Genomic DNA, 144,179 nt, shown 5'->3' with positions numbered 1-144,179 from the left:
ATATTCTATGTATTTTGTTTCATCACCATCCCTTTTGTATGTGCTATACAACATTTTCTTCCTCTTTATATTTTTTTGCATGCCTCTGGTTTGTATGTATGTATGTATGTATGTATGTATGTATGTATGTATGTGTGGAAGGAAAGTTAGAAATTCTTTTCTCACAACTGTTTTTCTTTCTTGTATACTTAAGAAAGATAAGGTCAAGCTAGAAGGTCAGGACAATGTCAAACAGAATGACCTATGTGCCTGTTCCCTAATACCATGTGTAGACCTATGAACTCTGTTCTATAATGATATATGTTCTGCTTAGTTAGCCTTTAAGATAACATAGTAATGACTTTCTAGCATGTATGTATGTATGTATATATATATATATATATATATATATAAATGTATGAATGTATGTATGTCCAATTGCTTTGACAATACAAATGAATTGAGAGGGAGAGAGAGAGAGAGAGACAGACAGACAGACTGACAAACAGAAAAACAGACACACACACAAACACACACACACACAGAGCCAGCCAGCCCGCCAGCCAGCCAGCCAGCCAGCTCAGCCATGACATCACGAGCCTCTCTCAGCTGACTGCTATGACATCACAGAGCACGTACATTCCGTTGCTTGCCGTCTGTCAACCACTCAGTCACTGCCAGCCAGACTGGCTGGCTGGCTGGATGGGGGGGCTGCTTGCTGCTGCTGCGTACCTTAGCTAGCTTATTTGCTTGAGCGGCCTTCCTACTCCTCTGCCCACATGCCCACCTATGCCCGATCTGCTGTTCACCTGGATCACAGCTCCGCCCCAACAAGGCAGATCCTCCCAAAAATGGTACAAACTGATCCACGTTCCCCTCCACGGAAAACTTTAGCCCAAAATAAGGGACACATTCTGTAACAACATAATGGATGCCCACCCAACCTGTGACAAAACTGAGAAAAAAGAAAAACACTCAGTCCTCCTGGGGGAGGGACACACAGCCACCCTGGCTGCCCAATATGTCAGCGCCTACCACAGCCTGAGGGACACAGTGACACACGAGCACCGGCTGTAAATATAATGTAAATACTCGTTTGTAATGCATGTCGTTGTATTTCAAAAAAGGAATCTGGAAATAGTAAACCTATTTTCTTTATTTGTATGTATTAAAGATATTAAAGAATAAAGATTAAAGATCACATTTTATTACATTTTCTTTTTCTGTACTTGATTACATGATTCATAATTCTATTATTCATTTTCCGTGTATATGTATATATGTATGTATGTGTGTGTATATATATATATATGTATATGTATGTATGTCCAATTGCTTTGACAATACAAATGAATTGAATTGAGAGGGAGAGAGAGAAATAGAGAGAGAGAGGAATATGAGCTCCTAAAAACATTTGTTTTTATACATAAGCAGATTTAATTTGTCATTTACAAATGAATATATAGCACTATAAACATACACAGAAGACATGGAATAGAAATTCAGAAGAAAAAGTATTCAAAAAATAATAATTTTAAGAAAAACACAAAAAGAAGAAAGCAGAGAGACAGTTCTGGAAGAAAAGTGAGAAAAGAAAAGCTGAAGACAAGAATTGGAGGTAAGACCTTTCACCTATAGAGACAAATTATTAAACAAAACAATATATATTAATAAAATAAATAAGCATGCTCAGTAGTTGACTCAGCCAATGAAAATGCAGAGCTCCGATTTGAATAGAGTGACAGTAGGAGAGAGCCCAACTGCCACTGAGACTGATACAAATCTATCGAACAGCAGTCTGACTGCAGAGCTGCCTTTTGAAATCCGATACCCTGAAGACATTCGCTCTGCACAGGCTAAGAAGGACTACAAACAAGCTGTGATGAGAGCATCTCCTGAGACCCTCATCCTAGACTACACCGGAAATGGAGAAAACAGGGTCAAGAACAATCTACTGTTCTACAGCGCCTTTCACAAAACCCTGTGCCAGACATACCCCAATAACAACAAGAGGGGCATTAGCAGAGGCAGGCAGATCTCAGTGCTGGTAGAGAAAGACACAGACAGTGTGATGCTCACTTTTAATGTATACCACAACGGGACCATCATGGTGCAGGGCAGCGAGAGTAGCCTGGACCAATTATCTCTCGGCTTCCACACCTCAAAGCAGCAGACTGAGGTAGAGAAACGTGCCAGAGCCAGCCACCCTGCAGTCTGCCCCCAGCCACACGGAGCCAGACAGTGCCCCATCTCCCACAGACTGCCCCCCTGTCTACCCAAACTCTCCAGCAACATTAAAACACTAAAGGAATGCCTATCAGTGCTGGAGCTGGAGTTTGCGGAGTTCAGGGAGCAGACCCTGAGCACCCTGGCCCAGACCTCCTTGTGCGATCAGCTCCGGGATGAGATGCACAGACTAAAGATGCAGCACAAGGCTGAGATCCATGAGCTGAGAGCAGCAGTGAGAGACCTGGAGGAGCAGAGACAAACCCTGAGGACGGAGCTGCGCAGAGCGAGGGAGGAGCTGACCAGGACACCCCAGCACAGCCAGCTAAGGAGCCTGCAGAGCCAGCTGGAGGAGCTAAGAGAGGAGCTACACATCACTGGAGCACAGAGACGGCACTGCACTGAACCCACAACACCTCCAACCCCTGACACCTCCAACACTGATGCTCCCACTGATCCACCCACACTCCCCACCACTCCTGACACCCCCACTATCACCAGACCTGCCACTAATACACAAACCCCTGAAACGCCACTCCCCCAAAACACACCCGCTGCCCCCACCACTCCCGACGCAAACCCGGAGTGGCAGGTCAACACAGAGGTGGTCATTCTGAGCGACTCCAATGGGAAGTTCCTGGATGAGAGGCGCCTCTTCCCTGGGCGAAAAGTGAAAAAGCTTTGGTGCCCGACAGCACAGAGAGCCCTGGAGCTGCTCTCCAAGAGGAGGCTGTGCCAGGTCAAACACATCCTCATCCACACCGGCACTAACGACCTGAGTGCCCGCAGGGGCGATGCGGCCTCAGCCCTGAGACAGGTGGCAACGAAAGCCACAGAGGAATTCCCAACTGCCAAAATCACCATCTCCACACTGCTGCCCCGCACAGACGTGCCCCTGCACATCATCCAGGCCATCAACGCAGAAGTGTCCCGAAGATGTGCCCTCCTCCCCAACGTCCACCTGGCACACCACTGAGACATCCAGCCACATCACCTGTATGACCACGTCCACCTCAACAAGACGGGTGTGAGGATCTTCGCAAAGGTCCTCAAGGACACAACCCTGGGCCGAAACCCCACACACCCCCACCCCATATCTTGTTCATTTTCCAAAATACTTCAATTTTTGCCCTCTATCTGTTTCACTTCATCCTTTATTGACCTCTTGCTGTTGTAGTATTGAAAAAAGCTCTTTGCATTCGTTATAGAGCTATGTTTCTTTCTATTTCCCTCTTTGCTTTCCTGATCCCTTTCTTAAGATCTATTTGCAGTTCACCATATTCTTTGTATTTTGTTTAGTCTCTATCCCTTTTGTATGCGCTATACCACATTTTCTCTCTCTTCAAATTTTTTTGCATACTTCCATTAAACCATTTTGGCCAATGCTTTTTGGTCCTCAATTTGCTAAGTTTTGGTATAAATTTCTCCTGAGCCTCAAGTAGTATATTCTTAAATATACCCATCCATTTTCAACTGAATCTGATCCAGTGTGCTCCAGTCTACCTCTTCCAAGTGTCGCCTCATACCTTCAAGGTTTGCTTTTCTAAAATTGTAGACCATTGCTTTAGACTTGGGCCTTGTTTCTAGAAAGAATGCCTCAAAGATGACCATATTGTGATCACAGTTTGCTATTGATTCTATAACTAATGTCCCTCTGACTCTATCTAACATCTCGGTTATTTGAAGGGAAATCTGTCAAGGTCACTGTTAAGGTACAACGCTTCAGTTGAAGCAGCCCTTCGGATCCCAGTGAATCGGGCAGTCAGGCCAGTCAGCGTTTCAGCTACAGGGGAGACTTTTCAGCAGGAGACGAGCGCTCGGGAAGAAAAATGCACAGACACAGAAGTAGTCCGTTCGTTTATCTTCAGTTTATTTAAAGTTTCACACAGCATTTATACAGTCTAACAAACATCTTCAGTGATAGTTACGGGGCAGTCCCGATATGTAGTTACACACCATAATAGTACTGATTTTGCAGTGTTCCCACAAGCAGGTACACATGTCATGCCTCGTGGGAATGTTATTGTCCGAGGATGTGTGTAACCCATAATATATTTGTGTTTCGGGAAGGGGAAAATGTAGCACATACTGTACGAACAACATGTTTTGTGTCTGCCACAGCTGCTTGGATTACAAGCAGTTCTGCAAGCTATTTCAGCAGTGTGCATAAGACATAGATAATAAGTAAAGTTATGAATAACTCACAGTTCCTAACTAGTAACTTACTGGAAAGTTTCCTATATTTTCTAACAGTTATACAGTGGGTATATACAATACATAGGAGGCAATTTTACCCCAACAGTCACCGTTAACAATTGGAAACAGCTCCTCAGTGGAATATGCCAGTAATGAGGACATAAGTGTACAAACATAAAGAAAGTCCTGCTATTACAAACTGCCAGCAAATGCATGTATTGCATTACTCATCTATTCAAAATACCTAGTTTACTGCATTACTATGATTATTATTATCCAATATAGAAATATATTAACACATTAGTCTCAGTAACGTGCATTTTTCACCTTTAATTGTGTGTAATTTCCAGGAAAATAGTGTTGATACATTTTGAATAGTCAGTGAAACATATCAATTTTCAAAGACTTCATGTCCCTCTTAACAGCCCTAGCAAACAATGCATTTACAGCATATTAATAAATAAAGAATACTTTAAGGGGGATGGTGTAAAACATCCATAGGAACAGCAGAGAAACTGTAAGTTAAACATGAACCTGAGATATTTCCACAATGTTTCTGGGTTAAAAAATAGGATCACCAAATAAATAAGCAAGTAAATCTTAAAGTACAGCTATAGATAATTCATTTTTGTAAGGATATTATACATTATTGACAATGTTTTCTGTATCAGTTGTTAAAACCCCTAAAAAGAGCACATTATAAATGGTCAATGTGATATATTTCCAGCACACAATCCCCAAAGAAATGACAGGAATTTAGGACTGTGTTGTGGAAATACCATTTTAACTTGTATAAAAGGAAAGCTTTAAAGTTAATCTCTACTTTCTTTGGGTCTCAAATATTTAATTCTTAATTCCCCTAACTGGTCTTGGTTTGTATCGTTGAAATGCAATTTGATCACAGAATTCATCTATTTAACATGTCAAACAGTAGGTGGCAGAGTTTACATTACATTATTTGTCATTTAGCAGACGCTCTTATCCAGGGCGACTTACATTTGTACCCATTTATTATTATTATTATTAATATTTTTATTTCTTGGCAGACGCCCTTATCCAGGGCGACTTACAACATAACTGCAAAAATACAGTGAAGTACAATCAATCAATCAATCCATTCGCAGGGTAGCCACAGAGTGCTTTACAGACTGGTAAACATACAACAAACGTACAGCAAAATAAAAAACATAAATACAATAAAATCAAATATAGACCTGTAAACATTTTACATGATCTAGAATAAAGTGAGTGAACATTTAAGTAAATAAAGCATTTAGGAACGGAGGAGAGAAAAACAAGAAAACTCCTAAGGATGGCATGTAGGAGAAAATGAATCTCTGGGGGTCCACGGCCTAGGGCCTAGGCCTAATGGTTGCCTCCCCTCCAGGCAGTATACTTATTACAGCAGCAAGGAGATCAGAAAGTTCTTTATCGGTGCTGCTGGCTGTGGTCTTCCCTGTGGAGGAGGCCTCTCGCTGGCCATCGGGGGTGGAGGGTTTGGACCATCAATAGGCTTTGGGTTGCGATGGCTCATCAAACCTTGGGTGTGGATGCCCCGTTGACCCTCCATTGTGAGGTGCTTCTGGGATGGGTTGTGCCTCATCAGACGGGTAGGGAGGTGCCAGTCCCTTTAGTGCTTTAAATGTTAATAAGAGCACTTTAAAGTCTATCCTGTAGTGCACGGGCAGCCAGTGAAGAGAAGCCAATACTGGAGTGATGTGTTCATGTTTTTATGTTTTTGTTAGGATTCTTGCAGCAGCATTTTGGACTGAAGTGCACAAATAGCTCTGTTTGTGCTGCCTGACAGAATGGCATTACAGTAGTCCAATCTAGATGTAACAAATGCGTGTATCAATTTCTCAGTGTCCTGTAACGAGAGGAATTGTCTTAGTCTAGCAATGTTTCTAAGCTGGAGGAAGGAAGATCTCGACACATTCTGAATGTGTGATTCAAAAGATAGATTATGATCACAGATGACACCCAGGTTTCATGCCATCCCCTTAGGGGAGAAATTAAAGTTATCATTACTCAGTTTTGTTAGTGAATGATGAACAGTTCGATTTTTGTCTCCTAAAATTATGACTTCTGTTTTGTCAGAATTAAGCATAAGAATTTTTTTTCTCATCCATGTTTTAATCTCAGACAGACAGCAGATTCGTTTTTCTAGGTCTATGGTGTTGTTAGGATTTACTGACAGATATAATTGTGTGTCGTCTGCGTAACTGTGAAAGTTAATATTATGTCGTCGAATGATATCACCTAAAGGGAGCATGTACAATGAAAAAAGTATAGGTCCGAGGACTGAGCCCTGTGGGACTCCGTACTTAACCTCAGTTAAATTTGAGTGGTTCTCGTTAATCTGTGCATATTGGAGTCTGTTTGACAGATATGATTTAAACCATGAAAGCACATTGCGAGATAGGCCAATACGGTTTTCTAAGCGGTGTATCAAGATTTTGTGGTCGATTGTGTCAAAAGCCGCACTTAAGTCTAATAAAATAATAACACTGGTGTGCCCTACATTGGAGGACTGAAACACGTCATTCAATACTTTTAACAGGGCCGTTTCTGTACTAAGGCCGGAACGGAAGCCTGATTGAAATTCTTCATAAAGATGATTATCGGTTAAAAAAGCTTGCAGTTGGTTTTCAACTACTTTCTCTAGAACCTTAGAAAGGAAGGGAAGGTTTGAGATAGGTCGATAGTGTTTAAGTTGGTTAGGGTCGACACTGGGTTTCTTAAGAAGTGGTTTAATTACAGCTATTTTAAATGATTCAGGAACAGATCCTGAGAATAAAGAGACATTGATAATATTGTGTATTCTGTGAATAATTCATGGCAGAGATTGTTTTAGCAGTTTAGTGCGTATAGGGTCTAGTGCGCAGGTTGTTGTTTTCATTTTAGTAATTAAGGAGACCAATTCCTGGTGATTTACTACGTTAAATGAGTCCAAGGTAGGCAGGGGCTGTGAAGGACTGCATGTGTCAGCTATAGTATCTGTGTATGTTTCCTGTTCTATCTGTTTTCTAATGCTGTTAACTTTGCTATTGAAATGATCCATGAAGTCACTACAGGTGAAATTGGGGGGGATGACCTCTGAAGGCTTTACCTTCTGGTTAGTAAGTGTCGCTATTGTATTAGAAAGAAAACGCGGGTTATTCTTATGCATCTCTATTAAATTGGAGTAGTAGGCAGACCTAGCAGAGGACAGGGCCTGCTTGTATCTTATTATACTGTCATTCCATGCCATGTGAAGACCTCTAGTTTTGATTCTCTCCATTTACGCTCACATCTACGGCATTCTGTTTTAAGTGAGCGAGTGTGTTCGTCAAACCACGGTGAGTGTTTTGTTGGTTTTTATTTGTCGTGTCCTTAATGGGGCTACTAAAGCAGTGCTTAGTGTATTGTTGAAATTATTTAATAATTCATCTGCAGATCCTTCTTTTGATAAAGCTAGCATTTGGCAACAGGGTAGTGAATTTATGAATAGCAGTGGGATTTAGGCAGCGAGTTTCTATGTTCCTTTCCGTGTGTCTAATTCTACTCCTCCTACAAGGCAATCAATCATTACAAATTAAATTTAGCTAAAACAGCAATTCAAAATAATACATTTTACAATTTTCAATTTACAATTTACACAAGTACAGTAAGTGACATCCTACATCCTTGACAGTGAAAGCTAAGTGCTGTCAAGATGTAGGGTCACAGTCAAGGGCTACGGGAAAGGGAGCAAGGAGGAAAACAATCAAGAACGCGAGAAGCATAATACAACTGTGAAGTGCTATCTAGCAGGGATAGAGGACTAATATTACAAGTGCTGTCGGAAGAGATGCGTCTTGAGTAAGTGCCGGAATGAGGTCAAGGACTCTGCTGTTTTGACTTCGGTGGGCAGGTCGTTCCACCATTTAGGTGCCAGGGATGAGAAGGAGCGGTTCTGGAGGAGGCAGAGTTGGTCTATACAACTGGGTATTTTACTGGAGCAATCTAAGTGAAGTACCTTGCTCAAGGGTACAACAGCACTGCCCCACCTGGGATTTGAACCCAAAACCCACAATATGAGTCCAGAGCCCTAAGCACTACTCCACAGTGTTGCATTAATCACAGACTGTACCAAGGCTCCATGTGATTCTTTATTGCACTTATACTGTTATTATTGTTTATTTGATTTAATTTTAATTATTCACTGATTGAGTCGTGTTCTCAAATTGTTTGTTTTCATTGATTGTATTCACTGATTGATTGACTTTAATTGATATTCACTATTTTTGAACAGGCAGAAGCTTTGATCCCCGATGCGGCGCACCTGTATCACTGAGCAGCGGCCGCCTTCCCTCATGGCCACTACACCTGTGGACACTCAGCTGGAGATAAAGGCTGCCCTGCCAGAACAAAGGGGCACGGCGGAGCACCAGCAGGGACAGTGACTGCGGGACGGGTTACAGAGGAGAGGATATCGGCTGTGAGGGTGCCAGCCGGTAGGCACTAACTCCTCGCAGGGTCGGAGCGGGTCCCTGCAGATCGGGAGCTGCCTGGAGAAACATTAGCCGCTGGACGCAGTGACTCGACAGCGACAAGAGGATCTAAGGGACTATTACTGGCCAGAGACATTGACTTGGCTTCTACAAGACTGTATTCCTGGACTTGCCTTCTTGGCTCTGCGGTTTCCAGCTTCTCGGCGATAGACGGCACTTTGGGGCTCCGGACCAGCAGCCGGAGGGAGAAGCACATAGCGGACGGGTGAGAGGGACGCGCTCAATATCCCTGTGAGCTTGTGATCGCAGCACTTGCCAGTGAGCGAGCGTGTCCTCCTCCTGAGACTGCTCTTTGTCCTGGATTGGGGCTGCTTGTGCGGACGAGCTGCTCGTTTGTGAGGATCTCTAGCCTGGGACGGAACCGGAGGCCGAGCCGGGTTGGGACTGTGTAATTGAGACCATTCTCTCGCCATTCTCCATCGTTTCATACATACGTTTTTTGATTGTGAATATAGGGGGTATTGTCTGGGCTTAGTTTTATTTGGGAATTTAGTATAGTTTATTATATTTTCAGCTTTTGTATAGGTTTCTGTATTTTTATTTTTGCCCAGGTGATTAAAGGCAATTTTAATTGTAAAAAAAACATTGAGAGAACGGTCAGATTTCGTGCCCTGCTAGTTGCCCCTGTTGTATTGTACATGGTGAATTTTATTTAATGGACTAGAATAAGACCTTTCTTATTTACTGGTGACGTCTGTCCTGGGACCTTACCTGCAGGGGGAAATAAGTGAGTGGGAGCGAGTCCCCACCTCGCGTAACTCAGTTGGGATGGCGTAGCGAGACTTCATGCGACCCAGTCAGAGGTGATTCTAGGGTATGTGGGGGCCCCAGGCAAAATAAATCCTGATGGTGAAGCCAGGGAGAGCATGGTGGGGTTTCCCATTTGCGACACCCCTGGACCCACTGTTCACTGCCACTCGTGACAATTTTCAGGTTTTTCTGAATGCTTAAACACTAACAGTGATTCTTGAAGTACTATCTCTGAAATAATTAACACTTTTAGGCAATGTATTTAACAAGTGAGCAATGGGTTCAATCAAATATGAGCTGTTATACTGTTGCAGGTATAATTGGGATATTTTGAGATGGAAACCGGTAAGTGCTGTAGTCTTACTGGTACAGTAATATGTACTGTACTTTCATAATGAGAAGGATCTCTCACTACAGTTTCTCAGTCGTTTATACACTGTGACCGAAAGCATGCACAGAGTGATCCAAGGTTCAAGCTAACATCCCAGAACCACTTCTGCAGGACTATGCACACCTTCACCTTGCTTCAACTCAATTGGTGAGTCCAGTTCACTCATGTTGCAAAACATTACTCGCAACTCTCAATGTGTTGGCACAATTGTCATTGAGAAAACACCTGTACCTTTTGTGCAATACATGAGTCATCAGACAAAACTCAAAGTGCTAATGTACTACAACACACTTCACGTCTGCAAACCCATCCATCCATTTTCAAAACACACAATTCCTGTGAGGGTCGCGGGGCAGCCAGAGCCGATCCCGGCAGTGATAGGGCACAAGGCAGGAATACAACCAGGACAGGATGCCAGGCCATCGCTGGGCAACATATACACAGCAATTTAACATAACCTAAACTGCATGTCTTTGGACAGTGGGAGGAAACTGCAGAGCCTGGAGAAAACCCACACGGCACATGGCAAATAATGCGATTAGACTCAGAGAAATCCAAACGTGTATAATAGAGGATAATGGGATGTTTCAGAACATAGACCATGTTTCAATATCCACTATTGATCGTTTGCTGAGAAGGCACAGGATGAGCATGAAGCAAATATATCGTGTACCATTTGAGAGGAACTCTGATCGTGTAAAAGAGATGTGCTACTTTTACATGCAAGTGAGTATGAAACTGTTTCCAGTACTATTGTGCACTTAGAAGAGACAGAGGTCCACGAAGTGCAGTAAGGCACCATGTTCTAATCACTGTTCCTACATGGTCAGAGAATACTCAAGCTTGATGCCAGCGATGACCACATTGAGTTCATCTATGTGGACGAGGTAGGATTCAAGAGGCGGTGCTGGGGAAGGAACATCATTGGCCAGCGAGCAGGTCCCTGGCCAAAGGGGTGGAAACATAACCATGTGGGCTGCTATCAGTCATTGCATTTTGTTGCTTGTTATATATAAATACATTGATAATTTTTGGGTAGGCAGGATCATCCATGCATCCATCCATTTTCAAAACCACTTAGGGTCGCAGGGAAGCTGGAGCTGATCCTAGCACGCATAGGGTGCAAGGCAGGAACACACCCAGGGCAGGATGCCAGGCCAGCACTGGGCAACACACACACACACATACAGGGCAATTTAGTATGGCCAATTAAGCTAACCCACATGTCGTTGGACGGTGGGAGGAAGCCCACATGTACCCGGGGAAAACATGCAAACTCCATACAGACAGGCAACCCAAGCTGGGTCTTGAACCTGGGACCCCTAGAGCTGTAAGGCAACACACCACTGTGCCACGACTGGCCAGGATCAAACATTGTATAATATAAAGTTCTTTACTGTCTGTGTTGATGGATTCTTTTTGTTTTCCTACATGAATCTTCCATTTTGAGGAGAGAGTTTTATTTTTCTAAACACAGTGTATTCTTAATGCTCAGTGTGAGAAACAGATATGATGTATGTGTGTGTGATTCTGACCCAATTCTTTGATTTTGAGGGCTGTGTATATAGTTTTTAGGCCAGAATTTTCCCCTGTGTGTGTTTAGCAGATGTGACTTTTTATTATGGGCATTGTGTTAACAGTTTAGGAGTATTGTGGTATAATAGTGTGTATGCAATTGGGAAAAACTATAAAACCATTCAAATGTTTTTAGAGAACTGCAAGAAAACCAGTATCTGGTCGACTGTTCACCCCAGAGCAGGAAACGCACATTGTAAATATAAAATAACTGCATCACACTCAGAGAACTGCAGGACCACATAATGGCAGATAACACACATTCCACAACATCAACAGAGTGAGTCTCTCGGCACTCTCTCGTCTACTGAAACTTAATAGAATTGGGATGAAGCAGCTATACAGAGTTCCTTTCGAACAAAACTCAGACCGTGTAAAACAACTGAGATATGAATATCTGCACGTAAGCTATACTATCCTATCATTGGTACTGGATCTGGAAGTGCACGGTGCTACATCATATTGACTGATCCCTGTCTTTTCATACTGTGCTACATTGTTTTGTCATGGAGCTAGAAGCAGATTCAGTGCATCGTGAGCTAATATATGTGGACGAGGCAGGTTTCAATCTTGCAAAAACAAGCGGCCACGGCAGAAATATCATCGGACACCGTGCAATCATCAACATCCCAGGACAACGTGGTGGCAACGTAACAATGTGTGCGGTCCTTCACCATCATGCAATCCTTGGCCCATACAACACTGCACACATCATCACATTTCTGGACACCCTCCACAAACAGACTAATCCCTAATGACTGGGTGCCAGAAAAGCCCAGGTACGTTATCATCTGGGACAATGTTAGCTTCCACCGGGCTGCTGTGGTCCGCAATTGGTTCACAGGTCACCCACTTTTCATCAAACTCAATCGCCCCCATAATCTGCGTTCTTGAATCCTATTGAAGAATTCTTCTCTGTATGACGTTGGAAGGTGTATGATCGCCAGCCCCACCAACGCATACCCCTTCTACAGGCAATGGAGGAGGCTTGTGGAGACATCGATCAGGGGTCATGCCAGGCCTGGATATGGCACTCCAAGCGATACTTTCCATGCTGCCTGGCTCAAGACAACATCGCATGTGATGTGGATGAAGTCTTATGGCCAGACCCACAAAGAAGGTGAGATGTAGCCTAATTTTTTCTGTTCTTTTTCCTAGCACAAATGTCTTTTCTTCTACTGCATTTTTGTTGTTTGAGGAGTGTTAGAACATTGAGAGAAAGAAAAAAAAACATTCCCCTTATTTGTATTGATAATGGGTTACAGTGAGGGAAAAAAGTATTTGATTCCCTGCTGATTTTGTACGTTTAAGAGAGTGCTCCCTTTAAGAGAGTGCTCCTAACCTCAGCTCATTACCTGTATTAAAGACACCTGGGAGCCAGAAATCTTGCTGATTGATAGGGGATCAAATACTTATTTCCCTCATTAACATGCAAATCAATTTATAACTTTTTTGAAATGCGTTTTTCTGGATTTTTTTGTTGTTATTCTGTCTCTCACTGTTAAAATACACCTACCATTAAAATTATAGACTGATCATTTTTTTGTCAGTGGGCAAACGTACAAAATCAGCAGGGGATCAAATACTTTTTTCCCCTCACTGTATGTTCGGGAATACACATTATTAGTATTATTTTTATTTCTTGGCAGACGCTCTTATCCAGGGCGACTTACAAAATAGAAGCGCAATACAAAGTGCAAGAATACAATTCAGTACAAGGCATCAAAAATTTACATTATACAAGGCAATTCAAAACATAATACATTTTACAACTTCCAATTTACACAAGTAAATACAATAAGTAAAGTCATACATCCTGGAAAGTGAAAGCTAAGTGCTGTCAAGATGTTAGGTCCCAGTCAAGGGCTACGGGAAAGGGAGCAAGGGGGAAATCAATAATACAAGTATTAGTAATACAAGGCAAGAAGCATGGTAAAATGTTGTGAAGTGCTACCTTACAGGAGAGTAAAGGGACTAATATTACAACTAATATATCCTTCCGGCGCTAACTCAAGACATCTTTTCAGACAGTACTTGTAATATTAGTCCCTTTAATCCCCGTTAGATAGCACTTCATAGCATTTTGTCATGCTTCTTGGATTATTGATTGATTTTCCTCCTTGCTCCCTTTCCTGTAACCCTTGACTGTACCTTACATCTTGACAGCACTTAGCTTTACTTTCCAGGATGTATGTCCGCACTTACTGCACTTAACTGTATAAATTGGAAGTTGTAAAATGTATTATATCTTGAATTGCTTTGTTTAATGTAAATTTGAATCTGTAATGTTTGATGCCTTGTATTTAACTGTATTCTTGCACTTTGTATTGCACTTATTTTATAAGTCACCCTGGATAAGGGCGTCTGCCAAGAAATAAAAAAAATAATAATAATATTGTGTCGGTATCGGGAGCCAGTGGCGGGAGCGGAGCAGTGGAGTAGTGTGTGCGAGGGAAAGAGATTACCAGGCGAGCCGCAGAGTTCTGGATGAGCTGGAGCGGTGGGTAGTAGTTGCAGGCAGGCCGGCCAGGAAGGAGTTGCAGTAGTCCAGGCGGGAGAGGACCAGTGACTGGACGAGCAGCTGAGTCAAGAAGTTGGTGCGGAAGGGACGGATTCGGCGTATGTTGCTCAGGAAGAATCTGCAGGTGCCTGTCAGTGTGGTGATGTGCTGGGTGTAGGAGAGCGCAGGATCAAGAATGACTCCTAGATTTTTAGCGGAAGAAGCAGGAGAAAGTGTGGTGGATTCCAAGGGGATTGAGATGGGGAGATCAGCAGAAGGTGAGGAAGAGTGGGGGAAAAAGAGGAGATCCGATTTAGAGAGGTTGAGCTTGAGGTGGTGTGACTGCATCCAGGCGGAGATAGCAGACAAACAGGAAGAGATGCGAGAAGGGATGAGAGGGTCAGAAGAGGGAAAAGACAGGAAGATCTGGGCATCATCTGCATAGAAGTGGTAGGAGAAACCATGGGATGCGATGAGGGGGCCCAGGGAGCGAGTGTAGAGAGAGAACAGGAGCGGGCCCAGGATGGAGCCTTGGGGTACGTCTATGAGGAGAGGTTGGGGGGTGGATGAGGAACCTTGCCATGTCACTTGGTAGGTCCAGTCGTTGAGGTAGGAGGAGATCCAGGTGAGAGCAGTTCCAGAGATACCGAGGTCAGCGAGGTAGGAGAGGAGGATGGAGTGATCGACAGTGTCAAATGCTGCAGAGAGATCAAGGAGGATGAGGACTGAGGAGAGGGAGGCCGCCCGAGCACACCGGGGGGAGTCAGTGACTGCCAGGAGAGCCGTCTCGGTGGTGATTCTGAGTCTGAGATGTCCAGGGGTGTCACGAAGAGTTGCGAAGGGGAACAGCCTCTAGACAAGATGAGGTCTAACTGGCAGCCTGCTCTGTGAGTGGGTGGAGACGGAGAGAGAGAAGTTAAAGGAGTAAAAGAGAGGAAGAAATCCGGCAGAGTGGGAGGGTTTGGAGAGGATGGTAGGTGAGGACAGCGAGGGGAGGGAGGAGAGAAGAAAGTCGAGTTCATCCAGGAAGGTGGTGAGTGGACCAGGAGGACAGTAGAGAACTAGAAGAAAGAGGTGAGAGGGAATTCAAAGCTGTTGGAGGCGATAGAGGAGAGAGAGGGGGGTGGCACAGAGAATAGCAGAGAAGGGGAGAGCAGGAGCCCTATTCCCCCCCCACCCAGTAAGACAGGGGGAGTGGGACAGGACAAACACAGAGGATAAGGCAGCAGGGGTGGATGAGTTCTCCGGGGAGATCCATGTCTCAGTGAGAGCGAGGAAATCCAGAGAGTGGTGGGAGGCGAAGGCGGAGATGAAGTCGGCCTTGTTGGAAGCATACTTTACACATTTGGATGCCTGTGTGTATGTGTGTTTACTACATGTATGAATAAACTTTATTGCAAACTGCTATGCCCTGTACATGAAAAAGCAAAAGCCACAAGTGTTTTTCATTTATACTATCATTCATGCTTAGTTGGCGCTTTGTGTGCCTATTCAAATAATGGTTTGTGTGTACTGTATTGCATACGCAACCTATCGTTATCTTTCAAGTCGGAAGCACTGCCCAAGGGGGAGGGGTTGCTGTATAACAAAGCCGTCGCAGGGGCGGAGGCAGCGAGCTGATAAGGGAGCCTGCCACGAGGTGCACCGCAAGGGTGCCTAGGCAACACAACTCCAGACAGTTACCTCAGGGATCCCGTAGGGCCGCACCTGAGCCGTCCAGGAGCGAGGACCATAGTCACGCTCTACCGGGAGCTGTCTGCTATCAGCATATACAAAGCGGGGCTACAGAGGTTAACTCTTATGCCCTCCACTTACAAGAACAAGGCCGGCTGCTCTACTAGTGCAGCTAGGAGCGAGGCCGTAATCTACTTGCACAATGTCTGGTGTAGGCAATCAAGCACTTGTGCGGCCTCCGCGCAATATCATGGCAGTGGACCCCTGATCCAATAGGAGCGGGTCACAGACCCAATGAGAAAAATACAATATAATACATAGCTGGCTAATCAGAAAGAGTAGCCGAGCTGAACAATATACAATAAAAACATATCGCATGACAGGAAGACAGGACAGGAAAACTTCGGAGGTTTCAGGAGAAGCATGCAATCTGCCTTAATGTTTCAAAATAGCCCTATTGTAAATATAAACCAAAGATATTAAATGTTGTAATTTCCAAAACAGGGCAGTTGCCATAATATCAGGTACTGTCAAATGTTCTCTAGCCGAAAACTGTTTTTTTCAGTTTGTTACGCCATGGCGTCCAACTCGTAACACCTTTTTTCACTATGTCACCATAGAGACATTTCAAGCCAGGCAGTTTATTAGGTTTACAAATAATAATAAATAATCTAACTGCTGTTTGACGTCTCCCATGTCAGCTTCTCCTTGTACTGCTTCGAGACAGGACAGAAGATTGCTTTAGTTTCTATGTCGCCACAGTTTCAATGAAGGCACTGTTCCTCGGAAGATGTCACAGAAAATATACAGTATCCTCTTGGACTGGGGCTGGTATTGCGAGACCATGACCGTGCAGGCCCCACACCCCCATCTCCACAGCCATACTTCGTCCCAGTCAGCCTCACTGCGGAGACAAAGGAGTCAAGGAAAAACATCCTTGGCAAGAATTCATGAGCTCGGCAGGATGACGCAAAGAAGGAAATACTACAGAGTAACGAAACAATCACCAATCTAGATGTACACGTAATGTCACTTAAGGAAATATTGAAAGTTTAAAGTTTTTAAATACTGATTATCCCCCAGTCCATTATACTGTGGGTGCAAATATTATATTTCCTCATAGTTTACATTTGCTTACAATAGTATGTTTTTCCAAGGTTTTGCATGTAAACAATACATTAGCTGGTCTTCTCTTATAATATTATTATTGTTATACTGTTTAAAGTTATTGGATCCTATAGGGTATAAAGTTAAAAGTCACACATAAAAGAAAACAACAACATGCCAAAAAATGCAACGAAGTATCCCATAACCACAATATGTAATCTTTACATGCAAAAGTTAATAGAAACAAGAATATCGAAGTTGCCATGGTAAGAATACATAATGTCTCCGTATAGAATAGTATTCAAAGTTATACAGTATATCTAACCTTTAATTAGTTATTTTAAATCAAACTTATGTGTAATGATTGTAGGCTATTCATATTGCAGATATTAAACAACTAAAAACATGATCCTAAGTCAAACTCACTAACAAGCCATTCAGCGGTGGTTCTAGCCCCTTTCATCTCGGGGGGCATGGCTGGGGCCAGTTGTAATCGTAGCGGGGCCATCATCGGGGGGGTGTATTGTCCATGATGTTAGTGGTGGGGGGGGTGCTGACAGTGTTTTGTCCACGGTGCCAGTTAGGGGGGCCACAGGGGGTATGTGCCAAATTTGAGGTATGTGCCTATCCTGCGTTTTCTTTTCTTTCTTATTTCTTTTTTTTTTTACATACCAAAGTAAAGCTGTGACCTTATTTGGCAAAGTAGGGTTCAGGATTTAAATTCACAGTGGCTACCTGAACTAACAGTAATGGGGCACACAACAAGTAAACAGAGAAAATAACTACACTATTCCTACCCTCCCAAATCTTACAGGACAGGTGAGATGCCCCTACTCCAAGATACTTATACAATAGAAAAACTATGGTAATAATAATATAGCCCAAGACAAAAAATATTAATCTTTCTAGACTGTATTAAAGTTCAGCACTTCGGAAAAATAGAATTATTTTGTATTTCAATAAAACAAAAATAATTACTGGTATCCACACACCCAACCAATGTAAATGTCACGGACGGTGTTAATTAGCTCCTTAATCACCATTACTTATTATATTTATATTTCACTTCACTTTATGCAATATGGCTTGTGTATTTTGTTTGGTTCTATATTGCCATTATTTTGTGTGTTGATTATCTTTCACTTTATTGTTTAATTTGTTATTCACTTAGTATTATTTTGATTGTTTGCACGCGTGCCTTATTATTTGTGTTTCTTTGAGCCAATCACCACCGCACAACTCACCTGGGTCCACCTGCACTCTTCACACGCGTCCCCACTTAATCACCCTGCCCTGGGAGAGGAGAGGAGGGAGCGTCTGATACGAGCCGCAGAGACCTCCCACATTGGAAAGTGGACTTCAGCAGACAGGAGGGGAGGTGGCAGACCTGGGAGCAGGACCCAGATCAACACGGCGCACAGGGACAGAATAGTGATGTCGTTCGCGAATGTGCCGGGTCCCGTCTGAGAAAGGATGTCTGTTCTTATGTTTTTATTTCTTATAAATGAATACAAGACAGAATAAAAGTATGAATGTTGTGTTGATGTGCTGCGTATGATGACATTGTCCCGGTGCTCCCGTTTGGTGCAGCACACACACCTCAACACAACATTCAGTCAGTGCGAGTGGTGCGGCCGAGCAGTGTGGCGAAAAGTTCATCTTTAATTACGGGTCAGAAAACAAGATGAGTGACAGGCACAAACGAAGTAGCATTTGGATGCATTTTGATAATATAAACAACAAAGGCAAAATGTAAAAATTGTAAAGTATCATATCAAGCAGGGTCTACTAACAATCTTCACAGACACATTAGAATTATAAATCCATCAATGCAGTTGGAAGAAAACAGGCAAGCTAGCATGCCTGCTACTGAAAATGAAAATACCTGTGCGATTACTGGAACCATTGCTGCTGCAGTGCTCACAGCCACCCCTCAGGCATCAGGTAATGCGACCTATTGCAACCCATAGTTCTATAAGCCAATTTATGCCGAAGGCCATGACCCCAGCAAGACCAAACACAATTGATGAGGTATTGGCTAAAATTATTGCAAGGGAATTCCAACCATTCTCAGTCGTGGAGGACAAGGGATTTAGAAGCTACACCCATGCTCTCAATCCAATGTATGTTCTTCCAAGCAGGAAAACACTCTCCCAAACAACTATTCCAAGACTGTATGACAGACAATGTGCTTCACTGCAAGAAAGGGTTAAAAAGGCTACAGCAGTTTGCCTGACAACTGACTGCTGGACATCCAGAGCCACCACTTCCTTCATGTCTGCTACATGTCACTTCATTGAAAATTATAAAAAATGGTGTCCAATCTTCTGGACTGTTTTGAGTTTAGTGGCAGACACACTTCAGATAACTTGGCAGAGGGACTGCTAAGAGTGCAAAAAAAGGGTGGCAAGTAGAAAACAAAGTGGATTGCTGTGTTACTGACAACGCAGCTAACATCACCAAAGCTTTTTAACATCTTGAAATGGACCCACCACCCATGTCTCGTGCACACAATCAACCTGGTTGTAAGAGATGCCCTGAAGGTGATGAAGCCCACTGTGAACAAAGTGAAGGCGATGCGGGAATTCTTCCATAAGAGCACACGAGCCACAGAGAAGCTGAAGTCTTCTCAACGCCAGATGGGTATGCCTGAGCTGAGGTCCAAACAAGAAGGTGGAATTCAACATTTCATATGCTGAAACGGGTTCTGGAGTCCAAGGATGCAATCATCTCTACCTTGGCCATTATCAATGCACCTGTTGATGCTCTGAGCCAAGAAGAGTGGGAGGAAGTGCGAGAGACATGCACTGTTCAGGAACCCTTTGAGCAGTCACTGTGGAGATCAGTGCAGACAGGTACAATGGACAACTGTTTTTACATTAGTATTACATAATTGCATATTTGAGGTGCATATTAGAGGGGAATGGCAGTAATAATAGACAAGAATAAACTGAACAAAGTCCATATACCACATAATAAAACAAAGCATAATTCTGAGTTTTCTCTTTTTTTTTCAGCTACGTGACAGCCTCCAAAATGCTACTCCTGTGCAAGGGTCTGCAGAGAATAACAGCCCACCACCAGACAGGAGGAACAGTAACCAAAGGGAAAGAGAGAGAGTTGGTGACTGCTCTCTGTGCATCTATGGAAAGAAAGTTCCACAGAATGGAATACAATACTGTTCTCTCAGAAACCACCATAATGGACCCAAGGTTCAAACAGCTGTCCTTCAATGACAACAGAGCTGTTGATGAGGCACCTCAAAGAGTAACAGCAGCAGCAAGATGCAGCCCCAGCAGCCAGCAGGCTACACCACTAGGAGGCCAAGAGGGAGAAGAGGGAGCAGGGGCACTAGAAGTGGAGCCACAAACGTCTGCTGTTTGGAGGTTCTTTGATGAAAGAGCAACAGGAGACACTGCAAGAAGGAATCCCACAGCAGATGCTATACTGGAAGTAAGATCCTATCTTGAAGAGCCCCTTATCCAAAGAGCCACAGACCCGCTGAGCTGGTGGGAGACCGAGGCTTCAGTCTACCCACGACTGGTCAAGGTGATGGCAGGGAGACTCTGCATCGTAGCAACATCAGTCCCTTCAGAAAGAATCTTCTCCAAAACAGGGCAGATAATAACAGAAACCGGATCAGCCCCTGTAAGCTGAGGCACTTAGACTTTCTTAATGCCAGTCTGCACTAAAGACAAGGTCACTGGTAATATATACATCTAGAACTGTTGGATGCTGCCGTTATGCGCATTGTAATTCATTTTTTATTTGTTATATGGTTCCATTTTGAGTGTGGTTTGCTTGGAATGGTTTGTGTTTTGGATAGTTCAATATAAATAAAACGTTCAATACACGTGTAATAGTGTTTGATGTTTTCACATGATTTACGTTTTTTTTTTAATACAAAACATGTAAATTATGGTATTCTGGAAATTATAAGATTAAGTATAATTACATTGAATAAGTGATGTATGTGCACACATACCAATCATAGGTCCAAACATTGCTAAATTTGCCTGAATTATAAAAGCCAGAAGTGGTACTAAATGAAGAGCCATTTGGGAGCCGAAAGAGCCGGCTCTTATTGCTGAATTGAGCCAAATGGTCTGGCTCACTGAAACCAGCCGGAATTCCCATCACTAGGACAGAAGCAGAGAGAGATGGATTCCTCTGGAGGCTACAGTGAGTGCACCTTTGGTTTCGCTGATTTCCATGGAGTGTGGAAACGTAGAGAAGTTTAAGACGCCAAGCTGCGAGTGATTTCCTGCTGTGCCCACCCCTCTCCCCTCCTTGGATTATAAGCGATCATTCAAGACATTGAACATTACAGTGTCTGTTTACATACTGGACCTACTAACCTGGGCGCTGTGTTGCTTGGGTATTCCTCCATGCAGTGGGCAGGGCAGCTGGAAACCGGCAAACAGGGAAACCGGCAAACAGAGAAAGCGAGAAGAGGGTTAACATTAACGTTAACGAGGCTGACCCGGCAGTCCACTGTCCACATTCCGCCCTGCAGTGAGATGGTGCTGTGGGCACAGGTGCCAGAGTTCCCCCACATAGCGGAATACTGTGTCCTGATCGAGGCTTGGGATGAGGAGCGAGAGCGGCAGGTGGCACGGACCATCACGTGGGTATGCCAGGGTAGGGTCCCGTTGCCAGTGTTAAATCTTTTCCCCTACCCTGTAGATGTGCCCCAGCGCTGCCCACTGGCTAGACTCTCCCGTATAGACCAGCAGGACATTATCACTGAGGATGAGGCGACATTCCAGTTCCGATATCCAGACATGGTAGAAGTGGGGGTCCGTCCGGTCCAGACACAGGGGGTGACAGGGCCCGTGGACTGGACAGGGGGAGCCACCGACTTGTCCAGGGAGCAGTGAGGATGGTTAGGCCCTGTTGCAAAAGTGGTGTTGCGTCTAGTAATGTAACCATTCCTTATATCCCAGGACATTAGTTTATAGACACTGTTGCACCGTTTGTAGTAGAACACTTGCATTTACTCATAAGGCAGTTCCCTAATCTCAATCCCTTACACTGGTTTATTTATGGACTTCCTTCCTAATTGATAGGGTATTACTGTTTGTGAAATAACTATTTCCATACAGTCAAAGTTTCATGACATTAGACTTTAAACTAACTCATATCTCATTCAATTATTTATTCATTTATTCTACATCAAGTTATATCTTCAGTAACGTCCGTATTTTCCCACGTTTCATTCAATCACCATCAGAAGCTCTCTGTGCTAAAAGTGGCAGCACATTTGTCTCACACACATCAAACTCGCCTTTTCCTGCTTCCCAAGCCTTATCAACTTACTCAGACCCTCGTCAACTTACTCAAACCCTCTTCAACTTTGGTCAACATTGCTCTGCATTCTAACAGCTATTCTTTCTCCTATTCTTAATTTCTTACAAGAAATGTATTCAGGTTTTTTTATCAATATGTTTTATTTATATTTATACAGATGTCACTCCATTATTCGTTTATTGAAGTCATATATGTACCTAACAAAATATTAGCCAATAGGCCATTGATCTCAATAATGATTCCCATAATCCTAGGACACCTTCTCTTTTACTCTTCCTTTCCATTCTTACTTTTCTCCTGTAAAGCATTTTATATTACTTGAGCTTACTTATTCTATAGTTGTAATCTTATACTTCTGCGGTATCTTACCCTTTTCCTACATCACTCATCTTAAAACCATGGTCTACTTTGACTTTCATTTCAGGTATTATATGCTAGGCACCAATAACCAAACATTTTCTGAAAGACTGTAACATGTCACCAGACTGTTTACATTCTCCTGCTTTCACAGGCTGTCAGGGCTGCACCAGGCTCTCTTCTAGCCTTTCGTTTCCTTGAATTTGACTTTTGACAGAGCTTGTCCATAACATGATGTTTAACAAACAAATTCTGGTTCTTCTTGTGGAGACACCATGACTATTCATGTATTACTATTATTATCCATCTGTTTATTCAATGTATATTTTGGATTACTTTTCTTATAATAGTCTTTCTTTCTGATTTCTGATGCTTGAGGCACTCTGTATAGAGCCAAAGATCCTCATGAATATGATAAATCTGTTGTTACATTTTTAAATATAATTCTAAAATGATTGCCAAAACATAGACATTTACCTTATATCACCTTCAAACTATACATATTCATAAACACACAAAGCACATACACATTGATATCTAAAGATAATTCAGATATCCGATCTGTGGCATGTTTTATTGACCCTGCAGTGTCTCAAACAGCCCTTATAACTTATTATTTAAGCTTATGATTATTTAGAATAAAATGTCAAATAATCCCACTCGATTATTTCATTATTTCACTATCTCAGTTTTCTTGATCCATTGTGAAAAAGTTCTGTTATTTCCTCCTCATCTGTAGAGGCTACATTAGCCCACTCCCCGGTCTGATATTCTCGTAGTAACTGTATCCAAATGTTGGGCGGACATTTAGCCTTCACGATGATGTGTACATCGTGCGGGTGAAGGAGGTGAATAACCATCTTTTCATCTAGAATATCCCAAAAAGTTGTGTTACCCTGGTTTGGTTTTAATTTTGGGAGGGACGCCCATATCATTTCTTTTTCTCCTGGGGAGAAGGGGACATGGGTTTTAGTCGTATAGACTATTGATTGACCTTCCTCTTTACTCTGTCTAGTTTTGACTTGCATGGGTGCAGCTGGGACCGTTTTCAGAGCGGTCAGATCTGGATACAATGTATTATTATAACCAAAATCAGTGATTGATTTATATTCCGGATTATATGGGGGAGGAGCGCTAGCAAAACCTCCTTTTTCATATTCCCATGCTTTGCGATCTAAATCATCCCAATCGGGCCTGTCGTCCTCGGAGTGATCTGTGTCGCGACGCGCTCCTAACACGGCAGCACATCGCGCACCTACACCTTCACCTTTTCTGACCACTTTTCTTGCCCTTCTAATTTGCCTTGTAGTTCTATTAATTCTATCGTATTTTTCACAACTTCTGCTCTCAATTCACATTACTGTTTATGATGATCTTCCATTTCTGTTATTTTCTTTTCTTGATTCTCACCAACCTGACACAATATCACAATTCCTTTCTCTGTCTTATCTGGTTGTTGTTGCTTCCACCAGTCCCGGTGCTCCTTCGAAGACCAGTCTTTCTCCCAACTTCCTTCCAACATTTTCTTCTCTACATTCTGTTTTTTTATTTCTCAAAAAACCAATAATGCTGGTGTCACTCATTGTGACGATTTATCTGAAATATTACATTATTATATATTATATATATATATATTATAATAAAAACAAACACTCTAGTAAGGTACGGACACCCGTACATGACACTGGCTAAGGTAAGGGAACCCATAAACAACCATAAGCACCCCCGGACCTAGGACAGCCTGTAACTTGCTAACTTGCTGTTTTGTTTGCTTCTCATCGTTTGCTGCTAGTTGCATGCCAAACGAGTTCGTTCTGTCCAAAATATAAGCTTTTTTTCTTCTAATAAACTCAATACAAATACAGTGCACTAGCAACTATTTCCCTTTCAAAAGTTGTAGTCCCGTTTCAGTTAAAACAAAATGTGTGCTTCAAAGAAAGAAAATACTATTGCTGCTGACTTGTGTTTCTTTTCCCTCTTTACCTGCTCTTATCACAAAGCTTCTCAACACAATCTCAGGTGCAGGTGCACTCTGCGCTATCCTTTGCCCGAGCTTTGTCCAGGAAAACTAGCCATCTTAGTTCAACACGGGCTCTCCTTACCTGCGAGTCACACGGGTCCAGTTCACTTTGCAAGTGAACAGTCTCTTCTCAGAAACAATAAGGAAACTTGGAAAGAAACACAATCCCAGGTCGGTGTTAAAAAAAAGTTCTTTGTTTTCATATTAAAAGAAAACATTTGTATTTTCTCTGCACACTTCACAGCTCCAATTAGCACACTCAACTAATCCCTGCCCCCCTCAGAACCGTCACTAAAGAAAGGTACTCACAGTCATTTTAAATATGACATCCTGTAGTGTTTCATTTCAAAATATGATCTTATTATCACTTGAACCAAATAAATCCTTTGACCCACTAATACCAAATTACAGTTAGGGGGGCCACAGGTGTGATTTGAAAATACGATCTTCCATGTCTTTCTGTTGTGTTTTGACCTGGGGATCTGTAATTGTCCAAGTGGCTACTGCACATGTACTTATTTAATATTAAATGTGTTATTTAATTAGGCTTGGTTCTGGTGAGCATGTACAAGACGTCAGCTTTTTAAATAACTGTGTGTATTGGATCATACACATTTTAGAAATACTCTCTCAAACTTCCCGCATTGGTACCTCACCAGGGAGGTAGAAAACAGCAATAGCATTGAAAAAGTGTGATTGTAGTTCTGCTCTTCTGCAATATATTTCTACAATATCTTTAACATCTTCTTTAACATTGTTTTAAAGGCTGGGACCAATATGGTGGAATATCTCCAACACACGGACATTGAGAGACTCGACCCCTTTGTGCTGCTGCTCAGAGACCAACTCTCAGTTGTCTCTGAGTAGGCTATGGATCAACTTCCTTTCCTAATATGAAGGAGACCATGGATACAAAACCTATGAAAAACAGGTGATTATTGTTATTCTTCTCATTATAAACTACTTAATACATCTCTCCCATAAAGTACAACAGGATAGTGGTGACGTCATTCAGGATTGGATTGCCATTGGTCAAAAGCCCTCTGAGAGAAATTGTGTGGCGACACTCCACACTCTTAGAAGAAATTGTTCTGCACAGAACCATAAAGGGTTCCTCGAGTAATCGCTCTGGTGGATCCCTTTATGGTTCTATGTAGAACCCCTTCAAAGGGGTTACATGAAGAACCCCCAAACATAGCGTTCTACACAGAACCATTCGTTTTAAAATGTTATATATAGAACCCATTCAAAAGGGGGACACGTGCTATACCTGAATTTGTTTTCCAAATACAATCTTTAAAAAATGTATGAGTTCATATATACAAACACACATACACAACGTAGAAATCACACTACTAGTGAAGTAACTTCATTTACATTATATGCCACAACTCCTCAATTTGGAACGCAAAAACAAGACATCTGATGTAAAAGTGTAAACTAATTACGAACAGCACTTTTGATTTTTATCTTCAATTCAGGGGCTACTTATTCGAACAGTAAACTGTATTCTCTCTTCAGAGTGACTGGAATGTTTTTGCCTACATTCAACTTAAATATGAAAGTTTCCAAAAACGGCATAGTTTTCTTTAAGGCTATTCAATGCCAAACACAAAATTCTCTCTGCTTTCAGTGCTTGTCCTTCAGCACAATTACACAGGTTCATGATGTTCTCATTTCAATACATTGTTTTCTTATTTAAACTATTTGACTTTGAGCTTACATTGAGAATAAAATCACTTTTGCAAGTAAAACCTGGCCAAGAAAGGAAGCAGCACTACAATAAAACAATACACAGAATACAAAGCAGTTCCTTCAAAAGTGAAAGTGATAAAGAGTGATGTCTGTCAGTAAATTACGTTGAGATACATATTGGTTATTTTGAATTAGGAGTCCAACTTCAATATCTTCTATTAACAAGCCAAAATACAGATCAGAATTACGGGTAATTGAAAAGAATATGTAGCGCCTAGGTAAGCTTGGATGTGTTCAGAGAAACACTAAAAACGGATTGGCTTTATTTGTGGAATGCAATCCTGAAGAGTATTTGATATTTTGGGTAATAAGCTGACCGAAAATATTAGGAGAGCCATATGCACAAAATAGTATAGTCTCCTAGTGCACGTCACCGCCCTCTATTGCATAATCTACAACACCTTATACATCAAACCCAATTTACTAATATTATTGTTATGCATTCATTTGTCACATCTGCCTTTGTTGGTTAGGATAACAGTACAGGATCATCAAAATGTACTGTAACGAAACCTGTCCTAGTAAGGTCGTGTCCTAACTGGATTTGACAGAGGAGCGTGTAGCTGCCACCACCTTTGGGTTACCGGACGGTCCGGTCGAATAACCCTGGAAGCTAAAATTAGTGATGTTAAAGGGAGAGTGAAAAGCCAAGAGGAAGTATATAACCAAGTCTATTTAATAACCAATTTAATACGCTGGGTACACAATGTGCAATTTAGGCAAATAGAATAACAATCACAGTATCACTAAACAATCCATAAAAAGTCAATATCCATTAAACAGTTAAGTTAATTTCTCCCTCAAATACATACGACCAATTAATATAATAAAACCGCAATTGACCTTCATTAAAGAAATACTAAAATAAACCATACAATAAACACCAATGTAAGTGAAAAGAAACCACAATATAAACATCAGATAAACCATACAATAAACACACCAATATAAGTTACCACAATTACAACAGCAATTTCAACTATAAAAGCAAAATACAAACTCTTCAATGTAAAGCCAAAAAAAAAAAAAAAACGGGTTAATTGTTGTTTTAGATCAATTGATTGGAATATAGCTAATAGGATCAGCACAATCCAATCAATCAATCACTCACTTGGCCCTGTTACACAGACTGATTAATAGCAGTATGTTTAAGTCTAACCATAAATTCATAAATTATAGCAAAGAAACTGTTACTATGTTTAAACTTGGTTTTATACAAGTCCTTGCCCAATGAAAACATGTAATCAAATACACATAATCCCACAAACAAACACATATAGATTTAAAATAGAGTCAGAGAGCTCCCGTCAACTGAACAGCTCCCCAGCATTTGGCGCACACTGCACACTGCACACTGCACACTGCACACTGCACACTGCACACTGCACACTGCACACTGCACATGTAAAAACAAGCAGCCCCCTATTATCTGCACACAAACCAACACAAGCAATGCTAGCCGTAGAAAGAGTCTCTCTTGTGTCTTCTGAGCACTGCTTATATCCCCATCTGCTCCCGGTATGACATCCCGTGATTGGTCGCAATGCTCAGTCCAATTAGGGTTAATAAGAGCCAATTCAATCAGTGACAGAGCCGACTGGCTCATCACAGTACTACTATATTTACAGCATGACATAACAGCGCGGCGCTGGAGCGGGAAAGTGCGCTTCTTTTTGCACATCGTCTACATGCGCGAAAAGCCTGGACACTTGGGCTAAAAAAAAGACAAACATAGAAAGTGTGAAATATGAACGTTAACATTGTAGCGCAAACATTGGGCTTCGAGCCACGTGTAACAGACAGTGCGATTCAGAACAAAGTCAAAAATAGCTTCTGCACAACAATACAACTCTTAGCTAGTAAATTCATGTGGAAAATGGACGCCCCGTCTACAGGGCTGCGGCAAGTCGTGGCCTATTTGTTGGGGAAGGATGTTGAGCTCGGTTTTCCAAACGAGCCGCTGCATATTGACCTATGTCTATTGTCTAAATGTCTATTTATTTATTGATGTATTCATTTATTTATTTCAACATGTATTGATTCATTGATGATTTTCTCTGTGTATTCATTTTTAATTCTGGCATGGATTATCCTGCATACAAAAGCAAAGGCCCGGGACAGTGCGAGCATGACTTATACAGCGCAGTGCAATCATGGTCGCTGCTTGACATCGTCCTGCAAATAAAAAAACATTGGCTGGATGTCAAGTCACACATTGCCGGGCCAGACCTCGAACCCGGATCCTCCGGATCGTCACCCTGCTGCTCTCCAGCTGAGCTACTCCGGCAACGGAGCATCGGCGCGGAAGGGCGCTATTAACTGTGCGCTGTTTCTGCCGTCACTCATCTCCTGCAATGCCGTGTTTATGTGAGAGCTGTGACGCGCTGTAGCAGCAACTACATGTTTACTACATCTCATCTCCTCTGGGGTTTCAGTGTTTGTGAGACGGTGACACTAAACGCTGAAGTATAATGTCGGCCAATAAGCGCACTGGACACCGCCCACTGGCTGTGATTGACACAGCGGGCTTGTATGACGTCATTCACTGCTACAATGATCGAGCGCAGAAATACACCGTGGTCGTGCAAAAATGCTTTTTCTACTCTTGCGGTTTTTATTTTACACTACAGGAATAAATAACTAAACCATTATTAAATACATAGATACATGTCCCTGCCGATTCCAATGTTGGCGATTCATTGAACATGTAGCACTATTTGCACATGCATGTATTTATTGTCTCACATTAGAGATGAGATGTAGAAAACATGTAGTTGCTGCTACAGCGCGTCACAGCTCTCACATAAACACGGCATTGCACATGCCTGTAGCCAAAGTCCGTTTTTTTGTCTTCATTAAAATGATCCTTTACAGGAGTATTACATGCGAAGCCAAGGCCGGCCCTATCGGAATAGGCAAATGCTAGGGGCGCCCGAAAGAGTGAACATTTGTACGGAGGTTTGTTGCACTCAGTGCTTGTTATTGTGTGGAACCAAGTCACAGCAATTCCTGGTTATTAGCCAATAGGATGTGAGTGTTAATATGGGATGTCCTGTATAGAGCTGCTGTTAGGGAGTCAGTCAGTGAGTTGCACTGGGCAACAGCGGCACTTTGTACTGTCAAAAACAACACAAACACAGCTATTGGGTTTTGCTGATTTCTATACATAAGCAGCTCAAATTGGACATTGTCAACCTCGCCTCTAAAATATAAAAGTGCGCACACGACCGGGGGTCACGGTGCCATAGCTTGTGTTCACCTAGAAACTCGTCCGGCAGCGGCGGACGCAGCGGATTTCAGTGCAGACGCGTTTCAGCAGCGACACGTTTCCATCACACCCACCGGCACCGCGTCCAGTTTGCATATATAATGTTGCTTGATATGGGATTTTCCGCTGCTGATGTGTGGTTGTGAAGCAAAGATATGTTTGAGTCCAAATCTGCCTGATTTCATGGAGATTTTGAGCTGTTTTTTGACTTGTCTCCAGTTGTTAACATCTTCCCCAGAACCCGCACCCTGAATTACTCAATCGTCTTCGCCCTCATTTTTCAACACTAATTTTGTGCAGTGCACAGTGGGACAAAGGGAAATGGTACAGACTTTAATCTAATAAGACACAAAATGCTTGAAAGTTTCTATTATGTTTATCTATATGACTACAATAATCTTTAACAAATTAAAATGTAAGTGGTCTGAAACCGTTTTAATACAAATATATACATTTATTTAACCAGTTGATTTTTGTACTTTGTGAAATGAATGTACTAAATATAAGCAACGGGGTAAATGACTAATTCACAGATTTAGTCCATGTCTGGACCTTGACTATACCTTGACCAAGAAATGTGGACCCTGACACAACATAATTGACTACCCCTGCTGTAGAACATTGCTACATTATGCATATTGCACTAAGGTGTCTGTAATATCGTTTTTTCGTGCAATACTTTTTTAATACTGTATTTATAATTCATTTTATGTCACTTGTTTCTTTAATACTGTTTTTATACTGTTTGTGTGGGGGTTTTGTTTCTAAAATAAAGAAGATCTCAAAGACATAAAGCTATGCAGTCTGTGAGTGTATGAACACAATGACCCTGCGATGCAGGGGGCACCACTTAAAATCTTGCCTAGGGCACCAAATTGGCCCTGTGCGCAGCAACTGACGTTATGCAAACGACATCAAGCTGGATAGTGAGTATGGGGTGAAAAGAGCAGGAGAGACGGGAGAGAAAGCAGGCAGCAGCGTCATTGTCGCAGAATATTGAACATATGTTCAAAAACACTGCCAAACAGGGTAAGGTTGTTATATTTACTACCTAATCTAACAGTTGAGATAGATAACGCTAACTACGTGCTAGCAAACAGTCGTCAACTCCACGCAGAAGGTAGCTAATGTTTTTACTCGTGTGTGTCTGTGTCTGTCAGATTACACAAAAACTACAAGACCGATTTTCACGAAACTCAGTGGAGGGGTGTAGCATGGGTCAAGGAAGAACACAGTAAATTCTGACCATTATCCATCCAGTGGGACTAGCTAGCTACAGTGACCGATTCAGAAGATGTTTACCCTGAATATGTGTGATGTGTCGGCGCTCCATTCACGTGTGTGTGTGTGTGTGTGTGTGTGTGTGTGTGTGCGCATGTGTCTGTGTGTCTGCGTGCGTGCATGCGTGTGTTTGGACTGAAAAAGGTGGTACATGATCTTGGTAAGCAATTTGACAACATTGTAGTAAATATTTTCGGTGCATCAAAAAGCGTCCTCGTTAAGATAGCAGCAGACAAGCTAATCCAGCACAAATTAGTGCATAAAAAGTAACCAAAATGAAGTATTTAAACCTCATAATTGAATACAAAATGAGGGGAAAAACTGCAAAAAGGTCCACTTTTTGAAAAAAAGAACCCCCCTTCCACTAGGCTGGCTACGGGCCTGTTGCAGGAGATGAGTGACAGCAGAAACAGCGCACAGTTAATAGCGCTCTTCCGGGTCTTTCCGGAGTTGCCCGAGTAGCTCAGTCGGGAGCGCGTCAGACTGAAGGTATGAAGCCCCAGGTCCGATCCCTGGCTCTGGCAATGAGCTACACTGTTTCCACTTCCACACTTTTACTCTGCACAACAATCTGACGCAGAGCAACCATGATTTTACAGCAAAGTGAAATCATGGTCACTCTGCTTCAGATTGTTCTGCAAAGTAAAAGCTTTCATTTCATGTTGTGTAAAAAAAGTGCAAAAGTCCAAAAGTGTCTTGACAAGTGTTGAAATTAAAGCTAGACCCACGCTAACGCGATTCTTTAAATCCCAGACGATATTTAAAATGGTGGGCTGCTCACATTTAACGACAGGCAGGATTTCACGGAATTTAGGTCTTTTGCATCATGATGCCCCAAAACAACTATTGTTATTTGAGGTATTTGAATCAATACTTATGAAAGTCAAAATCAAAAACTCAAAATAATGTAACTTGTTTTCGTGGATGTGCTCGACTCTCATTGGCTGCTGCCGGTCTCGGACCCGAGTCGCATCTTTAATATGAATTGTGTTGGATCTACTCGCCTGCCTGGCGAGCTGCAGGTTTGAGCAGAGGGCAGCGGCTCATCGGTTAGGCCCCGACCTGCTGCTTTCTGTTCAACCGGACACTCAATGACTCCATTGAATGAACAACCGGCTTAGATTGTACTTTTCAAATTGTGTAAAAAATAGTTGGTTCTTTAATATGTTATTCATACAATTCTATGCTTAACTTAAACCCTCTACAGTTAAAAATAATGAAAATGCTCTGATTAAGGTTCAATTAAGCAATCGAGAGCTGTGTTGGAACAGATACCACAGGCAGTGCCCATCTTGCCCATCTTGCCAAAGACTATCAACATCAATATTATTAGCATTAGTAATGTAACTATTCTCAATTTCCCAGCTGAGCTCACAGACACTTTCACTGACCCCCCCTCCTTCCTGGGGGGTGAATCCCTTCCTAATTGATAGGGTATTTCTGTTAGTGAAAGGACTATTTCCATACAATATCATGCCTTTAGACTTTAAACTATATCTCATTCAATGATTTATTTATTTTACATTAAGTTATACCTTCAGTAACTTCCTTATTTTCCCTCATATTCCATTCAACCACCTTCACAACTCTCATGCTGAAAGTGGCAGCACATGTCTTTCACACATATCAAACTCCCTTTTTCCAGCTTCCCAAGCCTTATCAACTCTTAAACCCCTCGTCAACTTCCTCAAACCTTCCTCAACATCGCTCAGACCCACTAAATTGCTCTGTATCCTAAAAGCTGTTCTTTCTCCTTTTCCTAATTTCTTACAAGAAAATTCAAGTTATATTTATTGACATGTATTATTACTATTTATACACACATTTCACTCCATTATTTTAACTAAAATATTTACTTAACAAAATATCTTTTAGAAAATAAGCCTTTTAATTGATTTCAATAATGATTCCCAGGTACCTCAGGAAAACAAAGTTTCAAAAAATGTGTCCAGTCAATGATTTCCCCAATGAAGAGTTTGCGTGGGCACTAAGACTGTCCACCTGCGCGGCTCATATGTCCTTATTGTGTCAACTTCCTCCTATTGAAGTCCAATCTACACCGGTACATGTTCAGAAGAACTGTTCCCGAAACTAGGTTGAACTGATCAATAGTTAATTTCTTACCTACACATTGTATTTAGGGATCTTATATCTGGGAATTTCAAAAACTCTTCATTGTGGAACTCACAGCTACCAAACGACCCTTTAATTTCCTGGAGTATCTGGTTATCTATTGAAGACTCTGTATAGGAAGTTGAAGAAAGTGTTTTGTGATAATTATATAATGTTTTATATTAATACTAGCATTAGAAGTAGTTTGTATACAGACTGAGCAGATTAGATTTAGCAGCACAAGTAAAGGGTCAACAAGGTTGATTTGTTAGAAACTCCTGTCAGAAATGAAAGATCACCCAGTGCCGAAATAGCCTACAGATGTCTGCTGAGAATTTGTTTATGACTTAATCGTTTCTCCAGATAGGCAGGAATTGTTTCTGTTAACGAGCGATTGACACTAGGTAAATGACGACCGTGGGATCGCATCTTCCTAGTGCACATCAAAGACGGACATCTGCTTTGGATCCATCACCTCTTCACGGGAGGACAGATCATAAAACAGACCCGGACCTGTATCTTCTGATTGGATGAACGGCCATAAGATGTTACGTCATTTTCCTATAAAGCTGCACTCATGTTGGTAAACATTAAGTTCTCACTGAAGGAATTATTCCTGACGTGGGGCTTCCGAGCGGCTTGATTAAAGTTCTATTTGCTTTATCTCCACGATTTCTCCACTGATTTCCGAGACGGTTCTACATCTATGTATTCATATCTTCACCATATTTTACTGTTTCCTCAGATTCCCATTTCAGAAATTAGCTCAAATTCAATTTTCAACATTTTATTTTGTATTTCTGGGTTGTAAAATAGTATTTTATTTTTATTTTCTCCTTTAAATGGTTCAATGTTAATTTAGCTCACTTCTTCAATGCTTGTCATTTTATATTTCTATAGTATCCTTCAAATTCGTACCCTTTGACTACTTCACTCATCTTAAATCCAAGGTCTAATTTATTTCAGGTATTTTATGCTGGCCCCAAACATTTTCTGAAAATAAGACTATAATATATCACTATTCTGTTTACATTCTCCTGCCTGGATTTTACATCAGGCTGTCAGGGCTGCACCAGAGTGCTGCTCCTGTGGATGTCAGCCTTTCATTTCCCTTTAATTTGACTTTATAGAATTTGTCCATAATATGATTTTTAACAAACAAATCCTTGTCCTTCTGGGTCTTAGACAACACCATTACTATTTATTTACTTTATTATTACTTTATTTTTATTATTTAGTGTATATTGTGTATTACTTTAACATTATTCTCATAATAGAATATATAATTTATTTATAATTTGTGATGCCTTATGCACTCTATATGCACTCTATATACAGTTAAATGTTTAGATCCAGCCTGGAGCTGAACCTCTGGAGCCACTGGGGAGCTGTTCAGTTGACGGGAGCTCTCTGACTCTATTTTAAATCTATATGTGTTTGTTTGTGGGATTATGTGTATTTGATTACATGTTTTCATTGTTTAAACTTGGTTTTATACAAGTCCTTGCCAATAGTAACAATGTCTTTGCTTTAATTTATGAATTTATGGTTAGACTTAAACATACTGCTATTAATCAGTCTGTGTAACAGGGCCAAGTGAGTGATTGATTGATTGGATTTTGCTGATCCTATTAGCTATATTCCAATCAATTGATCTAAAACAGCAATTAACCCGTTTTTTTTTGTTTTTTTTTGGCTTGTTGTGAATTTTGGCTTTACATTGAAGAGTTTGTATTGTGTTCTTTTGTAGTTGAACTTGCGGTTGGAAGATCGTATTTTTTTTTCGCCACACTGCTCGGCCGCACCACTCGCACTGACTGAATGTTGTGTTGAGGTGTGTGTGCTGCACCAAACGGGAGCACCGGGACAATGTCATCATACGCAGCACATCAACACAACATTCATACTTTTATTCTGTCTTTTTTTTTTTTTTGGCTTGTTGTGAATTTTGGCTTTACATTGAAGAGTTTGTATTGTGTCCTTTTTTAGTTGAAATTGCTGTTGTAATTGTGGTAACTTATATTGGTGTGTTTATTGTATGGTTTATCTGATGTTTATATTGTGGTTTCTTTTCACTTACATTGGTGTTTATTGTATGTTTTTTTTTAGTATTTCTTTAATGAAGGTCAATTGCGGTTTTATTATAATAATTGGTCGTATGTATTTGAGGGAGAAATTAACTTAACTGTTTAATGGATATTGACTTTTTATGGATTGTTTAGTGATACTGTGATTGTTATTCTATTTGCCTAAATTGCACATTGTGTACCCAGCGTATTAAATTGGTTATTAAAAAGACTTGGTTATATACTTCCTCTTGGCTTTTCACTCTCCCTTTACATCACTAATTTTAGCTTCCAGGGTTATTCGACCGGACCGTCCGGTAAACCAAAGGTGGTGGCAGCTACACGCTCCTCTGTCAAATCCAGTTAGGACACGACCTTACTAGGACAGGTTTCGTTACAGTACATTTTGATGATCCTGTACTGTTATTCTAACCAACAAAGGCAGATGTGACAAATTAATGCATAACAATAATATTAGTAAATTGGGTTTGATGTATAAGGTGTTGTAGATTATGCAATAGATCTCAACGTAATTTACTGACAGACATCACTCTTTATCACTTTCACTTTTGAAGGAACTGCTTTGTATTCTGTGTATTGTTTTATTGTAGTGCTGCTTCCTTTCTTGGCCAGGTTTTACTTGCAAACGTGATTTTATTCTCAATGTAAGCTCAAAGTCAAATAGTTTAAATAAGAAAACAATGTATTGAAATGAGAACATCATGAACCTGTGTAATTGTGCTGAAGGACAAGCACTGAAAGCAGAGAGAATTTTGTGTTTGGCATTGAATAGCCTTAAAGAAAACTATGCCGTTTTTGGAAACTTTCATATTTAAGTTGAATGTAGGCAAAAACATTCCAGTCACTCTGAAGAGAGAATACAGTTTACTGTTCGAATAAGTAGCCCCTGAATTGAAGATAAAAATCAAAAGTGCTGTTCGTAATTAGTTTACACTTTTACATCAGATGTCTTGTTTTTGCGTTCCAAATTGAGGAGTTGTGGCATATAATGTAAATGAAGTTACTTCACTAGTAGTGCGATTTCTACGTTGTGTATGTGTGTTTGTATATATGAACTCATACATTTTTTAAAGATTGTATTTGGAAAACAAATTCAGGTATAGCACGTGTCCCCCTTTTGAATGGGTTCTATATATAACATTTTAAAATGAATGGTTCTGTGTAGAACGCTATGTTTGGGGGTTCTTCATGTAACCCCTTTGAAGGGGTTCTACATAGAACCATAAAGGGATCCACCAGAGCGATTACTCGAGGAACCCTTTATGGTTCTGTGCAGAACAATTTCTTCTAAGAGTGTGGAGTGTCGCCACACAATTTCTCTCAGAGGGCTTTTGACCAATGGCAATCCAATCCTGAATGACATCACCACTATCCTGTTGTACTTTATGCGAGAGATGTATTAAGTAGTTTATAATGAGAAGAATAACAATAATCACCTGTTTTTCATAGTTGCCTATAGGTTTTGTATCCATTGTCTCCTTCATATTAGGAAAGGAAGTTGATCCATAGCCTACTCAGAGACAACTGAGAGTTGGTCTCTGAGCAGCAGCACAAAGGGGTCGAGTCTCTCAATGTCCGTGTGTTGGAGATATTCCACCATATTGGTCCCAGCCTTTAAAACAATGTTAATGAAAGGTACTCACAGTCATTTTAAATATTACATCCTGTAGTGTTTCCTTTCAAAATATAATCTTATTATGACTTGAACTAAATAAATCCTTTGACCCACTAATACCAAATTACAGTTAGGGGGGCCACAGGTGTGATTTGAAAATACGATCTTCCATGTCTTTCTGTTGTGTTTTGACCTGGGGATCTGTAATTGTCCAAGTGGCTACTGCACATGTACTTATTTTATATTAAATGTGTTATTTAATTAGGCTTGGTTCTGGTGAGCATGTACAAGACGTCAGCTTTTTAAATAACTGTGTGTATTGGATCATACACATTTTAGAAATACTCTCTCAAACTTCCCGCATTGGTACCTCACCAGGGAGGTAGAAAAAAGCAATAGCATTGAAAAAGTGTGATTGTAGTTCTGCTCTTCTGTAATATATTTCTACAAGATCAAGAACGGGCTCTGAAAACACTGAGGGTACAGGACGAGGACAGCGAAGCAATGAGCAACACTTGATACAGGATAAGAGCAACGGATACTTAGAATTTATAGGTGTAGGCCCCGTAGTAAAATATTCCCATCCGTTTTCATGGTACAATACTTTGATAATGACCCCCAATTGTCTTTCAAATGCCTGAATATCTGAAAAACATTTTTTTTTTCTGAATTGAAAACCCTAGCTGGCTATGCATTCGTTTGGCACCATCTAACATTTCGGAATCTGTGCATTCTTTACCCTTCCACAGGCGGTACACACTGGCAGCAAAACATAAATTGTTACCTTGGTTTATGTCTATTATTTTACTAAATAAAATACCTTTTAAGCGCCTCCGCGCACCACCACCACCTTGCATATTTCTAATCACAGTGACCGTTATTCGCAAACTCAAATGTGATAGAATTTTGTTGTGACTTTGTAGTAAATTAGCTATGCTCTCTAAGAAATCTGCAGCGTCCAGCTCCCCCACATTTCGCCTCCTCGATTAGAAAGGATTATTTAATGACCCCGAGCTCGGTCTCAGCTGTACAAAATCATTAGGACCCACATTGTGTGATATTTCATTTAGCAATCCTTGCACAGCTCCATGCACAATACGGACAGCATTCATATAAGATTGTACCAGATCCAGGTTCACAAACCTGAATTCTTCATAAAACTCCATACCCCGAAACCTATTAATTTCTCGGTCATAGCGACGAATAATCTCCAAAAACCCCCGAGGAGGGTCCCCGCCAACGCCACCCTCAGCCATTTGTTCATCATTTTCATTATTCATCTCTAACATTGCAGCATCACCACCCCCGATCTGATTATCATTGTTATTAGCTACCGATGCTAGTTCCTTAGATACATCCTGATCTATATATTCCTGAATTTCCAAGTTTACCGGATGGCCTCCCGTCTGGAGAGTGTGCAACAGTGTCTGTGACCGTGCTAATTGTGACACATTTGTTCTAAATTTAAGCCTACGCAGCATTCTTTTCGCAGCATTAATTTTATTTCGCATTACCCCCCTAATTACACAAGCAGACTGACAGATTTTGTGCTTCTCCTTTTTCATTGTTTGTCAATTGTTGTTTTCAGAATTGGTTGTTTTTTGTAACAACCCTTCTCGATCTTGCAGAGACTGATTGATTCACAGTGTGAATTACAGATTCATCAAACTCTCATCAGAAACGGGGCAATTCCCTATTTGTTTTAACAAATTTGTCAAAACATGTATTATGCACTGAGCGGTGTTTAACGCCTCCACAAGCTGACTGCATATCTTGCTAAACACCAGGGCCCTACAATCACCAGGGGTCTGTATGTCAACACAGGGTGATTGATCACATTTCATCTCAGTATCCCCACTAGTGGTGGCTTTAACCGTGCTTTTACCCCGTTTACCTCTTTTTACAGTAGCGGAGCTCGGTCGGTTCACTTTCACACATTGCACCCCCACATCGGTGGTGTCGTGTGCCACCCGGTTTGTCTTACTCAGGGCTTTTCTGGGCGCTGTGTTTCCCCTTTGTGTGACTGGTGGCTGTCTCCCCCGCTGTAGAACGGACCTCCCTTTATCAGCACGATCGGATCTCTTCACCTGTTTTCCACTTGACAAGCCTCTCAAGCAGGGCAATGCAGGCTGTGCCGCATTTTTAGCTATAATAAAACAAACATGTCAATTACACTTTATACAGTGACTTTTCACTACATTTCGAACAAATACAAAATATAATATTATTATTATTATTATTATTATTATTAATAACATTGGTAAAAACGGTGAATGTTACACACCTCCATTCAAAGTTTGCTCTGTGACTTGGGGTGGGTGGGGGAGTGCTTAGTTATGTGGGTTAAACAACTGTCAAATCAAAAAACAAACATTGGTCCCATAAATGTACACAATATAATGTTTTAGAAGATGTAATTAATTTATAATATGTAACAACTTGTTCTATGGCATACCATGAAATCTGAATAAAACTGGCCATTAAACACATTGCTTTGGCCCACCTTCAGAACACGTGTCTCCTGCGGTTTGGAAGGCGCTGTTCGGGACGTAGGCGTTGGGGGTTGCGAGTTCCACTCTCCGCGGTCCCCTGCGGGGTGCTTGGCCCGACAGTCTCGGCTCTGTTATTCTGTGCTGTAATATCTCGGTTCTCTCTCACCTTAAATTATACAAACCATGAACTATGCATGATATACTAACACTTTTAAACCCAACTCTATTACTATAAAAAACATTCTTACCATCAATACATGATAACGCATTTACTAGCTCTTCCTCATCAAATGGACCCCAGTCAGATGCCATTATGAAGAGTGTGTCCCTTCATATATTATATTGGATGTGTAAAATTAACTGCTTGGAGCGGCTTATTTATGGGGGGGCAAAATGGTATTTCATAATTTTTCTAAGAATCACACAAAATTGTATTCCACATAACATACCAGGAAACCGCCAAAAATGTTGTTCTTATTACAGAATTCAGTTGGGGCGGTATGTTGGGGTGTCTATTTCACTCCGATAAAGTTGATCTCCAACAGACATCTGTATCTATGCGTGCTATGGTCATGGTCTCACGTTCAAAACAACGTGTACACACTGGGTGAGGTGACCATTTGGAGAGATAAATTGTTATCACATATTTGTTATGGACACGAGCCTAATGGGTACAAATGACTGTACCCACGTGGCACCCATACACGCACCCAACTCCGCCCACACTCCTCCTCCTCTGTAGAGCCACTGCCCCCCATTTACCCACGTGTCCCCACACACGCCCCCAACCCCACCCACACCCCGCCTCCTCTGTAGAGCCGCCGGCCACCATTTACAGTATAAAGAGCATGCTGGTAAACACAGAAAACATGTCACCCGTTCGGGACAGAACAGGTCTGCGGTAACTGGTGGAAACCCCCATAGCGCACTATGGCTACACCAGCTAAGAAGACACCCCCTAGCGACCACGCTGCTGATGAAGATGCGGGGGCACCTAACACAAAATTAAGATGGTCGGAAGACAGGGACCCAAAAGAGGTAACACTTTATTTTACTTTAAAAACGTGTTTAGAATATTATTATTAATTTTAAACGTATGCCGGTGTTTACATGCTGTTAGGCCGTATGTGTGTATATATAAATTTCAATGCAAAGTGAATTTAAATGCATGTTTTCTTCTTTGTATGTTTATCAAAAGAATAGTGTCAGCGCTCCTCCTCCGAGCCCCAGGGATGCTCTCCCAATGTCTGATGAAGACGAAGGTGTCAACACTGGTGATGAGTCTGAAGATGATGACAAGGACCATGAACATGGCAGGGAGGATAAAACCTCAGACACTGATGATGGAGTTGGACCATCAATGGAAAGAGAGGTAAATATAGAGGTCCTACAACTGTGTATAGTTGTGTACTTCTTTACTGACCGACACACATTACAGTTTTAAGTGTTATTTTCTTTTCTCTTCATTAGAATAGTGGAGTACCAGACACCAGTGATATGGATTCCTCTGTCAACTCTTTAAGACCCCGAACAAGATTGAACATTGCATGCTTCTGTTCTTGCCTTGCTAGAACCCACAAGAGTTTTGATTCAGACAGGGAAGTTCCGAGATATAATTGTAAAAACTATGATGATCATGTAACACTAGTGATGACACACACCATAAAGGGCATTATTGCGCTAGTGTTACAACATTGTATTGGCCGTGAATTAGTTGATAAGTGTGAGGCCTGTCTGATAGGTGACCCCAGCCAAGCACAGCATCTCTGTCTAACTTTAGATCACGAGCAAGGGAGTGTCTGGAGTAGTGTCGCTCTTATATGTAACAAAATAAGTGTCACCCACTTTCTAAATGTTGTGTTATGTGTTGCACGTGCCCTATGTGGGCTATGCATCACCAGACAGACTGAGAAAGAAGTGAAATCTCTTTTGCATAGCTTAGAAACATGCACTCTACCTTCGAGATGGTTAAGTGACTTGTTGGAAAGTGTAGATGAGTAAGTGATACAATTAATTGAGAAGGTTATAAATAACAAGCCTTATAAGATGTTTTACAAATTTGTTTTGCAATAAGACATTATATATATTTTTTCCAGAGAAAGAAAACTCCTGCTGCCATGGGTTTATGTATACGTATGTTTGAGGAATCTCTGCTTGAAGATGCCATCCTCACTCTAATAGCTCACAAGTTTGGTGATTTGTATGACACTGGTAATCCTAATGTGACATTGCTGGTTGAGGATATTGTGAAAACAGTGGATGCCCTCCCCAACATGCTCAAGAGAATGCTGTATAAAGATCCACGTCCTGGTGTACCTGCTTTTACAGCTGTTCAAAAAGTTCTCCAGAGTTCTTTTGGAAACACCATCCCTATCATGACCAAGTCCAATATATATGTGTGTATTTAAAACTTGTATTTTTTAATTTACTAAAACAGTATCATAAGACAATATAACCTTAAAAACACAGTTTATGCTATAAAACATTACACCTCCACACAAGCAGGGTGAGGTACACTCGGACCCTCACCATGATGGATGTCACCCTAGCAAAATGGCTACCATCTTACCAAATGACCTATGACCTTACAAATGGTAACAAAATGGCTCCCATCTTACCAGATGACCTATGACCTTACAAATGGCTGACATCCAATATGGCCGATATCATCCAAGATGGCTGACAAGGGAGGGTAAAAGGGTAACCCTGGGGGTGATGGGAAGGAGAGAGAAGTTCCGGTTCAAAGGTGGGGGTAACCGGAAGGTGAGGTGGGCCTTCCGGTCTATGGTACGTAGGGAGGGCGGGACTTCCGGCTGTCAAAATTGTAAGTGATGCTGCCATCATACCGTTTGACATTGTCTCCAAGGTTCTCATCGTGAATAACAAACAAAATTCAAACTACCTTCTGGCCTGACCTTCTAGCTTGACCTAATCTTTCTTAAGTATACAAGAGAGAAAAACAGGTGTGAGAAAAGAATTTCTAACTTTCCTTCCATACATACATACATACATACATACATACATACATACATACGGAAAATAAATAATAGAATTTTGAATCACAATAAGATGTTATCAAGTACAGAAAAAGAAAATGTAATAAAATGTGATCTTAAATACATACAAATAAAGAAAATTGGTTTACTATTTCCAGATTCCTTTTTTGAAATACAATGACATGCATTACAAATGAGTATTTACATTATATTTACAGCCGGTGCTCGTGTGTCACTGTGTCCCTCAGGCTGTGGTAGGCGCTGACATATTGGGCAGCCAGGGTGGCTGTGTGTCCCTCCCCCAGGAGGACTGACCGTTTTTCTTTTTTCTAAGTTTTGTCACAGGTTGGGTGGGCATCCATTATGTTGTTACAGAATGTGTCCCTTATTTTGGGCTAAAGCTTTCCGTGGAGGGGAACGTGGATCAGTTTGTACCATTTTTGGGAAGATCTGCCTTGTTGGGGCGGAGCTGTGATCCAGGTGAACAGCAGATCGGGCATAGGTGGGCATGTGGGCAGAGGAGTAGGAAGGCCGGTCAAGCAAATAAGCTTGCTAAGGTACGCAGCAGCAGCAAGCAGCCCCCCCATCCAGCCAGCCAGCCAGTCTGGCTAGCAGTGACTGAGTGGTTGACAGACGGCAAGCAACGGAATGTACGTGCTCTGTGATGTCATAGCAGTCAGCTGAGAGAGGCTCGTGATGTCATCGCTGAGCTGTCTGTCTGTCTGTCTGTCTCTCTCTCTCTCTCTCTCTCTCTCTCTCTCTCTTCCTCTCAATTCAATTCATTTGTATTGTCAAAGCAATTGGACATACATACATACATACATACATACATATATATATATATATATATATATATATATATATATATATATACATACATACAAACATCCATACATGCTAGAAAGTCATTACTATGTTATCTTAAAGGCTAACTAAGCAGAACATATATCATTATAGAACAGAGTTCATAGGTCAACACATGGTTTTAGGGAACAGGCACGTAGGTCATACCGTTTGACATTGTCTCCAAGGTTCTCATCGTAAATAACAAACAGAAATCAAACTATCTTCTGGGCTGACCTTCTAGTTTGACCGTATCTTTCTTAAGTATACAAGAGAGAAAAACAGGTGTAAGAAAATAATTTCTAATTTTCCTTCTACACATATATACATACATACATACATATGTAGCGTTATGTTGGGTGTATTTGGATAAGAGCATTTGGGCTCTTAGCTGAAGCACGGATCTAAAGAAGACCTCTCCCCCCCCCAAAGTTATCAGATTTCCTTAGCTCATCAGCTTGGAACTGGTTTGCATCAAAGTGACAGTTTAGGGGAGGATGGCACCGAGAAGAGGCCAAATAGTTAGGAATTCTGCTATGAGATGTCTGGAGAAAGGGGCCTGTAGGTGATAAAAACTCTTTGAAGTGGACGAGAGCCGAAATCCCGACATAGAGCTACGAACCCGGGCCAACCGGCATTTCCAAAAGATGGCATGGATTGACATCAGTCATTAATCAAGCCCCCCTGCAATAGGACACTGGGGGCTGAAACCGAAATCCAATCTCAAGAACTCAGGGACCAATCACCTACTGATCTGACAGACTTTAAGGAACAGCGGACAGTCTTTCTCTCTCTCTTTCTCTCACCTGAACCAGAAACTCGCTGCCACAGCTCAACCTGTAGCTCTGTTGCCAGAACCGGAATCAGAAACCAACCAAGTCTTTGCCGGCAACAGAAGAGTTAAACTGGGAGAAGGAGATTGAGCCGTACGAAGAATTCTTTTAAAGGACTTTATTAAATAAATAACTTTACAGACCCACCTGATCAGTGGAGTTTTACAGCTGGACAATTGACTAAGTCGACTGAATACGAAAGTGTCAGTCACTTAAATAGCTATTTGAGTCTTAAGAAACTTGACCCTTGGAATAAACAGGGCCCTGCTTTCCTCAAAGACTTTGTCTTCAAGTAACTACGGTGGAACCCTGCTTACAAAGAAGATTTTGTGCACAACCTTGGAGCATTCAAACCAGTGGAAAATCTGTTTGGAAAAGACTCTACATTCCCGAAACCCCAACTTACAGGTGCATCGACTGAGTGGAAGTTCTTGGACAAAGCCGAACCGGACTGCCTTTGTTCCAAACCACACAGACCTCGTGCCGAGTGCTGTTATCTGAGCCCGAAGCCAGAGAGGCCTCTCTGCGACGAAGTTCACATAAGTTTAACAGTTTGGAGTTTGTGATTCATGACATTTGAGAATTCAATTAGAAATGTTAATCTGTGATTCATAACTCTAGAATGTGTAATATCATTTAGTTTTCTTAAATATAAATGTGTGTTGCATTAAACTGTTTTGTTGATAATTTTAGAAATAAAATCTGTCAACCCCGAGAAATATCTTCTCATTCCTGTTTAACTGTTTAGTCTGAAATTGACACAAGTTAATAGACATTAGATTATTGGTGGCCCTGCCTATCCTTAATCATTGAATAATAATCAGTTAAGGGAAATTGTGGTAACAAATAGGATCTTTCTCGGCACCTAAACGTAAATGAGACTGATATATATATAACGAGAAGTTACCCGACATAAATACTAACCTGCGTAGTTATTTAATGTCTGACTAATAATACTAACGAGAGACTCACCTTCGTCTTACTAACCGGTATTGTAGTCAATGTGTTTATAACCTTTTTTGTTTAACGATTTGTTAAACGGAATGTACGTGCTCTGTGCTGTCATAGCAGTAAGCTGAGAGAGGCTCGTCATGTCATCACTGAGCTGGCTGGCTGGCTGGCTCTCTGTGTGTGTGTGTGTGTGTGTGTATGTGTGTCTCTCTGTCTGTCTGTCTGTCTGTCTCTCTCTCTCTCTCTCTCCCTCTCAATTCAATTCATTTGTATTGTCAAAGCAATTGGACATGCATACATACATACATACATATATATGGAAAATAAACAATATGTGTACATCTCTTTCGGCATTAGTGGTGCCCTCACAGATGTGCAAGTTACATGACAGACAGACAGACAGACACACACACACTTTCACACACAGACAGACACACAGACAGACAGACACACACAGACACACACACACATACTTTGACAGACAGACAGACAGACAGACACACGCATATTATGGGTCTTTGTTGGGTAGTGAAATGGGTAGCATCAGTCGCAGTGTGGGTAATGTCAGGGAGCCAATCATAGTCCCCGTTATTTGCATATCGTGGCGCAAAGCATTCTGGGAAAAGCAACTAAACACGTTTAGTCATGTATTTGTCCATAGTTTACACATGAGATGAACGAGACCGTATGACGTATTGAGCACCTGGGATTCCTCATGTGTATGTGAGGGGCAGAGGAACCGGATCCCAAGTGTGCGTCCCAGGTGTTATAGGTTTCAAAGCATGCAGGGGAATAGGCACCCCACCCTGACACCTATAGAAGACTGGATAGGGAGATATAAATAGCAATGGGGAGACTCTTGTACTTGGTGTGGCTCTATCCATATAGTGGGGCCAGCAGCCACTTAGCAGGTGCAGCAATAGAAGCTCAGCCTGGGGAGACTGGATTTAGCATTTCCTCTCCATTTTGATAACTATCCATAATCATTTCTGCAAAATACTTCTATGATACCTATGTATGTTTTTTACTTGTACTATATTATACTATCAAGTATCAGTGTACACATACAATGTGACCTGTTACATTAATACAGAGGCCACGGAAGGCCAGATCACTAATAGCCACTGTCCCCTGATATTACACTTTTTTACAATCACTTTGGCACTCATTTCAGAACCTTGATGTCATTTTTCAAAACTCTAGACACTAAACTCACACCCGATGATCAAAATGCACATTTTTCAAAACTCTAACACTTTTTTACAATTGCTTGGATACAATACACATCAACCTCAGAGCATTTGTTCATTGAACTAAAATGACACAACTTAACATCAAAGTATTACCATTTCAAAATGCAATCACACATTACATCTGAGATCACTGTCTATTCATTTCATTACAAAGATCTAACTATCAATTGATACAGCTGCTCAAAATGATAAGTGACTGTTGCATTACTCTTAATGCATAGTTTTATGGAAACTGACAAACAGTATTCCATGTTTCGATCATGAAAGTTTCAGGATAATGAGATCCATTGACATCAATAACCGAGGAGCATGGTTTCTTAGGGTTACCATAGACTTGACTGTGTCTTCTTGTTTGTGAAGGAACAGGACTGTGTTTTCCTGTCTGGGTTCCCGCAGGCTTAAGTGTGTTTGTAAACTGCAGCGTAGGTTTGACCTACTATTAGAAAAAAAAAAAAAAAGGAGCGCTAATTAATTGTTCAATATCTGATACGCCGGTGATAATATAAAATAACGTGTTTATAGTTTATAGAAGTTTATAGTGTTTATGGTAAATGAAGAAAAGTCATTAAGTTATATACAAGTTCTATAAATGCAAACATTGAAAAGCATGTTTGTTGTTATTCCTATATAGGATTTAGTATTATTTGTGTTTTCTTGTTTTTTGCTATGTTTTCTCCCCTGTCGTTTATTGTTATTTTGCGGGCTTGCACGCCTTGGTTGTTGTGTACAAAACGATACATAGAAAATGGGAAAACGTGTTACTGTGTGGGAACAGCTCTAGTAAGACGGGCGACCCGCCACTTAAAGGTACACATTTAAGGTACATGTATGATAACTATGGAGTGAAGCGGTGCGTTTGACTGGACAATAGGTGACAGAAAATTAAGGTTTCCAGAAGATGGGACTTTTGATTCAGATAGACTTGAGCACCTAAAAACGGTTTTGCAAAATAGGAATACAAAGCATTAAGAAATGAGAAACCAAAGCTAGCTATCTTAAAACATTTGTTAGAGAAAAGAAAGAAAAGACAACAGGCATAATTCAATCTGAATGCCCCGAAGACAAATTAAAAATATATATATATATATATATATATATATATATATATATATAAATGAATAAATAATTGAATGAGATATGAGCCGCAGAGACCTCCCACATTGGAAAGTGGACTACAGCAGATAATCCTCTCCTCTCCCAGGGCAGGGTGATTAAGTGGGGACGCGTGTGAAGAGTGCAGGTGGACCCAGGTGAGTTGTGAAAGAAAGAAGAAACAAAAATAATAAGGCACGCGTGCAAACAATCAAAATAATACTAAGTGAATAACAAATTAAACAATAAAGTGAAAGATAATCAACACACAAAATAATGGCAATATAGAACCAAACAAAATACACAAGCCATATTGCATAAAGTGAAGTGAAATATAAATATAATAAGTAATGGTGATTAAGGAGCTAATTAACACCGTCCGTGACATTTACATCGGTTGGGTGTGTGGATACCAGTAATAATTTTTGTTTTATTGAAATACAAAATAATTCTATTTTTCCGAAGTGCTGAACTTTAATACAGTCTAGAAAGATTAATATTTTTTGTCTTGGGCTATATTATTATTACCATAGTTTTTCTATTGTATAAGTATCTTGGAGTAGAGGCATAGGTGGGCATGTGGGCAGAGGAGTAGGAAGGCCGGTCAAGCAAATAAGCTTGCTAAGGTACGCAGCAGCAGCAAGCAGCCCCCACATCCAGCCAGCCAGCCAGTCTGGCTGGCAGTGACTGAGTGGTTGACAGACGGCAAGCAACGGAATGTACGTGCTCTGTGATGTCATAGCAGTCAGCTGAGAGAGGCTCGTGATGTCATCGCTGAGCTGGCTGGCTGGCTGGCTGGCTGGCGGACTGGCTGGCTCTATGTGTGTGTGTGTTTGTGTGTGTGTCTGTTTTTCTGTTTGTCAGTCTGTCTGTCTGTCTCTCTCTCTCTCTCTCTCCCTCTCAATTCATTTGTATTGTCAAAAGCAATTGGACATACATACATTCATACATATATATATATATATATATATATATATATATATATATATACATACATACATACATGCTAGAAAGTCATTACTATGTTATCTTAAAGCAGAACATATATCATTATCGAACAGAGTTCATAGGTCTATACATGGTATTAGGGAACAGGCACGTAGGTCATTCTGTTTGACCTTGTCTCCAAGGTTCTCATTGTAAATAACAAAGAGAAATCAAACTACCTTATGGCCTCCTGACCTTCTAGCTTGACCTTATCTTTCTTAAGTATACAAGAGAGAAAAACAGTTGTGAGAAAAGAATTTCTAACTTTCCTTCCACACATACATACATACATACATACATACATACATACATACATACATACAAACCAGAGGCATGCAAAAAAATATAAAGAGGAAGAAAATGTTGTATAGCACATACAAAAGGGATGGTGATGAAACAAAATACATAGAATATGTTGAGCTGCAAAGAGATCTTAAGAAAGGGATCAGGAAAGCAAAGAGGGAAATAGAATGAAACATAGCTCTTGGAGCTACAACCAATGCAATGAGCTTTTTTCAAAATTACAACAGCAAGCGGTCAATTAAGGAGGAGGTGAAACAGATAAAGGGCAAAAATGGAGGTATCTTGGAAAACGAACAAGATGTGGCAAATATTCTAAATGAGTATTTCACAGAGGTTTGTACAAAAGAAAAAACAGATGACATGCCACAGGTTGACAATCAATCCAGTCAAACCCTAAGAGAGATCAGGATAAATGAGGAGGAGGTACTAAAGGGACTAGCAGAATTAAAATCAAACAAATCACCTGGGCCAGATGGGATATTTCCAACAGTACTTAAAGAAATGAGGGAAATTATGTATAGGCCGTTAACTCGATTATTTCAAATGACACTTAGAACAGGGGATGTTCCCACTGACTGGAAGACAGCAAATTTCATACCAATCCACAAGAAAGGGGACAAAACTGAGCCAGGAAATTACAGACCAATCAGTCTCACCTGCATCACCTGTAAAATGTTGGAAAAAATGATTAGACAGAAAATAGAGGAGCATCTCAATGAAAACCATATTCTTGGAGATAGTCAACATGGGTTTAGACGAGGCAGATCATGTCTTACTAACTTAATACATTTTTTTGAACATGCAACTGCAGCTGTAGATCACGTGAAAGCATATGATATGATATACTTAGATTTCCAAAAAGCTTTTGATAAGGTTCCACACCAAAGACTGATCCTCAAATTGGAAGCTGTAGGCATTCAGGGTCATGTAAGTAGATGGATTATGAACTGGTTGATGTATAGGAAACAGATTAGAGGAGTCACTTCTAACTGGAGTGAGGTTGTTAGTGGAGTTCCACAGGGATCAGTACTAGGGCCTTTGCTTTTTCTAATCTATATTAATGATCTGGACTCTGGGATACTTAGCAACCTTGTCAAATTTGCAGATGATACTAAAATAGGTGGCTTAGCAGATACAATCTTGGCAGCACATGCTATTCAGAGGAACTTAGATAAATTCAGTTGTGGGCTGACACCTGGCAAATGAAATTCAATGTGGACAAGTGCAAGGTAATACATGCAGTAAAACAAAAATGTCCACTATAATTACACTATGGGAGGTACAGATCTAGATGAAGTAATGCATGAGAAAGACCTAGGAATCTATGTGGATTCACTTTCTCCATCCAAACAATGTGGGGAAGCAATACAAAAGGCATACAGAATGCTAGGGTATATCGTCAAAAGTGTAGAATTTAAGTAATGTTAAGACTGTACAATGCGCTAGACCTCATCTGGAATACTGTGTACAGTTCTGGGCACCACACTTCAAGAAGGATATTGCTGCTTTAGAGACAGTTCAGAGGAGAGCAACCAGACTTATTCCAGGTCTGAAGGGAAAGTCCTACTCGGAGAGACTGAGGGAACTGAACCTTTTCACCCTGGAACAGAGGAGATTACGTGGGGACTTGATCCAAGTCTTCAAAATCATGAAAGGTTCCTCAAACCAGAGGAGCTTTTCCAGATCAGCAGGGACACACGCACCAGGGGACAACAAATGGAAATTGGGCTTCAAGGCATTCAAGATGGAAAGTGGTAGAAGCTGAAAGTTTGGGAACATTTAAAAATAGACTGGATAGGATCCATGGATCACTTAGATATTAATGGACACCAAACGAGCATGATGGGTCGAATGGCCTCCTCTCGTGTGTAAACTTTCTTATGTTCTTATGTTCTTATGTTCTTATGAATGTTCCCTAAGCATGTTTCAAATGTTCCCTAATTTATGTTACAAATGTGCCTTAGCACCTCTCTCTCTCTCTCTCTCTCTCTCTCTCTCTCTCACTCTGTCTCAATTCAGTGCATTTGTATTGTCAAAGCAATTGGACATGCATACATACATACATACATATATATGGAAAATAAACAATATGTGTACATCTCTGCATTAATGGTGCCCTAACAGATGTGCAAGTTACATGACAGACAGACAGACAGACACTCACACACACTTTCACACACACACACACACACACACTTTCACAGACAGACAGACAGACAGACAGACACACACACACACACACACTTGTATACCTGACACGTATAGAAGACTGGATAGGGAGATATAAATAGCAATGGGGAGACTCTTGTACTTGGTGTGGCTCTATCCATATAGTGGGGCCAGCAGCCACTTAGCAGGTGTAGCAATAGAAGCTCAGCCTGGGGAGACTGGATTTAGCATTTCCTCTCCATTTTGATAAGTATCCATAATCATTTCTGCAAAATACTTCTATGATACCTATGTATGTTTTTTACTTGTACTATATTATACTATCAAGTATCAGTGTACACATACAATGTGACCTGTTACATTAATACAGAGGCCACGGAAGGCCAGATCACTAATAGCCACTGTCCCCTGATATTACACTTTTTTACAATCACTTTGGCACTCATTTCAGAACCTTGATGTCATTTTTCAAAACTCTAGACACTAAACTCACACCCGATGATCAAAATGCACATTTTTCAAAACTCTAACACTTTTTTACAATTGCTTGGATACAATACACATCAACCTCAGATCATTTGTTCATTGAACTAAAATGACACAACTTAACATCAAAGTATTACCATTTCAAAATGCAATTCACACATTACATCTGAGATCACTGTCTATTCATTTCATTACAAAGATCTAACTATCAATTGATACAGCTGCTCAAAATGATAAGTGACTGTTGCATTACTCTTAATGCATAATTTTATGGAAACTGACAAACAATATTCCATGTTTCGATCATGAAAGTTTCAGGATAATGAGATCCATTGACATCAATAAACGAGGAGCATGAACCAGTTGGACTACATTATCTATGGATGTAATATTTCATCATCATTCATCATCATGTAGCACTTTTCCACACCATGTTTGCAGTGTGGAAGGAAAGTTAGAAATTTTTTCTCTAATACCTGTTTTTCTCTCTTGTATACTTAAGAAAGATAAGGTCAAGCTAGAAGGTCAGGCCAGAAGGTAGTTTGATTTCTGTTTGTTATTTACGATGAGAATCTTGGAGACAATGTCAAACAGTATGATTGAAGTGCCTGCTCCCTAATCCATGTGTTGATCTATGAACTCTGTCCTATAATGATATAAATTCTGCTTAGCTAACTTTTAAGATAACATAGTAATGACTTTCTGATTATAACCAGCTCTTTGATTTTTGTGTATAAAAGCTCTGACTGTTAAAATGAAGGCAGAGCGACTTTGGGATCTACTTGAGTCACTGTTCCTCTCCACGCTGCGTGTATTAAAGGCATTGCAACTAACGCTCCAACCTGGTTGAAGATGATTGTTCTTCCACATCAGATTTGACATTACTGTATGTATGCAGGCCCTTGTAATTGCTTTTCCAATACTGCCAACTGGTTATTGATGATTGATTTCACATTGTGGTACGAGTATCGAGTGAAATGAGTGCTATCCACCCCAGCAACACAGTGATAACATGGAGCCGGCAAGTCATCCAGGTCACAATAGAGGTCAAGCAGTGGGAGGAGGAAGACGTGGTGGTCAAAGGAATGGAAGGGGACATGCACCCCTTCTGAGAGGTGGTCGTGGGCCTCGTCATAGAGGAGGGCTTAGGCCTCACCAGAGAGGCAGCCATGGGCCTCATTTGAGAGGTGTTGGGGGAACGTGGTAGAGGACAAGGCCACGGACCAGACAGCGGCAGCAACAGCAAATAGTGTCCAGTGAAATCCGAGAAATAGTTGTAGAGCATGTTGTAAATCATGGCATGACCATGACTGAGGCAGCTACAATGATTCAATCAAACCTCAGAATCAACTCAGGATCAACTGTGGCCTCAATCATCAGAAATTTCCGTACTGAGAAGCGGCAAGTCTTCAGCATGCACTAAACATTAGGCTACTCTCAATTGTCAAATGACTGTATACTGCATACCAATGTGTAGCACAGAGTATAGTGTGCCTTTTGAAAGAAATGCAGACAGAGTGAAGCAGCTGATGACTGAGTATGTTCAGGTATGTTCAGTTTCAAGATGCCTCTTGTGAAAAATGGTTGTGAGAACCTGAACCTGAACACAGGGCTGATGGAAATTCAGAAGTACAGTAATCAATCCTTTGTTTTACACTAAGCCAGGTGAGGAACACTGCAGTTGACATTTTACTGTAGTTTTGTTCTTTTTTGTAGCTAATTATTGTTGCATGGCTTCAAAGAAACCTATGGTGTGATTTGATTGTATTGCATCAATACATTTCAGATTTTGTTCAATGATTCCACTGTGTCTGTAGTATTCTCTCTACTAGTCCTTTTACAGTGATGTATTTATGTGTAGTACCATAATGAAACATGTATCACATATTTTGTACTACAATATTTAATGATTGTACGAACAACTACACAGTGAAACTATCGGTATCTTCTGTGTGAGTGATCTAAATAAATGTTACTATGGTATTTCATGATAAATGAATTATTTGAACCAACAAGTCTGCAAGTGCAAGGTTTCTTTAAAGATATGAATGCACAATGCAATGTTTTGAACATTGGACAGCCTGTGTTACAAGTGATGACCGTTTTGAGTTTTGTGTCTAGAGTTTTGAAAAATGACATCAAGGTTCTGAAATTAGTGACAAAGTGATTGTAAAAAACTGTATATTCATCCTATTTAATGTGCTCTTTTAAAATGTGCTTTTCTTTTTTATGTTGCCATTTCTGTTCTACCAATGTTTCAGTTGTTAGCCAAAGATTGACAGAGTACATCTCATACACACAGGCCAGACAGCAAGGATTTCTTTTTGAAATTCAATTACAAATGCTGCATGAACTCATCAATACGATTAGAGCTCCTGAAAACTCACTCTACAGCATCTCATTAGCAGTGAAAAGAAACCAAGAAAGTTGGGACAGTCGACTGTTTACCACTATGTAACATCACCTTTTCTTTTAATAACACTTATTAAGCACTTGGGCACTGAAGACACCACTTGGTTAAGTTTAGCAAGCGGGATTTTCCCCCATTCATCCATTATGCATTTCCTCAGCTGCACAACTGCACAGGGCCTTCGTTGTCTTAATTTGCACTTCATAGTGCGCCACACATTCTCAATTCGGAGACAGGTCAGGACTGCAGGCAGGCCATGCTAGCACCCGCACTCTCTGCCTACGCAACCATGCGCTTGAAATCTGAGCAGAATGTGGTTTGGCGTTATCCTGCTGAAAAATGCAGGGACGTCCCTGGAAAAGATGATGTCTGGATGGCAGCATATGTTGCTCCAAAATGTGTACATCTCTTTCTGCAAAAATGGTGCCCTCACAGATGTGCGAGTTACATGACAGACAGACACTCATACACACTGTCACACCCACACACACACACACACTTTCACAGACAGACACACGCACACACACACACACACACACACACACACTTTCACAGACAGACACACGCACACACACACACACTTTCACACAGAGACAGACACACACACACTTACATACATACATACATACATACATACATACAGTGAGGGAAAAAAGTATTTGATCCCCTGCTGATTTTGTACGTTTGCCCACTGACAAAGAAATGATCAGTCTATAATTTTAATGGTAGGTGTATTTTAGCAGTGAGAGACAGAATAACAACAAGAAAATCCAGAAAAACGCATTTCAAAAAAGTTATAAATTGATTTGCATGTTAATGAGGGAAATAAGTATTTGATCCCCTATCAATCAGCAAGATTTCTGGCTCCCAGGTGTCTTTCATACAGGTAACGAGCTGAGATTAGGAGCACTCTCTTAAAGGGAGTGCTCCTAATCTCAGCTCGTTACCTGTATAAAAGACACCTGTCCACAGAAGCAATCAATCAATCAGATTCCAAACTCTCCACCATGGCCAAAGAGCTGTCCAAGGATGTCAGGGACAAGATTGTAGACCTACACAAGGCTGGAATGGGCTACAAGACCATCACCAAGCAGCTTGGTGAGAAGGTGACAACAGTTGGTGCGATTATTCGCAAATGGAAGAAACACAAAATAACTGTCAGTCTCCCTCAGTCTGGGGCTCCATGCAAGATCTCACCTCGTGGAGTTTCAATGATCATGAGATCGATGAGGAATCAGCCCAGAACTACATGGGAGGATCTTGTTAATGATCTCAAGGTAGCTGGGACCATAGTCACCAAGAAAACAATTGGTAACACACTACGCCATGAAGGACTGAAATCCTGCAGCGCCCCCGCAAGGTCCCCCTGCTCAAGAAAGCACATGTACAGGCCCGTCTGAAGTTTGCCAATGAACATCTGAATGATTCAGAGGAGAACTGGGTGAAAGTGGTCTCAGATGAGACCAAAATCAAGCTGTTTGCCATCAACTCAACTCGCCGTGTTTGGAGGAGGAGGAATGACCCCAAGAACACCATTCCCACCATCAAACATGGAGGTGGAAACATTATGCTTTGGGGCTGTTTTTCTGCTAAGGGGACAGGACAACTGCACCGCATCAAAGGGACGATGGACGGGGCCATGTACCGTCAAATCATGGGTGAGAACCTCCTTCCCTAAGCCAGGGCATTGAAAATGGGTCAAATACTTATTTCCCTCATTAACATGCAAATCAATGTATAACTTTTTTGAAATGCATTTTTCTGGATTTTTTGGCTGTTATTCTGTCTCTCACTGTTAAAATACACCTACCATTAAAATTATAGACTGATCATTTCTTTGTCAGTGGGCAAACGTACAAAATCAGCAGGGGATCAAATACTTTTTTCCCCCACTGTACATACATATATATGGAAAAGAAACATTACAAGTATAAATCACAATAAGATGTAATAAAGTACAGATAAACAAAATGTAATAAAATGTGATCTTTTTGAAAATGCAGGGACGTCACTGGAAAAGATGATGTCTGGATGGCAGCATATGTTGCTCCAAAATGTGTACATCTCTTCTGCAAAAATGGTGCCCTCACAGATGTGCGAGTTACATGACAGACAGACAGACAGACACTCACACCCACACACACACACTTTCACAGACAGACATACACACACACACACACACTCACTTTCACACAGAGACAGGCACACACACGTACAGACACACACACTCACTTTCACACAGAGACAGACACACACACACACACATACATACATACATATGGAAAAGAAACAATACATTTATAAATCACAATAAGATGTAATAAAGTACAGAAAAACTAAATGTAAGAAAATGTGATCTTTAATACACACAAATATGTATGGCTGGTCGGATGCGTCTTGGACTCGGGTTCCTCTTCATTACGTATAACGCTTTTGCCTTTTGCTAAAGCTTTCCGTGGAGGGGATCGTGGGTGAGTTTGTACCATTTTTGGGAGGATCTGCCTTGTTGGGGCGGAGCTGTGATCCAGGTGAACAGCAGATCGGGCATAGGTGGGCATGTGGGCAGAGGAGTAGGAAGGCCGGTCAAGCAAATAAGCTTGCTAAGGTACACAGCAGCAGCAAGCAGCCCCCACATCCAGCCAGCCAGCCAGTCTGGCTGGCAGTGACTGAGTGGTTGACAGACGGCAAGCAACGGAATGTACGTGCTCTGTGATGTCATAGCAGTCAGCTGAGAGAGGCTCGTGATGTCATCGCTGAGCTGGCTGGCTGGCTGGCTCTGTGTGTGTGTGTGTGTGTGTGTGTGTGTCTATGTCTGTCTGTTTTTCTGTTTGTCAGTCTGTCTGTCTGTCTGTCTCTCTCTCTCTCTCTCCCTCTCAATTCTATTCATTTGTATTGTCAAAGCAATTGGACATACATACATACATATATATATATATATATGTAGCGTAAGGTACACTTTTAAATTTCAATTAAAGAAGTGAATTCATAGTATCACCTTATCACGAATCCTGGAGTCTTGTAGAACTCAATTTCTGTAATCATTGGACGCAGACACCAATTCCAAAGATATAAATTGTCAAATTTATTTAAAAACAAAGACTAAATGTAGCACTACACTAACTATACAAAAGGGAAAAACTAATTAAAATTCAACTCTAGATCAACAAATCAAAGACCAGGTGCTCCTGACCACCCACACAGCTGTGAAGTGCCTAGGAACGACGACATGGATCCACTCCTCACACTGCAAACTTGCCAATCGAGGCGATCAGCACAACCCTGGTGGAGAACAGAGGGATAAAGGAATTGTTCTTCCACATCAGATTTGACATTACTGTATGTATGCAGGCCCTTGTAATTGCTTTTCCAATACTGCCAACTGGTTATTGATGATTGATTTCACATTGTGGTACGAGTATCGAGTGAAATGCGTGCTATCCACCTCAACAACACAGCGATAACATGGAGCCGGCAGGTGATCCAGGTCACAATAGAGGTCAAGCAGTGGGAGGAGGAAGACGTGGTGGTCAAAGGTGTAGCGTAAGGTACACTTATAAAATTCAATTAAAGAAGTGAATTTATAGTATCACCTTATCACGAATCCTGGAATCTTGTAGAACTCATTTTCTGTAATAATTGGATGCAGACACCAATTCCAAAGATATAAATTGTCAAATTTATTCAAAAACAAAGACTAAATGTAGCACTACACTAATTATACAAAAGGGAAAAACTAATTAAAATTCAACTCTAGATCAACAAATCAAAGACAAATCACTTCCGTGACCAAATCAAAGACCATGGGATCACATAGGATAACACACAAATCGTTAAACAAAAAAGGTTATAAACACATTGACTACAATACCGGTTAGTAATTCTAGGAATCACTAAGAAACAGTTGAAAGTGCTAAATTGCAGTTTCAGAAGATGAAAAAAAACTGTAACAGATGGGATATGTAGTACTTTATACTCGAGTGGTCTATGCGATTACACCCTGTTGGTGTTATTAAGAACGCCAAGTACCAGAATGCAGAGCGGGACTGTTTTTTGTGCCGTGACTTGTCGGGGGAAAAAGGCGCAGAAAAAACGGACGAGAAGGTGAAGGTAGTATGGCGGTGATGCACGCGTTGGTGAAGTGGGAAAGCGGGGTCGACAAAGACTCTTACAGCGTGATTCCCACTGCTTGCTTTCGCAATTTTGATTTATTCAGCATTGCTGATGATGACGAAGAGACGACTCGAAACTTCAGAGCAGAGTGGAGAGACACGAACAAACCTCCAAAAGGTGGATGGCCTGTCCATGAAGCGCAGATCATTATGACTGGTAACAATGTTTATTTAAAAAAAAAAAAACATTAAAGTCTTTACATGCTATTTGATATATACAATCACAGTATATTTGAAATGAATGTTTAAGTTATTAATGTGTTGTACGTCTAACATACTCTTATAACATGGTAGGTGGTGGTGAGGGCGCTAAAAACTCGTCATACTTGACTGGCATTTGTAAGAACGATTTATTGTGTGTTGTGCTTTACAATAAAATCCCCCAAATCACAAAATAAATTAAACCAGATATAATTTAACTTCAGTTTTGATTCAGTGTTGGCTGTTCATCTTAATTTGTATGGTCAAAGCACAGTATTTTTATGACAAATAAATATAATCCCCAAATATCTGTGGACATAATGCAGGGTTTTATTTATTTTATTTTTATTTTAGGAAAAGAAGGCGAACTAAGAAGAAAACTTAATGACCTAACAAAAATGCCCTGTCCTAAAATGAAGAGAGTACCTAAACCAAACAAAAAACTTCAAATTTCAGATGATAGTGACCTTGATGAACCACAGTTACCGGTGAGATAATTACTGCAAATATTAAATAAATGTATTGCAGGATTGTTTTTTTTTAATCATATTCATATATATATATATATATATTTTCATTTTAAACTCTTTTCCTCTCTGAATACAGCACAAAATAAGAAAGAAAACCGATGGAGCTTCAAGAATTAGATCCCGTCATATTCTACAGACATTTAAAGAGTCCAGTGAAGTTGAGCTACAGCAAAAAGTTAAGCAGCTCGAAAAGGAAAACACAAGACTTAAAAATGAAAACCAATGTCTTCGAAACCGTATGGTTGATGGTAAGTTTTTTTATTTATAGCAAATAATTCCTTACCTTGATAAATGTTATTCTTCAGTAATTTAGATTCCAGAGTAATGTATTATAGTTGATCATACTGAAGTAATCTAGAACCACAATACAGACTCTTAATGTGCACTGTCTAATAGTTTAATAATACTGATTATTAAATAAAGTTTTCAACATAACTTCATAATCCTACATTAATGACTATATGCATTACATTAGACCTGGTAATTCTTGTATTTTATCTTTTTTATTTTTTTTGTAGCTAATGTTAATGACCCACAAAAAGGTCAGTTTGCCAATAACATAGAGCAAGTCTCTCAAGTATAATTGCAGGCATTGATGGTTTTGTTTTCACTTTGCATTAAATATATTACTAGAAATGATTATCATTTAATACTAAGGTTTTTTTCTCCAGAGATTCCAGACCTTTTGGACAATCTGAAAAAAATTGTAACAAAAGCCACATTTATCAGCAATGAAGACAAAAGTCTGTCACCATCAAGTGGTTCTGACAGCCCCACAGCAAATTGTTCTGAATCTGACAAAGAATCACCAAAACAGGTATAACACTCTTGGTCTACAATATTACAAAGACAAGGTAAAAATATATATATTGAAAACAAATATTGGTTGTAAACAATCTAATGATGCTACATTATCAGTTATATTCATAGTTATAGTTGATAATAAGAATGTAATTGAATTATGGGTGTCACAGATTCACTGACTTTATTATGTCTGTAAATTAATAAACTTAGAATTGAGACATACTGTGGTCTTTAATAACACATTTCTGTAACAAAATCACAGCCTTACTGATAATGTATTCCACTTAACATAATATAAGAATAGTTTGGGGATAAACTTGTTTTTTATTTACCATTGTCTTTTAGGTGGAAATATTCCCAGGCACTGGAGTTTACATTGACAAACTGTCCTGGATCCTTGCAGAGAGGTGCAGCACGAATACGTCATATGCAAGAACCCTGACGGTTGCTGTCTTTGACTTTCCAACATTACTAAAGAGCAATCTTCGTGGTGGTGGCAGCAAGAGAGATCCAACTTCGGAGACATTAAGATCCTCATTGATGTTATTGAGGATCATATACAGCTGCCTTCGGAAGGACACGACGTGTTTCAGTTGCGGGGCTTTGCAGCCCAGCGGGACCCTCTTAATGCCGGACATCAGCTGCCCGAGCCGGTGCGGATGAACGGAGGGACGTTAGACAGCGTTACCTTCCGGGCAGGAGCAGCGAGCGGCAACACCGGGGTGAAAGTGTCGTCTAACACTGTGCCATTAGCCACTAGCTGATTGAGCAGATCAGTGGTTTTTAAGAAGATAACAATGGCAGCAGACTTGATATTTTCACACCCTGCTACCTCCCCAACCGCTAACACACACTGCTCTAGGGGGCAGAACTGCACCGGAGCGATCTTGACTCCATGGCGTCGGGTCAGTTTTTCAAAAGACGCATTCAGGGGGTCCGACCCCCCGACCCGGGAAGAACTACCGGTACTCCCCCCTCCCCTCCCCTGTTCCCCCACAATAAGAAAAGCACTGAAAACAGAAGACAAAATAAACAAACTGAAAAAAGTAAAGCAACAAAAAAACGCAGCCAAAGGACAGAGCTCTCAGCAGCACTCCCGCTCACTGCAGACCCCTCCCACACACTCCCAGCTGAGAGAGAGAGAGAGAGAGAGAGAGAGAGAGAGAGAGAGAGAGTGTTAGTGTCTGTCTGTCTCTCTCTCTCTGTAGATGCATCATAGGGAACATATGTAACAATCTCTCTTTTTGTTTACCAAAAATGAGAATGAACGTATTTCAAGTGGGTGTTGCCTTGGTTGGAAACGTTTTAAGATTATTTATGAAGTGTAAAGTGGATTTGTCTCAGTTCTCCGTAGTTTTCAATGTATGTGCCATTCAGTAGCGTTCATGTTACAGATGTGCCCTATGCAGTGGTAGGGTCAATAAAATGTCAGTAAAACTTTATTTTAGCAATTATGGAGGGGAAGAACTGCAAATAGCGGGTCCCCACTAATTATCTAACTTACCAACAACGTTTAAAATTAGGTCTTGCGAAGCTGCCAAATAATGCTGTATAATCGTATGTGTCTTCATACACCGGCTGCTATAGTCTGATAGCTTTGATTATATATATATATTTTCTCGTGAACCACAAATGCTATTTGCTTGATTTTTACAGAGTATGTTATAAATACCATTCTTATGAAGCCTGACAAATTGTATGCTGTAATTATGAATATTTTCAAATCATTTGTTTGTTTTTCCTAACATGTTACAAATGTTCCCTATGTGAAAGATGCATTATATCTTAATGACGTCTAAACAATTAAAGATATACAGATTATTATTTTTGGTAAAGTTATAATACATTGCTATTAACTATGTGTGTCAGTAAAAGTTTAAATTTCCTAAAGGATTTTTATTGATCTTGCAAAATAAGTGTTTAGGGAACATTTGTAACATAGAGGTGGGTTAGCTACCGGCTAAGGGCAGCGGCTCCGGCTCCAGCACCATCACCATGTCGCTGGAAAAGCGCTAAGTGAGCTCAGTGTAATGTCTGCTCTGGTGAGCTCACAGTGTGACCTAGTCGTGAGTTCACGTCTTCACTGGGTAGTCCTTGACAACTTAATTGACTCAAATCTTGGGCTTAATTGGTCAAAATGACCATTGGTTGAAGGTACTCAGGGACTGATGTGTAGAGAGACTTATTAAACCTGCAGGATTGTGGTTTTCCCAGATCAGAATTAACCAGATCACCACAAAGGAACATGGTAGGTGCTATTGCAACACAGATTACACAAATACATTGAAATCCAAGTTTGCAGTGGTCCTTGGGCCATTGGGTGGTGATCCAGATCACTTCAGCAGGAATTTTGCAGTGGTCTGGACTACAACTCTCTCTCTCTCTCTCTCTCTCTCTCTCTCTCTCTCTCTCAATTCAGTGCATTTGAATTGTCAAAGCAATTGGACATGCATACATACATACATACATATACACTCACCTAAAGGATTATTAGGAACACCTGTTCAATTTCTCATTAATGCAATTATCTAACCAACCAATCACATGGCAGTTGCTTCAATGCATTTATGGGTGTGGTCCTGGTCAAGACAATCTCCTGAACTCCAAACTGAATGTCTGAATGGGAATGAAAGGTGATTTAAGCAATTTTGAGCGTGGCATGGTTGTTGGTGCCAGACGGGCCGGTCTGAGTATTTCACAATCTGCTCAGTTACTGGGATTTTCACGCACAACCATTTCTAGGGTTTACAAAGAATGGTGTGAAAAGGGAAAAACATCCAGTATGCGGCAGTCCTGTGGGCAAAAATGCCTTGTTGATGCTAGAGCTCAGAGGAGAATGGGCCGACTCGATTCAAGCTGATAGAAGAGCAACTTTGACTGAAATAACCACTCGTTACAACCGAGGTATGCAGCAAAGCATTTGTGATGCCACAACACGTACAACCTTGAGGCGGATGGGCTACAACAGCAGAAGACCCCACTGGGTACCACTCATCTCCACTACAAATAGGAAAAAGAGGCTACAATTTGCACAAGCTCACCAAAATTGGACAGTTGAAGACTGGAAAAATGTTGCCTGGTCTGATGAGTCTCGATTTCAGAGTCAGAATTTGGCGTAAACAGAATGAGAACATGGATCCATCATGCCTTGTTACCACTGTGCAGGCTGGTGGTGGTGGATGTAATGGTGTGGGGGATGTTTTCTTGGCACACTTTAGGCCCCTTAGTGCCAATTGGGCATCGTTTAAATGCCACGGCCCGTTGTTTCTGACCATGTCCATCCCTTTATGACCACCATGTACCCATCCTCTGATGGCTACTTCCAGCAGGATAATGTACCATGTCACAAAGGTCGAATCATTTCAAATTGGTTTCTTGAACATGACAATGAGTTCACTGTACTAAACTGGCCCCCACAGTCACCAGATCTCAACCCAATAGAGCATCTTTGGGATGTGGTGTGTAGCGTTATGTTGGGTGTATTTGGATAAGAGTATTTGGGCTCTGAGCTGAAGCACGGATCTAAAGAAGACCTCTCCCCCCCAAAGTTATCAGATTTCCTTAGCTCATCAGCTTGGAACTGGTTTGCATCAAAGTGACAGTTTTGGGGAGGATGGCACCGAGAAGAGGCCAAATAGTTTGTTATTCTGCTATGAGATGTCTGGAGAAAGGGGCCTGTGGGTGATAAAAACTCTTTGAAGTGGATGAGAGCCGAAATCCCGACATAGAGCTACGAACCCAGGCCAACCGGCATTTCCAAAAGATGGCATGGATTGACATCAGTCATAAATCCAAAGTCACAAAAGATTAAGTCTGTTTTAGTTACTTGTGATAAATTGTTGATATCCTAAGCGTTGGCATTAGAGTCATTAGGTGATTAATCGAGTACTGTTCTGTTGGGTTGTTACTGAATAGCCAAAACAATGATTACCCAAATGTCCCCATGTGAAGCATTGATTGTTAAGGTACCAGGAACAGAGATTCCTGAATTCCTTGGACGCCTAGGCAGTTTGGACTTTGAAGTAGAGTCGCGTCGAACTCAGTTGGTAAACGACACTACGACGCAACTCGAAAAAGAGTCGATAGAGGTGATGAAAGTTATGGCTAGCTTAGCACTTGCGAGCTCAAGGGTAGTGAACTGGATCATAAGCAAGTTTGAAAAACTGAAAAAGCTAGGAGAAAAGTATGCTAAAGCGAAAGAAGAAAGAGCCAAACGGCATGGAATGGTTTTAGAATTTGAAGGAAAGCTAGATACTTGTGGAAAACAAGTCATTGTGTTGAATGCTGAAAAAGAGGACTTAATTGAACAGAGAGAGCAATTAGGAAATGATTTAAGACAATGTCAAGTTGAATTGGAAACAACTCTGATCCAAGTAAAAGGTCTGCAAAATGACAGATGTAAAGCGGTTGAAAATGAAAGGATAGTTTTGAAGGACCGGGATGTTTTGGAAATGCGTCTTTGCAAAACAGTCAGGAAGAAAGATTTGGGCACTGTAAAAATGGAGATACTCGAAGGCGAGGTCATACATTTAAAAAGGGACAGTGAAGAAATGAGGAGAGTAAATCAGGTGCTTAGGGGAGAACTCAAATCAACTGAAGTTGAAAATGAGCGTCTCAAGCAACAAATAGGGGCCCTGAAAGCTGCCTCTTGGTGGGCTGCAAAGCTGACACCTGACAGCATAAAGGAACAGCCGGAACCGGCCAATGCACGGAGTCGCACACCGTCTCCACATTTAGGCCCCGGGTTGCCTCGTCCTGATCGTACCCCTCCCTGTAGTCTTTCTCCATCCAGGGTAAGAAGCTCGTCGCACAGACGAACTTCCTCTCCCGAGAGTCCAGACCGAAAGGTTAACATGCGCCAGTTGAGAGAACTGGCTAAAGATTGTGAAACCTTTAACCCAGCAGACAAGGAAGGAAATGTGGAAGCGTATATTAAGGACATTAAGTATGCTTTGAGTTTCTATCCTGAGGCTACGGAGAAGGAAAAGGTTCTCCTAATCCGCAAAACTACCTCTCGCCAAGTCCATTCTTGGATGGAGAGGCAAGGGTCCATGGTCTGCGATAGGTTTCAACGCTTGTGCAGAGCATTAGTTAGGGACTATTCCAGGTTCATTGATCCAGTGGCAGCAGTGACTGCCGCACACCAGATCAAACAGGGTAAGCATGAGTCCCCCCGTGATTACTATGAAAAGCTTAGGAAAACCTATTTTGCGGGTCAAGATCGACCCGGGGCCGAGGAAGAGGTGAGCTTTAAAGGGTTGTTTGTTGCTAATTTGTTCCCAACGATTAAGGAAATGGTCATATTACATGCAGACGCAACGTATATGAACATAGCTGAAATTCGAAAAAATGGCACAGAAAGCTTGGGAAAGCAAGTACAATAGCACTTCTGATCGTAAAGATTCAAGCACCCAAGTACTGGCAAGGCGCTCTGAGAGCCCTATTTCTCCACTGGAGTTAGAGGGGACAGAGATTCAAAGAAGGAAAGAACCTCCCAAGGATGGAATCCAAGACACCCAGGCTTACAATAAAAAAAAGAAATCTGCTCCTAGCCTAGGTGGGTTAACTCAGTCTCTGAGCAATGTTGCAGTTTCTGAGCTACTGCTACGCTTAGCTCTGCTCCCTTTGCCCCCTCTTCCCAAACTGGAAGTTAGTAGCCAGGGTAAAGGGCCGGACTCGCCACCTAAGGAATGACTAGCTCTGGAACCACCCCCTGTCCCCGCCTCTGTGTTTTTGATTGGATGTGAGGAACAGCAGGGGGGTTTCTCTGACACATCAGCCCACTGGGACCTCCCAGTGGGGGAAGTTGCCTGCAGGCAAGCTGAACCTTTGGTGATGTTACTGGGTGATCTGACACAGAGAGGCAGAGCCAAGCAAGTTTACATAGAAGTGACCATTGAGAATGTGTGGGAGTGAGGAGCCTTGTTGGACACTGGGGCTGAAATTTGTTTAATGTCTGCCACCACAATGGGCAACCTGAAACAAATTATGGAAACCTCAGACCAACGACTGAAAGTGGAAGCTTGTAGTGTGAACATTACAAGTTACACAGAGACTAAGGCACAGCTCACTCAAAAGGCATTGTTAGAGTTCACCTTTGGGAAGATTAAGTTGGTTCATCCAGTTTATATTTCCAAATTTGAAACAGAGAAGTTGATCATTGGTCAGGATCTATTGAACAGGTTGTGGGCTCAAGTTGAATCACCAAAGCCTGTGGAATTGAATGACAGATATGATACAGCCACCAAGGTACAACTTCCCAATGAGACCATTTTTTGTGCATGTCCCTAAAGGGGGCACCGGCTTACCATGTAAGCCAACCATTCGAACCCAGGTCCCTACCAACTATTATAGACATAGTGAAGGTCAGGTGCCTGAATAACACCTGAATTCCCAGTCACCTCCCTCTGTTAATCAACTTCCACCTATTGGTTACCGTCAGTAACCATACTCAATACTGAGTAATACCAATTGTTTTTTTGTTTTAATGTACTTGTGTTATAATATGTAACCTGTATATGTGCTAGTATAGGATTGTCAATTTGATTGGAATACATTCTGCTTAAATAATGAACTATTAGTTTGTTTTCTTTGATTTCTCGGGGTCATGAATGGTGAAGTCCACTGTTGAATTCTGTTACATAACTTTGAGATAAATGCTTAACGTCTTATTTTGTCTTGAAGGGGATAACGCCCTAGTCGACCTCAGTCCCATTCAAGAAAGGGGGTATGTAGCGTTATGTTGGGTGTATTTGGATAAGAGTATTTGGGCTTTGAGCTGAAGCACGGATCTAAAGAAGACCTCTCCCCCCCAAAGTTATCAGATTTCCTTAGCTCATCAGCTTGGAACTGGTTTGCATCAAAGTGACAGTTTTGGGGAGGATGGCACCGAGAAGAGTCCAAATAGTTTGTTATTCTGCTATGAGATGTCTGGAGAAAGGGGCCTGTAGGTGATAAAAACTCTTTGAAGTGGATGAGAGCCGAAATCCCGACATAGAGCTACGAACCCAGGCCAACCGGCATTTCCAAAAGATGGCATGGATTGACATCAGTCATAAATCAAGCCCCCCTCCAATAGGACACTGGGGGCTGAAACCGAAATCCAATCTCAAGAACTCAGGAACCAATCACCTATTGATCTGATAGACTATAAAGGACAAACACGGCCTTTCTTTCTCTCTCTCTCTCACCTGAACCAGTAACTCGCTGCCACAGCTCAACCTGTAGCTCTGTTGCCCGAACCGGAACCAGAAACCAACCAAGTCTTTGCCGGCAACAGAAGAGTTAAACTGGGAGAAGGAGATTGAGCCGTACAAAGAATTCTTTTAAAGGACTTTATTAAATAAAGAACTTTACAGACTGCGCTGCCCGCCTGTGCCCACCTGATCAGTGGAGTTTTACAGCTGGACAAATGACTAAGTCGACTGAATACGAAAGTGTCAGTCATTTAAATAGCTATTTGAGTTTTAAGAAACTTGACCCTTGGAACAAACAGGGCCCTGCTTTCCTCAAAGACTTTGTCTTCAAGTAACTACAGTGGAAACCTGCTTACAAAGAAGATTTTGTGCACAACCTTGGAGCCTTCAAACCAGTGGAAAATCTGTTTGGAAACGACTCTACTTTCGCGAAACCCCAACTTCCAGGTGCATCGACTGAGTGGAAGTTCTTGGACAAAGCCGAACCGGACTGCCTTTGTTCCAAACCACACGGACCTCGTGCCGTGTGCTGTTATCTGAGCCCGAAGCCAGAGAGGCCTCTCTGCGACGAAGTTCACATAAGTTTAACAGTTTGGAGTTTGTGATTCATGACATTTGAGAAATCAATTAGAAATGTTAATCTGTGATTCATAACTCTAGAATGTGTAATATCATTTAGTTTTCTTAAATATAAATGTGTGTTGCATTAAACTGTTTTGTTGATAATTTTAGAAATAAAATCTGTCAACGCCGAGAAATATCTTCTCATTCCTGTTTAACTGTTTAGTCTGAAATTGACACAAGTTAATAGACACCAGATTATAGGTGGCCCTGCCTATCCTTAATCATTGAATAATAATCAGTTAAGGGAAATTGTGGTAACAAGTAATGATAGGATCTTTCTCTCCACCTAAACGTTAATGAGACTGATATATATATATATAACGAGAAGTTACCTGACATAAATACTAACCTGCGTAGTTATTTAATGTCTGACTAATAATACTAACAAGAGACTCACCTTCATCTTACTAACTGGTATTGTAGTCAATGTGTTTATAACCTCTTTTGTTTAACGATTTGTGTTATCATATGCGATCCCATGGTCTTTGATTTGATCACGGAAGTGATTTGTCTTTGATTTGTTGATATAGAGTTGAATTTTAATTAGTTTTTCCCTTTTGTATAATTAGTGTAGTGCTACATTTAGTCTTTGTTTTGAATAAATTTGACAATTTATATCTTTGGAATTGGTGTCTGTGTCCAATTATTACAGAAATTGAGTTCTACAAGATTCCAGGATTCGTGATAAGGTGATACTATAAATTCACTTCTTTAATTGAAATTTATAAGTGTACCTTACGCTACAGGTGGAACGGGAGCTTCGTGCCCTGGATGTGCATCCCACAAATCTCCATCAACTGCAAGATGCTATCCTATCAATATGGGCCAACATTTCTAAAGAATGCTTTCAGCACCTTGTTGAATCAATGCCACGTAGAATTAAGGCAGTTCTGAAGGCGAAAGGGGGTCAAACACAGTATTAGTATGGTGTTCCTAATAATCCTTTAGGTGAGTGTATATGGAAAAGGAACAATATGTGTACATCTCTGCATATGGTGCCCTAACAGATGTGCAAGTTACATGACAGACAGACACTCACACACACTTTCAAAGACAGACAGACAGACAGACACTCACACACACTTTCACACACTCACTTTCACAGACAGACAGACACAGACACAGACACACTCACTTTCACACAGAGACAGGCACATTTTCACACAGAGACAGACACACAAACACACACAAACAGACACAGACACACATACTTTGACAGACAGACAGACAGACACATGCATATTATGGGTCTTTGTTGGGTAGTGAAATGGGTAGCATCAGTCGCAGTGTGGGTAATGTCAGGGAGCCAATCATAGTCCCCGTTATTTGCATATATTTGCATTCTGGGAAAAGCAACTAAACACGTTTAGTCATGTATTTGTCCATAGTTTACACATGAGATGAACGAGACAGTATGACGTATTGAGCACCTAGGATTCCTCATGTGTATGTGAGGGGCAGAGGAACCGGATCCCAAGTGTGCGTCCCAGGTGCTATAGGTTTCAAAGCATGCAGGGGAATAGGCACCCCACCCTGACACGTATATAAGTTTGGATAGGGAGATATAAATAGCAATGGGGAGACTCTTGTACTTGGTGTGGCTCTATCCATATAGTGGGGCCAGCAGGTGCAGCAATAGAAGCTCAGCCTGGGGAGACTGGATTTAGCATTTCCTCTCCATTTTGATAACTATCCATAATCATTTCTGCAAAATACTTCTATGATACCTATGTATGTTTTTTACTTGTACTATATTATACTATCAAGTATCAGTGTACACATACAATGTGACCTGTTACATTAATACAGAGGCCACGGAAGGCCAGATCACTAATAGCCACTGTCCCCTGATATTACACTTTTTTACAATCACTTTGGCACTCATTTCAGAACCTTGATGTCATTTTTCAAAACTCTAGACACTAAACTCACACCCGATGATCAAAATGCACATTTTTCAAAACTCTAACACTTTTTTACAATTGCTTGGATACAATACACATCAACCTCAGATCATTTGTTCATTGAACTAAAATGACACAACTTAACATCAAAGTATTACCATTTCAAAATGCAATTCACACATTACATCTGAGATCACTGTCTATTCATTTCATTACAAAGATCTAACTATCAATTGATACAGCTGCTCAAAATGATAAGTGACTGTTGCATTACTCTTAATGCATAGTTTTATGGAAACTGACAAACAGTATTCCATGTTTCAATCATGAAAGTTTCAGGATAATGAGATCCATTGACACCAATAACCGAGGAGCATGGTTTCTTAGGGTTACCATAGACTTGACTGTGTCTTCTTGTTTGTGAAGGAACAGGACTGCGTTTTCCTGTCTGGGTTCCCGCAGGCTTAAGTGGGTTTGACCTACTATTAGAAAAAAAAAAAAAAAAGGAGCGCTAATTAATTGTTCAATATCTGATACGCCGGTGATAATATAAAATAACGTGTTTATAGTTTATAGAAGTTTATAGTGTTTAGGGTAAATGAAGAAAAGTCATTAAGTTATATACAAGTTCTATAAATGCAAACATTGAAAAGCATGTTTGTTGTTATTCCTATATAGGATTTAGTATTATTTGTGTTTTCTTGTTTTTTGCTATGTTTTCTCCCCTGTCGTTTATTGTTATTTTGCGGGCTTGCACGCCTTGGTTGTTGTGTACAAAACGATACATAGAAAATGGGAAAACGTGTTACTGTGTGGGAACAGCTCTAGTAAGACGGGCGACCCGCCACTTAAAGGTACACATGTAAGGTACATGTATGATAACTATGGAGTGAAGCGGTGCGTTTGACTGGACAATAGGTGACAGAAAATTAAGGTTTCCAGAAGATGGGACTTTTGATTCAGATAGACTTGAGCACCTAAAAACGGTTTTGCAAAATAGGAATACAAAGCATTAAGAAATGAGAAACCAAAGCTAGCTATCTTAAAACATTTGTTAGAGAAAAGAAAGAAAAGACAACAGGCATAATTCAATCTGAATGCCCCGAAGACAAATTAAAAATATATATATATGTTTTTCAGTATAAATGACAGTCCTCAAGATACTGAAGGAAAATTACTAGATAAGTAATAAATAAGGGTAGTTTGAGACACTGCAGGTCAATATAACATGCCAACCAAAACCATGGTATCTGAATTTACTATGGATATAAATTAATATGTGTCTCTTTTTGTATGTTTGTACGTTTTCAGTTTGCGCAAGGTAAATGTCCATATTTTGACTTTTTCATGTACTGTATAGTCCAGAATATGACTAAGAGAGTCATAAGTCACAAATAGTTACAGAATGATAGCTAAAAAACGCCAGTTAAATATGTTGTAATAACAGACCTACAAGAAAGTCAGCATTTAACTGTACACAGAATGCTATTGCAAACAGAAATAATAATACAAAATTAAGTTATTTAAATAGGTCTTACGAATACAGAAGTTAAAAGTAACATGTTAGAAATGGAATTAGAGCCAAATTTAGAAATAGGAATCCGAGGCAACCACAAACATTCGGTGAAGGTTTCTTACATATTGATAAATAGATAACCAGATACTCCAGGAAATTAACGATGTGCTCATTTGGAAGCTATGAGTTCCACAATGAAGAGTTTTTAAATCCCTAGTAATAGATCCCTAAATACAATGTGTAGGTAAGAAATTAACTATTGATCAGTTCAATCTGGATTCGGGAACAGTTCTTCTGAACCTGTACTGGTGTAGATTGGACTTCAATAGGAGGAAGTGACACAATAAAGACATGAGCCGCGCAGGAGGACAGTCTTAGTGCCCACGCAGGTTCTTAGTTGGGGAAATCATTGACTGGACACATTTTTTGAAAATGTGCTTTCCTGAAGTACCTGGACATCATTATTGAGATCAATGAAAAGGCTTATTTTCCAAAGATTAAATACATTCATTAACTACAATAATGTAGTGAAATGTATATAAATAGTAATAATACAAATCGATCAAATATAACTTGCATTTTCTTGTAAGAAATTAGGAATAGGAGAAAGAACAGCTGTTGGGATGCAGTGCGATGTTATCCAAAATTGAAAGCGGTTGAGAAAGGAGAGTTTGTTCTGTGTGAGACAAATGTACTGCCACGAGAGACTCTGATGGTGATTGACTGGAATATGAGGGAAAATAATGAAGTTACTACAGGTATAACTAAAGGTGTAACATAACTAATTTAATGAAACATAGTCATGGCAAGTTATAAAACTGTTTGGAAATAGTCCTTTCACAAACAGAAATACCCTATCAATTAGGAAGAGGGGGGCAGGGGGCAAGGGCCGTATGTGCTCCTCTGCTCCCCCTGTTCGCCTGAGCAGACAAGCAGCCTGAGATGAGAGAGAGAGAGAGAGAGAGAGAGAGAGAGAGAGAGAGAGAGAGAAGTCAGAGACAAGGCAGAGACTGTAAGTACGTGTAAGGGTTCATAACTTATTACAAACAGAGCAAGAGTGTAATGAATGGTAATTTACACTGCTTGTATTAATAATGATAATAATATTGATGTTGATACAGACGAATACGTCACATACTAGATGACAACCGCATAAAACTAATAATAATGAAAATAGGAATAATAGGAGTATGGAAATAATTTCAAATTATGGTTTATTGGTAAAAAATGAATTGAGAAACAAAGATTAATAACTGCCATCATTTACCCAACTACTATTAACTATGGTGTTGAAGGAGCTGCTGTAATAGTTATTGTAATGGTCTCAGGTATTTAAGTTAGATAAAAGGACAAAGATAAGCACATTGTTTTGAAACTTTGACAACTCCACACAAAAAGAGTATCTACACTAGGAAGTAAAGCTGATTCAATAAACACAGGAGATATGATGCTGCTGACGACAGCTGAGTGCTGTACTGAAATAATTTGATAAATGAGATAAATTGGAATCAAGATTATTATTATTTTGAATTGTCCCTTTACTAGAAACCTTATAGATTGTGCGAATGTCAACTAATGTGATAGAGATGCCTTTTATAAGGACGATCTCTGATGTTGTGTGAACCACACATTGTGTCTTCAGACTGATTTATTCCACATGGCAGATATGCATATTATGAATCGTGTCCTGAAGGAACCGATGTCTGACCCATATGGAGAAGATGCTGGTGTTCTTGTTGAGACACAGTAGGCCGAGGGCGCGGCTTTAAAGACAGCCTCACAGCAACTTGAACAGACCAATGCTGAGGTCCACTACGCTGAAGTGATGCTTGACTCAGTGGAGAAATAAGTTAAAATACTATAATTAAAGGTTTTCCAGATTATAGGAATCTACAATATATTGTGAAACTGCTCAGATGACGTCCGCAGTAGCACATATTCTTCTATTGATAGTTTAATTTATAATGTACTATTAGTGGAGATGTCACATTATTCAAATGAATAGAATGACAGCCATGAAGTCAGAATCAGTCCATTGCCCTTCACTTAAGATTTGTACAATGTATAATGTTTATAAATCAAAACGCAACAAATATATGTACAATACAGTTTACAAACTGAATTTGTAAAAAAGAATGTTTTGCTGACTTTTGTATTCTCTTTGAAGCAACAAAATGTATGTGTTATGTATGTCGTAACTAGGGTTTGACTTTTATGACCTGGGGCTGGATGAAATTTAATTTGAGATGCACTGTAAAAGCTCCAGGAAATTGCAACTGGCCACTGCACCTTCCATAAGAGAGCTCAAACATTTGCTAATGCATTGGTTGCCTCACAGGCACTCTTTCCCTGGTTTGCCCATGTGGCGCATGGTGTTGGCCACACGGGCAAAGGGGGGATGTGTGCATCAGTCTTTTAAATTGGTTTGCCCCAGGTTTTATAGTAACAGCTTAGCAATATTGTAGAACTTGCCACATTTGTCAAGCTCATAATCCTGCAATATGCAAATAGATTGTGTTCAAAAGCTTAAATGTTGTGGATATGAATATATACTTGTAATAATATATAGGTGTTCTAAATGGGTTGAAGCCTATCCCGTAGGAAGGCTGAAGTAGTAAAAGTAGCAAAAATACAGTTAAGGGATGTTATATGTAGATTTCGCATTCCAGGGAAATTTCCAGTGATAGGAACACTCACTTCACTGGGACAATAGTGCAGGAACTATGCAAAGCCCTGCGAGGTAAACAACATTTTCACTGCCCCATCAGGCTCAGTCAGCTGGAGCAGTGGAGAAACAAAATGGGATATTAAAGAATAAGCTGTCTAATATATGCAAACAAACAGGACTCAAACGTCCAGATCCCCTTCCTATAGTCCTAATGACAATGAAATCGTCAGCAAATTGAGAAATACAGGTCTTTCTCCGTGTGAGATTATTATGGGATGACTTATGAGACTCTCCATCACTCCTCCATTGTCTGTAAGGGAAATGGACATCCACTTGATGGATGATGCTATGTTGTCTTTTTGTATGGGACTAACACGTGCTTTCGAAGCTGTCCATTCACAGATGAAAGCCGCCCAGACTGAACCATCCCAGCAGGTTTACCACCCCTTCCAGCAAGATGACTGTGTATATCAAAGCACACAAGAGAAAGTCCTCCCAACAGCCCAGGTGGACAGGGCCCTACCAGGTGCTCCTGACCACCCACACAGCTGTGAAGTGCCTAGGAACGACGACATGGATCCACTCCTCACACTGCAAACTTGCCAATCGAGGCGATCAGCACAACCCTGGTGGAGAACAGAGGGATAAAGGAATTGTTCTTCCACATCAGATTTGACATTACTGTATGTATGCAGGCCCTTGTAATTGCTTTTCCAATACTGCCAACTGGTTATTGATGATTGATTTCACATTGTGGTACGAGTATCGAGTGAAATGCGTGCTATCCACCTCAACAACACAGCGATAACATGGAGCCGGCAGGTGATCCAGGTCACAATAGAGGTCAAGCAGTGGGAGGAGGAAGACGTGGTGGTCAAAGGTGTAGCGTAAGGTACACTTATAAAATTCAATTAAAGAAGTGAATTTATAGTATCACCTTATCACGAATCCTGGAATCTTGTAGAACTCATTTTCTGTAATAATTGGATGCAGACACCAATTCCAAAGATATAAATTGTCAAATTTATTCAAAAACAAAGACTAAATGTAGCACTACACTAATTATACAAAAGGGAAAAACTAATTAAAATTCAACTCTAGATCAACAAATCAAAGACAAATCACTTCCGTGACCAAATCAAAGACCATGGGATCGCATATGATAACACACAAATCATTAAACAAAAAAGGTTATAAACACATTGACTACAATACCGGTTAGTAAGACGAAGGTGAGTCTCTCATTAGTATTGTTAGTCAGACATTCAATAACTATGCAGGTTAGTATTTATGTCAGGTAACTTCTCGTTATATATATATCAGTCTCATTAACGTTTAGGTGGAGAGAAAGATCCTATCATTACTTGTTACCACAATTTCCCTTAACTGATTATTATTCAATGATTAAGGATAGGCAGGGCCACCTATAATCTGGTGTCTATTAACTTGTGTCAATTTCAGACTAAACAGTTAAACAGGAATGAGAAGATATTTCTCGGCGTTGACAGATTTTATTTCTAAAATTATCAACAAAACAGTTGAATGCAACACACATTTATATTTAAGAAAACTAAATGATATTACACATTCTAGAGTTATGAATCACAGATTAACATTTCTAATTGATTTCTCAAATGTCATGAATCACAAACTCCAAACTGTTAAACTTATGTGAACTTCGTCGCAGAGAGGCCTCTCTGGCTTCGGGCTCAGATAACAGCACACGGCACGAGGTCCGTGTGGTTTGGAACAAAGGCAGTCCGGTTCGGCTTTGTCCAAGAACTTCCACTCAGTCGATGCACCTGGAAGTTGGGGTTTCGCGAATGTAGAGTCTTTTCCAAACAGATTTTCCACTGGTTTGAAGGCTCCAAGGTTGTGCACAAAATCTTCTTTGTAAGCAGGGTTCCACCGTAGTTACTTGAAGACAAAGTCTTTGAGGAAAGCAGGGCCCTGTTCGTTCCAAGGGTCAAGTTTCTTAAGACTCAAATAGCTATTTAAATGACTTTCGTATTCAGTCGACTTAGTCAATTGTCCAGCTGGATGGCTGGGCACAGGCGGGCAGCGCAGTCTGTAAAGTTCTTTATTTAATAAAGTCCTTTAAAAGAATTCTTCGTACGGCTCAATCTCCTTCTCCCAGTTTAACCCTTCTGTTGCTGGTAAAGACTTAGTTGGTTTCTGGTTCCGGTTCTGGCAACAGAGATACAAGTTGAGCTGTGGCAGCGAGTTACTGGTTTAGGTGAGAGAGAGAGAGAGATGCCGTGCGTTACCCTTTATACGCCTGTCAGATCAATAGGTGATTGGTTCTTTAGTTTGTGAGATTGGATTTCGGCTTCAGCCCCCAGTGTCCTATTGGAGGGGGGCTTGATTTATGACTGATGTCAATCCATGCCATCTTTTGGAAATGCCGGTTGGCACGGGTTCGTAGCTCTGTGTCGGGATTTCGGCTCTCGTCCATTTCAAAGAGTTTTTATTTCCTACAGGCCCCCTTCCCCAGACATCTCACAGCAGGGATTCCAAGCTATTTGGCCCATTCTCGGTGCCATCCTCCCAAGACTGTCACTTTGATGTAAACCAGTTCACATGCTGATGAGTTAAGGAAATCTGATAAATTTGGGGGGGAGAGGTCTTCTTTAGATCAGTGCTTCAGCTCAGAGCTAAAATGCTCTTATCAGAATACACCCAACATAACGCTACACTGGTTAATTCTGTTCTGGGAAAACCACAATCCTGCAGGTTTAATAAGTCTCTCTACACATCAGTCCCTGAGTACCTTCAACCAATGGTCATTTTGACCAATTAAGCCCAAGAATTGAGTCAATTAAGTTGTCATGGACTACCCAGTGAAGACGTGAACTCACGACTAGGTCACACTGTGAGCTCACCAGAGCAGACATTACACTGAGCTCACTGTGAGCTCACTTAGCGCTTTTCCAGCGACATGGTGCCGGTGCTGGAGCCGGAGCTGCTGCTCGGCCTGGGATCCAGCTGATCTTTTTTGAACCGGCCCGCTTTTCCACCGGTTTTGACGTCACTGGATGTGGGCGTTCCCAAGCATGGAGTAGAAGTGGAGAAACACAGCAATAGTAATCAGCACCGAGGCGACTGCGTCTTTAAACCCCATTTAACATCACAATCAAACTCATTCCGCGTCTATGGCAAATCGTAACCCTAATGTTACAAATGTTCCCTAAACACCTATTTTGCAGGATCAATAAAAAATTATTAGGATTTTTTAAACTTTTACTGACACACATAGTTAATAGCAATGTGTTATAACTTTACCGAAAATAATAATCTGTATATCTTTAATTGTTTAGACGTTATTAAGATATAATGCATCTTTCACATAGGGAACATTTGTAACATGTTAGGAAAAACAAACAAATGATTTGAAAATATTCATAATTACAGCATACAATTTGTCAGGCTTCATAACAATGGTATTTATAACATACTCTGTAAAAATCAAGCAAATAGCATTTGTGGTTCACGAGAAAATATGTATATATAATCAAAGCTATCAGACTATAGCAGCCGGTGTATGAAGACACATACGATTATACAGCATTATTTGGCAGCTTCGCAAGACCTAATTTTAAACGTTGTTGGTAAGTTAGATAATTAGTGGGGACCCGCTATTTGCAGTTCTTCCCCTCCATAATTGCTAAAATAAAGTTTTACTGACATTTTATTGACCCTACCACTGCATAGGGCACATCTGTAACATGAACGCTACTGAATGGCACATACATTGAAAACTACGGAGAACTGAGACAAATCCACTTTACACTTCATAAATAATCTTAAAACGTTTCCAACCAAGGCAACACCCACTTGAAATACGTTCATTCTCATTTTTGGTAAACAAAAAGAGAGATTGTTACATATGTTCCCTATGATGCATCTACAGAGAGAGAGAGAGACAGACACTAACTCTCTCTCTCTCTCTCGCTCTCTCTCTCTCTCTCAGCTGGGAGTGTGTGGGAGGGGTCTGCAGTGAGCGGGAGTGCTGCTGAGAGCTCTGTCCTTTGGCTGCGTTTTTTTGTTGCTTTACTTTTTTCAGTTTGTTTATTTTGTCTTCTGTTTTCAGTGCTTTTCTTATTGTGGGGGAACAGGGGAGGGGAGGGGGGAGTACCGGTAGTTCTTCCCGGGTCGGGGGGTCGGACCCCCTGAATGCGTCTTTTGAAAAACTGACCCGACGCCATGGAGTCAAGATCGCTCCGGTGCAGTTCTGCCCCCTAGAGCAGTGTGTGTTAGCGGTTGGGGAGGTAGCAGGGTGTGAAAATATCAAGTCTGCTGCCATTGTTATCTTCTTAAAAACCACTGATCTGCTCAATCAGCTAGTGGCTAATGGCACAGTGTTAGACGACACTTTCACCCCGGTGTTGCCGCTCGCTGCTCCTGCCCGGAAGGTAACGCTGTCTAACGTCCCTCCGTTCATCCGCACCGGCTCGGGCAGCTGATGTCCGGCATTAAGAGGGTCCCGCTGGGCTGCAAAGCCCCGCAACTGAAACACGTCGTGTCCTTCCGAAGGCAGCTGTATATGATCCTCAATAACATCAATGAGGATCTTAATGTCTCCGAAGTTGGATCTCTCTTGCTGCCACCACCACGAAGATTGCTCTTTAGTAATGTTGGAAAGTCAAAGACAGCAACCGTCAGGGTTCTTGCATATGACGTATTCGTGCTGCACCTCTCTGCAAGGATCCAGGACAGTTTGTCAATGTAAACTCCAGTGCCTGGGAACTTTTCCACCTAAAAGACAATGGTAAATAAAAAACAAGTTTATCCCCAAACTATTCTTATATTATGTTAAGTGGAATACATTATCAGTAAGGCTGTGATTTTGTTACAGAAATGTGTTATTAAAGACCACAGTATGTCTCAATTCTAAGTTTATTAATTTACAGACATAATAAAGTCAGTGAATCTGTGACACCCATAATTCAATTACATTCTTATTATCAACTATAACTATGAATATAACTGATAATGTAGCATCATTAGATTGTTTACAACCAATATTTGTTTTCAATATATATATTTTTACCTTGTCTTTGTAATATTGTAGACCAAGAGTGTTATACCTGTTTTGGTGATTCTTTGTCAGATTCAGAACAATTTGCTGTGGGGCTGTCAGAACCACTTGATGGTGACACACTTTTGTCTTCATTGCTGATAAATGTGGCTTTTGTTACAATTTTTTTCAGATTGTCCAAAAGGTCTGGAATCTCTGGAGAAAAAAACCTTAGTATTAAATGATAATCATTTCTAGTAATATATTTAATGCAAAGTGAAAACAAAACCATCAATGCCTGCAATTATACTTGAGAGACTTGCTCTATGTTATTGGCAAACTGACCTTTTTGTGGGTCATTAACATTAGCTACGAAAAAAATAAAAAAGATAAAATACAAGAATTTCCAGGTCTAATGTAATGCATATAGTCATTAATGTAGGATTATGAAGTTATGTTGAAAAACTTTATTTAATAATCAGTATTATTAAACTATTAGACAGTGCACATTAAGAGTCTGTATTGTGGTTCTAGATTACTTCAGTATGATCAACTATAATACATTACTCTGGAATCTAAATTACTGAAGAATAACATTTATCAAGGTAAGGAATTATTTGCTATAAATAAAAAAACTTACCATCAACCATACGGTTTCGAAGACATTGGTTTTCATTTTTAAGTCTTGTGTTTTCCTTTTCGAGCTGCTTAACGTTTTGCTGTAGCTCAACTTCACTGGACTCTTTAAATGTCTGTAGAATATGACGGGATCTAATTCTTGAAGCTCCATCGGTTTTCTTTCTTATTTTGTGCTGTATTCAGAGAGGAAAAGAGTTTAAAATGAAAATATATATATATATATATATATATGAATATGATTAAAAAAAAACAATCCTGCAATACATTTATTTAATATTTGCAGTAATTATCTCACCGGTAACTGTGGTTCATCAAGGTCACTATCATCTGAAATTTGAAGTTTTTTGTTTGGTTTAGGTACTCTCTTCATTTTAGGACAGGGCATTTTTGTTAGGTCATTAAGTTTTCTTCTTAGTTCGCCTTCTTTTCCTAAAATAAAAATAAAATAAATAAAACCCTGCATTATGTCCACAGATATTTGGGGATTATATTTATTTGTCATAAAAATACTGTGCTTTGACCATACAAATTAAGATGAACAGCCAACACTGAATCAAAACTGAAGTTAAATTATATCTGGTTTAATTTATTTTGTGATTTGGGGGATTTTATTGTAAAGCACAACACACAATAAATCGTTCTTACAAATGCCAGTCAAGTATGACGAGTTTTTAGCGCCCTCACCACCACCTACCATGTTATAAGAGTATGTTAGACGTACAACACATTAATAACTTAAACATTCATTTCAAATATACTGTGATTGTATATATCAAATAGCATGTAAAGACTTTAATGTTTTTTTTTTTAAATAAACATTGTTACCAGTCATAATGATCTGCGCTTCATGGACATGCCATCCACCTTTTGGAGGTTTGTTCGTGTCTCTCCACTCTGCTCTGAAGTTTCGAGTCGTCTCTTCGTCATCATCAGCAATGCTGAATAAATCAAAATTGCGAAAGCAAGCAGTGGGAATCACGCTGTAAGAGTCTTTGTCGACCCCGCTTTCCCACTTCACCAACGCGTGCATCACCGCCATACTACCTTCACCTTCTCGTCCGTTTTTTCTGCGCCTTTTTCCCCCGACAAGTCACGGCACAAAAAACAGTCCCGCTCTGCATTCTGGTACTCGGCGTTCTTAATAACACCAACAGGGTGTAATCGCATAGACCACTCGAGTATAAAGTACTACATATCCCATCTGTTACAGTTTTTTTTCTTCTTCTGAAACTGCAAGCGCACTACATAAAGTTTGGCAAATGAAGAAATTTGGATGATGAGTTTACAATCTTATAAACAGTATTTAAGTAAACCTAGATATGCAATTCCAAAAAGATCAGCATCGAGATGGAGAAACAGGATACAAAAATAATAATACAATGTTTATACTTTTTGTATTTTAATTACAGTATGTAATTATTGCCTTTTGATTTACATTTACAGAAAAAGAACGGCGGCAAACGTGGACTACCCAACAAGAAGCAACAAAGTTACTAAAATATCAGATTCTCAGGTAAGCTTCATGCAGCCATACATGTATAATTATAAAATCAATCCAAAAAATAGACCTTGTTTACCCTACAACTGATTTGAGTGTTAATTCTATTTAAGATATAAAAAAATATTTTATTTTCTGAACTAATAATCTGTGAACATTCTATTATCTCTATAATTTTAATTAATACATTTATTTTATTATTGGTGGAACATTATGTTTTTCAGCTCAGATGATTTCACGTACCATCAATTTTTCTGTTAATAAATGTGCAAAAACAAATCAGATGGATAGGCCCCTACATATGAACATTAAGTTAAAGGCCTAGAGTGAGTGTTCTTCACTTCCAGTCATGGCGGGCCACAATCCAGCTCTTTGTAACTCATCAACAACCAAAGACCTGGGAAAAGGGTTAAATGGCTTCAGTTAAGCCAATTAGGTAATTAAGAGCTCAACTGGAAAAAAAACAGCAGGCTTAGGGGTACTTTAGGACCACAGTCACTGATATAACCTACAATGTTGTTGTAATGAAAATCAGCAGACAGTGGGCCTCCTCCAGGACTAAGGTTGAGAAGCACTGGTCTTGAAGACCACAATAACAATCGACCTCAAGGGCTAGGGATATTCGAGGTGATGCTAAACCAGTCCTGAATGTTTAAATATAATGTTATTTTCTTGTAGTGTGCCGTTGCTGTTAATGCAACCAGTTATATTGAGCCATCAAATACAGAAGCTGACGAAAGACATCAACATGTAAATTTAGTTGTAAATTTAAAGTGTGTGTGAAAAGTATTTTGTATATGGAGATTAACCCATAGTTTCACAGATAAATTGTGGACCAGTGATATTCAGGATCTTCAAAACAAGTCCTGAATGCTCAAACTTAACACTTCTTTTTTTAGAGTGTCGTTGCTGTCAATCCAGCCAGTGATGTGGAGCCATCAGATACAGAAGCTGATGAAAAACAACATGTACATTTCCTAAATTAATATGGTGCATCAAAATACTTATTTAGCACTTTCAACTGTTTCTTTGTGATTCCTAAAATTACTTTACAGGCTGGGGCTGGGGGAAGACACTGCGCCCGCCTGGAGAAGCCTGTACAAGCCCCCCTCAATAAGAGAGCTGGCAATCTGCAGTGGAGGGTGTTACACACCATTATTGCTGTCAATTCTTTTATTACTGTTCTTAACCCTGCTGTGTCCGACGCCTGCCCATTCTGTGCTCAGAGAGAGACCGTGTTTCACTGTTTCAGCACTTGCTCTCGGTTGTCACCCATTTTTAGTCTTTTAACTCGTCTTTTTACTGATCTTAACCTGATTTTTAACACAAAGGTTTTTATTTTAGGGGCGCGATACACCAGAAAGACCAAACATGTGGACCAGCTGGTAAACTTCTTGCTGGGCCAGGCTAAAATGGCCGTCTATAAGACTAGGAAGAACAGAGTGTGTGGGGAGGGCAGTGAGGATGCAGTGAGAGTGTTTGCCATGCTGGTCAAGTGCAGAGTCAGACTAGAGTTTAACTATTACAGGCTGATGAATGATTTGGAGAGTTTTGAACAGGTCTGGTGTATTAATGATGCCCTTTGTGAATTGTATGACGGGGAGTTGGTTTTTATTATGTAATTCATTTATAGGGTTTAGTATTTGATGGTTGTTTTGTTGTGTGTATTGGGTTGCTTTCTTTAAAAGTGTACAGATCAGTGGCGGAGTTAATGCTTGTTGGGGGGAGACAAACAAAGGGGAACACTATTTTTTATTTATTTATTTATTTTCTTTTGTATGAATTATTGCGTGTTGCAAACAGGCAATGAAGTCTGATAAAAGTCAAAAAGTCTCTCTCTCTCTCACACACACACACACAGCCAGCAAGACACACAGAGCCAGCCAGCTCAGCGATGACATCACAAACATCTCTCTCAGGTGACTCCTATGACATCACAGAGCACGTACATTCCGTTGCTTGCCGTCTGTCAACCACTCAGTCACTGCCAGCCAGACTGGCTGGCTGACTGGATGGTGGGGCTGCTTGCTGCTGCTGCGTACCTTAGCAAGCTTATTTGCTTGACCGGCCTTCCTCCTCCGCCCACATGCCCACCTATGTCCGATCTGCTGTTCACCTGGATCACAGCTCCGCCCCAACAAGGCAGAGCCCCCCAAGAATGGTACAAACTCACCCACGATCCCCTCCACGGAAAGCTATAGCAAAAGGCAAAAGCATTATATGTAATGAAGAGGAACCCGAGTCCAAGACGCATCCGACCAGCCATACATATTTGTGTGTATTAAAGATCACATTTTATTACATTTAGATTTTCTGTACTTTATTACATCTTTTTGTGATTTTTAAATGTATTGTTTCTTTTCCTTATATATGTATGTATGTATGTATGTATGTGTGTGTGTGTCTGTGTGAAAGTGTATGTGTTTGTGTGTCTCTGTGTGAAAGTGAGTGTGTGTGTGTCTGTCTCTGTGTTTGTGTGTCTGTCTCTGTGTGAAAGTGAGTGTGTGTGCGTGTGTCTGTCTGTGAAAGTGTGTGTGTGTGTGTGGGTGTGACAGTGTGTATGAGTGTCTGTCTGTCATGTAACTCGCACATCTGTGAGGGCACCATTTTTGCAGAAAGAGATGTACACATTTTGGAGCAACATATGCTGCCATCCAGACATCGTCTTTTCCAGGGACATCCCTGCATTTTTCAGCAGGATAACGCCAAACCACATTCTGCCCAGATTACAAGCGCATGGTTGCGTAGGCAGAGAGTGCGGGTGCTAGCATGGCCTGCCTGCAGTCCTGACCTGTCTCCGAATTGAGAATGTGTGGCGCACTATGAAGTGCAAATTAAGACAACGAAGGCCCTGTGCAGTTGCGCAGCTGAGGAAATGCATAATGGATGAATGGGGGGAAATCCCACTTGCTAAACTTAACCAAGTGGTGTCTTCAGTGCCCAAGTGCTTAATAAGTGTTATTAAAAGAAAAGGTGATGTTACATAGTGGTAAACAGTCGACTGTCCCAACTTTCTTGGTTTCTTTTCACTGCTAATGAGATGCTGTAGAGTGAGTTAGTTATATTGCTTTCAGGAGCTCTAATCGTATTGATGAGTTCATGCAGCATTTGTAATTGAATTTCAAAAAGAAATCCTTGCTGTCTGGCCTGTGTGTATGAGATGTACTCTGTCAATCTTTGGCTAACAACTGAAACATTGGTAGAACAGAAATGGCAACATAAAAAAGAAAAGTACATTTTAAAAGAGCACATTAAATAGGATGAATATACAGTTTTTTACAATCACTTTGTCACTAATTTCAGAACCTTGATGTCATTTTTCAAAACTCTAGACACAAAACTCAAAACGGTCATCACTTGTAACACAGGCTGTCCAATGTTCAAAACATTGCATTGTGCATTCATATCTTTAAAGAAACCTTGCACTTGCAGACTTGTTGGTTCAAATAATTCATTTATCATGAAATACCATAGTAACATTTATTTAGATCACCCACACAGAAGATACCGATAGTTTCACTGTGTAGTTGTTCGTACAATCATTAAATATTGTAGTACAAAATATGTGATACATGTTTCATTATGGTACTACACATAAATACATCACTGTAAAAGGACTAGTAGAGAGAATACTACAGACACAGTGGAATCATTGAACAAAATCTGAAATGTATTGATGCAATACAATCAAATCACACCATAGGTTTCTTTGAATCCATGCAACAATAATTAGCTACAAAAAAGAACAAAACTACAGTAAAATGTCAACTGCAGTGTTCCTCACCTGGCTTAGTGTAAAACAAAGGATTGATTACTGTACTTCTGAATTTCCATCAGCCCTGTGTTCAGGTTCAGGTTCTCACAACCATTTTTCACAAGAGGCATCTTGAAACTGAACATACCTGAACATACTCAGTCATCAGCTGCTTCACTCTGTCTGCATTTCTTTCAAAAGGCACACTATACTCTGTGCTACACATTGGTATGCAGTATACAGTCATTTGACAATTGAGAGTAGCCTAATGTTTAGTGCATGCTGAAGACTTGCCGCTTCTCAGTACGGAAATTTCTGATGATTGAGGCCACAGTTGATCCTGAGTTGATTCTGAGGTTTGATTGAATCATTGTAGCTGCCTCAGTCATGGTCATGCCATGATTTACAACATGCTCTACAACTATTTCTCGGATTTCACTGGACACTATTTGCTGTTGCTGCCGCTGTCTGGTCCGTGGCCTTGTCCTCTACCACGTTCCCCCAACACCTCTCAAATGAGGCCCATGGCTGCCTCTCTGGTGAGGCCTAAGCCCTCCTCTATGACGAGGCCCACGACCACCTCTCAGAAGGGGTGCATGTCCCCTTCCATTCCTTTGACCACCACGTCTTCCTCCTCCCACTGCTTGACCTCTATTGTGACCTGGATGACCTGCCGGCTCCATGTTATCACTGTGTTGCTGGGGTGGATAGCACTCAATTCACTCGATACTCGTACCACAATGTGAAATCAATCATCAATAACCAGTTGGCAGTATTGGAAAAGCAATTACAAGGGCCTGCATACATACAGTTATGTCAAATCTGATGTGGAAGAACAATCATCTTCAACCAGGTTGGAGCGTTAGTTGCAATGCCTTTAATACACGCAGCGTGGAGAGGAACAGTGACTCAAGTAGATCCCAAAGTCGCTCTGCCTTCATTTTAACAGTCAGAGCTTTTATACACAAAAATCAAAGAGCTGGTTATAATCAGAAAGTCATTACTATGTTATCTTAAAAGTTAGCTAAGCAGAATTTATATCATTATAGGACAGAGTTCATAGATCAACACATGGATTAGGGAGCAGGCACTTCAATCATACTGTTTGACATTGTCTCCAAGATTCTCATCGTAAATAACAAACAGAAATCAAACTACCTTCTGGCCTGACCTTCTAGCTTGACCTTATCTTTCTTAAGTATACAAGAGAGAAAAACAGGTATTAGAGAAAGAATTTCTAACTTTCCTTCCACACTGCAAACATGGTGTGGAAAAGTGCTACATGATGATGAATGATGATGAAATATTACATCCATAGATAATGTAGTCCAACTGGTTCATGCTCCTCGTTTATTGATGTCAATGGATCTCATTATCCTGAAACTTTCATGATCGAAACATGGAATATTGTTTGTCAGTTTCCATAAAATTATGCATTAAGAGTAATGCAACAGTCACTTATCATTTTGAGCAGCTGTATCAATTGATAGTTAGATCTTTGTAATGAAATGAATAGACAGTGATCTCAGATGTAATGTGTGAATTGCATTTTGAAATGGTAATACTTTGATGTTAAGTTGTGTCATTTTAGTTCAATGAACAAATGATCTGAGGTTGATGTGTATTGTATCCAAGCAATTGTAAAAAAGTGTTAGAGTTTTGAAAAATGTGCATTTTGATCATCGGGTGTGAGTTTAGTGTCTAGAGTTTTGAAAAATGACATCAAGGTTCTGAAATGAGTGCCAAAGTGATTGTAAAAAAGTGTAATATCAGGGGACAGTGGCTATTAGTGATCTGGCCTTCCGTGGCCTCTGTATTAATGTAACAGGTCACATTGTATGTGTACACTGATACTTGATAGTATAATATAGTACAAGTAAAAAACATACATAGGTATCATAGAAGTATTTTGCAGAAATGATTATGGATAGTTATCAAAATGGAGAGGAAATGCTAAATCCAGTCTCCCCAGGCTGAGCTTCTATTGCTGCACCTGCTGGCCCCACTATATGGATAGAGCCACACCAAGTACAAGAGTCTCCCCATTGCTATTTATATCTCCCTATCCAGTCTTCTTTACGTGTCAGGGTGGGGTGCCTATTCCCCTGCATGCTTTGAAACCTATAGCACCTGGGACGCACACTTGGGATCCGGTTCCTCTGCCCCTCACATACACATGAGGAATCCCAGGTGCTCAATACGTCATACTGTCTCTTTCATCTCATGTGTAAACTATGGACAAATACATGACTAAACGTGTTTAGTTGCTTTTCCCAGAATGCTTTGCGCCACGATATGCAAATAACGGGGACTATGATTGGCTCCCTGACATTACCCACACTGCGACTGATGCTACCCATTTCACTACCCAACAAAGACCCATAATATGCGTGTGTCTGTCTGTCTGTCTGTCAAAGTATGTGTGTGTGTTTCTGTGTGTGTCTGTGTCTGTCTGTCTGTGTGTGAAAGTGTGTGTGTGTCTGTCTGTCTGTCTGTCTGTCATGTAACTTGCACATCTGTGAGGGCACCACTAATGCAGAAAGAGATGTACACATATTGTTTATTTTCCATATATATGTATGTATGTATGCATGTCCAATTGCTTTGACAATACAAATGAATTGAATTGAGAGGGAGAGAGAGAGAGTAAGAGAGAGAGAGAGAGACAGACAGACAGACAGACAGACAGAGAGACACACACACACACACACACACACACACAGAGAGCCAGCCAGCCAGCTCAGCGATGACATGACGAGCCTCTCTCAGCTTACTGCTATGACATCACAGAGCACGTACATTCCGTTTAACAAATCGTTAAACAAAAAAGGTTATAAACACATTGACTACAATACCGGTTAGTAAGACGAAGGTGAGTCTCTCGTTAGTATTATTAGTCAGACATTAAATAACTACGCAGGTTAGTATTTATGTCAGGTAACTTCTCGTTATATATATATCAGTCTCATTTACGTTTAGGTGCCGAGAAAGATCCTATTTGTTACCACAATTTCCCTTAACTGATTATTATTCAATGATTAAGGATAGGCAGGGCCACCAATAATCTAATGTCTATTAACTTGTGTCAATTTCAGACTAAACAGTTAAACAGGAATGAGAAGATATTTCTCGGCGTTGACAGATTTTATTTCTAAAATTATCAACAAAACAGTTTAATGCAACTCACATTTATATTTAAGAAAACTAAATGATATTACACATTCTAGAGTTATGAATCACAGATTAACATTTCTAATTGATTTCTCAAATGTCATGAATCACAAACTCCAAACTGTTAAACTTATGTGAACTTCGTCGCAGAGAGGCCTCTCTGGCTTCGGGCTCAGATAACAGCACACGGCACGAGGTCCGTGTGGTTTGGAACAAAGGCAGTCCGGTTCGGCTTTGTCCAAGAACTTCCACTCAGTCGATGCACCTGGAAGTTGGGGTTTCGGGAATGTAGAGTCGTTTCCAAACAGATTTTCCATTGGTTTGAAGGCTCCAAGGTTGTGCACAAAATCTTCTTTGTAAGCATGGTTCCACCGTAGTTACTTGAAGACGAAGTCTTTGAGGAAAGCAGGGCCCTGTTTGTTCCAAGGGTCAAGTTTCTTAAGACTCAAATAGCTATTTAAGTGACTGACACTTTCGTATTCAGTCGACTTAGTCAATTGTCCAGCTGTAAAACTCCACTGATCAGGTGGGTCTGTGAAGTTATTTATTTAATAAAGTCCTTTAAAATAATTCTTCGCTCAATCTCCTTCTCATAGTTTAACTCTTCTGTTGCCGGCAAAGACTTGGTTGGTTTCTGATTCCGGTTCTGGCAACAGAGCTACAGGTTGAGCTGTGGCAGCGAGTTTCTGGTTCAGGTGAGAGAGAGAGAGAGAGAAAGACTGTCCGCTGTTCCTTATAGTCTGTCAGATCAGTAGGTGATTGGTCCCTGAGTTCTTGAGATTGGATTTCGGTTTCAGCCCCCAGTGTCCTATTGGAGGGAGGCTTTATTTATGACTGATGTCAATCCATGCCATCTTTTGGAAATGCCGGTTGGCCTGGGTTCGTAGCTCTATGTCGGGATTTCGGCTCTCATCCACTTCAAAGAGTTTTTATCACCTACAGGCCCCTTTCTCCAGACATCTCATAGCAGAATTCCAAACTATTTGGCCTCTTCTCGGTGCCATCCTCCCCAAAACTGTCACTTTGATGCAAACCAGTTCCAAGCTGATGAGCTAAGGAAATCTGATAACTTTGGGGGGGGAGAGGTCTTCTTTAGATCAGTGCTTCAGCTCAGAGCCCAAATGCTCTTATCCAAATACACCCAACATAACGCTACATATGTATGTATGTATGTATATATGTGTAGAAGGAAAATTAGAAATTATTTTCTTACACCTGTTTTTCTCTCTTGTATACTTAAGAAAGATACGGTCAAGCTAGAAGGTCAGCCCAGAAGATAGTTTGATTTCTGTTTGTTATTTACGATGAGAACCTTGGAGACATTGTCAAACGGTATGACCTACGTGCCTGTTCCCTAAAACCATGTGTTGACCTATGAACTCTGTTCTATAATGATATATGTTCTGCTTAGTTAGCCTTTAAGATAACATAGTAATGACTTTCTAGCATGTATGGATGTATGTATGTATGTATATATATATATATATATATATGTATGTATGTCCAATTGCTTTGACAATACAAATGAATTGAATTGAGAGGAAGAGAGAGAGAGAGAGAGAGAGAGAAAGAGAGAGAGAGAGACAGACAGACAGACAGACAGCTCAGCGATGACATCACGAGCCTCTCTCAGCTGACTGCTATGACATCACAGAGCACGTACATTCCGTTGCTTGTCGTCTGTCAACCAGTCACTGCTAGCCAGACTGTCCCTAAGACAAAGTGTACAATACTTCAATTATATCTCCTCCAGACAGATAAAGAGTATTAAGAGCTACGATGAAGATACCCAGGAGACGTAAAAAGCTTGCATCACCTGGTATTTCCTGGAGGTCACCCATCCAAGTACTAACCAGGCCCTGGCCCGTTTAGTTTCCAAGGTCTGACGAGACCGGGCACGTTCAGGACGGTGTGGCCGCAAGCCGAAATGCCTGGCTGCATGATGTCTCTTAAAGGCTGACGGGTGTTGACGGAATTTCCAGCAAAAAATAAAAAATAAAAAAATAAAAAAATGGAGGGAAAAATAACAGTTCAGCAAAGGGTGTTGAAAGTAGCCGGGTACGTGTACATTTCTTCAATTATATCTCCTCCAGACAGAAAGAGAGTATTAAGATCTACGATGATGTTACCCAGGAGACGTATAAAGCTTGCAGCACCTGGTATTTCCAGGAGGTCACCCATCCAAGTAATGACCAGGCCCTGCCCTGTATAGCTTCCGAGATCTGATGAGATCAGTCGCGTTCAGGACGGCGTGGCCGCAAGCCGAGACGCCTGGCAGCATGATGTCTCTTAAAGGCGGGCGGGTTTTGACGGACCTTCCAGCAAAAAAAAAAAGAAAAAAGAAAAATGGAGGGAAAAATATCAGTGCAGCAAAGGGTGTTGAAAGTTGCCGGGTACGTGTACATTTCTTCAATTGTATCTTCTCCTGACAGAAAGAGAGTATTAAGAGCTACGATGAAGTTACCCAGGAGACGTAAAAAGTTTGCAGTACCTAGTTTTTCCAGGAGGTCACCAATCCAAATACTGACCAGGTCCTGCCACGTTTTGCTTCCTAGATCTGACAAGATCGGGCGCGTTCAGGACGGTGTGGCCGCAAGCCAAAAAGCCTGGCTGCATGATGTCTCTTAAAGGCTGGCGGGTATTGACGGAACTTCCAGCAAAAAAAAGAAAAATGGAGGGAAAAATACCAGTGCAGCAAATGGTGTTGAAAGTAGCCGGGTACGTGTACAAATCCTCAATTATAACACCTCCAGACAGAAAGAGAGTATTAAGAGCTACAATGAAGTTACTCAGGAGACTAAAAAGCTTGCAGCACCAGGTATTTCCAGAAGGTCTCCCATCCAAGTACTGACCAGGTCTTGCCCCGTTTAGCTTCCGAGATCTGATGAGATCGGGCGCGTTCAGGACGGTGTGGATGCAAACCTAGAGGCCTGGCTGCATGATGTCTCTAAAAGGCTGGCGGGTATTGACGGAACATCCAAGAAAATTTAAAAAAAAAAAAATAGAAAAATGGAGGGAAAAATATCAGTGCAGGAAAGGGTGTTGAATGTAGCCGGGTACGTGTACAATACTTCAATTATATCTCCTCCAGACAGAAAGAGAGTATTAAGAGCTACGATGAAGTTACCCAAGTAACGAAAAAAGCTTGCAGCACCTGGTATTTCCAGGAGGTCACCCATCCAAATACTGACCAGGCCCTGCCCCGTTCAGCTTCCGAGATCTGACGAGATCGGGCGCGTTCAGGACGGTGTGGCCGCAAGCCAAGAGGCCTGGATGTATGAAGTCTCTTAAAGGCTGGCGGGTATTGACGGAAGTTCCAGCAAAAAAAAAAGAAATAAGAAAAATGGAGGGAAAAATATCAGTGCAGCAAAGGGTGTTAAATGTAGCTGGGTACGTGTACAATACTTCAATTATATCTCCTCCAGACAGAAAGCGAGTATTAAAAGCTACGATGAAGTTACCCAAGTGATGTAAAAAGCTTGCAGCACCTGGTATCTCCAGGAGGTCTCCCATCTAAGTACTGACCAGGCCCTGCCCCGTTTAGCTTCCGAGATCTGACGAGATCAGGCGCGTTCAGGATGGTGTGGCCGCAAGCCGAAAGTCCTGGCTGCATGATGTCTCTTAAAGGTTGGCGGGTATTGACGGAACTTCCAGCAAAAAAAAAAAAAAAAAAAAAAAAAGAAAAAGAAAAATGGAGATAAAAATATCAGTGCAGTAATGGGTTTTGAAAGTAGCCGGGTACGTGTACAATTCTTCAATTATATCTCCTCCAGACAGAAAGAGAGTATTAAGAGCTACGATGAAGTTACCCAGGAGACGTAAAAAGCTTGCAGCACCTGGCATTTCCAGGAGGTCACCCATCCAAGTACTGACCAGGCCCTGCCCCGTTTAAATTCCAAGATCTGATGAGATCGGGGGCGTTCAGGACGGTGTGGCTGCAAGCCAAGAGGCCGGGCTGCATGATGTCTCTTAAAGGTTGGCGGGTATTGACGGAACTTCCAGCAAAAAAAAAAAAAAAAAAAAAAAAGAAAAATGGATGGAAAAATATCAGTGCAGCAAAGGATGTTGACAGTAGCTGGGTACGTGTACAATACTTCAATTATATCTCCTCCGGACAGATAGAGAGTATTAAGAGCTATGATGAAGTTACCCAGGAGACGTAAAAAGCTTGCAGCACCTGGTATTTCTAGGAGGTCTCCCATCCAAGTACTGACCAGGCCCTGCCCCGTTTAGCTTCCGAGATCTGACGAGATCGGGAGCGTTCAGGATGGTGTGGCCGCAAGCCAAGATGCCTGGCTGCATGATGTCTCTTAAAGGCTGCCGGGTATTGACGGAACTGCCAGCAAAAAAAAAAAAGAAAAATAGAGGGAAAAATACCAGTGCAGCAAAGGGTGTTGAAAGTAGCCGGGTACGTGTACAATTCTTCAATTATATCTTCTCCAGACAGAAAGAGAGTATTAAGAGCTACGATGAAGTTCCCCAGGAGACGTAAAAGCTTGCAGCACCAGGTATTTCCAGGAGGTCTCACATTCATGTACTGACCAGGTCCTGCCCCGTTTAGCTTCCGAGATCTGACAAGATCGGGCACGTTCAGGACGGTGTGGCCGCAAGCCGAGATGTCTGGCTGCATGATGTCTCTTAAAGGCTGGCGGGTATTGACGGAACTGCCAGCAAAAAAAAAAAAGGAAAAATAGAGGGAAATATACCAGTGCAGCAAAGGGTGTTGAAAGTAGCCGGGTACGTGTACAATTCTTCAATTATATCTCCTGGAGACAGAAAGAGAGTATTAAGAGCTACGATGAAGTTACCCAGGAGACGTAAAAAGCTTGCAGCACCTGGTATTTCTAGGAGGTCTCCCATCCAAGTACTGACCAGGCCCTGCACCGTTTAGCTTCCGAGATCTGACGAGATCGGGCGCATTCAGGACGGTGTGGCCGCAAGCCGAGAGGCCTGGCTGCATTATGTCTCTTAAAGGTTGGCGGGTATTGACGGAACTTCCAGCAGAAAAAAAAAAAAAAAAAAAAAATGGATGGAAAAATATCAGTGCAGCAAAGGGTGTTGACAGTAGCTGGGTACGTGTACAATACTTAAATTATATCTCCTCCGGACAGATAGAGAGTATTAAGAGCTACGATGAAGTTACCCAGGAGACGTAAAAGGCTTGCAGCACCTGGTATTGCTAGGAGGTCTCCCATCCAAGTACTGACCAGGCCCTGCCCCGTTTAGCTTCCGAGATCTGACGAGATCGGGCGCATTCAGGACGGTGTGGCCGCAAGCCGAGAGGCCTGGCTGCATTATGTCTCTTAAAGGTTGGCGGGTATTGACGGAACTTCGAGCAGAAAAAAAAAAAAAAAAAGAAAAATGGATGGAAAAATATCAGTGCAGCAAAGGGTGTTGACAGTAGCTGGGTACGTGTACAATACTTAAATTATATCTCCATCCAGACAGATAGAGAGTATTAAGAGCTACGATAAAGTTACCCAGGAGACGTAAAAGCTTGCAGCACCAGGTATTTCCAGGAGGTCTCACATTCATGTACCGACCAGGTCCTGCTCCGTTTAGCTTCCCAGATCTGACGAGATCGGGCGAGTTCAGGATGGTGTGGCCGCAAGCCGAGACGCCTGGCTGCATGATGTCTCTTAAAGGTTGGCGGGTATTGACAGAACTTCAAGCAAAAAAAAAAAAAAAAAAAAAAAAAAAAAAATCGATGGAAAAATATCAGTGCAGCAAAGGGTGTTGACAGTAGCTGGGTACGTGTACAATACTTAAATTATATCTCCTCCGGACAGATAGAGAGTATTAAGAGCTATGATGAAGTTACCCAGGAGACGTAAAAAGCTTGCAGCACCTGGTATTTCCAGGAGGTCACCCATCCAAGTACTGACCAGGCCCTGCCCCGTTAGCTTCCGAAATCTGATGAGATCGGGCGCGTTCAGGACGGTGTGGCCGCAAGCCAAGAGGCCTGGCTGCATGATGTCTCTTAAAGGCTGGCGGGTATTGACGGAACTTCCAGCAAAAAAAAAAAAAAAAAAATGGAAAATGGAGGGAAAAATATCAGTACAGCAAAGGCTGTTGAAAGTAGCCGGGTACGTGTACAATACTTCAATTATATCTCCTCCAGACAGATAGAGAGTATTAAGAGCTACGATGAAGTTTCCCAGGAGACGTAAAAAGCTTGCAGCACCAGGTATTTCCAGGAGGTCTCCCATCCAAGTACTGACGAGGCCCTGCCCCGTTTAGCTTCCGAGATCTGACGAGATCGGGCGTGTTCAGGACGGTGTGGCCGCAAGCCAAGAGGCCGGGCTGCATGATGTCTCTTAAAGCCTGGCGGGTATTGACGGAACTTCCAGCAAAAAATAAAAAATAAATAAATAGAAAAATGGAGGGAAAAATATCAGTGCAGAACAGGGTGTTGAAAGTAGCCGGGTACATGTACAATTCTTCAATTATATCTCCTCCAGACTGAATGAGAGTATTAAGAGCTACGCTGAAGTTACCCAGGAGATGTAAAAAGCTTTCAGCACCTGGTATTTCCAGGAGGTCACCCATCCAATTACTGACCAGACCCTGCCCAGTTTTTCTTCCGAGATCTGACGAGATTTTGCATCTTCAGGACGGTGTGGCCTCAAGCCAAGAGGCCTGGCTGCATGATGTCTCTTAAAGGCTGGAGGGTATTGATGGAACTTCCAGCAAGAAACAAAAGAAAAAAGAAAAATGGAGGGAAAAATATCAGTGCAGCAAAGGGTTTTGAAAGTAGCCGGGTACGTGTACAATTCTTCAATAATATCTTCTACAGACTGAAAGAGAGTATTAAGAGCTATGATGAAGTTACCCAGGAGACGTAAAAAGCTTGCAGCACCTGGTATTTCCAGGAGGTCACCCATCCAAGTACTGACCAGGCCCTGCCCCGTTAGCTTCCGAAATCTGATGAGATCGGGCGCGTTCAGGACGGTGTGGCCGCAAGCCAAGAGGCCTGGCTGCATGATGTCTCTTAAAGGCTGGCGGGTATTGACGGAACTTCCAGCAAAAAAAAAAAAAAAAAAATGGAAAATGGAGGGAAAAATATCAGTACAGCAAAGGCTGTTGAAAGTAGCCGGGTACGTGTACAATACTTCAATTATATCTCCTCCAGACAGATAGAGAGTATTAAGAGCTACGATGAAGTTTCCCAGGAGACGTAAAAAGCTTGCAGCACCAGGTATTTCCAGGAGGTCTCCCATCCAAGTACTGACGAGGCCCTGCCCCGTTTAGCTTCCGAGATCTGACGAGATCGGGCGTGTTCAGGACGGTGTGGCCGCAAGCCAAGAGGCCGGGCTGCATGATGTCTCTTAAAGCCTGGCGGGTATTGACGGAACTTCCAGCAAAAAATAAAAAATAAATAAATAGAAAAATGGAGGGAAAAATATCAGTGCAGAACAGGGTGTTGAAAGTAGCCGGGTACATGTACAATTCTTCAATTATATCTCCTCCAGACTGAATGAGAGTATTAAGAGCTACGCTGAAGTTACCCAGGAGATGTAAAAAGCTTTCAGCACCTGGTATTTCCAGGAGGTCACCCATCCAATTACTGACCAGACCCTGCCCAGTTTTTCTTCCGAGATCTGACGAGATTTTGCATCTTCAGGACGGTGTGGCCTCAAGCCAAGAGGCCTGGCTGCATGATGTCTCTTAAAGGCTGGAGGGTATTGATGGAACTTCCAGCAAGAAACAAAAGAAAAAAGAAAAATGGAGGGAAAAATATCAGTGCAGCAAAGGGTTTTGAAAGTAGCCGGGTACGTGTACAATTCTTCAATAATATCTTCTACAGACTGAAAGAGAGTATTAAGAGCTATGATGAAGTTACCCAGGAGACGTAAAAAGCTTGCAGCACCTGGTATTTCCAGGAGGTCACCCATCCAAGTACTGACCAGGCCCTGCCCCGTTAGCTTCCGAAATCTGATGAGATCGGGCGCGTTCAGGACGGTGTGGCCGCAAGCCAAGAGGCCTGGCTGCATGATGTCTCTTAAAGGCTGGCGGGTATTGACGGAACTTCCAGCAAAAAAAAAAAAAAAAAAATGGAAAATGGAGGGAAAAATATCAGTACAGCAAAGGCTGTTGAAAGTAGCCGGGTACGTGTACAATACTTCAATTATATCTCCTCCAGACAGATAGAGAGTATTAAGAGCTACGATGAAGTTTCCCAGGAGACGTAAAAAGCTTGCAGCACCAGGTATTTCCAGGAGGTCTCCCATCCAAGTACTGACGAGGCCCTGCCCCGTTTAGCTTCCGAGATCTGACGAGATCGGGCGTGTTCAGGACGGTGTGGCCGCAAGCCAAGAGGCCGGGCTGCATGATGTCTCTTAAAGCCTGGCGGGTATTGACGGAACTTCCAGCAAAAAATAAAAAATAAATAAATAGAAAAATGGAGGGAAAAATATCAGTGCAGAACAGGGTGTTGAAAGTAGCCGGGTACATGTACAATTCTTCAATTATATCTCCTCCAGACTGAATGAGAGTATTAAGAGCTACGCTGAAGTTACCCAGGAGATGTAAAAAGCTTTCAGCACCTGGTATTTCCAGGAGGTCACCCATCCAATTACTGACCAGACCCTGCCCAGTTTTTCTTCCGAGATCTGACGAGATTTTGCATCTTCAGGACGGTGTGGCCTCAAGCCAAGAGGCCTGGCTGCATGATGTCTCTTAAAGGCTGGAGGGTATTGATGGAACTTCCAGCAAGAAACAAAAGAAAAAAGAAAAATGGAGGGAAAAATATCAGTGCAGCAAAGCGTGTTGAAGGTAGCCGGGTACGTGTACAATTCTTCAATTATATCTCCTCCAGACAGATAGAGAGTATTAAGAGCTACGATAAAGTTACCCAGGAGACGTAAAAGCTTGCAGCACCAGGTATTTCCAGGAGGTCTCACATTCAAGTACTGAACAGGTCCTGCCCCGTTTAGCTTCCGAGATCTGACGAGATCGGGCGCGTTCAGGACGGTGTGGCCGCAAGCCGAGATGTCTGGCTGCATGACGTCTCTTAAAGGCTGGCGGGTATTGACGGAATTTCCAGCAAAAAAAAAAAAAAAAAAATAGAAAAATGGAGGGAAAAATATCAGTGCAGGAAAGGGTGTTGAAAGTAGCCGGGTACGTGTACAATTCTTCAATTATATCTCCTGGAGACAGAAAGAGAGTATTAAGAGCTACGATGAAGTTACCCAGGAGACGTAAAAAGCTTGCAGCACCTGGTATTTCTAGGAGGTCTCCCATCCAAGTACTGACCAGGCCCTGCCCCGTTAAGCTTCCGAGATCTGACGAGATCGGGCGCATTCAGGACGGTGTGGCCACAAGCCGAAAGGCCTGGCTGCATGATGTCTCTTATAGGTTGGCGGGTATTGACGGAACTTCCAGCAAAAAAAAAAAAAAAAAATGGATGGAAAAATATCAGTGCAGCAAAGGGTGTTGACAGTAGCTGGGTACGTGTACAATACTTCAATTAAATCTCCTCCAGACAGATAGAGAGTATTAAGAGCTACGATAAAGTTACCCAGGAGACGTAAAAGCTTGCAGCACGAGGTATTTCCAGGAGGTCTCACATTCATGTACTGACCAGGTCCTGCCCCGTTTAGCTTCCGAGATCTGACGAGATCGGGCGCGTTCAGGACGGTGTGGCCGCAAGCCGAGATGTCTGGCTGCATGATGTCTCTTAAAGGCTAGCGGGTATTGTCGGAATTTCCAGCAAAAAAAAAAAAAAAAAAAAGAAAAATGGAGGGAAAAATATCAGTGCAGGAAAAGGTGTTCAAAGTAGCCGGGTACGTGTACAATTCTTCAATTATATCTCCTCCAGACAGAAAGAGAGAATTAAGAGCTATGATAAAGTTACCCAGGAGATGTAAAAGCTTGCAGCACCAGGTATTTCCAGGAGGTCTCCCATCCAAGTACTGACCAGGTCCTGCCCCGTTTAGCTTCCGAGATCTTACGAGATCGGGCACGTTCAGGACGGTGTGGCCGCAAGACAAGAGGCCTGGCTGCATGATGTCTCTTAAAGGTTGGCGGGTATTGACGGAACTTCCAGCAAAAAAAAAAAAAAAAAAAAAAAAAAGAAAAATGGATGGAAAAATATCAGTGCAGCAAAGGGTATTGACAGTAGCTGGGTACGTGTACAATTCTTCAATTATATCTCCTCCAGACAGAAAGAGAGAATTAAGAGCTACGATAAAGTTACCCAGGAGACGTAAAAGCTTGCAGCACCAGGTATTTCCAGGAGGTCTCCCATCCAAGTACTGACCAGGTCCTGCCCCGTTTAGCTTCCGAGATCTGACGAGATCGGGCGCGTTCAGGATGGTGTGGCCGCAAGCCGAGATGCCTGGCTGCATGATGTCTCTTAAAGGCTGGCGGGTATTGACGGAACTGCCAGCAAAAAAAAAAAAGAAAAATAGAGGGAAATATACCAGTGCAGCAAAGGGTGTTGAAAGTAGCCGGGTACGTGTACAATTCTTCAATTATATCTCCTGGAGACAGAAAGAGAGTATTAAGAGTTACGATGAAGTTACCCAGGAGACGTAAAAAGCTTGCAGCACCTGGTATTTCTAGGAGGTCTCCCATCCAAGTACTGACCAGGCCCTGCCCCGTTTAGCTTCCGAGATCTGACAAGATCGGGCGCGTTCAGGATGGTGTGGCCGCAAGCCGAGATGCCTGGCTGCATGATGTCTCTTAAAGGCTGGCGGGTATTGACGGAACTGCCAGCAAAAAAAAAAAGAAAAATAGAGGGAAATATACCAGTGCAGCAAAGGGTGTTGAAAGTAGCCGGGTACGTGTACAATTCTTCAATTATATCTCCTGGAGACAGAAAGAGAGTATTAAGAGCTACGATGAAGTTACCCAGGAGACGTAAAAAGCTTGCAGCACCTGGTATTTCTAGGAGGTCTCCCATCCAAGTACTGACCAGGCCCTGCCCCGTTTAGCTTCCGAGATCTGACGAGATCGGGCGCATTCAGGACGGTGTGGCCACAAGCCGAAAGGCCTGGCTGCATGATGTCTCTTAAAGGTTGGCGGGTATTGACGGAACTTCCAGCAAAAAAAAAAAGAAAAAAAGAAAAAAGAAAAATGAATGGAAAAATATCAGTGCAGCAAAGGGTGTTGACAGTAGCTGGATACGTGTACAATACTTCAATTATATCTCCTCCAGACAGAGAGAGAGTATTAAGAGCTACGATAAAGTTTCCCAGGAGACGTAAAAGCTTGCAGCACTAGGTATTTCCAGGAGGTCTCACTATCATGTACTGACCAGGTCCTGCCCCGTTTAGCTTCCGAGATCTGACGAGATCGGGCGCGTTCAGGATGATGTGGCCGCAAGCCGAGATGCCTGGCTGCATGATGTCTCTTAAAGGCTGGCGGGTATTGACGGAACTGCCAGCAAAAAAAAAAAAGAAAAATAGAGGGAAATATACCAGTGCAGCAAAGGGTGTTGAAAGTAGCCGGGTACGTGTACAATTCTTCAATTATATCTCCTGGAGACAGAAAGAGAGTATTAAGAGCTACGATGAAGTTACCCAAGAGACGTAAAAAGCTTGCAGCACCTGGTATTTCTAGGAGGTCTCCCATCCAAGTACTGACCAGGCCCTGCCCCATTTAGTTTCCGAGATCTGACGAGATCGGGCGCGTTCAGGATGGTGTGGCCGCAAGCCGAGATGCCTGGCTGCATGATGTCTCTTAAAGGCTGGCGGGTATTGACGGAACTGCCAGCAAAAAAAAAAAGAAAAATAGAGGGAAATATACCAGTGCAGCAAAGGGTGTTGAAAGTAGCCGGGTACGTGTACAATTCTTCAATTATATCTCCTGGAGACAGAAAGAGAGTATTAAGAGCTACGATGAAGTTACCCAGGAGACGTAAAAAGCTTGCAGCACCTGGTATTTCTAGGAGGTCTCCCATCCAAGTACTGACCAGGCCCTGCCCCGTTTAGCTTCCAAGATCTGACGAGATCGGGCGCGTTCAGGACGGTGTGGCCACAAGCCGAAAGGCCTGGCTGCATGATGTCTCTTAAAGGTTGGCGGGTATTGACGGAACTTCCAGCAAAAAAAAAATGGATAAAGAAAAATGGAGGGAAAAATATCAGTGCAGCAATGGGTGTTGAAAGTAGCCGGGTACGTGTACAATACTTCAATTATATCTCCTCCAGACAGAAAGAGAGTATTAAGAGCTACGATGAACTCACCTAAAGGATTATTAGGAACACCATACTAATACTGTGTTTGACCCCCTTTCGCCTTCAGAACTGCTTTAATTCTACGTGGCATTGCTTCAACAAGGTGCTGAAAGCATTCTTTAGAAATGTTGGCCCATATTGATAGGATAGCATCTTGCAGTTGATGGAGATTTGTGGGATGCACATCCAGGGCACGAAGCTCCCGTTCCACCACATCCCAAATATGCTCCATTGGGTTGAGATCTGGTGACTGTGGGGGCCAGTTTAGTACAGTGAACTCATTGTCATGTTCAAGAAACCAATTTGAAATGATTCGACCTTTGTGACATGGTGCATTATCCTGCTGGAAGTAGCCATCAGAGGATGGGTACATGGTGGTCAAAAAGGGATGGACATGGTCAGAAACAATGCTCAGGTAGGCCGTAGCATTTAAACGATGCCCAATTGGTACTAAGGGGCCTAAAGTGTGCCAAGAAGACATCCCCCACACCATTACACCACCACCACCAGCCTGCACAGTGGTAACAAGACATGATGGATCCATGTTCTCATTCTGTTTACGCCAAATTCTGACTCTACCATCTGAATGTCTCACCTCTTTTTCCTATTTGTAGTGGAGATGAGTGGTACCCGGTGGGGTCTTCTGCTGTTGTAGCCCATCCGCCTCAAGGTTGTACGTGTTGTGGCTTCACAAATGCTTTGCTGCATACCTCGTTTGTAACTAGTGGTTATTTCAGTCAAAGTTGCTCTTCTATCAGCTTGAATCAGTCGGCCCATTCTCCTCTGACCTCTTGCATCAACAAGGCATTTTCGCCCACAGGACTGCCGCATACTGGATGTTTTTCCCTTTTCACACCATTCTTTGTAAACCCTAGAAATGGTTGTGCGTGAAAATCCCAGTAACTGAGCAGATTGTGAAATACTCAGACCGGCCCGTCTGGCACCAACAACCATGCCACGCTCAAAATTGCTTAAATCACCTTTCATTCCCATTCAGACATTCAGTTTGGAGTTCAGGAGATTGTCTTGACCAGGACCACACCCCTAAATGCATTGAAGCAACTGCCATGTGATTGGTTGATTAGATAATTGCATTAATGAGAAATTGAACAGGTGTTCCTAATAATCCTTTAGGTGAGTGTATATGTATGTATGTGTATGTATGTCCAATTGCTTTGACAATACAAATGAAATGAATTGAGAGAGAGAGAGAGAGAGAGAGAGAGAGAGAGAGAGAGAGAGAGAGAGAGAGAGAGAGGAATATGAGCTCCTAAAAAACATTTGTTTTTATACATAAGCGGATTTAATTTGTGATTTACAAATGAATATATAGCACTATAAACATACACAGAAGACATGGAATAGAAATCCAGAAGAAAAAGTATTCAAAAAATAATAATTTTAAGAGAAACACAAAAAGAAGAAAGCAGAGAGACAGTTCAGGAAGAAAAGTCAGAAAAGAAAAGCTGAAGACAAGAATTGGAGGTAAGAGACAAATAATTAAACAAAAAAATATGTATTAATAAAATAAATAAGCATTCTCAGTAGTTGACTCAGCCAATGAAAATGCAGAGCTCCGATTTGAATAGAGTGACAGTAGGAGAGAGCCCAACTGCCACTGAGACTGATAGAAATCTATCGAACAGCAGTCTGACTGCAGAGCTGCCTTTTGAAATCCGATACCCTGAAGACATTCGCTCTGCACAGGCTAAGAAGGACTACAAACAAGCTGTGATGAGAGCATCTCCTGAGACCCTCATCCTAGACTACACCGGTAAAGGAGAAAACAGGGTCAAGAACAATCTACTGTTCTACACCGCCTTTCACAAAACCCTGTGCCAGACATACCCCAATAACAACAAGAGGGGCATTAGCAGAGGCAGGCAGATCTCAGTGCTGGTAGAGAAAGACACAGACAGTGTGATGCTCACTTTTAATGTATACCACAACGGGACCATCATGGTGCAGGGCAGCGAGAGCAGCCTGGACCAATTAGCTCTCGGCTTCCACACCTCAAAGCAGCAGACTGAGGTAGAGAAACAAGAGCCAGAGCCGGCCACCCTGCAGTCTGCCCCCAGCCACACGGAGCCAGACAGTGCCCCATCTCCCACAGACTGCCCCCCTGTCTCCCCAAAACTCTCTAGCAACATTAAAACACTAAAGGAATGCCTATCAGTGCTGGAGCTGGAGTTTGCGGAGTTCAGGGAGCAGACCTTGAGCACCCTGGCCCAGACCTCCTTGTGTGATCAGCTCCGGGATGAGATGCACAGACTAAAGATGCAGCACAAGGCTGAGATCCATGAGCTGAGAGCAGCAGTGAGAGACCTGGAGGAGCAGAGCCAAACCCTGAGGACGGAGCTGCGCAGAGCGAGGGAGGAGCTGACCTGGACACCCCAGCACAGCTAGCTGAGGAGCCTGCAGAGCCAGCTGGAGGAGCTAAGAGAGGAGCTACACATCACTGGAGCACAGAGACTGCACTGCACTGACCCCACAACACCTCCAACCCCTGACGCACCCACTGATCCACCCACACTCCCCACCACTCCTGACACACCCACTATCACCAGACCTGCCACTAATACACAACCCCCTGAAACGCCACTCCCCCAAAACACACCCGCTGCCCCCACCACTCCCGACGCAAACCCGGAGTGGCAGGTCAACGCAGAGGTGGTCATTCTGAGCGAATCCAATGGGAAGTTCCTGGTTGAGAGGCGCCTCTTCCCTGGGCGAAAAGTGAAAAAGCTTTGGTGCTCCACAGCACAGAGAGCCCTGGAGCTGCTCTCCAAGAGGAGGCTTTGCCAAGTCAAACACATCCTCATCCACACCGGCACTAACGACCTGAGTGCCCGCAGGGGCGATGTGGCCTCAGCCCTGAGACAGGTAGCAACGAAAGCCACAGAGGAATTCCCAACTGCCAAAATTTCCATCTCCACACTGCTGCCCCGCACAGACGTGCCCCTGCACATCATCCAGGCCATCAATGCAGAAGTGTCCCGAAGATGTGCCCTCCTCCCCAACGTCCACCTGGCACACCACTGAGACATCCAGCCACATCACCTGTATGACCACGTCCACCTCAACAAGACGGGTGTGAGGATCATCTCAAAGGTCCTCAAGGACACAACCCTGGGCCGAAACCCCACACACCCCCACCTCGAGACCAGGAGCAAACCCCCCAGCCCCCGGCCACATCCCCAGCCACCGGCTCCACCCCAGCCCCAGCCCCTGAGACCCCGCGGCCCCATTCCCCACCCCCCCATCCCCAGAGGGCCCGTCCAGCACAGCAGAGCGGACAGCCGGGGACCAGCACAGCCACACAGCCACGCAGCAGCGGCTTCCAGAGCCTGGAGGCCCGATGCTGCCCAGCTGGCCCAGATAAGGCAACTCCTCAGTGTCATCTGTTCCACACTGCTGAGTTAACTGAGCCTCAACACACATATATATGGTTGTGGAGATGGAGAGTAAGAAAAAATGTGATTTAATTATTCTGATATTTTGATGCAAAGATAAAATCTTTGAGTGATTATTATGTATATCCATATATAATTATTAATAGTAATATAATATCAGTTGTAGACCACAAATTAAACTTTCTTATGTAGAAGAGACAAGTATAATAAAATATATTAACATGTCCTTTAAAATAAGCAGTTGGAATATGCAGGGTTTACGCTCCTCAACTTTTGGAATGAAGAGCACAGGCCCTGAACTGATCAACACTGTAAATAGTTCAGATGTTTTCATTCTTGTAGAGACTTGGTGCTGTGCAGATATGTCTATACACTGGATGGATACAATGGATACAGGGAGCTGATTGTGCCCTCCTATAAAAAACCCAAAGTCAGGTGTGGCAGGGCCTCGTGGGGGATTATCGTGTGGTACAGGGAGGAGCTCCGAGCAGCCCTATGCCCAGTACAGAGAGGAGACACACACCTGTGGATGAAAATCAGAAAAGACACCCTACAAAATAACACAGATATATACCTATGTGCAATTTATATGCCACCCGCAGACTCCCCCTACTATAATGAGGAAGGCTTTCATGAGCTTCAAAACGAAATCTGCCACTTCCAGACCCTGGGCTCTGTACTGCTGTGTGGCGATCTCAATGCCAGGACTGGCAGAGAGATGGACTACATCAATACAGAGGGGAACACACACCTGTTCGGAGACTCCCCGCTGTGCCACACACACACCTCCACACTGACACAGCCACGACAGCGTGGTAAACAAGAGCAGGAAGCAGGTAGTGCGCCTATGTAAAAGCCTGGGTCTATATATCATCAATGGCAGGACCAGGGGGTACTCTCTGGGGAGATTCACATACTGCTCGGCTCTGGGCAGCAGTGTGGTGGACTACGCCATAACTGACCTGGACCCACAAGCCAACAATGCGTTTATAGTCAGACAACAATCTCCACTATCAGACCACAGCCAAATAACACTTTACCTAAAAAGATCAGCGCAGCCACAAGTCAGAGCCAAACTTCCCACAAAACTGGTCTCCCTGCCACCCAGTTAGAGATGGTCAGAGCCCAGCACAGAGAACTACACAAGAGCCCTGAATAGTGATGAGATTGAAAACATGTTAGACAGATATCAATCCTCACACTATCAAATAAACCAAAACGGAATAAACTCAGCCACCAAAACACTGAATGAAATATTTGAGAGACTGGCTTTAAAATCAAACATTAAAACAATTAAAAACCAAAATATGAAATCGTCTAAAAGAAAAAAAGAACAGTGGTGTGACCAGGAGTGTGAAACTTCTAGGAAACACCTGAGACATCTCTCCAACACTAAACACAGAGAGCCCGACAACCAGGAGGCTCGCCTCAGCTACTGCCAGGCCCTGCGGCACTACAAGCAACTCCTCAGTAAGAAAAAAGACCACTATATGGGCAGAATAAATACCCCAAAAACAAAAAATGAAATACCAATTCAAAATGGAGAAATCTGGAAAACACACTTTGAAAAACTTTACCAAAATGTTGAAAACAATCCAAAGCCAGAACAGGTTAAAATATTAAAAAACCTAAATAAATTGGAAGAAATCATTAAGAATAACCAAAATCCCTTAGATAACCCATTTACAATACAGGAACTAAAACATCAACTCAAAATCCTCAAACCCAGGAAAGCCAGCGGCCCCGACAGCATCAGCCCTGAGATGCTGAAGCACAGCAGCCCGCAGCTGCAGGAGGCTCTGCTCAAACTCTTTAACCTGGTGCTGAGAGCCGGGTGTTTCCCTGAGGTCGGGAATCAAGGATTGATCACCCCGATTTTTAAAAGTGGAGACAAATTAGACCCCAATAACTACTGGGGCAGCTGTGTGAGCAGTAACCTGGGGAAGGTGTTCTGCAGTATCATCAACGCCCAGATACTGGCCTTCCTTACCAAGCACAGTGTCCTGAATAAGAGTCAGATTGGCTTCCTACCAAAACACCGCACAACCGATCATATTTACACTCTACACACCCTCATAAATAAATATACCCAAAACAATAAAGGAAAAATATTTGCCTGTTTTGTAGACTTTAGAAAGGCATTTGACTCAATCTGGCACAAGGGATTATTTTATAAACTTCTACAGAGTGGTGTAGGGGGTAAAGTTTATGACATCATTAAATCAATGTATTCTGAAAACAAATGCGGAGTTCAAATTGGCAACTCAAGAACAGAGTTCTTCACTCAGGGGCGGGGAGTGAGACAGGGCTGCAGTCTGAGTCCAACACTGTTCAACATCTACATCATCGAGTTGGCCACAGTGTTGGAGCAGTCTGACGCCCGCAGCCTAACTCTCCATGACACAGAGATCAAGTTCCTGCTCTATGCAGACGACCTGGTGCTGCTGTCGCCCACAGAGCAGGGGCTTCAGCAGAACCTGGCGCTGCTAGAGCAGTACTGTCAGAAATGGGCCCTGGCAGTCAATCTGGACAAGACCAGAGTTATGGTTTTCCAGAAAAAAGCCCCATCTCAGGGAAACAGGTACCGCTTCACTCTGGGCAGCACTGGATTAGAGCACTGCACCAGATACAACTACCTTGGCCTGACCATCAGTGCGTCAGGGAGCTTCAGCCTGGCTATAAACGCATTAAAAGACAAGGCACGCCGGGCATTTTATGCCATAAAGACACAATTTGGGAAAACAACAATACCAATAACTATTTGGATTAAAATATTAAACTCCATCATCCAACCAATCCTGCTATATGGGAGCGAAGTGTGGGGTCCCCTCATGAACCTCAATAACAACAATTGGGACAAAAGCCCCATGGAAATATTCCACCTAGAATTTAATAAAAACATCTTACACGTACACAGAAACGCCCCCACGGCTCTGAGGCTCACAGAGCCCGAACACACAATGACCAAAACAACAACAATTGGGAAAATTGACATGTACCTGAAAAGCAAATACACAAAAGATTAGAGACACGAATTAGAATTACAAAACAAATTGGAATGCTACCGGGCCCTGAATAGAAACATTACATTGGCTGAATACTTAAAAATCCAAAATATAAAAGAGAGACAAAATCTAACTAAATACAGGCTCAGTGACCACAGCCTCGCCATTGAAAAAGGCCGCTACAGAAAATTCTGGGTTGCCAGAGAAGAGCGGCTGTGCAGCCAGTGTGACCTAGGGGAGGTCGAAACACAGGCGCATTTCCTGCTGTCCTGCCCTAAATACACAAAAATCAGGGAGACATACTTTAAAATATTAAAAATGCATATCCCTGAGTTCAGCATGATCCCCGATTGCTGCAAACTCCCCGTCCTGCTGGGAGAGGAGGAGCGCACTGCCTTCTTAGCAGCGCAATATGTATCCACCTGCCACAGCCTGCGAGACAGTGTGTAGACACCAGCCTGTGGCACTCCATTTGCAAAACAAAATAAAAACAGTGATTTTTCTGATGTCATGACACAAATTTTGATACAAACAACAAATATGGTTTATATCCTACTTAATTTTATTTCAATGTGTACTATATTTGTTCCACTGAATCTTGTATTGCAATGTTTTGTCTTGATTGATAGAACATTTGTATCTGCTTTGGCAATATTGTGATAGATCATGCCAATAAAGCACCTTTGAATTGAATTGAAATGAATTGACAGACAGACAGACACACGCACACACACACACACACACACACACACACAGAGCCAGCCAGCCAGACAGCCAGCCAGCTCAGCCATGACATCACGAGCCTCTCTCAGCTGACTGCTATGACATCACAGAGCACGTACATTCCATTGCTTGCCGTCTGTCAACCACTCAGTCACTGCCAGCCAGACTGGCTGGCTGGCTGGATGGGGGGGCTGCTTGCTGCTGCTGCGTATCTTAGCAAGCTAATTTGCCTGACCGGCCTTCCTACTCCTATGCCCAAATGCCCACCTAAGCCTCGTTTGTAATGCATGTCATTGTATTTCAAAAAGGAATCTGGAAATAGTAAACCTATTTTCTTTATTTGAATGTATTAAAGATCACATTTTATTACATTTTCTTTTTCTGTACTTCATTACATTATATTGAGATTCATAATTCTATTATTTATTTTCCGTATGTATGTATGTATGTATTATTGTATGGAAGGAAAGTTAGAAATGATTTTCTCAAACCTGTTTTTCTCTCTTGTATACTTAAGAAAGATAAGGTCAAGCTAGAAGGTCAGGAGGCCATAAGGTAGTTTGATTTCTGTTTGTTATTTACGATGAGAACCTTGGAGACAATGTCAAACGGTATGACCTACGTGCCTGTTCCTTAAAACCATGTGTAGATCTATGAACTCTGTTCTATAATGAAATATGTTCTGCTTAGTTAGCCTTTAAGATAACATAGTAATGATTTTCTAGCATGTATGTATGTATGTATGTATGTCCAATTGCTTTGACAATGAATTGAATTGAGAGGGAGAGAGAGAGAGAGAGAGAGAGAGAGAGACAGACAGACTGACAAACAGACACACACACACACACACACACACACACACACACACACAGACACACACACAGCCAGCCAGCCAGCTCAGCGATGACATCACAAGCCTCTCTCAGCTGACTGCTATGACATCACAGAGCATAAACATTCCGTTGCTTGCCGTCTGTCAACCACTCAGTCACTGCCAGCCAGACTGGCTGGCTGGCTGGATGGGGGGGCTGCTTGCTGCTGCTGTGTACCTTAGCAAGCTTATTTGCTTGACCGGCCTTCCTACTCCTCTGCCCACATGCCCACCTATGCCCGATCTGCTGTTCACCTGGATCACAGCTCCGCCCCAACAAGGCAGATCCTCCCAAAAATGGTACAAACTGATCCACGTTCCCCTCCACAGAAAGCTTTAGCCCAAAATAAGGGACACATTCTGCCCAATATGTCAGCGCCAACCACAGCCTGAGGGACACAGTGACACACGAGCACCGGCTGTAAATATAATGTAAATACTCGTTTGTAATGCATGTCATTGTATTTCAAAAAAGGAATCTGGAAATGGTATACCTATTTTCTTTATTTGTATGTATTAAAGATCACATTTTATTACATTTTCTTTTTCTGTACTTCATTACATCTTATTGTGATTCATAATTCTATTATTTATTTTCCGTGTATATGTATGTATGTATGTATTGTGACAAACCAAGGGGCAGGGTCATACATGGCAGATATGTCAGGCCAGGTCTGCTGCAAGGTGTGTACTCTAGGGTAGAATACCGACCCTAGGCAACTACACTCCCCAGAAACCCTCAGGCAGCCATTCTAGCACCTAATGTGGTCACTTGGTGTTACTTCCTCAATTATTCACCAGGTATATAAGGCGGGCCTGAGAGAGAGAGAAGTGAGAGACAATAGGGTGAGTTATCTGGAAAACAGAGGTAGCTCATAAGGAGAAAGCCAAGACTTATTTATTCCAGACTTTGTTTAAAATAGAATGATTATGTAAGATTAGTTACAACTCCAGTGTGAGTTAGGTTTTGTTTTCAGATTTGTTTTGTTTGAAGTAAACATACAGGCACAGCCCTGTATTTGCAACCTCCTCCCTGGGTCATGACTGGTTTTTACTCCTAAGAAGATCACAGAGAAGACCCGCACATGTGTACAGCCAAGGCGTTTTGTCACATTTGGTGTAGAATGCGGGCAGCACCTCATGAAACCCAGACTGGCTGAGTGAATTTTTTTATCCAAAAAAAAAAAACTACAGGCTGTAATAGCCCAACAGGAAGCGACCAGGGTGCAGCAGGTGGCTCACCAGGATGCTATGCGGATGCATCAGGAAGCACTGCAGGTCCAGCATGATACAAATAAAATGTTTAGAGAAGTGCAGGAAAAGGTGACTAAAGAGCTGAAAGAGAGTGTTGAAGCACTTGCAACCAGGATTGGGCCACAGGGGGCTGCAACCCATTCCACTCCCCGCACCAATCACTTTCTGCAGAAAATGACAAAACAGGACGATGTTGAGGCCTTCCTTATGACCTTTGAGAGGACAGCGGAGAGAGGGATGGCCAAAAGATTCCTGGGCAGGGCTTGTGGCACCTTATCTGGCAGGGGATGCACAGAAAGCGTACTTTGATCTGGAGCTGAAGGACGCCCAGGACTATGATAAATTGAAAGCGGAGATAATGACCCGATTGGGCGTGACCACCGCAGTGAGGGCACATCGGTTTCAGCAGTGGGCCTACCAACCAGGACAACCAATCTGAACGCAGATGTTTGATCTGATCCATCTGGCCAGGAAATGGCTACAGCCAGAGGTCCATTCATCAGCCGAGGTGGTGGAGGCCATAGTCCTTGACAACTACCAACGCTGTTTGCCCAAGGACGTTCGACGCTGGGTTGGCCAGAATGAGGTGCTGTCCGCTGACACCTTGGTGGCCAGTGTAGAGCGGTTCTATACAGCCGGAGCAGCAGAGCATGTACCGGAGGTTAAAAACTCGTTCCCCAGGCCATGACGAACCAGCGGACCGGGTAAGATGGTTCCAAAGTACTCTGGGAAACATGACGCGCTGGGTTGGAAGAAAAGAGCAAGACTGGGGGGGGCAAAGGTGGGGCCTAAAGCCGAGACTAAGGGTTATAGGGGGTCACCATCACAACCAATTGTCTGCTACAATTGTGACAAAGTAGGACATATTGCGGCCCACTGCCCAGGTAGAGAGGAACCAATGCAATGTAATGTGTGTGATATGGGGAAAGAGAAACCGGTATTTTATGCCTGCCCTGTTGGGACGGATGTTTTCATAGGCGGAGTACCTAATCCAAAACACATGTGTACAGTGATAGTCGATGAGAAAGAAGTGGCTGCTCTACTCGACTCTGGCAGTATGGTTACACTGGTCACAGAAAAATTAGTAGCGACCAACAAGCTGGATAGACATCAGGAGCTCAGTATCACATGCACACATGGTGACACACGCCCCTATCCCACAGCCCTTGTAAACATACAGACAGAGGCCGGGAAACTAGATTACGAAGTCGGTGTGGTACCCAACATGCCATATGATGTGATACTGGGACGATATTTTCCTAATTTTGGAAAACTAGATAGAAAACATAGTAAATTGGAAATGCACACTGAAAACTGTAAGCCAGAAGTTGCCTCGATCCCACAACTAGAGCTAAAAGTAGACCTGGTTCCAGTTGAGTCGACAGTGAAGGTTTTGGTTGGGGAAAATTAAACTGAAAACATAGGGGTGGAATGTAGTGACGTAGATGACCCTATGGAGGGTGAGGAACCCAGCACTAGCAGGGTGGGTGAGAATCCATTCATAGAGACCCCTGAAGCTGACAATGTAGAAGTGTCAGTGTTAGAGGGACTCCCCACTGATTTTGGCAGCGCACAGGTGCGAGATCTCACTCTACACTATGCTAAAGAAAATGTGAAGGTAGTAAATGGGACCCCTATGACTACTGCAGACCCGCCAACAGCTTATCCTTATTTTATGGTAAAAAATGACCTATTGTACCGTGTAAATAAGATAGGGGTGGACATTGTGGAGCAATTGCTAGTTCCCACCCCATTCAGACGAACAGTTCTCAATCTGGCACATGGGCATATCCTGGGGGGACATCTGGGGATGGACAAAACCAAGGATAGACTCCTGAGGAGGTTTTACTGGCCAGGCGTACATGCAGACGTGACAGAACATTGTAGCTCATGTCCTGAATGTCAACTACATGCTCCTAAACCAGCCTTCAGAAGCCCACTGGTCCCTTTGCCCATCATAGAGACCCCCTTTGCTAGGATAGCTATGGATGTGGTGGGACCTCTCCCGAAATCAGCCAGAGGGCATCAGTATATACTGGTTATTTTGGATTATGCCACCAGGTACCCAGAAGCCATTCCACTGCGGACCATGGCTTCAAAAGGTATTGCAAAAGAGCTAATGTTGATGTGTAGTAGGGTGGGGATACCGAGGGAGATATTAACAGATCAGGGCACACCCTTTATGTCTAAGGTTATGACCGATCTGTGTAAATTGTTGCAGGTTAAGCAGTTGAGAACATCAGTCTACCACCCACAAACAGATGGGTTGGTTGAGAGATTTAATAGGACCCTGAAGTCCATGCTAAGAAAGGTAATCGATAAGGATGGGAAAAATTGGGAATTCATGCTGCCCTACTTGATGTCTGCCATTAGGGAAGTCCCACAGGCTTCCCTGGGCTTTTCGCCTTTTGAACTGTTATATGGGAGGCACCCCAGGGGGATATTAGACATAGCCCGTGAAACGTGGGAACACGATTCCACTCCTTTCCGGAGTGTAGTCGAGCACATCAATGCTATGCAAGAGAGAATAGCCACAGTCACTCCCATTGTGAGAGAGCACCTAAGGCAGGCACAGGAACACCAACAATTCGCCTATAATCGTCAGGCTACACTGAGGGTGTTCCAGCCTGGTGATAGGGTGTTGGTGTTGGTTCCCACTGTAGAATGTAAATTTCTGGCTACGTGGATGGGACCTTATGAGATTATAGAGCGAATACGGGAAGTGAACTATAAGGTTCAGCAACCCGGCCGCCGACCCCCAGAACAAATATATCATGTCAACTTAATAAAAGCCTGGAAGGACAGGGAAGTGTTGATGTTGACTTACCCCCCTCAGCCACTAGGGACACCGAAGGTGAATATTGCAGCTGCCTTGTCACCTGACCAGTTGAAGGAGGTGAACGACTTGATAATACGTAATAGGGAAGTTTTCTCAGGCATACCGGGGCGTACCCATTTAGTCTCTCACAACATTGTGTCTCTCCCAGGAAAGAAGGTAAATATGAGGCCTTACAGGGTACCAGAAGCTCGCAGGAACACTATTAGAAATGAGGTTAAGGAAATGCTGGAGGCAGGGGTTATTGAAGAATCCCACAGTGAGTGGTCCAGCCCTATAGTCATGGTTTCCAAACCTGATGGCTCCTGGAGATTCTGTAATGATTTTAGAAAGGTTAATGAAATTTCAAAGTTTGATGCATACCCAATGCCCCGAGTAGATGAATTGTTAGAGAATATTGGGAATGCTCGCTATATTTCAACTATTGACTTAGCCAAGGGCTACTGGCAGATTCCCTTGACCCCGGGTGCCAAAGAAAAAACAGCCTTTGCAACCCCAGATGGTCTGTTTCACTACACAGTGATGCCCTTTGGCCTGCATGGTGCTCCTGCCACCTTTCAAAGGTTGATGGACCACATACTTAGACCACACAGGACGTATGCGGCAGCATATTTAGATGATGTGGTCATTCACAGTCCAGATTGGGAATCACATTTGTCTCAGCTCCAAGCGGTATTGGATTCAATACATGCAGCAGGCCTGATGGCTAATCCAACCAAATGCAATTTGGGGTTGGAAGAGGCCAAATACTTGGGCTATACAGTAGGGAGGGGTATGGTGAAACCCCAAATATCCAAGGTTGAAGCCATAAACTCTTGGCCTAGGCCTGTCAATAAAAAGCAGGTTAGGGCATTTTTAGGGTTAACTGGGTATTACCGGAGGTTTATTCCCAACTATGCTACCTTAGCGGCCCCTCTGACTGATATGACTAAGGCTACAGAACCCAATATGGTTAGATGGGGTGATACAGCAAACCGGGCTTTCCGGAGCCTACAGGAGGCGCTCTGCCGCAACCCCGTTTTAATGGTACCTGACTTTCAGAAAGAATTTATAGTCCAGACGGACGCCTCTGAGGTGGGGATCGGAGTGGTTTTGTCCCAAAGAATGGGTGATCACGAACACCCGGTGTTGTTCCTTAGCAGAAAGTTGGAATCCAATGAAATAAATTATTTGGTAGTTGAAGAAGAATGTTTGGCAGTGAAGTGGGCTTTGGACAGTCTTCGATACTATTTGTTGGGCAGGCACTTCACCCTGATCACTGACCATGCCCCCCTCACTTGGATGCATCGTTCGAAAGACAGGAATGCCCGTGTGATGAGGTGGTTTTTGAGTCTCCAACATTTTCATTTCACCCTGCAGCACAGGCCAGGGAAGGCCATGGGGAATGTTGATGGGCTGTCCCGGGTGCATGCTTTTTTGCGGCTGTCGCTCGACCTATGGGGTCGCAGCTGGGGGGGAGGATGTGGGACAAACCAAGGGGCAGGGTCATACATGGCAGACATGTCAGGCCAGGTCTGCTGCAAGGTCTGCACTCTAGGGAAGAAAACCGACCCTAGACAACTACACTCCCCAGAAACCCTCAGGCAGCCTAATGTGGTCACTTGGTGCTACTTCCTCAATTATTCACCAAGTATATAAGGCGGAAAGATAGAGTCAAGCTAGAAGGTCAGGCCAGAAGCTAGTTTGATTTCTGTTTGTTATTTACGATGAGAACCTTGGAAACAATGTCAAACGGTATGACCTACGTGCCTGTTCCCTAAAACCATGTGTAGACCTATGGACTCTGTTCTATAATGATATATGTTCTGCTTAGTTAGCCTTTAAGATAACATAGTAATGACTTTCTAGCATGTATGCATGTATGTATGTATATATATATATATATATATATATATGTATGTATGAATGTATGTATGTCCAATTGCTTTGACAATACAAATGAATTGAATTGAGAGGGAGAGAGAGAGAGAGAGAGAGAGAGAGAGAGAGAGACAGACAGACTGAAAAACAGACAAACAGACACACACACACACACACAGACATACACACACACACACAGAGCCAGCCAGCCAGCCAGCTCAGCGATGACATCACGAGCCTCTCTCAGCTGACTGCTATGACATCACAGAGCACGTACATTCCGTTGCTTGCCGTCTGACAACCACTCAGTCACCGCCAGCCAGACTGGCTGGCTGGCTGGATGTGGGGGATGCTTGCTGCTGCTGCGTACCTTAGCAAGCTTATTTGCTTGACCGGCCTTCCAACTCCTCTGCCCACATGCCCACCTATGCCCGATCTGCTGTTCACCTGGTCACAGCTCCGCCCCAACAAGGCAGATTCTCCCAAAAATGGTACAAACTGATCCACGTTCCCCTCCACGGAAAGCTTTAGCCCAAAATAAGGGACAAATTCTATAACAACATAATGGATGCCCACCCAACCTGTGACAAAACTGAGAAAAAAGAAAAACGCCAGTCCTCCTGGGGGAGGGACACACAGCCACCCTGGCTGCCCAATATGTCAGCGCCTACCACAGCCTGAGGGACACAGTGACACACGAGCACCGGCTGTAAATATAATGTAAATACTTGTTTGTTATGCATATCATTGTATTTCAAAAAAGGAATCTGGAAATAGTAAACGTATTTTCTTTATTTGTATGTATTAAAGATCACATTTTTTTACATTTTCATTTTCTGTACTTCATTACATCTTATTGTGATTCATAATTCTATTATTTATTTTCCGTGTAGATGTATGTATGTATGTATGTATGTATGTATGTATATGTATGTATGTCCAATTGCTTTGACAATACAAATGAATTGAATTGAGACGGAGAGAGAGAAAGAGAGAGAGAGAGAGAGAGAGAGGAATATGAGCTCCTAAAAAACATTTGTTTTTATACATAAGCGGATTTAATTTGTCATTTACAAATGAATATATAGCACTATAAACATACACAGAAGACATGGAATAGAAATTCAGAAGAAAAAGTATTCAAAAAATAATAATTTTAAGAGAAACACAAAAAGAAGAAAGCAGAGAGACAGTTCAGGAAGAAAAGTCAGAAAAGAAAAGCTGAAGACAAGAATTGGAGGTAAGACCTTTCACCTATAGAGACAAATAATTAAACAAAAAAATATGTATTAATAAAATAAATAAGCATTCTCAGTAGTTGACTCAGCCAATGAAAATGCAGAGCTCCAATTTGAATAGAGTGACAGTAGGAGAGAGCCCAACTGCCACTGAGACTGATACAAATCTATCGAACAGCAGTCTGACTGCAGAGCTGCCTTTTGAAATCCGATACCCTGAAGACATTCGCTCTGCACAGGCTAAGAAGGACTACAAACAAGCTGTGATGAGAGCATCTCCTGAGACCCTCATCCTAGACTACACCGGTAAAGGAGAAAACAGGGTCAAGAACAATCTACTGTTCTACACCGCCTTTCACAAAACCCTGTGCCAGACATACCCCAAAAACAACAAGAGGGGCATTAGCAGAGGCAGGCAGATCTCAGTGCTGGTAGAGAAAGACACAGACAGTGTGATGCTCACTTTTAATGTATACCACAACGGGACCATCATGGTGCAGGACAGCGAGAGCAGCCTGGACCAATTATCTCTCGGCTTCCACACCTCAAAGCAGCAGACTGAGGTAGAGAAACACGAGCCAGAGCCGGCCACCCTGCAGTCTGCCCCCAGCCACACGGAGCCAGACAGTGCCCCATCTCCCACAGACTGCCCCCCTGTCTCCCCAAAACTCTCCAGCAACATTAAAACACTAAAGGAATGCCTATCAGTGCTGGAGCTGAAGTTTGCGGAGTTCAGGGACTAAAGATGCACCACAAGGCTGAGATCCATAAGCTGAGAGCAGCAGTAAGAGACCAGGAGGAGCAGAGCCAAACCCTGAGGACGGAGCTGCACAGAGCGAGGGAGGAGCTGACCAGGACACCCCAGCACAGCCAGCTGAGGAGCCTGCAGAGCCAGCTGGAGAAGCTAAGAGAGGAGCACAGAGACTGCACTGCACTGACCCCACAACACCTACAACCCCTGACGCACCCACTGACGCACCCACTGATCCACCCACACTCCCCACCACTCCTGACACCCCCACTATCACCAGACCTGCCACTAATACACAAACCCCTGAAACGCCACTCCCCTAAAACACACCCGCTGCCCCCACCACTCCCGACGCAAAACCCGGAGTGGCAGGTCAACACAGAGGTGGTCATTCTGAGCGACTCCAATGGGAAGTTCCTGGATGAGAGGCGCCTCTTCCCTGGGCGAAAAGTGAAAAAGCTTTGGTGCCCGACAGCACAGAGAGCCCTGGAGCTGCTCTCCAAGAGGAGGCTGTGCCAGGTCAAACACATCCTCATCCACACCGGCACTAACGACCTGAGTGCCCGCAGGGGCGATGTGGCCTCAGCCCTGAGACAGGTGGCAAAGAAAGCCACAGAGGAATTCCAAACTGCCAAAATCACCATCTCCACACTGCTGCCCCGCACAGACGTGCCCCTGCACATCATCCAGGCCATCAACGCAGAAGTATCCCGAAGATGTGCCCTCCTCCCCAACGTCCACCTGGCACACCACTGAGACATCCAGCCACATCACCTGTATGACCACGTCCACCTCAACAAGACGGGTGTGAGGAAGGTCCGTTTTTAGTGTTTCTCTGAACACATCCAAGCTTACCTAGGCGCTACATATTATTTTCAATTACCCGTAATTCTGATCTGTATTTTGGCTTGTTAATAGAAGTTATTGAAGTTGGACTCCTAATTCAAAATAACCAATATGTATCTCAACGTAATTTACTGACAGACATCACTCTTTATCACTTTCACTTTTGAAGGAACTGCTTTGTATTCTGTGTATTGTTTTATTGTAGTGCTGCTTCCTTTCTTGGCCAGGTTTTACTTGCAAAAGTGATTTTATTCTCAATGTAAGCTCAAAGTCAAATAGTTTAAATAAGAAAACAATGTATTGAAATGAGAACATCATGAACCTGTGTAATTGTGCTGAAGGACAAGCACTGAAAGCAGAGAGAATTTTGTGTTTGGCATTGAATAGCCTTAAAGAAAACTATGCCGTTTTTGGAAACTTTCATATTTAAGTTGAATGTAGGCAAAAACATTCCAGTCACTCTGAAGAGAGAATACAGTTTACTGTTCGAATAAGTAGCCCCTGAATTGAAGATAAAAATCAAAAGTGCTGTTCGTAATTAGTTTACACTTTTACATCAGATGTCTTGTTTTTGCGTTCCAAATTGAGGAGTTGTGGCATATAATGTAAATGAAGTTACTTCACTAGTAGTGCGATTTCTACGTTGTGTATGTGTGTTTGTATATATGAACTCATACATTTTTTAAAGATTGTATTTGGAAAACAAATTCAGGTATAGCACGTGTCCCCCTTTTGAATGGGTTCTATATATAACATTTTAAAACGAATGGTTCTGTGTAGAACGCTATGTTTGGGGGTTCTTCATGTAACCCCTTTGAAGGGGTTCTACATAGAACCATAAAGGGATCCACCAGAGCGATTACTCGAGGAACCCTTTATGGTTCTGTGCAGAACAATTTCTTCTAAGAGTGTGGAGTGTCGCCACACAATTTCTCTCAGAGGGCTTTTGACCAATGGCAATCCAATCCTGAATGACGTCACCACTATCCTGTTGTACTTTATGGGAGAGATGTATTAAGTAGTTTATAATGAGAAGAATAACAATAATCACCTGTTTTTCATAGGTTTTGTATCCATGGTCTCCTTCATATTAGGAAAGGAAGTTGATCCATAGCCTACTCAGAGACAACTGAGAGTTGGTCTCTGAGCAGCAGCACAAAGGGGTCGAGTCTCTCAATGTCCGTGTGTTGGAGATATTCCACCATATTGGTCCCAGCCTTTAAAACAATGTTAAAGAAGATGTTAAAGATATTGTAGAAATATATTGCAGAAGAGCAGAACTACAATCACACTTTTTCAATGCTATTGCTGTTTTCTACCTCCCTGGTGAGGTACCAATGCGGGAAGTTTGAGAGAGTATTTCTAAAATGTGTATGATCCAATACACACAGTTATTTAAAAAGCTGACGTCTTGTACATGCTCACCAGAACCAAGCCTAATTAAATAACACATTTAATATTAAATAAGTACATGTGCAGTAGCCACTTGGACAATTACAGATCCCCAGGTCAAAACACAACAGAAAGACATGGAAGATCGTATTTTCAAATCACATCTGTGGCCCCCATAACTGTAATTTGGTATTAGTGGGTCAAAGGATTTATTTGGTTCAAGTGATAATAAGATCATATTTTGAAATGAAACACTACAGGATGTCATATTTAAAATGACTGTGAGTACCTTTCTTTAGTGACGGTTCTGAGGGGGGCAGGGATTAGTTGAGTGTGCTAATTGGAGCTGTGAAGTGTGCAGAGAAAATACAAATGTTTTCTTTTAATATGAAAACAAAGAACTTTTTTTTAACACCGACCTGGGATTGTGTTTCTTTCCAAGTTTCCTTATTGTTTCTGAGAAGAGACTGTTCACTTGCAAAGTGAACTGGACCCGTGTGACTCGCAGGTAAGGAGAGCCCGTGTTGAACTAAGATGGCTACAGTGAGTTTTCCTGGACAAAGCTCGGGCAAAGGATAGCGCAGAGTGCACCTGCACCTGAGATTGTGTTGAGAAGCTTTGTGATAAGAGCAGGTAAAGAGGGAAAAGAAACACAAGTATTTTCTTTGTTTGAAGAACACATTTTGTTTTAACTGAAACGGGACTACAACTTTTGAAAGGGAAATAGTTGCTAGTGCACTGTATTTTTATTGAGTTTATTAGAAGAAAAAAGCTTATATTTTGGACAGAACGAACTCGTTTGGCATGCAACTAGCAGCAAACGATGTGAAGCAAACAAAACAGTTAGCAAGTTAGCAAGTTAGCAAGTTACAGTCTGTCCTAGGTCCGGGGGTGCTTATGGTTGTTTATGGGTTCCCTTACCTTAGCCAGTGTCATGTACGGGTGTCCGTACCTTACTGGAGTGTTTGTTTTTATTATAATATATATACATAAAATAATATATAATAATGTAATATTTCAGATAAATCGTCACAGTGAGTGACACCAGCATTATTGGTTTTTTGAGAAATAAAAAAACAGAATGTAGAGAAGAAAATGTTGGAAGGAAGTTGGGAGAAAGACTGGTCTCCGAAGGAGCACCGGGACTGGTGGAAGCAACAACAACCAGATAAGACAGAGAAAGGAATTGTGATATTGTGTCAGGTTGGTGAGAATCAAGAAAAGAAAATAACAGAAATGGAAGATCATCATAAACAGTAATGTGAATTGAGAGAAGAAGTTGTGAAAAATACGATAGAATTAATAGAACTACAAGGCAAATTAGAAGGGCAAGAAAAGTGGTCAGAAAAGGTGAAGGTGTAGGTGCGCGATGTGCTGCCGTGTTAGCAGCGCGTCGCGACACAGATCACTCCGAGGACGACAGGCCCGATTGGGATGATTTAGATCGCAAAGCATGGGAATATGAAAAAGGAGGTTTTGCTAGCGCTCCTCCCCCATATAATCCGGAATATAAATCAATCACTGATTTTGGTTATAATAATACATTGTATCCAGATCTGACCGCTCTGAAAACGGTCCCAGCTGCACCCATGCAAGTCAAAACTAGACAGAGTAAAGAGGAAGGTCAATCAATAGTCTATACGACTAAAACCCATGTCCCCTTCTCCCCAGGAGAAAAAGAAATGATATGGGTGTCCCTCCCAAAATTAAAACCAAACCAGGGTAACACAACTTTTTGGGATATTCTAGATGAAAAGATGGTTATTCACCTCCTTCACCCGCACGATGTACACATCATCGTGAAGGCTAAATGTCCGCCCAACATTTGGATACAGTTACTACGAGAATATCAGACCGGGGAGTGGGCTAATGTAGCCTCTACAGATGAGGAGGAAATAACAGAACTTTTTCACAATGGATCAAGAAAACTGAGATAGTGAAATAATGAAATAATCGAGTGGGATTATTTGACATTTTATTCTAAATAATCATAAGCTTAAATAATAAGTTATAAGGGCTGTTTGAGACACTGCAGGGTCAATAAAACATGCCACAGATCGGATATCTGAATTATCTTTAGATATCAATGTGTATGTGCTTTGTGTGTTTATGAATATGTATAGTTTGAAGGTGATATAAGGTAAATGTCTATGTTTTGGCAATCATTTTAGAATTATATTTAAAAATGTAACAACAGATTTATCATATTCATGAGGATCTTTGGCTCTATACAGAGTGCCTCAAGCATCAGAAATCAGAAAGAAAGACTATTATAAGAAAAGTAATCCAAAATATACATTGAATAAACAGATGGATAATAATAGTAATACATAAATAGTCATGGTGTCTCCACAAGAAGAACCAGAATTTGTTTGTTAAACATCATGTTATGGACAAGCTCTGTCAAAAGTCAAATTCAAGGAAACGAAAGGCTAGAAGAGAGCCTGGTGCAGCCCTGACAGCCTGTGAAAGCAGGAGAATGTAAACAGTCTGGTGACATGTTACAGTCTTTCAGAAAATGTTTGGTTATTGGTGCCTAGCATATAATACCTGAAATGAAAGTCAAAGTAGACCATGGTTTTAAGATGAGTGATGTAGGAAAAGGGTAAGATACCGCAGAAGTATAAGATTACAACTATAGAATAAGTAAGCTCAAGTAATATAAAATGCTTTACAGGAGAAAAGTAAGAATGGAAAGGAAGAGTAAAAGAGAAGGTGTCCTAGGATTATGGGAATCATTATTGAGATCAATGGCCTATTGGCTAATATTTTGTTAGGTACATATATGACTTCAATAAACGAATAATGGAGTGACATCTGTATAAATATAAATAAAACATATTGATAAAAAAACCTGAATACATTTCTTGTAAGAAATTAAGAATAGGAGAAAGAATAGCTGTTAGAATGCAGAGCAATGTTAACCAAAGTTGAAGAGGGTTTGAGTAAGTTGACGAGGGTCTGAGTAAGTTGATAAGGCTTGGGAAGCAGGAAAAGGTGAGTTTGATGTGTGTGAGACAAATGTGCTGCCACTTTTAGCACAGAGAGCTTCTGATGGTGATTGAATGAAACGTGGGAAAATAAATAAACTTGATGTAGGATAAATGAATAAATAATTGAATGAGATATGAGCCGCAGAGACCTCCCACATTGGAAAGTGGACTACAGCAGATAATCCTCTCCTCTCCCAGGGCAGGGTGATTAAGTGGGGACGCGTGTGAAGAGTGCAGGTGGACCCAGGTGAGTTGTGAAAGAAAGAAGAAACAAAAATAATAAGGCACGCGTGCAAACAATCAAAATAATACTAAGTGAATAACAAATTAAACAATAAAGTGAAAGATAATCAACACACAAAATAATGGCAATATAGAACCAAACAAAATACACAAGCCATATTGCATAAAGTGAAGTGAAATATAAATATTATAAGTAATGGTGATTAAGGAGCTAATTAACACCGTCCGTGACATTTACATTGGTTGGGTGTGTGGATACCAGTAATAATTTTTGTTTTATTGAAATACAAAATAATTCTATTTTTCCGAAGTGCTGAACTTTAATACAGTCTAGAAAGATTAATATTTTTTGTCTTGGGCTATATTATTATTACCATAGTTTTTCTATTGTATAAGTATCTTGGAGTAGAGGCATAGGTGGGCATGTGGGCAGAGGAGTAGGAAGGCCGGTCAAGCAAATAAGCTTGCTAAGGTACGCAGCAGCAGCAAGCAGCCCCCACATCCAGCCAGCCAGCCAGTCTGGCTGGCAGTGACTGAGTGGTTGACAGACGGCAAGCAACGGAATGTACGTGCTCTGTGATGTCATAGCAGTCAGCTGAGAGAGGCTCGTGATGTCATCGCTGAGCTGGCTGGCTGGCTGGCTGGCTGGCGGGCTGGCTGGCTCTGTGTGTGTGTGTGTTTGTGTGTGTGTCTGTTTTTCTGTTTGTCAGTCTGTCTGTCTGTCTCTCTCTCTCTCTCTCTCTCTCCCTCTCAATTCATTTGTATTGTCAAAAGCAATTGGACATACATACATTCATACATATATATATATATATATATATATATATATACATGCATACATACATGCTAGAAAGTCATTACTATGTTATCTTAAAGGCTAACTAAGCAGAACATATATCATTATCGAACAGAGTTCATAGGTCTATACATGGTATTAGTGAACAGGCACGTAGGTCATTCTGTTTGACATTGTCTCCAAGGTTCTCATTGTAAATAACAAAGAGAAATCAAACTACCTTATGGCCTCCTGACCTTCTAGCTTGACCTTATCTTTCTTAAGTATACAAGAGAGAAAAACAGTTGTGAGAAAAGAATTTCTAACTTTCCTTCCACACATACATACATACATACATACATACATACATACAAACCAGAGGCATGCAAAAAAATATAAAGAGGAAGAAAATGTTGTATAGCACATACAAAAGGGATGGTGATGAAACAAAATACATAGAATATGTTGAGCTGCAAAGAGATCTTAAGAAAGGGATCAGGAAAGCAAAGAGGGAAATAGAAAGAAACATAGCTCTTGGAGCTACAACCAATGCAATGAGCTTTTTTCAAAATTACAACAGCAAGCGGTCAATTAAGGAGGAGGTGAAACAGATAAAGGGCAAAAATGGAGGTATCTTGGAAAATGAACAAGATGTGGCAAATATTCTAAATGAGTATTTCACAGAGGTTTTTACAAAAGAAAAAACAGATGACATGCCACAGGTTGACAATCAATCCAGTCAAACCCTAAGAGAGATCAGGATAAATGAGGAGGAGGTACTAAAGGGACTAGCAGAATTAAAATCAAACAAATCACCTGGGCCAGATGGGATATTTCCAACAGTACTTAAAGAAATGAGGGAAATTATGTATAGGCCGTTAACTCGATTATTTCAAATGACACTTAGAACAGGGGATGTTCCCACTGACTGGAAGACAGCAAATTTCATACCAATCCACAAGAAAGGGGACAAAACTGAGCCAGGAAATTACAGACCAATCAGTCTCACCTGCATCACCTGTAAAATGTTGGAAAAAATGATTAGACAGAAAATAGAGGAGCATCTCAATGAAAACCATATTCTTGGAGATAGTCAACATGGGTTTAGACGAGGCAGATCATGTCTTACTAACTTAATACATTTTTTTGAACATGCAACTGCAGCTGTAGATCACGTGAAAGCATATGATATGATATACTTAGATTTCCAAAAAGCTTTTGATAAGGTTCCACACCAAAGACTGATCCTCAAATTGGAAGCTGTAGGCATTCAGGGTCATGTAAGTAGATGGATTATGAACTGGTTGATGTATAGGAAACAGATTAGAGGAGTCACTTCTAACTGGAGTGAGGTTGTTAGTGGAGTTCCACAGGGATCAGTACTAGGGCCTTTGCTTTTTCTAATCTATATTAATGATCTGGACTCTGGGATACTTAGCAACCTTGTCAAATTTGCAGATGATACTAAAATAGGTGGCTTAGCAGATACAATCTTGGCAGCACATGCTATTCAGAGGAACTTAGATAAATTCAGTTGTGGGCTGACACCTGGCAAATGAAATTCAATGTGGACAAGTGCAAGGTAATACATGCAGTAAAACAAAAATGTCCACTATAATTACACTATGGGAGGTACAGATCTAGATGAAGTAATGCATGAGAAAGACCTAGGAATCTATGTGGATTCACTTTCTCCATCCAAACAATGTGGGGAAGCAATACAAAAGGCATACAGAATGCTAGGGTATATCGTCAAAAGTGTAGAATTTAAGTAATGTTAAGACTGTACAATGCGCTAGACCTCATCTGGAATACTGTGTACAGTTCTGGGCACCACACTTCAAGAAGGATATTGCTGCTTTAGAGACAGTTCAGAGGAGAGCAACCAGACTTATTCCAGGTCTGAAGGGAAAGTCCTACTCGGAGAGACTGAGGGAACTGAACCTTTTCACCCTGGAACAGAGGAGATTACGTGGGGACTTGATCCAAGTCTTCAAAATCATGAAAGGTTCCTCAAACCAGAGGAGCTTTTCCAGATCAGCAGGGACACACGCACCAGGGGACAACAAATGGAAATTGGGCTTCAAGGCATTCAAGATGGAAAGTGGTAGAAGCTGAAAGTTTGGGAACATTTAAAAATAGACTGGATAGGATCCATGGATCACTTAGATATTAATGGACACCAAACGAGCATGATGGGTCGAATGGCCTCCTCTCGTTTGTAAACTTTCTTATGTTCTTATGTTCTTATGAATGTTCCCTAAGCATGTTTCAAATGTTCCCTAATTTATGTTACAAATGTGCCTTAGCACCTCTCTCTCTCTCTCTCTCTCTCTCTCTCTGTCTCAATTCAGTGCATTTGTATTGTCAAAGCAATTGGACATGCATACATACATACATACATACATATATATGGAAAATAAACAATATGTGTACATCTCTGCATTAATGGTGCCCTAACAGATGTGCAAGTTACATGACAGACAGACAGACAGACACTCACACACACTTTCACACACACACACACACACACACACACACTTTCACAGACAGACAGACAGACAGACACACACACACACACACACACACACACTTGTATACCTGACACGTATAGAAGACTGGATAGGGAGATATAAATAGCAATGGGGAGACTCTTGTACTTGGTGTGGCTCTATCCATATAGTGGGGCCAGCAGCCACTTAGCAGGTGTAGCAATAGAAGCTCAGCCTGGGGAGACTGGATTTAGCATTTCCTCTCCATTTTGATAAGTATCCTTAATCATTTCTGCAAAATACTTCTATGATACCTATGTATGTTTTTTACTTGTACTATATTATACTATCAAGTATCAGTGTACACATACAATGTGACCTGTTACATTAATACAGAGGCCACGGAAGGCCAGATCAGTAACAGCCACTGTCCCCTGATATTACACTTTTTTACAATCACTTTGGCACTCATTTCAGAACCTTGATGTCATTTTTCAAAACTCTAGACACTAAACTCACACCCGATGATCAAAATGCACATTTTTCAATTGCTTGGATACAATACACATCAACCTCAGATCATTTGTTCATTGAACTAAAATGATACAACTTAACGTCAAAGTATTACCATTTCAAAATGCAATTCACACATTACATCTGAGATCACTGTCTATTCATTTCATTACAAAGATCTAACTATCAATTGATACAGCTGCTCAAAATGATAAGTGACTGTTGCATTACTCTTAATTCATAGTTTTATGGAAACTGACGAACAGTATTCCATGTTTCGATCATGAAAGTTTCAGGATAATGAGATCCATTGACACCAATAACCGAGGAGCATGAACCAGTTGAACTACATTATCTATGGATGTAATATTTCATCATCATTCATCATCATGTAGCACTTTTCCACACCATGTTTTCAGTGTGGAAGGAAAGTTAGAAATTCTTTCTCTAATACCTGTTTTTCTCTCTTGTATACTTAAGAAAGATAAGGTCAAGCCAGAAGGTAGTTTGATTTCTGCTTGTTATTTACGATGAGAATCTTGGAGACAATGTCAAACAGTATGATTGAAGTGTCTGCTCCCTAATCCATGTGTTGATCTATGAACTCTGTCCTATAATGATATAAATTCTGCTTAGCTAACTTTTAAGATAACATAGTAATGACTTTCTGATTATAACCAGCTCTTTGATTTTTGTGTATAAAAGCTCTGACTGTTAAAATGAAGGCAGAGCGACTTTGGGATCTTCTTGAGTCACTGTTCCTCTCCACGCTGCGTGTATTAAAGGCATTGCAACTAACGCTCCAACCTGGTTGAAGATGATTGTTCTTCCACATCAGATTTGACATTACTGTATGTATGCAGGCCCTTGTAATTGCTATTCCAATACTGCCAACTGGTTATTGATGATTGATTTCACATTGTGGTACGAGTATCGAGTGAAATGAGTGCTATCCACCCGAGCAACACAGTGATAACATGGAGCCGGCAGGTGATCCAGGTCACAATAGAGGTCAAGCAGTGGGAGGAGGAAGACGTGGTGGTCAAAGGAATGGAAGGGGACATGCACCCCTTCTGAGAGGTGGTCGTGGGCCTCGTCATAGAGGAGGGCTTAGGCCTCACCAGAGAGGCAGCCATGGGCCTCATTTGAGAGGTGTTGGGGGAACGTGGTAGAGGACAAGGCCACGGACCAGACAGCGGCAGCAACAGCAAATAGTGTCCAGTGAAATCCGAGAAATAGTTGTAGAACATGTTGTAAATCATGGCATGACCATGACTGAGGCAGCTACAATGATTCAATCAAACCTCAGAATCAACTCAGGATCAACTGTGGCCTCAATCATCAGAAATGTCCGTACTGAGAAGCGGCAAGTCTTCAGCATGCACTAAACATTAGGCTACTCTCAATTGTCAAATGACTGTATACTGCATACCAATGTGTAGCACAGAGTATAGTGTGCCTTTTGAAAGAAATGCAGACAGAGTGAAGCAGCTGATGACTGAGTATGTTCAGGTATGTTCAGTTTCAAGATGCCTCTTGTGAAAAATGGTTGTGAGAACCTGAACCTGAACACAGGGCTGATGGAAATTTAGAAGTACAGTAATCAATCCTTTGTTTTGCTTTTTACACTAAGCCAGGTGAGGAACACTGCAATTGACATTTTACTGTAGTTTTGTTCGTTTTTGTAGCTAATTATTTTTGCATGGATTCAAAGAAACCTATGGTGTGATTTGATTGTATTGCATCAATACATTTCAGATTTTGTTCAATGATTCCACTGTGTCTGTAGTATTCTCTCTACTAGTCCTTTTACAGTGATGTATTTATGTGTAGTACCATAATGAAACATGTATCACATATTTTGTACTACAATATTTAATGATTGTACGAACAACTACACAGTGAAACTATCGGTATCTTCTGTGTTACTATGTTACTAGGGTATTTCATGATAAATGAGTTATTTGAACCAACAAGTCTGCAAGTGCTAGGTTTCTATAAAGATATGAATGCACAATGCAATGTTTTGAACATTGGACAGCCTGTGTTACAAGTGATGACCGTTTTGAGTTTTGTGTCTAGAGTTTTGAAAAATGACATCAAGGTTCTGAAATTAGTGACAAAGTGATTGTAAAAAACTGTATATTCATCCTATTTAATGTGCTCTTTTAAAATGTACTTTTCTTTTTTATGTTGCCATTTCTGTTCTACCAATGTTTCAGTTGTTAGCCAAAGATTGACAGAGTACATCTCATACACACAGGCCAGACAGCAAAGATTTCTTTTTGAAATTCAATTACAAATGCTGCATGAACTCATCAATACGATTAGAGCTCCTGAAAGCAATATAACTAACTCACTCTACAGCATCTCATTAGCAGTGAAAAGAAACCAAGAAAGTTGGGACAGTCGACTGTTTACCACTATGTAACATCACCTTTTCTTTTAATAACACTTATTAAGCACTTGGGCACTGAAGACACCACTTGGTTAAGTTTAGCAAGCGGGATTTTCCCCCATTCATCCATTATGCATTTCCTCAGCTGCGCAACTGCACAGGGCCTTCGTTGTCTTAATTTGCACTTCATAGTGCGCCACACATTCTCAATTCGGCGACAGGTCAGGACTGCAGGCAGGCCATGCTAGCACCCGCACTCTCTGCCTATGCAACCATGCGCTTGAAATCTGGGCAGAATGTGGTTTGGCGTTATCCTGCTGAAAAATGCAGGTACGTCCCTGGAAAAGATGATGTCTGGATGGCAGCATATGTTGCTCCAAAATGTGTACATCTCTTTCTGCAAAAATGGTGCCCTCACAGATGTGCGAGTTACATGACAGACACTCATACACACTGTCACACCCATACACACACAAACACACACTTTCACAGACAGACACACGCACACACACACTTTCACACACAATCACTTTCACAGACAGACACACACACACACTTTCACACAGAGACAGACACACACACACTTACATACATACATACATGCATACATACATACAGTGAGGGAAAAAAGTATTTGATCCCCTGCTGATTTTGTACGTTTGCCCACTGACAAAGAAATGATCAGTCTATAATTTTAATGGTAGGTGTATTTTAGCAGTGAGAGACAGAATAACAACAAGAAAATCCAGAAAAACGCATTTCAAAAAAGTTATAAATTGATTTGCATGTTAATGAGGGAAATAAGTATTTGATCCCCTATCAATCAGCAAGATTTCTGGCTCCCAGGTGTCTTTCATACAGGTAACGAGCTGAGATTAGGAGCACTCTCTTAAAGGGAGTGCTCCTAATCTCAGCTCGTTACCTGTATAAAAGACACTTGTCCACAGAAGCAATCAATCAATCAGATTCCAAACTCTCCACCATGGCCAAAGAGCTGTCCAAGGATGTCAGGGACAAGATTGTAGACCTACACAAGACTGGAATGGGCTACAAGACCATCACCAAGCAGCTTGGTGAGAAGGTGACAACAGTTGGTGCGATTATTCGCAAATGGAAGAAACACAAAATAACTGTCAGTCTCCCTCAGTCTGGGGCTCCATGCAAGATCTCACCTCGTGGAGTTTCAATGATCATGAGAACGGTGAGGAATCAGCCCAGAACTACATGGGAGGATCTTGTTAATGATCTCAAGGTAGCTGGGACCATAGTCACCAAGAAAACAATTGGTAACACACTATGCCGTGAAGGACTGAAATCCTGCAGCGCCCGCAAGGTCCCCCTGCTCAAGAAAGCACATGTACAGACCCGTCTGAAGTTTGCCAATGAACATCTGAATGATTCAGAGGAGAACTGGGTGAAAGTGGTCTCAGATGAGACCAAAATCAAGCTCTTTGCCATCAACTCAACTCGCCGTGTTTGGAGGAGGAGGAATGACCCCAAGAACACCATTCCCACCATCAAACATGGAGGTGGAAACATTATGCTTTGGGGCTGTTTTTCTGCTAAGGGGACAGGACAACTGCACCGCATCAAAGGGACGATGGACGGGGCCATGTACCGTCAAATCATGGGTGAGAACCCTAAGCCAGGGCATTGAAAATGGGTCAAATACTTATTTCCCTCATTAACATGCAAATCAATTTTATAACTTTTTTGAAATGCATTTTTCTGGATTTTCTTGTTGTTATTCTGTCTCTCACTGCTAAAATACACCTACCATTAAAATTATAGACTGATCATTTCTTTGTCAGTGGGCAAACGTACAAAATCAGCAGGGGATCAATTACTTTTTTCCCCCACTGTACATACATATATATGGAAAAGAAACATTACAAGTATAAATCACAATAAGATGTAATAAAGTACAGATAAACAAAGTGTAATAAAATGTGATCTGTTTGAAAATGCAGGGACGTCACTGGAAAAGATGATGTCTGGATGGCAGCATATGTTGCTCCAAAATGTGTACATCTCTTCTGCAAAAATGGTGCCCTCACAGATGTGCGAGTTACATGACAGACAGACAGACAGACACTCACACACACTGTCACACCCACACACACACTTTCACAGAGAGACATATACACACACACACACACACACACACACACTATCACACAGAGACAGGCACACACACGTACAGACACACACACTAACTTTCACACAGAGACAGACACACACACACACACACACACACACACACACATACATACATACATATGGAAAAGAAACAATACTTTTATAAATCACAATAAGATGTAATAAAGTACAGAAAAACTAAATGTAAGAAAATGTGATCTTTAATACACACAAATATGTATGGCTGGTCGGATGCGTCTTGGACTCGGGTTCCTCTTCATTACGTATAACGCTTTTGCCTTTTGCTAAAGCTTTCCGTGGAGGGGATCGTGGGTGAGTTTGTACCATTCTTGGGGGGCTCTGCCTTGTTGGGGCGGAGCTGTGATCCAGGTGAACAGCAGATCGGGCATAGGTGGGCATGTGGGCAGAGGAGTAGGAAGGCCGGTCAAGCAAATAAGCTTGCTAAGGTACGCAGCAGCAGCAAGCAGCCCCCCCATCCAGCCAGCCAGCCAGTCTGGCTGGCAGTGACTGAGTGGTTGACAGACGGCAAGCAACGGAATGTACGTGCTCTGTGATGTCATAGCAGTCAGCTGAGAGAGGCTCGTGATGTCATCGCTGAGCTGGCTGGCTGGCTGGCTGGCTCTGTGTGTGTGTGTGTCTGTGTCTGTCTGTTTTTCTGTTTGTCAGTCTGTCTGTCTGTCTCTCTCTCTCTCTCAATTCAATTCATTTGTATTGTCAAAGCAATTGGACATACATACATACATACATACATATATGTAGCGTAAGGTACACTTATACATTTCAATTAAAGAAGTGAATTCATAGTATCACCTTATCACGAATCCTGGAGTCTTGTAGAACTCAATTTCTGTAATAATTGGACGCAGACACCAATTCCAAAGATATAAATTGTCAAATTTATTTAAAAACAAAGACTAAATGTAGCACTACACTAATTATACAAAAGGGAAAAACTAATTAAAATTCAACTCTAGATCAACAAATCAAAGACAAATCACTTCCGTGACCAAATCAAAGACCATGGGATCCCATAGGATAACACACAAATCGTTAAACAAAAAAGGTTATAAACACATTGACTACAATACCGGTTAGTAATTCTAGGAATCACTAAGAAACAGTTGAAAGTGCTAAATTGCAGTTTCAGAAGATGAAAAAAAACTGTAACTGATGGGATATGTAGTACTTTATACTCGAGTGGTCTATGCGATTACACCCTGTTGGTGTTATTAAGAACGCCAAGTACCAGAATGCAGAGCGGGACTGTTTTTTGTGCCGTGACTTGTCGGGGGAAAAAGGCGCAGAAAAAACGGACGAGAAGGTGAAGGTAGTATGGCGGTGATGCACGCGTTGGTGAAGTGGGAAAGCGGGGTCGACAAAGACTCTTACAGCGTGATTCCCACTGCTTGCTTTCGCAATTTTGATTTATTCAGCATTGCTGATGATGACGAAGAGACGACTCGAAACTTCAGAGCAGAGTGGAGAGACACGAACAAACCTCCAAAAGGTGGATGGCCTGTCCATGAAGCGCAGATCATTATGACTGGTAACAATGTTTATTTAAAAAAAAAACATTAAAGTCTTTACATGCTATTTGATATATACAATCACAGTATATTTGAAATGAATGTTTAAGTTATTAATGTGTTGTACTTCTAACATACTCTTATAACATGGTAGGTGGTGGTGAGGGCGCTAAAAACTCGTCATATTTGACTGGCATTTGTAAGAACGATTTATTGTGTGTTGTGCTTTACAATAAAATCCCCCAAATCACAAAATAAATTAAACCAGATATAATTTAACTTCAGTTTTGATTCAGTGTTGGCTGTTCATCTTAATTTGTATGGTCAAAGCACAGTATTTTTATGACAAATAAATATAATCCCCAAATATCTGTGGACATAATGCAGGGTTTTATTTATTTTATTTTTATTTTAGGAAAAGAAGGCGAACTAAGAAGAAAACTTAATGACCTAACAAAAATGCCCTCTCCTAAAATGAAGAGAGTACCTAAACCAAACAAAAAACTTCAAATTTCAGATGATAGTGACCTTGATGAACCACAGTTACCGGTGAGATAATTACTGCAAATATTAAATAAATGTATTGCAGGATTGTTTTTTTTTTAATCATTTTCATATATATATATATATATATATATATATATATATATATATTCATTTTAAACTCTTTTCCTCTCTGAATACAGCACAAAATAAGAAAGAAAACCGATGGAGCATCAAGAATTAGATCCCGTCATATTCTACAGACATTTAAAGAGTCCAGTGAAGTTGTGCTACAGCAAAACGTTAAGCAGCTCGAAAAGGAAAACACAAGACTTAAAAATGAAAACCAATGTCTTCGAAACCGTATGGTTGATGGTAAGTTTTTTTATTTATAGCAAATAATTCCTTACCTTGATAAATGTTATTCTTCAGTAATTTAGATTCCAGAGTAATGTATTATAGTTGATCATACTGAAGTAATCTAGAACCACAATACAGACTCTTAATGTGCACTGTCTAATAGTTTAATAATACTGATTATTAAATAAAGTTTTTCAACATAACTTCATAATCCTACATTAATGACTATATGCATTACATTAGACCTGGTAATTCTTGTATTTTATCTCTTCTATTTTTTTCGTAGCTAATGTTAATGACCCACAAAAAGGTCAGTTTGCCAATAACATAGAGCAAGTCTCTCAAGTATAATTGCAGGCATTGATGGTTTTGTTTTCACTTTGTATTAAATATATTACTAGAAATGATTATCATTTAATACTAAGGTTTTTTTCTCCAGAGATTCCAGACCTTTTGGACAATCTGAAAAAAATTGTAACAAAAGCCACATTTATCAGCAATGAAGACAAAAGTGTGTCACCATCAAGTGGTTCTGACAGCCCCACAGCAAATTGTTCTGAATCTGACAAAGAATCACCAAAACAGGTATAACACTCTTGGTCTACAATATTACAAAGACAAGGTAAAAATATATATATTGAAAACAAATATTGGTTGTAAACAATCTAATGATGCTACATTATCAGTTATATTCATAGTTATAGTTGATAATAAGAATGTAATTGAATTATGGGTGTCACAGATTCACTGACTTTATTATGTCTGTAAATTAATAAACTTAGAATTGAGACATACTGTGGTCTTTAATAACACATTTCTGTAACAAAATCACAGCCTTACTGATAATGTATTCCACTTAACATAATATAAGAATAGTTTGGGGATAAACTTGTTTTTTATTTACCATTGTCTTTTAGGTGGAAATATTCCCAGGCACTGGAGTTTACATTGACAAACTGTCCTGGATCCTTGCAGAGAGGTGCAGCACGAATACGTCATATGCAAGAACCCTGACGGTTGCTGTCTTTGACTTTCCAACATTATTAAAGAGCAATCTTCGTGGTGGTGGCAGCAAGAGAGATCCAACTTCGGAGAAAAAGACACCTCTGGATCGCTTAAAGGTGGAAGCCATATATGGTATGTAAATGCTGTTGTACAAAATTTCTAACTCTCCTTTTTAACTGTATAGAACACAAAGGGTTAGCATTTGAAATGTTCCTTTGGCCTTTGTTTTAGTTTCAGAGACTAGAGTTAATTTATTAATAAATAATAATACCTTACATGTAGCAGCTGGAAAGATCCCGAAGTGCTCTACAGACTCACTTCACCCACCACCCTCTGGGGTGCAGCCATTTTGTACCAGCAGATTACTACACAGCAGTAAAGGTGGAGTCATAACAAATTTGTTAGACCTGATTGAGGGAAGCCTGACTTAGAATTCAGCCACGTCACTCTTTCAACAACACCTTGTAAATCACCTTGGATTAATGCTTCAGACATATTAATACATAATAATAATGAATAGTGCCATGGGATCCTTGACAATATAAACTTTCATGTCTCATTTAAATTTGACTTTTGAGCAAATACTTCACATTTCAGTCCAGTTGTGCCACATCAATGTAATGCTTAAGCAAGGTATTAATGGAGAAAAGACTGCCTTTGCATAGCTGCTTCGCCAAGTACAGATTTTACTATGAACTAGTGTAAGACAAGTTTAAGAGCATACACCAAAACGTTTAAATACACCCACACACAAAAATGTTGATTTACTGTGGCAATATGTAACTAATGAACCCTTCTCAAAGATATGTGGTATGTTTATTAAAAGATTTTTATATATCTATGTGCAAGTCATTAAATCTATGTGATACATGTTTTTTAGGGGCTACCTTGAAAAAATTGCCCAGTACCCCAAAGAGTGTAATTGGTGGTGCAATTAACAGCAAGATAAATGAACTACGACACAGAATGAAACCAGAGTGAAGATTTGAAGAACCAGATCTGTATTTTTTGTTTTGTTTTCAACAGGGTTGGGGTCAATTCCAATTCAATTTTTAATTCCCTTTTCAATTCAATTCCAATAAAGAATATTCTGTGAATGCAAAAAGTAATTGCAATTTTGAATTGATTTGTAGGAGGAATTGGAATTGAAAAACAGGAATTGACCCCAACCATGGTTTTCAGTGAGTGTTGTACAAATTGATAGGTCAGGGTTTCTGTAAAAACTTAATAGAGGCCAGCAGGCGTGCACGATCTGGGAAAAACTGCTCCACTACAACAGACCTCTTTCCCTTCGTTTTCTCTAAAAACCTCCTGATATCCTTCACTGCAGCTCTGACTCACCGAGGACGAGGAGGCGAGAGAGGAATCCGTGAAGCCGCCCTCACTGTCACTCCGAGCCCGAGGCGTCCCCGGTGGCTGCCGCGATGCTCCAGCGTGTAGCCGGACCTTTCCCCACCAAGCCGCTCGCTACCCCAGCTTCACTACTGTGCCACCACTTCTTTTACTGCCACTATTTACCAACACCGTCCGTGCTCCCTCCCAGCACCTTCTTAGTGCGTTTTTTCCACCCGGCGCCTCGGCTTGTACCGCCGAGCCTGGCCCTGCCTCCTCCTCGGCTACACCCTGTGTGTCTGTCCGCCCATCTGCTGGCTGCTGAGGTTGTTCCTCGTCACTAACCAGCGCCCCGTGCACCGCCTCAACACCATCTCCCCCCGGCGTCTCGGTCGTCACTATCCCCCGCTGCCTCGACCCCGTCCCCCAGCTGTGCGTCATCGCCTCCGGGCAGCTCTTCCCCCGTCACGGCATCAGTGGTACCATCGGTCCGACCGGCGACTGTCTCCTCCGCCGGGGCTCGATCTCTGTCTGCCCGCTGCATCTGTGGCTGCGGGCCGGTGTCTCTATTCCTCCCCGCATCGCCCCGCTCCTCCTCCCGCTCCCTGTCCTGTTCGGGACAGTTCCTCACGACATGCCCCTCGCTCCCACACCTGAAACACTTCATGGACTCCGAAGTAGCGAACACGACGTAGTCGGTATTGTCGATCTTAAATTTAAAAATGACATTAAGATCCTCATTGATGTTATTGAGGATCATATACAGCTGCCTTCGGAAGGACATGACGTGTTTCAGTTGCGGGGATTTGCAGCCCAGCGGGACCCTCTTAATGCCGGACATCAGCTGCCCGAGCCGGTGCGGATGAACGGAGGGACGTTAGACAGCGTTACCTTCCGGGCAGGAGCAGCGAGCGGCAACACCGGGGTGAAAGTGTCGTCTAACACTGTGCCATTAGCCACTAGCTGATTGACCAGATCAGTGGTTTTTAAGAAGATAACAATGGCAGCAGACTTGATATTTTCACACCCTGCTACCTCCCCAACCGCTAACACACACTGCTCTAGGGGGCAGAACTGCACCGGAGCGATCTTGACTCCATGGCGTCGGGTCAGTTTTTCAAAAGACGCATTCAGGGGGTCCGACCCCCCGACCCGGGAAGAACTACCGGTACTCCCCCCTCCCCTCCCCTGTTCCCCCACAATAAGAAAAGCACTGAAAACAGAAGACAAAATAAACAAACTGAAAAAAGTAAAGCAACAAAAAAACGCAGCCAAAGGACAGAGCTCTCAGCAGCACTCCCGCTCACTGCAGACCCCTCCCACACACTCCCAGCTGAGAGAGAGAGAGAGAGAGAGAGAGAGAGAGAGAGTGTTAGTGTCTGTCTGTCTCTCTCTCTCTGTAGATGCATCATAGGGAACATATGTAACAATCTCTCTTTTTGTTTACCAAAAATGAGAATGAACGTATTTCAAGTGGGTGTTGCCTTGGTTGGAAACGTTTTAAGATTATTTATGAAGTGTAAAGTGGATTTGTCTCAGTTCTCCGTAGTTTTCAATGTATGTGCCATTCAGTAGCGTTCATGTTACAGATGTGCCCTATGCAGTGGTAGGGTCAATAAAATGTCAGTAAAACTTTATTTTAGCAATTATGGAGGGGAAGAACTGCAAATAGAGGGTCCCCACTAATTATCTAACTTACCAACAACGTTTCAAATTAGGTCTTGCGAAGCTGCCAAATAATGCTGTATAATCGTATGTGTCTTCATACACCGGCTGCTATAGTCTGATAGCTTTGATTATATATATATATTTTCTCGTGAACCACAAATGCTATTTGCTTGATTTTTACAGAGTATGTTATAAATACCATTCTTATGAAGCCTGACAAATTGTATGCTGTAATTATGAATATTTTCAAATCATTTGTTTGTTTTTCCTAACATGTTACAAATGTTCCCTATGTGAAAGATGCATTATATCTTAATAACGTCTAAACAATTAAAGATATACAGATTATTATTTTCGGTAAAGTTATAACACATTGCTATTAACTATGTGTGTCAGTAAAAGTTTAAAAAATCCTAACAATTTTTTATTGATCCTGCAAAATAAGTGTTTAGGGAACATTTGTAACATAGTTAGGGTTAGCCACTGGGTAAGGGTTACATCTTCAGCAGTAAGTTTATTCATGTTAATTATTCTCATCAATGTTAAAGAACAATAAGTTATATCATGTGTGTCGATAAAATGCTGATATTCCATAACGTTTGCTTGTGTATTCTGCAAAACACATATTTAGGGAACATTTGTAACATTAGGGTTACGATTTGCCATAGACGCGGAATGAGTTTGATTGTGATGTTAAATGGGGTTTAAAGACGCAGTCGCCTCGGTGCTGATTACAATTGCTGTGTTTCTCCACTTCTACTCCATGCTTGGGAACGCCCACATCCAGTGACGTCAAAACCGGTGGAAAAGCGGGCCGGTTCAAAAAAGATCAGCTGGATCCCAGGCCGAGCAGCAGCTCCGGCTCCAGCACCGGCACCATGTCGCTGGAAAAGCGCTAAGTGAGCTCACAGTGAGCTCAGTGTAATGTCTGCTCTGGTGAGCTCACAGTGTGACCTAGTCGTGAGTTCACGTCTTCACTGGGTAGTCCTTGACAACTTAATTGACTCAATTCTTGGGCTTAATTGGTCAAAATGACCATTGGTTGACGGTACTCAGGGACTGATGTGTAGAGAGACTTATTAAACCTGCAGGATTGTGGTTTTCCCAGAACAGAATTAACCAGTGTAGCGTTATGTTGGGTGTATTCTGATAAGAGCATTTTAGCTCTGAGCTGAAGCACTGATCTAAAGAAGACCTCTCCCCCCCAAATTTATCAGATTTCCTTAACTCATCAGCATGTGAACTGGTTTACATCAAAGTGACAGTCTTGGGAGGATGGCACCGAGAATAGGCCAAATAGTTTGGAATCCTGCTATGAGATAGGAGAAAGGGGCCTGTAGGTAATAAAAACTCTTTGAAGTGGACGAGAGCCGAAATCCCGACATAGAGCTACGAACCCGGGCCAACCGGCATTTCCAAAAGATGGCATGGATTGACATCAGTCATAAATCAAGCCCCCCTCCAATAGGACACTGGGGGCTGAAACCGAAATCCAATCTAAAAAAATCAAGAACCAATCACCTATTGATCTGACAGACTATAAAGAACAGCGCACGGTCTCTCTCTCTTACTCTCTCTCTCACCTGAACCAGAAACTCGCAACCTGTAGCTCTGTTGCCAGAACCGGAACCAGAAACCAACCAAGTCTTTGCCGGCAACAGAAGAATTAAACTGGGAGAAGGAGATTGAGCCGTACGAAGAATTCTTTTAAAGGACTTTATTAAATAAATAACTTTACAGACCCACCTGATCAGTGGAGTTTTACAGCTGGACAATTGACTAAGTCGACTGAATACGAAAGTGTCAGTCATTTAAATAGCTATTTGAGTCTTAAGAAACTTGACCCTTGGAACGAACAGGGCCCTGCTTTCCTCAAAGACTTTGTCTTCAAGTAACTACGGTGGAACCCTGCTTACAAAGAAGATTTTGTGCACAACCTTGGAGCCTTCAAACCAATGGAAAATCTGTTTGGAAAAGACTCTACATTCGCGAAACCCCAACTTCCAGGTGCATCGACTGAGTGGAAGTTCTTGCACAAAGCCGAACCGGACTGCCTTTGTTCCAAACCACACGGACCTCGTGCCGTGTGCTGTTATCTGAGCCCGAAGCCAGAGAGGCCTCTCTGCGACGAAGTTCACATAAGTTTAACAGTTTGGAGTTTGTGATTCATGACATTTGAGAAATCAATTAGAAATGTTAATCTGTGATTCATAACTCTAGAATGTGTAATATCATTTAGTTTTCTTAAATATAAATGTGTGTTGCATTCAACTGTTTTGTTGATAATTTTAGAAATAAAATCTGTCAACGCCGAGAAATATCTTCTCATTCCTGTTTAACTGTTTAGTCTGAAATTGACACAAGTGAATAGACATTAGATTATTGGTGGCCCTGCCTATCCTTAATCATTGAATAATAATCAGTTAAGGGAAATTGTGGTAACAAGTAATGATAGGATCTTTCTCTGTACCTAAACGTTAATGAGACTGATATATATATATATAACGAGAAGTTACCTGACATAAATACTAACCTGCGTAGTTATTTAATGTCTGACTAACAATACTAATGAGAGACTCACCTTCGTCTTACTAACCGGTATTGTAGTCAATGTGTTTATAACCTTTTTTGTTTAAAGATTTGTGTGTTATCATATGCGATCCCATGGTCTTTGATTTGGTCACGGAAGTGATTTGTCTTTGATTTGTTGATCTAGAGTTGAATTTTAATTAGTTTTTCCCTTTTGTATAATTAGTGTAGTGCTACATTTAGTCTTTGTTTTTGAATAAATTTGACAATTTATATCTGTCTGCGTCCAATTATTACAGAAATTGAGTTCTACAAGACTCCAGGATTCGTGATAAGGTAATACTATAAATTCACTTCTTTAATTGAAATTTATAAGTGTACCTTATACATAAGGTATCTATTAAATTAACTGAACAATATGAAGCTAGTAACTATGTTTAATTAGTGCTGGTTTTACAGTTATAAATTGCTCAAATATTGTAAGAAAGACAATTTGACCGCCTGTTCTAAAGTGAAAGTTATATTCACATTAATTATTGCACTAATTCAGTGATATTTATGTTTATTGGCCTAGAATAAGGCAATAATTATGGCTAAACTGCCAACAACACAGTACTAAAGAGAATTGGACTCCCTGTTGTAAAGATTTACACTAGGGGTGTCCCGAAGCACAATACCTTATTCGGAAAGGCACGGATAATGGCTTCAAAACCAATAACGAATAATTTTGCCGAATAATATGCCGCTAAGGCTGAGACAGTCACAGCTTGTGTTTGATGGATAACAGGTGAGCCAGGGGATCATATCACGAAACTTAAATGTCTGAAATCACTAGGCAATAATGTCCGTGTGAAATGAATGTGTGTAAACTTTAGGAATGAAATGAGCGCAAATCAAATAGCAGCTCTCTGCGCTTCTCTCTGAAATCAGAGCTTTAACGGGGTGCTTGAATATGATTTCACTTTTCTAACTTTAGTTAGTGTGTAATGTTGCTGTTTGAGCATAAACAACATCTGCAAAGTTACGAAGCTCAAAGTTCAAAGCAAAGGGAGATATTTGCTGTTAAAGAAATCGTTTTTTAAGGACTACAACAAACGGCTGGGTTAGTGACATCACTAACCCTAGAATTGACATAAACCCCGTCCCCTGAACACAATTCAGAGATTATCAAGACAGAATATGCTAATCAATGAGTAGAAGATAACTAAACATAGTCCAGTTAACATAATAGATGGTGAGGTACATTACTACACACAAATAATATGGTTTGCTAAGTTGTTAATATGAAAGAATGTTGATCCTTCAAATGTTTAATACATGTTAAATAATGGGTAATATGTCCTTACTAATCAGAATTACTAGTGTACTTATGCTTAACTAATGCATCATTCTGGACTATTCAAATAAAGTGTTACCACAGTTCTTAATGACATGCATATTTTGGACATAGTCAGGTGCAAAAACAAGGTTACTTTGTTGTCGGTGTTTGCGCAGAGGTTGCGTATGTTTGCGCACAGATAGCGGATAATCGCTCGCACCTTGGAACCTATTTCCGGGAGCGCGTTGTTGAGCCACCAGGCTCTGTTTTGTGCGGATGGGCGGCCGGAGCGCGTTAAGGGTTTTCTGTTACAACGTTGTCGTTAATAACTAATGATCTTCGCATGCAAGTCAATCAATCAAAACTAACTTGAGCTGGACAATAACTTTATTCTAGAGCTGCTGTAAAGCCAAAACAATCTCTGTCACTTTCATTTCTTATCACTGGAAAGCTGCTTTCAAACAATTCATATTGTTAAAAGCGCTATATAAATGAAGGTGATTGACTTCCCTTGCATAGACTTTTTGTCACTGCTGGTTTTACTGTTCTAAATAACAGTAGGACTTAGCCTAGATTTAATACCAGATTTCTTTGTTTTTTAAGTTCAAATGTATTATTATGTGAATTGGTACTTAAGTAAATGGTGTGTGATTATATGCATGACATTCATTCGGTGACAGTGGAATACAAACAGTCTTACCGGTGTATTCTCAACATCAGTTTCATCTGAATCCGTATATCCGTGTATCATAACAGCTTCACATTATTTATTGGCCCCGACAGTGTAAAAACAAATTAAATGCATTAGATAGGTCTACTTACTGCTCACAAACTTGATAGAGGCAGCGTACACTGGCCAGCCATGTTTTGGCTTTTTCCCTTTCTGCCATCCCACAGCAGCTGAACAGTCAGTTTGCGGGTATCCATCGTCATCCATCTTGGTGTCATCATATGTACGTATGGCTTCGGTTTCCACCTCGCTATACATCCCAGCATCCTCCCCACTGACCCATTGGACCACTGCAAACTTTCTCATCACACCTTGGGCTTTAGAAGAGTTTGGCTTTTAGTGAATTTAGATCACGGCTGTTTCATCAGATCTCACATGGGAAGGTCACAGTTTTGTGTCTTGTGAGTCTGATTGTAGCGTCATGGGCATCATTTTTGCTTTGTAAGACCAGTTTGCCAGACACAGACATAATGCTAGGCCAGCTAAATGTCAGCTGCATGCAAGTTAGCTGCAGATCTGTGAAAGATTAGTACAATCGATAATGAGGGCTGTCGATTTAACGCGGTAATCTGATTCATTGACGTTAGTTGTGAGAAACTAACGCGATTCAAATATTTTAACTCAATTAACCCACCCGCCCCTGACCAACGTAGGTAGATTTGTGTAATGAAATAGATTCAAAACTGAATCGCTTGACAGTAAAAAAAGTAAATGTAGTCTAATGTTAACGGTATAATACCCATTCAACATAAACCAACAAATACATGAATCCAGTTCACGTTACCTAAATACACGAAGCAAGGGCAATATCAAAGTTGTTGCTGGCTCAGTTAGCTCCTAGCAAGGTAACCTTAACTCTTGCAACTGTTGTCTTATTGAACAAACCAACTACTTTGCTTATAAATTACTAAATGAACCAACCTGAATCAACACAAATCCCTGAGTAATAATTACAACAAGATACAATTATTCTTTCCTTCGGGGTGACGTTAGAAATCCATGTTTAATCGATCTGAAACCTCTGTTGAAACTTAAAGCAACGGCCCGTGTTACCGCTGTCTGGCTGCTTCAATGAGTCAGTGATCTGGATTTCTATTGGATCCCGCGCAGCAGTTCAAACATCAACCAATCGGCATATTGTATGGTCTTATGGCCCTAATGCACTTGCCTACATGTAGCGATGTTTTCTATTATGCAAAATGGCGAAACGAAAATTGTGTTGCTTTAACAGTTGCCAAGAAGAAAGAATGATTCCTCGTCGTACTCGGACCAGGTGGAAAACAAGGCAAAACTTGTTTTTCCAGCAAAGTTTTGGTCATATTGATAATTTATAGGCCCTAGAAATGTGTGTATTAAATATGATAAACTATAATATATTCATAAATAGGCATTATACTTATTGTTGAACATAATTGTACAAATAATGTTTAGTTTAAGTTATGTTAAGTTTTAAGGTTTTAAAAATGTGTTTAAAATGTTGTAAAATGCATTGACAAACATATCTGAAGGCGAGTAGATTTCCCACTACAGCTGGTCATGTTGTTTTTAAATGCTGCCCGTGAACTGAACAATGAACGAAGTCACCATATCTAAATATTCACAACAAACACCCTTTCGACATGAAACCAAGAAATGAGAGCAATGCTTTCACTGCTCGCCATAGCGTCTCAATGTTAGTGTCCCTCAGCAGGATATGTCGCCCATTTTAGGTTTACAGGCATTCTATAAATTAGCAGCCTGGCATTAGTACTGTCAGTAAAATATTATGCATGGCTAATAATTTTATGTCATAATAATATATTCATCTGTAGCCTATGGAGATGGCTTCCATCTCAAGACACCAATATAAATCTAAGCACAACAGCAATGCTAAAATGTAATGTATTATTGTGTCTGTAAAAGTGAAAGGAGCATACAGGTAGATGGTGGGGTGGGTTGTGAACACTAGCTTTAATCTTGATGAACATCCTGGGAATTAATAACAGTCAAAACAGCTTGCCATATTGTTGAACAAGAATATCAACATTTAGAGTAAAACAGGTTTCTTTTGGTACACACTTTGCTTATGATCACTCAAATTTGGATTCTTTCCCATTTGTTACAGAATACCAACCAATCAAACCTGGTGTCTTCAGGTCCCTCAAATGACCATGTCACAGATGCCAGTTGGCTGAACATCCTCGCATTTTCCATGAAGCACAATGTAACAGAGGCTTTAATGGAGGACCTACTGAAGCTGTTAAGGTTATGTAGTGGGGATGCTGCAAGCATCCCAAGTAGCAAGTACATGCTAGAGAAGGAGTTTAAAGATTATGTAGACAAATCAGAATACCATCTGTGAGACAAAGTTTAGAGCTGGGTCAATTTTTTATTTGTATACCTTTGAGGAATCAACTTCAAGCTCTTTTGGAGAATGAGCCTATTCCAAATATTTACAATGACCAAAACAGATGGAATAACAGATTTTTCAGATGGGAAGTTGTACAAATATCTGAAATCAGTTAGTGATTCATTCTTTTCCCTGTCTTTCAATTGTGATGGAGTGCCAGTGTTCCAGTCATCTAAATACAGCATATGGCCCTTACTATGCTCTGTTAATGAATTACCCCCAGAGGAAAGAGATACAAATGTCATACTATGTGCCTTGTGGTTTGGGTCATCAAAACCACAAATGACTAGCTTCCTCAAACCTTTTGTGGAGGAATGCAAAAGTCTTGGACAAACAGGTCTTCAGTGGCAGGATCCAGTAGATCACTCAATCAAAACGACAAAGGTCTATGCATTATGTGCCATATGTGATGCTGTTGCACGACCTTTACTGCAAAATTTCAAGCAGTTTAATGGAGAGTATGGGTGTGGGCACTGTCTTCATCCAGGTGTTCCTTAGAGATCATGACACAACTGTGCAAATAGGTGAGATTGCCAAAAATAATGAACAGAGCATTTTGGGCATAAAAGGGCCATCTCCAATTGTGGACTTGCCAGATTTTGACCTGATCAATGGCATGGTCCCTGATTACATGCATTGTGTGTTGCTGGGGGTTTGCCGGCAAATAGCCACTTTATGGTTTGATTCCAAAAGCTATAGTAAACCATGGTATGTTGGTTTGAACACTGTAACAGTGGATGTAAATCTTTTAGCAATCAAGCCTCTAAGCATTTTTTCCAGAATCCCACGGTCTATTGTTGAGCTAAGGTTTTGGAAAGCTCACGAATGACAGAACTGGCTTTTATATTACAGTTTGCCAGTCCTGGAGGGGATACTTCCAAACAGGTATCTTTGCCACTGGGCTCTACTTGTGGAGGGTGTGAGCATTTTGCTAGGTTCAGACATTAGCCAAGAGGATATTGACCATGCTCATGAGGCTCTTGAGCTTTATGTTAAATCAGTTCAGTCTTTGTATGGCGAAGATCAGGTGACCTACAATATGCATTCACTTCTGCATTTGACTAAGAGTGTTGAGAATTTAGGTCCTCTCTGGGCCCAGTCTGCTTTCATGTTTGAGAGCTATAATGGCTACTTGCTCAAGCAAGTCAAAAGCAGTAATGCAGTGCCTCAGCAGCTTTGCAAAAGAGTAGCATGGTCTCGGGCATTGCCACGCATAGCTAAGGCCTGCTCATCCAATGATGTTTCACCTGAAATTAAATCATTCTACACAGAAATGACCTCTGGTAAACGTCATGTAAAGAATTATACTAGATATGACTTGCACTTGGAGTGCCAAAGATTAGGCCAGTGTCTGAAAATAATATGAATGCATTGCATGCATTGCTAGATGTACCTGGGACCTCTATTGGCAGGTACTACAACAGAATAGTTATCAACGGAGAGGTCATTCAAAGCCAAACATACACAAAGACAAAGAAAAGGAACAACTCGGTTGTGATATTGAAAGATGGCAGTATTTTCACGGTTTCACACTTTCTCTGTGTCAGTGATGACCAATATCACTTATATGCAGTTGGCAAATTTGGAAATTGTACAGTGCAGAAACTGGTTCGAGGATCTGCTGTCAAAATATCACTGACCTTTATGCGGACTGTT

General features: G+C 41.5%; 18 non-coding genes and 13 pseudogenes across 18 annotated transcripts; 2 read left to right on the top strand and 29 right to left on the bottom strand.

Annotated features, from left to right (window-relative positions):
- The first annotated feature begins 55,949 nt into the window (after positions 1–55,949).
- On the top strand, positions 55,950–56,064 carry LOC136739043 (U5 spliceosomal RNA). The gene has a single exon (XR_010812769.1). It is a non-coding gene; the product is annotated as a U5 spliceosomal RNA (small nuclear RNA).
- A 26,382-nt stretch (positions 56,065–82,446) lies between these two features.
- On the bottom strand, positions 82,447–82,561 carry LOC136739050 (U5 spliceosomal RNA). The gene has a single exon (XR_010812775.1). It is a non-coding gene; the product is annotated as a U5 spliceosomal RNA (small nuclear RNA).
- A 6,484-nt stretch (positions 82,562–89,045) lies between these two features.
- Positions 89,046–89,164, bottom strand: LOC136738928 (uncharacterized; annotated as a pseudogene).
- A 221-nt stretch (positions 89,165–89,385) lies between these two features.
- LOC136738934 (uncharacterized) lies at positions 89,386–89,504 on the bottom strand (annotated as a pseudogene).
- Positions 89,505–89,720: 216 nt separating this feature from the next.
- On the bottom strand, positions 89,721–89,839 carry LOC136739032 (uncharacterized; annotated as a pseudogene).
- A 205-nt stretch (positions 89,840–90,044) lies between these two features.
- LOC136738919 (uncharacterized) lies at positions 90,045–90,163 on the bottom strand (annotated as a pseudogene).
- A 220-nt stretch (positions 90,164–90,383) lies between these two features.
- LOC136738973 (5S ribosomal RNA) lies at positions 90,384–90,502 on the bottom strand. The gene has a single exon (XR_010812753.1). It is a non-coding gene; the product is annotated as a 5S ribosomal RNA (ribosomal RNA).
- A 215-nt stretch (positions 90,503–90,717) lies between these two features.
- On the bottom strand, positions 90,718–90,836 carry LOC136739083 (5S ribosomal RNA). The gene has a single exon (XR_010812806.1). It is a non-coding gene; the product is annotated as a 5S ribosomal RNA (ribosomal RNA).
- A 229-nt stretch (positions 90,837–91,065) lies between these two features.
- LOC136738870 (uncharacterized) lies at positions 91,066–91,184 on the bottom strand (annotated as a pseudogene).
- Positions 91,185–91,406: 222 nt separating this feature from the next.
- Positions 91,407–91,525, bottom strand: LOC136738887 (5S ribosomal RNA). Its single transcript, XR_010812744.1, has one exon. It is a non-coding gene; the product is annotated as a 5S ribosomal RNA (ribosomal RNA).
- A 209-nt stretch (positions 91,526–91,734) lies between these two features.
- LOC136738969 (uncharacterized) lies at positions 91,735–91,853 on the bottom strand (annotated as a pseudogene).
- A 211-nt stretch (positions 91,854–92,064) lies between these two features.
- LOC136739068 (5S ribosomal RNA) lies at positions 92,065–92,183 on the bottom strand. The gene has a single exon (XR_010812792.1). It is a non-coding gene; the product is annotated as a 5S ribosomal RNA (ribosomal RNA).
- Positions 92,184–92,399: 216 nt separating this feature from the next.
- LOC136739015 (5S ribosomal RNA) lies at positions 92,400–92,518 on the bottom strand. Its single transcript, XR_010812758.1, has one exon. It is a non-coding gene; the product is annotated as a 5S ribosomal RNA (ribosomal RNA).
- A 217-nt stretch (positions 92,519–92,735) lies between these two features.
- LOC136739028 (uncharacterized) lies at positions 92,736–92,854 on the bottom strand (annotated as a pseudogene).
- Positions 92,855–93,077: 223 nt separating this feature from the next.
- Positions 93,078–93,195, bottom strand: LOC136738860 (5S ribosomal RNA). The gene has a single exon (XR_010812737.1). It is a non-coding gene; the product is annotated as a 5S ribosomal RNA (ribosomal RNA).
- A 218-nt stretch (positions 93,196–93,413) lies between these two features.
- On the bottom strand, positions 93,414–93,532 carry LOC136739080 (5S ribosomal RNA). The gene has a single exon (XR_010812804.1). It is a non-coding gene; the product is annotated as a 5S ribosomal RNA (ribosomal RNA).
- Positions 93,533–94,088: 556 nt separating this feature from the next.
- LOC136738859 (5S ribosomal RNA) lies at positions 94,089–94,206 on the bottom strand. Its single transcript, XR_010812736.1, has one exon. It is a non-coding gene; the product is annotated as a 5S ribosomal RNA (ribosomal RNA).
- A 218-nt stretch (positions 94,207–94,424) lies between these two features.
- LOC136739079 (5S ribosomal RNA) lies at positions 94,425–94,543 on the bottom strand. Its single transcript, XR_010812803.1, has one exon. It is a non-coding gene; the product is annotated as a 5S ribosomal RNA (ribosomal RNA).
- Positions 94,544–95,099: 556 nt separating this feature from the next.
- On the bottom strand, positions 95,100–95,217 carry LOC136739084 (5S ribosomal RNA). Its single transcript, XR_010812807.1, has one exon. It is a non-coding gene; the product is annotated as a 5S ribosomal RNA (ribosomal RNA).
- A 218-nt stretch (positions 95,218–95,435) lies between these two features.
- On the bottom strand, positions 95,436–95,554 carry LOC136739077 (5S ribosomal RNA). The gene has a single exon (XR_010812801.1). It is a non-coding gene; the product is annotated as a 5S ribosomal RNA (ribosomal RNA).
- Positions 95,555–96,109: 555 nt separating this feature from the next.
- LOC136738911 (uncharacterized) lies at positions 96,110–96,228 on the bottom strand (annotated as a pseudogene).
- Positions 96,229–96,447: 219 nt separating this feature from the next.
- On the bottom strand, positions 96,448–96,566 carry LOC136738867 (uncharacterized; annotated as a pseudogene).
- A 209-nt stretch (positions 96,567–96,775) lies between these two features.
- Positions 96,776–96,894, bottom strand: LOC136738960 (uncharacterized; annotated as a pseudogene).
- A 217-nt stretch (positions 96,895–97,111) lies between these two features.
- Positions 97,112–97,230, bottom strand: LOC136738878 (uncharacterized; annotated as a pseudogene).
- Positions 97,231–97,453: 223 nt separating this feature from the next.
- Positions 97,454–97,572, bottom strand: LOC136739055 (5S ribosomal RNA). The gene has a single exon (XR_010812780.1). It is a non-coding gene; the product is annotated as a 5S ribosomal RNA (ribosomal RNA).
- Positions 97,573–97,782: 210 nt separating this feature from the next.
- Positions 97,783–97,901, bottom strand: LOC136739059 (5S ribosomal RNA). Its single transcript, XR_010812784.1, has one exon. It is a non-coding gene; the product is annotated as a 5S ribosomal RNA (ribosomal RNA).
- A 209-nt stretch (positions 97,902–98,110) lies between these two features.
- On the bottom strand, positions 98,111–98,229 carry LOC136738932 (5S ribosomal RNA). The gene has a single exon (XR_010812748.1). It is a non-coding gene; the product is annotated as a 5S ribosomal RNA (ribosomal RNA).
- A 223-nt stretch (positions 98,230–98,452) lies between these two features.
- Positions 98,453–98,571, bottom strand: LOC136738992 (uncharacterized; annotated as a pseudogene).
- A 210-nt stretch (positions 98,572–98,781) lies between these two features.
- Positions 98,782–98,900, bottom strand: LOC136738880 (uncharacterized; annotated as a pseudogene).
- A 209-nt stretch (positions 98,901–99,109) lies between these two features.
- LOC136739075 (5S ribosomal RNA) lies at positions 99,110–99,228 on the bottom strand. The gene has a single exon (XR_010812799.1). It is a non-coding gene; the product is annotated as a 5S ribosomal RNA (ribosomal RNA).
- A 30,195-nt stretch (positions 99,229–129,423) lies between these two features.
- LOC136739038 (U5 spliceosomal RNA) lies at positions 129,424–129,538 on the top strand. Its single transcript, XR_010812764.1, has one exon. It is a non-coding gene; the product is annotated as a U5 spliceosomal RNA (small nuclear RNA).
- The last annotated feature ends 14,641 nt before the right edge of the window (positions 129,539–144,179 follow it).

The sequence above is a fragment of the Amia ocellicauda genome, unplaced genomic scaffold (genome assembly GCF_036373705.1).
Source record: "Amia ocellicauda isolate fAmiCal2 unplaced genomic scaffold, fAmiCal2.hap1 HAP1_SCAFFOLD_59, whole genome shotgun sequence".
Lineage (NCBI taxonomy): Eukaryota > Metazoa > Chordata > Actinopteri > Amiiformes > Amiidae > Amia > Amia ocellicauda.
Note: the sequence above shows the minus strand (reverse complement) of the source record. Positions and strands in the feature narration are given on the sequence as shown.